The sequence below is a fragment of the Carettochelys insculpta genome, chromosome 3 (genome assembly GCF_033958435.1).
Source record: "Carettochelys insculpta isolate YL-2023 chromosome 3, ASM3395843v1, whole genome shotgun sequence".
Taxonomy (NCBI): Eukaryota; Metazoa; Chordata; order Testudines; family Carettochelyidae; genus Carettochelys; species Carettochelys insculpta.
In genome coordinates, this window is record NC_134139.1 from 114,933,057 (window position 1) to 115,077,235 (window position 144,179).

The following is a 144,179-nucleotide window of genomic DNA, read 5'->3' on the forward strand; positions in this document are numbered from 1 at the left end:
CTGGGCTCTGATTGGCTACCATAAGCCTTACCCTTGATTGGCTCCCGGGGCTGTTTTTAACCCTTTCTACATCAGTGTGGGGCAACGGCCCCATGAGTGATTCACCACATCTGCAGAGGGCCAGAGGCCAAGTCTATGTGGAAGCCATATCAAATCTAAGAACATATAAAACCCCCGTTAGTTCAGAATGTATGTGGTATGTCAAGACTGATAATAATTGTGGAATCCCATAGCCCCTAGTATGGTCTGGTGGTTTTGGTACCAAAACTGGAAGGACTGCCAGATTTTGTCTAGATTTCATCAGACGAATGCCATTTCTGAATTTGTAACAGTAACAAAGGGTCCTGTGGCCCCTTACAGACTAACAGAAAAGTTTTGAGCATGAGCTTTCGTGAGCATAGACTCCAAGACCAGCATCTGAAGAAGTGAGTCTGTGCTCACGAAAGCTCATGCTCAAAAGTTTTCTGTTAGTCTATAAGGTGCCACAGGACCCTTCGTTGCTGTTACAGATCCAGACTAACACGGCTACCCCTCCAATATTTCTGAATTTGGTGCATCTCAGATAACCCAAGTCAATAAAATCTGATGTATTGCCAGGGTCAAGCCCATTTTATCATAACTTTACTTCTAACTAAGAGCTATTGGCAAATTCACTTTATTGAGGGTGAAAAATGTCTTTTCTACTCTGATGGGCCTGTTCCAATTTGTTACTATGGCCTTTGAGTTACACTGAGCCACATAGCCACCTTTCAAAGGTTGATGGCCTTATGCTATTCCAAACCTTCCAAAGAAAAGGGCAAGCTGTTGTTTGCCTACGTAAAAAACTCTTAGACTGGTACTCTGTCCTTGAGATGGAACGCCCATAAACACTGGGCTGTGGAAAAGGCGTTCTCTGCATCTCTATTGGTCAGTCACTGACCATAGGATAGTAAGGTGATTCCAAGCCATGAAGGACTCAAATACTGGTGTGGTATGTTAGTACTTAGCCTTAAAGCCTATTTTGAGAAAGACCACTGGTATGCAGTCTTTAAGAGTCAAGTAGGAGTGGAGGTTCTTTAGGAAGTGTCTTAACAGGCCCATTAAAGATGGGTGAGAGTATAAGGTATACCATTCTTCTGGAGTCAGAGGCTTGCAACTGCTTGACTGGCTGATTAGCCTCACTGGTAGCATCAGAGAAATGAGCTAGAACTAAATTGGCTGATCGTTATAAAAGAGGACAGAACATGGAGGGGGGAGATGACAATACTTTCCAGAAAGCTGAGGGGATAGGCAATTACAAGTGCCATATTAAACAATTTTCTTAAATTTTAAGAACAGAAAGGACCATAGTGGCCATCTGCATAACGCAGGCTATAGAATCTCACCCCAGATATTGTACTGGGTGTTACTGTCTAGAGAAACATGCAACTATTTAGGATTCATATACATAATTTTTGGGGAAACCAAGTCACACAATGTTGATCTCCTGTTTAGCTCATATTCAATGTTTCTAGATACTCTGTTAAAAGACAATTTCTTCAGAATCTTTAACAATCAAGTCAAATCTGTCATATTTATTGATAATCAAAGAAATTTGACAAATGCAATGGCTGGGCATTTACAGGTATATTAAACATTAAATTTATGGCATTTAATTCTCAGATTACAGCTGAAAAAAGAGCACACAGAATTAGGGCTTGCTCCCACAGTGGGTTGCACACAGGTGGATTTCTGGGCAAATGTGCTCACTACAAGATTGAAACCTGTGCTCATTTTCCCACAAGGACTTCACCTACAGTCTGAAACCAGGTATCTCACTTTTCCATTATTATAAATTTATCACCTATTTGTAGCTGCAAGGCAGGTGGCAGCTTCTGCGACACTGGACCCAAAAGAGAAGGGAAAACTACTGCTGCTACTTGAAGGTAATGAAGAAGCACTTAGACCAGGAGTACTGGGCCCATACAGGAGACAGGGGGCAGGACAAAACCACAGAGCTGTGCCAAGAGCAGCAACTGGCACCTAGGGATCACAGTTGTCCAGGACCCTCACACACAGGCCAAGCTCCCACCAGATCACAAAAAACAAGCAGCTGGGTAGCACCCTGAAGGCTAAGAAAAGTGTTTATTAAATAATGGGAACAGAGAGGGAGCTGTGCTAGTCTATATGCTATCAAAACAAAAAGCAGTCAAGTAGCACTTTAAAGAGTAGCAAAATAATTTATTAGGTGAGCTTTGCTACTCTTTAAAGTGGTACTTGACTGCTTTTTGTTTAAATAATGGGCTTTCCTGGGTAAGACCCACATCTTCAGATTTTCCTATCAGAAATTGCCTTCCTCCTCGACCACCCTCACCCCCTATCTCCCCCTCTTCGGCCAAGCCCCACCCTCACTGGCCTGCTCTAAAGCCCCGCCCCTGCCCAGAACTCTCCGCCTCTTGCTGGCCTAGTGCCCCGCCCACTGCACTGAAGCACCACCCCTTTGTGGCACCCCGCCCTGCACGCGCTGTCTTCTCCACGCTTGCGCAGTGAGATGTCCGCCGCGGCAACGCCGAGGATTTCCGTGACGCCTTCCGGAAGTGACGTACACAAAAGTCAGCGGGTCCGGATGTGTCTGTTTAGAGGGTAAACAAGAAGCTGACGGAGAGAGGGAGACACTGCGGGATTCGAGAGCTGCCTCCATCTTTAAAGCGCTGGAATCCGCCGCTCGCCTGAGAGATGGGGGGCGTCCTGGGCCTGTGTTCCATGGCGAGTTGGGTAAGGGGGGGGTGGAGCGCGCGCGTCTCCCCGGGTTCTGCGCGGGGCTCTCGGGGTATCCAATTTGCCCTTTTCCGGGCTGTATCACCTCCCCCCCCCCCGCCAGCTGCCGCCGGGTTTTTCCCGAGAGCGGCCCCGCCCCGCTCCGCTCCCCTCTGTGGGGCCGCGGTCCCTGGCCCACAGCCACACTCCCCATTACAGCTTCCTCGCTGCTCCGCGTCGTCGCTCTCGGTGGTGGGAAAAGGGAGGGCCCGTCGGGCTGCGGCTCCGCTGAGCTCCCTGGCCGCAGGTGCCTGTTGTCAGGGCGAGGAACGTGTTCTGCCCCGGCAAACGCGCTGCCTTGTTTTCGGATGTGGAGAAATAGAGAACGTGTAACAGACGCGACTTGAGAGTCGTAGTGTTTCTCTTCACCGTTTTTTGCAGCTACTCTGCGAAAATGCTGCCTCCATCTTACCGAGATTAGACACGCCTAGTTCTTTCTTCATGTCTCGCTTAGCACCAGCAGCGCCAGCATCCTCTGAGCATCTCAGTCTCTCCCCGAGGCACTCCTGCTACTGCAGCACAGTCACATGATGTCACGCTCGCTCTGAGCCTTGTTCGGTGCTGCTGGTTAGTCCTGATTCCAAGTAGCGTATTTTTGAACGAACAGTTTTACTTAAGACTTAAAAACTCATACTCACACATTAACTATTATAACTTCTCTATGTGGAAAACATTTTTTCTTAAGATATCATTGTCTTGCTAATTATCTTCAAGTTATTGTTCTATATTTTAGTTGTGCAAATAGAATAGGGAACAAGAACTGTTTTGGAGATAGTAATTTTTTAAAAAATCAATGGCACTTAGTGTCCTCTGTAATTGAGTTGGGTTTAAAATAGTTTTACACCCTGTGTTAAATGAACACCTTTGTTTTAAAACAAGAATGTAATGTACAAGCAGAATTCCTTTAGTCTTCATAAAAAAAAAGAGTAAATATTGTGTGTTAAATGTAGAAATAGAGCCTATTGAATGTGGTGTGAGAGATTGGTAGTAACTGTAACAAGTTTCTTGTTGTTTGGTAATCCCGATTTATAGTTAACTAGATCTGCTGTTGTTTATTTGACTTTTGCTTATGTATAGCCCATTATCATGATTTTAAAAATCAAAAGAGTTATTCTTACTCAGAAAGATGGAAGGTTTTTTTTATTTTCTGATTTACTCTTGAATTGGTTAGGTTGGTAAACATAATTATTTAATAAATAAATGTAACCTGTATTGGTGAAGGTATACATATATTAGTAAAATCATATATTTTCATTGAGGCACAGATTCTTCTTATGTGTCTGCAGTAGAAAAAAAGACATCTTGGAAGAAATGTAGCTTTTGTGTTAGTGTGTTCAACTGCTTGGAGATGGTGACATGATTAGACATATTTATGATTAAAAATAAAATATGCCACCTGGTCCTAGTTAAACATTGGGTAACACTGTTTTTAAAATGAGTATTTTAGCTGCTAGTGATGTTACCAGCATGAATCATACAGTAATTCACAGTTTGCTAACATAACTTACTTTCCACATGTAGACATAGTTTTTATTATCTCTGGATTCTAGCTTGAACATGACTTGGATATTTAGGTAAGTATATGTAGAAAGCAACCCTGTGCCCTCACTGAAAATAATCTGTGTGCTACCTGTTCCCGAGTGATTTCCAGATTCATCTGGGATCCTTCTGTACAGGTATATGTGCACAATTTTTTTTTTGTGAGGGGGGGGGAAAAACACTCTATACTCAGCCAGCTCCCTGTCCCTCCCCACATCTCTCCCAGCCAATCCTGTGACGGGCTGCTGAGGTGCTGGCACTGAGTACGAGCAACTATCAACACAAAGAAAGCACTGTATATGCATATACGTGACTTTTTTGAAATGGACTTGCTAGCTTAATGCTTGGAGTGTTACAGTTATTGGGTTAACTGTGCCTGTCTGTTCTCTATGGCTGTGTCTACACGTGCCCCAAACTTCGAAATGGCCATGCAAATGGCCATTTCGAAGTTTACTAATGAAGCGCTGAAATGCATATTCAGCGCTTCATTAGCATGCGGGCGGCAGCCGTGCTTCGAAATTGACGCTCCTTGCCGCTGCGCGGCGCGTCCAGACGGGGCTCCTTTTCGAAAGGACGCCGCCTACTTCGAAGTCCCCTTATTCCCATGAGCTCATGGGAATAAGGGGACTTCGAAGTAGGCAGCATCCTTTCGAAAAGGAGCCCCGTCTGGACGCGCCGCACAGCGGCAAGGAGCGTCAATTTCGAAGCACGGCTGCCGCCCGCATGCTAATGAAGCGCTGAATATGCATTTCAGCGCTTCATTAGTAAACTTCGAAATGGCCATTTGCATGGCCATTTCGAAGTTTGGGGCACGTGTAGACACAGCCTATGAGACTTTTGCCACCAGGACAATTTGTCCTGAACTAGAGTTTCCAGATCATTGAGAGATTTGCCACATGACTTCACATTGGCCTTTAAGAGGTCTTTATAATGCTTATATTAACCACCAATAGAGCACTTTCCGTCTTTAGTATCAGTATCTCATCCATCCTTATAACATAACCAATGCAGTGAAACTGTTCATAAGCATTGTGTCTGTGCCCATGACATCACACAGTGTAAGAACCTCTCTGTCGTAGGAATTCTGTCCCACCAATTCACATGGGCAGTCTTCCTCAGACAGCGCATGTGGAACTGATTGTCTGGGTCTACATTTGCCCCCAACTTCGAAGGGGGCATGTTAATCAGTGCAACAGTTACAGTAAATATGCAGCACTTCATTAGGCTACTTCTCCCCCGCAACAACTTCAAAGTGTCAAACTTTAAAGTGCTGGCATGCGTGTGCTCAAAATTTTGAGGAGTAAAGGCACTTTGAAGTGCCCACACTACTTCAGAGTGCCCGTGGCTACACGCATGCCAGCACTTCAGAGTTTGACACTTTGAAGTTGCCGTGGGGGGGGGGAATTAGCCTAATTAAGTACTTGCATATTCACCAACACTTCATTAGTAAACTCCCATTGCCCTGATTTAACATGACCCTTTGGAAGTTGGGGGCAAGTGTAAACGAGAGTTTCCCATCGAGTTTCAAAACGTGGTGGTGATATATTGTCCAAGACTCCCAGCCATACAGTAGGGTATTCAGGACAACTGCCTGATAAACTGCTGCCTTGGTATGAAGTTCAATACCCTGATCATTCCAAAGGTGTCTGGTCAATTTTCCTAAAGTGGTGCTGGCTTTGGCTAATTAAGCAAATGGTGTAGGCTATGTCTACACTAGCCCCCTTCCCCTGCTTTGTAAACAGGGATGCTAATGAGACACTGGGATATGCTAGTGAGGCACTGCAATGAATATGCAGCGCCTCATTAGCATAACACCAGTCGCGGCACTTCGAGAGTGCCGCTTTGGATTGTTCACAGCTTGTCTACATGGAGTCCTTTTCAAAAGGACCTCGCATGCTTTGAAATGCCTTTATTTCTATTGGTTATAAGAATAAAGGAATTTTGAAGTGTGCGGATTTTTTGAAAAGGACCCCATGTAGATGAGCCGCACTTCCAAAGTGCCACTTTGGATCGCGTGCTGTGGTTGCCATTATGCTAATGAGGTGCTGCATATTCATTGCAGCACCTCATTAGCATATTCCAGAGTGTCTCATTAGCATCCCCCTTTTCGAAGGGGGGGGTGCTAGTGTAGACATAGCTGTAGTGTGGTGTAGCTTAGGTCAACTCACTGCAGTTGCTATGTCAACTCCACCTATGGGAATGACATAAGATGATACAAGTTACACTACTCTGGCTATCATGGTAGCGTGGACAAGGTCTGAGTAAGAATGTGAAGTTCTCTTTTTAGGATCATGCGAATAGAGAGACCAGATAAGCTTGAACACCACATTGGTTTAAAAGGCTAACTTTAGGGAAGAATGCATAACGAGAGAGAGACTTTTAAAACTGTAAGTGGTTTGCATACATTCGTTAACTAAAGCCATTCCATCTTTTTCTGGGTCTAAGGAGACCTAACTTTTCAGATGCTTCACCAGGTCTTGAATGTTTCTTTTTTGTTCTTTGGAACAGGTCTCCAAAAATTGCTTCTCTCTTTAGATAACGAGTTTTTATTTATTCACGCTGTGGCCACACTTGGCCAGAACTTTGAAATGGCCATGCAAATGACCATTTAATGATTTAATGTTGCCGACTTTCATTGCCTGCTTGTTAAATTTTCAAACAGTGTCTTCATGTTTACTTCCATGCTATCCTTCCAACTTGGGAGGAGCTCCCTGTAAACATCTTCAGAACTATCTCCTTATTTCTCTGCAAATCCCTTCTTAAAATGCTACCATGGTGCCTGCAATAAACTTGACAGTGGTTAGGCTGCTGGTATGCTGAGACCACTGCCTGTCATGCTGACCACTATTGTCACTTTTTCCTTGTATTCTGCCGTTGGTTTGTCTGTATACAGCTGTTGTGTCTTATACATAGACTGTAAACTCTCTGAGGTGGAGACTGCACTATTCAGGGCCCCCCCTCCCTCACCAAAATAACTCCAAACTTATGACCTTTCTCCCAAATAAGTTAACAGCTGCACTCAAAGAAACAGAAATAACCTACATTGTGCATTGATGCAGTCTTTTATAAGCTTTGTAATGGTAGGTTGCAGTGTAGAAGCCTAATCCCTGGGAATAGTCACTGGGCTAGACACAACAATGTGACATTTTATAAGGAATCATCTCTCACTGATAAGGAGGTGGGCTACACCAGTGGTTTTCAGCCAGTGTGTTGTGAGAACTGTCCAAGTGTGTGCCATGACATTTCATCAATTTCCCCTTACTATGGATCTTTGCAGAGCCACTGTGTGTTTGGGAGGGGGTGGGAGGAAAGGAGGACAAATTTGATGACCCCGCAGGACCCTATTCACGTCAGGAGGCAGCTGGAATATTGCTTCCCGGCCTGAACCAGCTGGTGAGGAGCCAATCCCCTCTCCTTGCTGTGGCAGAGAGGAGGGATGTAGGGTGAGAACCTGTCACAGCTGGTATGTGGCTTAAGTCCTGGCTACAATGGGCTGGTAGGGAGGAGAGTCTGCTTTCAGTGGTTACTCATTTACTCAACATCCCTAGCATGGTGTTGAGCAGATCTTGAAAATGTGACCGTATTCGCTGTCTAACATGGTGGATTCTGTGGTTTATCTGAAACGCTAATGCATTTGATCCTTTTTCAGCTTGTAGATGCTGTACTATATTGCAAAGCTCTCTAAGACTGTAACCATAATAAATGGTGACATTTATGAACAATCAGTTCAGCTGAAAAAAGTATAGTAACAGAGAGGAAGCCGTGCTAGTCCATATTCTATCAAAACAAAAAGCAGTCAAGTAGCACTTTAAAGACTAGCAAAATAATTTATTAGGTGTGCTTTCGTGGGACAGACCCACTTCTTCAGACCATAGCCAGACCAGAACAGACTCAATATTTAAGGCATAGAGAACCAAAAACAGTAATCAAGGAGGACAAATCAGGGAGGAAAAAAAAATCAAGGTGAGCAAATCAGAGTGGGGCAGGGGAGGTCAAGAATTAGGTTAAGCCAAGTATGCAGACGAGCCCCTATAGTGACTCAGAAAATTCCCATCCTGGTTCAAACCACGTGTTAATGTGCCGAATCTGAATATAAAAGCCAGCTCGGCTGCTTCTCTTTGAATAGCGGTGTGAATTTTTTTTTCAGTGACACACATACTCTTAAGTCATTAACAGAATGCCCCATTCCATTAAAATGACACCAGCCGATTTGGTGTCTGAGCTCTGTAACTTTGTTCTCGCACACAATTATTTCCAATTTGGGGACAATTTATATCTCCAGATTAGTGGAATTGCTATGGGCAGCCGCATGGCCCCACAATATGCTAATATATTTATGGCTGACGTGGAACAATGATTTCTCAGCTCTTGTCCACTATTACCCCTCCTCTACTTGAGATACATTGATAACATCTTTATGCTTTGGACCCATGGTATAGAGGCTCTGGAAGAATTCCACAGAGACGTTAACAATCTACACCCCACCCTCAACGTATGCCTCGATTACTCCATGCCAAGAGACACATTTCCTGGATACTACAGTACTAATCAAGGATGGCCTGATCAGTACCACACTGTACCGAAAACCTAACTGATCGCTATACTTACCTACACCCTTCTAGCTTCCATCCTGCAGGCATAACTAGATCCATTGTTTACAGTCAAGCTCTTAGATACAATCGCATTTGCTCTGATGCAACTGACGGAGACCAAAAACTACAAGATCTTTACAAAATATTCATAAATCTGAATTACCCACCAGGAGAAGTAAAAAAAACCAAATCGACGGGGCCAGATGAATACCCAGAGACCAGCTACTCCAAGATCGGCCAAAAAAGCCCAGAACAGAACACCACTGGTCATCACCTACAGCCCCCAACTCAAACCAGTGCAACGAATTATTAAAAACCTACAACCTATTCTTAATCAGGATGCCACACTCCAGAAGGCCCTAGGTGATGTGCCTGTTCTCTCCTACAGACAGCCTCCCAACCTTATGAGGATCCTCACAAACAGCCACAGTCTATAGCCTGGGAATACCAGTCCTGGAACCTTTCCTTGCAACAAAGCCCGCTGCCAGCTTTGTCCACATATCATCTCTGGAAAACACCATCACTGGACCTAACCAGGCTACTCACAGAATCACGGGCACTTTCTCATGCTCCCCTACTAACATCATGTATGCCATCATGTGCCAACAATACCCAGATGCTTTGTATATTGGACAGACTTCTAACTCCCTTAGACAAAGGGTTAATGGGCACAAAACAGACATCAAAACACTCCAGATCCGCAAATCAGTTAGTCAACATTTTAATGGAATGGGGCATTCTGTTAATGACTTAAGAGTATGTGTGTCACTGAAAAAAAAAAAAAATCGCACTGCTATTCAAAGAGAAACAGCCGAGCTGGCTTTTATATTCAAATTCAGCACATTAACATGTGGTTTGAACTGGGATGGGAATTTTCTGAGTCACTATAAGGGCTTGTCTGCATACTTGGCTTAATGTAATTCTTGACCTTCCCCGCACCCCTCCACTCTCTGGTTTGCTCACCTTGATCATTTTTTTTTTTTCTGGTTTGTCCTCCTTGATTACTGTTTTTGGTTCTCTGTGCCTTTAAATATTGAGTCTGTTCTGGTCTGGCTGTGGTCTGAAGAAGTGGGTCTGTCCCACGAAAGCTCACCTAATAAATTATTTTGCTAGTCTTTAAAGTGCTACTTCACTGCTTTTTGTTTTGAAAAAAGTATGTGTGTCATGGAATTGGTTGTCTCATGGAAGCGTGCTGTGTTACTGAAAAGATTGGGAACCACTGGGCTAGATAACAAAGTATTTTCCTTTACTGAAAATCCACATATCCTGCCTAAATCTTTGAATACCATCATAACTCATTTTTAAACTGTTTTATAATCTCTTTCCTCCAGATACCATGCTTATGTGGCAGTGCCCCATGTCTTCTGTGCCGATGCTGCCCCACTGGAAACAACTCCACTATTACTAGGCTGATTTATGCTTTCTTCTTGCTGCTTGGAGTGAGCGTTGCCTGTGTAATGCTAATACCAGGAATGGAGGGACAGCTGAAGAAGGTCATTATTTTTCTGGTATCATGTTTTGGTAGAACATATGTAACCAAATACTGAACTGACACCATGAAAGCTTGTGACATGATGCTATGAGGTTCTTGCATGGCTGTTAGTAAACATGTTTGTAATATTATTTGGCATCATCAGATAGTTAAACAGAACTTGTAAAACTATAAACAATTGAATCCCAAAAGGATTGTAATGTTAGTTGGTCTGCAGTTCTAATATTGCAGAAGATGTGTGTCTTGTCCTGAGTTAGTGTCTATAAATATTCTTTGTGCTATAGGACAGTAACCACTTTAGAACTCTGGGGGGAAAAGCCTTTCTAACCACTTGTAAAACTTACATTATGGTCTTGTAAGGCATGAGTTGCAGTACATTAGACTTTAATGAGTTGTTAATGTACTGGTATGGATAGAAATGGGATAGATATGCTATCAACTGTATTTTCATGGCTGTTCCTGATACTTTGTGCTTAATTGACGAGGTGCCCATTTGGAGGCTTACATTTTTCATGTGTCCAAATACATTGAAGGATGTCTTCCTTTTGATTTAATCACCATCATAGTAATTGTCAGAAATATTCAGGACTCCAGGGTTGCTGTTGGTGCTTCTTCAGATCAACAAATGGAATTTAAATTGCTTCATGAATCCCAAAGCTAACCTTGTTATCCCCAGCCTTGCTCTGGCTTATTTATACCTGGCCCTGCAGATTTCCATGACCAGCATCTGATGAAGTGAGTCTCTGCTCACAAAAGCTCATGCTTAAAAGTTATCTGTTAGCCTATAAGATGCCACAGGACCCTTCGTTGCTGTTACAGATCTAGACTAACACGGCTACCCCTCTGACAAAAAAATGGTGGTGACTTGGTCCTCTTGTCTGAATTGTCTTGAGGTTGTGTGGTGGTGTTTTGTTTTGGCAGGCTTTTGTTTGTTTATCATTCTAACCCATATACTAAAAAGCAGAGAGACACTGTTTAATGGGCTGCCTGCATACATAATTCATGAAGATATGCAATGTAATGTTTAAAGTGCTGTGTTGTGGTATAAATGAATTTACAGACATCAGTGATTTTTTTTTTTTTAAATAATAAACTGTCTTCATTGGAAACTTTTTATAGATGATTGATAAGCTCAAAATGTTTCAATCGTAGATTCCTGGATTCTGTGATGGAGGAATTGGAACTACCATTCCTGGTGTGCATGGCCAGATGAATTGCGATGTCTTAGTTGGATACAAAGCAGTGTACCGGGTGTGCTTTGGTATGGCAATGTTCTTCCTTCTCTTCTCCTTGTTGATGATCAAAGTAAAGAGCAGCAATGATCCACGAGCAGCAGTGCACAATGGGTAAGATATGAGAACAACTGTTATGGTTTGTGTGTGTGTACATATGTGACGTGGCTATTTGACAAAATAATACCCAGTAGTTACTCACTAATCAGATCAACTGTGATGTGAAAAAGGAATTTTTTTAGCAGGTGGAAGTATAATGCAGGCAAAGGTTATTAAATTAGTGTGCACAAGGTAGGGGGATGGACACAGTCATATATCCCTTCAGTTGTAAAAGCTTTGCTTTTTGCTTTTAGATTACAGCTATGGAAGATTTGTCTAGAGGCATCTTGAAATTAAGGTTGTTTCCACCCCATTCAAGACAAAAGAGATTCCTAGATAACTTGACAATTTCCAGTCTAAATTTACTGGTGGAAGATCACAGTGGAGACTTAAAAGCTCCTACTTTCATTGCTAGGATATTCATGTTTTACGTGACTTGGATACCTTGGGACATCTAGCTGCAAAGTGCAGTCTTCCCTCTTCCCCACAGGTTTATGCTGCAAATACTAAAGAAAGAATAGAGGACTTTTTAAGAAATCAAAATAATTTTTCCTCTCTATTTTTTTTAATTTGGTAAAGAGAAATGATTTTGTTATACTCTTATCTAGGATAGGCTAACCAAACATAATTGTAAAATATTAGTTATTCAAGAAGCCATTATTGTTGGACTATATCCTAAAATAGGACTAAAGTAGATGGCTTTTGCAGCATGTCTCTTTTTTTTTTTTTTATATAAGCAAGAGGAGGAAGTATTTCCCATGTCAGATGGTAATTTGGTATCTTTGATTTTGCATACTATCACAAATGCACACTGTGGTATAGGTACCTAGGATTACCAACATCTGGTTGGATCTCTGGCACTTCCATCTTTCTTGCACATATATCAGCTCCTGATGTGGGTAAAGTTGAAAAGGATACCTTTTAACAGATTTTAAGACACTTTTCTTATTAAAAATGTATGTACATTCTGTGTGGCATGAAGCCTTTTAACCTAAAAGAGCTCTTCTTCTCAAATAACCTTTTTGTGGCACATCTTTGGCTTAGAGATTCATACTGTCTGCTCTTGAGGTACTATTGGCAGACCAGGGCCGTCTCTACACTACCACCTTCCTTCGATGTTGGGAGTTTACTAATGAAGTGCTGCCGTGCATAGGCAGCACTTAATTAAGCAAATTCCCCCCCGCGGCAACTCTGAAGTTTTAAGCTTTGAAGTACCAGTACGCATCTAGCCGCAGCGCACCCGCTGGTACTTCAAAGTTTGAACTTTGAAGTCCCCTTACTTCCCAGGAACTTTGAAGTTCCGGTGGGTGCGCTGCGGCTAGACACGTTGCGGTACCTCAAAGTTTAAAACTTCGGAGTTGCCGTGGGGGGGAATTTGCTTAATGAAGTGCTGCCTACGCACGGCAGCACTTCATTAGTAAACTCCCAAAATCCTAATTACCATCCTTCCTTCGAAGGAAGGTGGTGGTGTAGACAAGCAAGCCCCAGTTGTTCTCCCATTTGAGTCCTAGCACTAGAATATTCTCAGGTTGCTAGCCTGACTGTCTAGTTACTTCTGGGCACAAGCTTGACGCATATCTAGAGGGTTTAACTGTTTTGTTATTACTAAAAAATTATAATGTAGTTTTAAACACTTCTGCCAGAAGCAGTGTGTTCTTGGTCGTCCCCCCCCCCCGGGGGGTATCCATTGGGGTAGTTGCATGTAAATTTAATTTTTTAAAATTTATACATGCATCTCCAATGATGCTTTTTAAATCAGTAACAGCAAGACTACGACAGAACAGAGACCTTGTATTTTACTTTGGTTATCGAGTGATTGAAAGCATTCAAATATAAATGATATTCCATTATTAAAAGCATGATTAATCATGATTATTTTTAAACATACTGATTTTTGTTAAATACTGAATATAAAGTGTACAGTGCTAAATTTATTATAAATGTTTGCACTGTAAAATAAAGTAAATACATGTGAGCCTCTTCAATCCACCAATTTTGGGAAACAGGCTGTACTGGATTATGGAATTTTCAAGACCATGTGTGTTTTGTGTGTGTGTGTAAAATTTTTTTTTTTTTTTTTGCTTTGAAGGTGAAAATAAAAACATTTTGTAAAGTACTGAATTTTTATTTCAAGGTAACAGTGATACATACAGGATCTGGGAGGGAGGTTACAGGAAGCACTGGAAGTACAGAGTTTGGGAGGGAGATGCGGATGGGGCACTTACCTGGCATCCCACTCCTGGGGGGGGCATAGGAGGCACTGGCCCCCACCACTATGGGAGCAGCGGGGGAAAAATCCTCTGAACATGTGCTTTGCTGTGCTGCCACTTCCCCAATTTGGGGGTGGGGAGGGGAGCATTAGCACATAGCGCTGTCTCCTCCCTGTCCAGAGTCCAAACCATGAGTGTTACTGGATCATGGACATCTGGATTAGAGAAAGTCAAGAGTAGTAGTTTTCATTTCACGTCTATACAAGTACTGTAGTACAATCCTTTTTATCATGAAAGTAGAAATTATAAACGTAGAATTATATACACAAATAACATAATGGGCAGCAACGTAAAAAACTTTTTCTGTTAGTGATTGGCTGAACAAGAAGTAGGACTGAGTGGACTTGTAAGCGCTAAAAGTTTATATTTTTGTTTTTATTAATACAATTATGTAACCATAAGCTATATTTGTAAGTTGTACTTCCACAATAAAGATATTGCACTACTGTACTTTTAGGTGGTGAATTGAAAAATACTGTTTTAATTGTTATTACAGTAGACATATTTGTAATAGATAAAATAAGCATTGTATATTTTGTATTCTGTATTGTGATTGTGGCTTGGTGGTCTATTCATTTAAAACTGTGATTAAATTTTGAGTTATTGGTGTGAGTTAACTCTGATTCATTGACAGCCCTAGAATGTATCTATACATACCTGTAAATTTTTTCACACTCTTGTGCAAGTTGGAGCCATCAGACAATATCTAGTAGGACAGTTACTTTAATTGTGTAAGTTTATAAATGCTGTAAAGTGAATGCTGTCTTTGCAGTTCTTATTTTTTATCAGAGTAATCCAAACAAAAGCCTAAAGAACTCCAGCAGTTTTTGTGTAAGCCAGCAATAACTCTTGGGACTGTCCAGCAATTTTAGATTGTAGGAATACAGTATTCTTCCCAAAAGTTAAAGTAGATAGGTATGTATAGGCACTGTACACTTGTATGTAATCTAAAAAGGATCTGGAATTTAAGCATGTTATTCATACAAAGCTTGTACCTACTCTTATTTTTGCGGCTGAGGAGGAGGAAAGCAGACATCTCACATGGATTCAGAAGCTGGGGATAATGTATTTATAGATTGTATGATTAGTGTACTGAATCATCCAGAATTTCAAATAATCTTTACCTATTTTTTTAAAAAAAGTTCTAAGGTAGTCCCCTCTTTCTGTGTGCTTCTCCCTCACCCAATTTATAATGTTTAAAAGTTCTCCAAATAGACATTTGTTCCTCTATAGAACTTTATGTACATTCAAGCTGGCATATCAGAGTATCTCTGCATAGAACCACTAGTTGAGAACCATAGAGATGTTCTCCCCCTTAGTCAATGAAAGAGAGGTTTGCCTGTTCGTTGCTTTCCCTTCTGCTCTGCTCTAGGTAAGTTATTTACAGTGGGATGGAGATGTTTTTGAAAACCATGTCTTAAGTATGACAAGTAAGTTTAAAGTGATTGCAAATGAAAACAGGCAGATCAAAGTAAGTTACTGAGTTAAAAAAAACAAAAAAAAATGCCTTCTGATTCTAATCCACAAAAAATTTGTTCCATGCAGTGTCTCATCTGAAACAGTTATTCTTATCTCAGGACACAGCTGATCTTTTTTCTGACTCAGTCTCAGCAGTTGACCTTCATCCTTTTTACTGCAGATCTTTTGTTTCCAAGTTTCTTAATGTGTATCCTCTTAAGGTGGGTAGGCAGTTCCAAAAGCCATCTGAGGACTAAGACCCAATTGCTTTCCATTCCTTAAGTAGACTTTCCCCCTAGGCAGGAAAACTTCATTCAGTCTTCCCATCCGCATGGAAAAGTGACAGATTCAAAATGGAGTTCAGTACCAGGTAGCATGTTCACTCGCTTTTTCTAGGACCAACTACAGTTTGGGATTACAGGTAGAATAAAATCATTCAAGGGTTATTCATCTGAGTACTGATCCATTAAGTTCCGAAAGTATCACAATAGCTCTGATTAGCACATCTAGAATTAAAAAGATTCTTAATTCATATTTATAACTTCACAAACAAGAATGATACACACAAATAAAATATACAGGTTCAGCAGATAGTAAGTTTAAAAATATGTGACATGACCAATTTTTACATAATTGTCTTTGAGTTATGTATATTCATAAGCAAGTTTTCATAAAGCAGGGGGGGCTGTGACACCTAGGATTTCTTTTTTATTTCTTTAGATTCTGGTTCTTCAAATTTGCTGTAGCCATAGCAATTAATGTAGGAGCTTTCTTCATCCCAGAGGGACCCTTTACAACTGGTAAGATAACACTGAATTATATTTCATTGTATGTGATGAAGTTATAATGTATTTTAAAATAAGTATATTTAAATTAAGATGTAAATCCTGATTCCCTCTATCGTTTTTCCTCTGCAATTGTAGGAAGTAAAAAATTAAGATTGAGGAGTAAAAATGTCATTGCTCCGAATTTTATTGCATCTCCTTTTTTCTTTACAGTGTGGTTTTATGTTGGTATGGCTGGAGCCTTCTGCTTCATTCTTATTCAGCTGGTCTTGCTTATTGACTTTGCTCACTCTTGGAATGAATCTTGGGTTGAAAAAATGGAAGAAGGAAATTCGAGATGCTGGTATGCAGGTAACAGAATTTTCATCCCATTTCAGTGGGCATTTAGAAAACCTACTGGAGGCGAGATGCACTAATATAGTGTATAATGCCATTTTGCCAAGAGTTTAATGTGCAGAAGAGATTCTGCCTTCATAAACAGCATTTTCTCTCATTCCATAGATTCCAGCTCTATTGTTTATGCAGTATCTGGGTTTTTTTACTTGATACCAAATTACTGAGAAGTTACCAGATGTGGATTTTTTAGGTTACATTGGTGCAGAGGTTAATGTTAACTATGAAATTTACGTATTGCTCTTTACCTCACAGGCCTAAAGTTTCATTACTAGAAGTAGTAGTAGTAGTAGGCATCCTTCAGCCTGCATAGAGTATGGATCGCGCCCTTTATAGTTTCAATTGAGGACTTCATTTACAGCATCTACTGTGACTATGAAGACCCACACGAGAGTGACAGTCCTTGCTGCATCTCTTGCAGATGTGGTGGGTGTCTGACAAGTCCTTAGTGTGCTTTCTGTGCGCTCGCTTCTCCTCTGCTAGCTGTCTGATCCTCATCTCGCCCTTCGGAAGGCCCTTGTGTAACCCCGCCGTCGTCTGCTAGTTCTTCCCAGTTGTCCAGCTCGATGTCTACCTCTCTGAGGTCTCTCTTGCAAACATCTTTGTAGCGCAACTGGGGGCGTCCGGGAGGTCTTTTGCCAGAGGCTAGCTCACCATACAGGATGTCTTTTGGAATCCTTCCATCATTCATCCTGTGGACGTGGCCAAGCCAGTGGAGCTGACGCTGCCTGAGGAGGGTGTGCATGGTTGGGATTCCAGCTTGCTTGAGGACGGCGGTGTTGGTCACTCTGTCCTTCCATGATATTCCAAGGATGCACCTGAGGCAGCGCAAGTGGAAGACGTTCAGCCTCTCTTCCTGGCGGGCATACAGGGTCCAAGTCTCGCTGCCGTAAAGGAGGGTGCTGAGGATGCAGGCTCTGTAGACTTGCATTTTGGTGTGAGTGTACAGCTTGTTGTTCCACACACTCTTGCTGAGTCTGGACAGAGTTGTGGCCGCTTTTCCGATCCCCCTATTTAGCTCAGTGTCCAATGACAGGGTGTCAGTGATGGTGGACCCAAGGTAAACAAACTCGTGGACGACCTCTAACGTATAGTGGTCAATGGTGATTGATGGGGATTCAGCAACATCCTGACCGAGTACAAGTTTCATTACTAAACTATTATATTTAGGTACTATGAAAATAAAGCAAGCCAAAGCTTCTCTCTCTTGATTGTATAATCTCAACTAATTTTTTCTTTCTGTAAACCTCTTGGTATATGTATAATGACTGGGGTGAAATAGAGGATACAGTTAAAAACCACTGCACTGGAGATGAGAGATCATAAAACTGAAATTTAACAAAATTGTAAGGACGCAAAAGTGGCCAAGTTGGCTAGTTCCCTGATTGCCTGGCAAGTCTGCTTTTTGAAAATGTGGTTTGAGATTCTTGTAAGCCTATATAATTCTACAAAAGATATATTGATTAAGTGTATAGAGAGCTGCTTATAAATATCTCTCAACAGCTCGAGATTTTGTTGATTTTATTTGTGGGGAATGCTGTTAATGAAATTAATTTAGACATGTTGGTGAATGTTTGCCTGTCTTGCTTTTAGCCAACCAGTGTTGGCAAAAAAGCTTGTACCAATAATACCCAGCTGAAGTCTTGGTCTCAGGTTTCCCATTGATGGTGAGATTTGTCTTCATCATACCACTTTGAGGCCTCAGGCAGAATGAGGGCCCCATTATGTTAGGTGCTGTTTAAACAAGATAAAACTTCATTTCTACTTGAAGGAATGTGTCTAAGTTAAATGTTTAAAACTTTAAAGTTTCAGTATTTTAAATGTGTCCATAGCAGCACAATCATAAGGTACTCTTTAAAGCTAATAACATATGCTCTTTTAATGCAAACTTAATGGTCTTGTTTCTCTCTCTTCACAGCTCTGCTGTCGGCTACAGCTCTAAATTACCTGCTGTCTCTTGTTGCTGTTGTCTTATTCTATGTTTATTACACTCATCCAGAGGGCTGCTCTGAAAATAAGGCATTCATAAGTGTTAACATGTTGCTGTGTATTGGTGCTTCTGTAATGTCAATTCTGCCTAAGATCCAGGTATGTGGTGGTGTTCAGTGAAGTTTTTTGTTTTAACTCAGAAGCATTTCTGTAGCTACCATTTTAACCATGGACATTTTTTCAGCTTGCCCAGTTTAGTTTTCCACCTTTTTTTCATGTAGGAATCTCAGCCAAGATCTGGTTTGTTGCAGTCATCGGTAATCACAATTTATACAATGTATTTAACATGGTCCGCTATGACCAATGAACCAGGTAAGTTTGACAAGCTTGCGTTTTTGTCTAAGATCTTCATTCTCTGTAAAGCTGTTAAAAATGGCAAGTGACAGGAGTGAGGAAGATTCTAGACTGAGAAGAAAATATTTATCATGCATATGTAAGATTGGAAGGGACTTTAAGCAATCCATCCCTCTGTACCAAAGTAGGATCAAATATGCTTATGCTGCCATAGTGTTTTTCTAACTTATTCATAATCGGGGATTCCGTGACCTCTCAAGTTAACTTTTTCTAGTGTGTTACTACCCTTGATAGAAAGGATTTTCCTAAAGCTTTCATTAAAACCGAAACCCATATCTTGCCTTGTGAATAAAATAGAATCTGATCATGTAATTTAAATCTACCATGCATAAGTGCAGTTAAGGTTCATTTTTTTTAACTTTCCAGAACTTCATTTTGCAGCCTTAATGTTCTTTCAGTGTGATAAATAGGAGAGGAAATTGTGTGATTTTTTTTTTTTTTTTCCCTAGTGTTCTTAAAAGAAAAACAAGAAACACACATTCTGCCATGATCATCCGTTTGCTAGATAACGTTAAAACACAGCATTGTGGAACATGATCTGTCAGAGGCATGACCCTTGTCTGAGTCCATGTATTGGCTCTGAACAAGTTTCAGTTTTTTAGGTTGTCTTTTCATGTGTAACTGTGCTGCAGTGTGTGGAAGGATGCAGGACTTGCTACAGATGTTTCATGAAAATGGCCAATGATCTCTTGGCTCTCCTAACTTTTAAGAGATCACATGAGATCATTTGTATGTACACTGGCAAATTGTTTTAAAAACAAAGTCCAAACCTCTAGAACTTAAGTAAATTATATTTTTTTAGCAGAATACTAGATGGCCTATCTAGCTCATTTTAAGTTTGTGCTTCAAACCAGTTAGGTGCTTACAGCTGTTTAAAAGAAGTGTCATTTTTATGTAATGGATACATGCAAGGAGGTTGTGGTTCTTTCAGTTTGAAGTGACTGAACTCTCTGCTCAAAAATCCCACTGCAGACAACAAATTTGAAAGTCTGCCAAATATTAGCCCTCAAGGTAGTAAAAAATGACTCTAGAATGTAAAGCTTTCAACTTTAAGTATTACGTTGTGTTTCTTTTGTGTTGCTGCCATTGAGACCCTAGCCATGGGCTATAACTGCAATAATAAGAAGAGTAGGAGCACATAACTCCGGTTTCTCTCTTCTGTGTTTATCAGTATACACTGCTATTTGGTAACTTAGTAAATGCAGTTGAGCTTTTAAAATATTTATAGTATTCTTTCACATAGTTTAAATCTTCAACCAGAGTACATTTGAGGTAGAACTGGGTAGTATTTATTGTGTAGTATAAAGGCTAGTTAAACAGAACAGGAATGTGATACCTGAAGTGCACAAATAGATCTGTGTAGACCCTGCTGGCGTGCATTAAAAGTTTAATATGCTTGAACATGCTTACACTATGCCAAAACCACACTAGGGAACTTTTGATGCACTCTAGGAGAGTCTTAGTGCATTGTAAAACCATTTGCCCTGTTCTTGTTTTGTTTAATTTCTAATCTCCTTCCCAACTCAGAAAGGAAGTGCAATCCAAGCTTGCTGAGCATAATTGGCTACAACACCACTACCATTCCAAGCCAAGGTCAGGTTGTCCAGTGGTGGGATGCACAAGGAATTGTAGGACTTATTCTGTTTTTGCTGTGTGTTCTGTATTCAAGGTGAGGTGAATTAATTAGTATTTAATGACTTGTGCTACTGCTAATAATCAGATTATTAAAATTTTATTTTTATTTTGATAACGTACTGTTTTTATTCCCCTGAAACACAGCATTCGGACATCCAACAACAGCCAGGTTAACAAACTGACGTTAACCAGTGATGAATCAACATTGATAGAGGATGGAGTACCCAGAAGTGACGGCTCTTTGGATGATGGAGAGGATGTCCATCGTGCTGTCGATAATGAAAGGGATGGAGTTACATACAGTTATTCCTTCTTTCACTTCATGCTTTTCCTGGCCTCGCTGTATATCATGATGACCCTCACCAACTGGTACAGGTACATACATAACTTCAGATTTTGTAACAGTAATGAATGCAGAAGACACTGAAGGTTTTAGGATTTAAGGTTTCATGCAGTGCAGCAGTTAATCCTATGTATGAAATGTGTAGTTTTTACTACAAATTCTTAGTTAGTGGCATTGGTTATTGTTACAGGTGAGCTCTACTTCTTTACTTAATCATGGAGCAGATGGTGAAGGTGTAGAATCGTACTCTAATTCAGCAGACTAGTAAGTGTAGCTAATGGGTATTCTTACTGACCTTCTATTGAGAGGCAAGGTAGAGAAAGTATTATCGCAGTTCACCTTCTGTTTGGCATCCTTGGACCGTGTGTTGAGATTTTGTGATATATGCGCCCAGAAGATGTTTTTTTTTTTTTCTTCCCCTGATGGGTGGGTGGTCATGCTCAAAGACCTCTAACTACACACAGTAGTGACTGGCTCACCTTAGGCATTTTTTTTGCCAGGAGTATTTTTAGAATTTCACACTAATCTTTCAGTTACTTTTGTTTTTGTGTCTGTGCTGTTGAAATGCTTCACTGTAAATATTGATGTGAAAATTCTTCTCTGATTAACTGGAGTGCACGTAGCCTCCAGAATGTTTCAGCACACAGTTTTGTTTGACATCTTGTTATTGAGTACACAGCAGAGAAATGTAGTTAAATTACTGGATAATCATATCACTTGTAGTAGTTCCTTCACAAGTCTCCAAATCCAAGATTGTGTAAGGATAAATTCAGTGAGAAAGTGATTTAGTTATTCAGGAAATTTGTAAGGGAGCCAGATAGAGCAGTGTGTGCATATGAACAAGGCATTATTGATGGGGCATAGTGCTGTGGTCTGAGTACAAGTTTGTGTAACAAAGAATATTAGTTAGGATGTTGCTGTTACCTAATTTCCCTTCCCCTGTCTTTTTTAGGAGAAATTATTTGAGGTTTTTCTGTCTGTAATAAGAGGAATTTATGTTCTTTATTTTTTGAGACATCTTAGTTTCAGACCATGGCTGTGATTCATTACCATAGTGCTGAGGTATCATTTGGCACATAGGGAAAGTGTTTATGTGGGGAGGGATAGCTCAGTGGTTTGCTCATTGGCCTGCTAAACCCAATCCTTGAGGAGGCCATTTAGGGGTCTGGGGCAAATAGATTAAAAAAAAAAAATCTGTCAAAGGACCATGTCTCACTGTCCAGATCATAATCCTGTTGTGGTGGGTGGGCCTGTGTGTTCCAGTGAACCTAAGAGTGATACTGTAGGGAGTCTTTTGCTCCCAGCAGGGTCATCCATGGAGACAAAAAAAAAAAAAAGAGAGAGAGAGAGAGAGATGGAGCGTCCAGACAAAGAACAATCCTAAAAGTCCTGAATGGCAGAATAGGTGGAGTATAGCAAGGGTTGTGGTGCAATGGGTGTGAAAGTGGATGAAGGCTGCAGCAGACAGGAGACTTCCAGTCATTGTAGATCCCATGCCATTGGACCTAAGCCATCTATCCCTCAAGAGCCATGTGGCAGCTGAAGTGCAACAGTCTCCCCAAGTTAAAAGAAGTCGTACGCAGGTGTCTTCCTCTGTGTACTACTTTCCTAAACTTAAGCCCTATGGCAAATGGCGTTGGGAGCAGGATTGTGAAAGCTGGAAGTTTTTAGTCATGGACCAGCATATAGGCAGTGGATATATGTATTAGTTGTTCTGTTTTGGGGACTGAGGTGGTAGAACATTCTGGCTGCTGCATCCATGACTGAGCAGTCCTATTTAGAATCTGCTCTGCTCACCCCACATGGGGAGGCGGCTAGAAAAAGTGCCCTAAACATAGTCCTGCTCAACCCCCCTGACTGGATAATTGCACCCAGTGGGTTCATCTGTATGTGGTCTAAGTCGAACAGCAAACTTTGGAACATGACTATTCAGACTTTAATGGACAACCCAGACAGTGCACCACCCGAAAGACACGTCAGTTATTGCCCACGAGCTGTGACAATTCAACATAGATATAGCTGCCCTGGCAGAAGTGTGTAGATCAGAAGAGGGACAGCTAAGAGAAGAAGGCAGAGGGTACAGCTTTTTCCGGGAAGGAACCCCAAAGAAAGTAAAAAGAATTCATAAAGTAGGATTTGCCATCAAAAATGAACTGACAAAGATGCTATGTGAAGTCCATGTCAGCATCAGTGAGCATCTCATGACCTTGCTCGAATCTTGCCAAAAACCAACAAGCAACTGTCATCAGTGCTTATGCATCAACTCTAGATGCTGAAGATGACGTGAAGTTCTTCACCCAATTAGACACAGTCCTGGAAGACATCTCCAAAGACAAGATTATTCTTTTGGGGGATTTCAGTGCCAGGGTTGGAAGAGACGCAGACCTCTTGCAGACTTACCATTGGGAAAGAAGGAGTTGGCAAAAGCAGCTCCAATAGAGTGCTCCTCCTTACAAAAGTGCAGAACGCAAGCTCGTCATGAACACCCTCTTCTGCTATAAAAACAAATTTTAAGACCTCATGGCAACATCCTCAATCAAAACACTGGCACCTCAGACTATATGTCATTGTCCGCGCTTCGGATTGGCATGATGTCCGTATCATGTGCAATGACTAGAGCTGTTGGCTGTGGGAAAAATTACCACCTTATTCTTTTCACAGTGGCAATTAGGATGGTCATCAAATGGAAAGTCAGAGGAAACAGATCTGACATACAAGGCTTGAAGAACCCCATCAGATGAAGTGACTTCCAGATAGCACTCCAAAGGAAGCTGCTGACAGTACTCCTTGAAGATGTGGAAGAGCACTGTTGTCAATTGAAAAATGCCATTATTGGAGTTAGTGGAGAAACCATTGGCTATCAGTGCAGGAAGCATCGGGACTGGTTTGAGAACAGTGTGGAAATGGAATGCTTGACTGAGGCAAAAATGAAGGCCTTTAGGGCTTGACAAAGCAACATCAACTGCACAACGAGAGGTGTGCATGCCAAGACCAAGGCAGAAGTCCAGTATAAAACAGACACTGGAAAACAAGTGGTGGATTGAGAAGGTGCGAGTACTCCAACATGTTTTAGACATCAATATTACGAGAGGTTTCTTCAAGGCTACCAAAGCTGTTTATGCACTGAGAAACCATGGATTCAATCCCCTGAGATCAAAGGATGATGCCCAACTCTTGAAAGACAATGAAGCCATTGCTTCTTGCTCTGCAACCGCCCTCCCCCTTTGGTCCTAGATTCAGTCGAGGGATTCCCTTGATCAAATCCCTCCGCAACTTCCTAGATATGATCTTGTAACATTTCCTACCCTAAGATCCAAGCTGCCCTCGGAGCAACAGTGTCCAACAAGGCAACCAGACTAGGTGGAATCCCTGCCAAAGTCTTCAAAGAAGGCAGGCCAGAGCTCTTCGAACAACTATATCTCCTAATTCTCAAGACAGACGCAGCGAGACTTCAGAGACACTGATAGTCAGCCTGTTCAAGAAGGGCGGTAAGTTGGACTGTTGAAACTATCGTGACATGTCCCTCCTGGCAACAACAGGGAAAATCTTAGGCCGAATTTTTGCAAACTGACTCCTGCCACTCTCGCAAGAAATTCTCCCAGAATCCCAGTGTGGCTTCTGACTATTGTGAGTAACAGTGGACATGATCTTTACTGCCTGGCAACTGCAAGAAAAATGTTCTGAACAAAAATAAGCCTTATACACGAGTTTCATCGAATTCACCAAAGCATTTCAACTCAGTCAAACATAGGGTCCTGTGGACCATCCTCTCAAAGATCAGCTGCCCCAAAAAATTCATTAGCTTCTTGAGGCTGCTTCATGACAACATGACTGCCACAGTATTGAGCAACAACCAATCCCTAAGCGACCCCTTTGAGGTCAAAACAGGAGTCAAGCAAGGCTGTGTCCTTGCCCCCTCACTGTTCTGCATCTTCATCACCATGAGCCTTCACCTCATTGATGGCAAGCTTCCAGATGGTGTGAAAGACTGTCTGTAGAATGAACGGGAAGCTTTTTGATCTCAGGAGACTGAAGGCTGAAAGCAAGGCCTTCATGAACTCTATCATGGAGCTTCAGTACACAGATGACATTTGCTGCTCTTTCACCCACAATCTTTCAGACAATCTAAAGTGCCTTCGCTGAAGCATATGAGTATCGCAGCCTCACAATGAACATCAAAAAGACCAAGGTACTCGACCAACCCTCACCGATGGGACAATCTCATGTACCTTCTGTTGAAGTCCATGGAGAACTGCTGGCAGCTGTGGAGCACTTCCCATATCTTGGAAGTAATTTTTCCACTTAAGTTAACATTGATGCGGAAATCCAGCATTGTCTGAGCTGTGCAAGCTTTACTTTCACCCACCTGAGATACAGGGTCTTTGAGAACTGGCACATCTATCCCAAGACAAACCTCCTTGTATAATGCACAGTGGTAGTGCCAGTGGTACTGTATGCATGTGAAACCTGAACAACATACAAGCATCATTTGAAGGCACTTGAACAATATCAATGCTGCCTCTGGAAAATACTATCTCTTGGGAGGGATAGGTGCATGAACACTAGCATCCTGGAAGAGTCAAACATGACCATCATTGACACCCTAATCATTCATCTACAACTTCATTGGACTGGTCACATGTCTGATCAGCACCTTCTCTGCAAACAGATTCTGTTTTCAGAGTTGGAGAAAGGACAGAGGAGCGTTGGGGGACTAGTGCAAGGGAGAAAAGGACATGCTGAAGACTCAACTGAAAAACTGCTGTGGAGAACAGTAATCTGAGGGGAGTGGTGCACTTAGAGGTACCACCACAGTGCAGATGAAGAGAGGCAGAGAAGAAGGAGGTGTCAAAAACTGCTCAGTGTCCCTCCAACTGCTACCACCACTTGCCTCTTTTGTGATCAGATCTGCAGCTCCAGAATCAGGCTCATCAGCCTGCAATAGACTCGCAAATAGGAGGGTGACATGAAGATATCCTACTTGTTATTGAGTAGCTGCCAAGAGATACCACATAACCGCAAGAATGCTGTATTGATACTAGATCTGGATATTATGTTGTCAAATACTTTTACTGCCTATTTGCTTTGGCAATTAATTGACATTACTTGAAATTGAAAGTATGCTAATCTGTAGGTGAGATACCCCAGTACAATAGGGTGAGGAGGTTAGTATGGAAAAGGAAGGCTGAGCATTTTTGTGAATATTCATGACAGCTCCTTGGTCCTATAATATATGCAATCACCATGTAGGAGGGATATGTGGACCATCAGACATTTTTGGCATGCCAGGTAGAGGCCTGGACCTATGCCTCTCACACCAGATCCCAAAGGAAGGGTATAAATATGAACGTGTGTGTGTCTGAGGAATGGTTAAAATATCACCTTAATTTTTTTTGTGGTTTTGAGCTTTTTGTCTTTACTAATTGAGCCAATATAAGTATTTAAATTTTTGCCTAGAGTGTTTCTCTGTTGTGCACAGCCAGGTTCACAAACATATTCACTTAACCTTGATTCTGTGACTAAATCTTAGTAGTACCTTAAATCAGTAATATTCAATAATCACTGAAGACTCTGGTGTCCTAACTAAGTTTGACAGGAATAAGGAAAAAACAAGTCATTACAAATAGCACTGTCATGCACTCTTACTTGCTTGTGCTTCCTGCAGAAAAAGGTAGGGACTTAAAATTTTTTGAGTGAAATCAAATCCAAGCTAGCATGAGCTTGAGGCATAGTGATAATCTTTTTACAATAGTCTACCTTCAGATAACAAAAATCACACACAAATGAATGTCCCTGTAATCATACTCTTTCTTTTTCAGTCCTGATTCTTCTTATGAGATGATGACTAGTAAATGGCCATCTGTCTGGGTGAAGATATCTTCCAGCTGGATTGGCATTGTGCTGTATGTGTGGACTCTGGTGGCTCCCCTGGTTCTTACAAACCGTGATTTCGACTGAGCTGTTTCACACCTGAAGGCTTCAGTTCACACTTTGAAATTAACAGTATTCTAGACTAAACTGTAGTTTGTAAATAAGTGTGCTTGCTACCCATGTAATAGACTGTGCCTTGTTGTGCATGACTACCTTTAGAGCATATCCTCTTTCTCTGAATGACTTCTTAGTGATTAGTGTGGCATTTGTTTTCCTAGGAGTATTTTAAGTTTAGTGCTGTGGATGTGAAAAATGTAAAACCAGACTTGTTTCCCACCTTCCCTCTCCCACTGATGAGTAGCAAAAGAGTGCAAGAACAACTGACTTGGAACTTTGTATTTACTTAGATGGTGTTAAAATAGGATTTATAGGAGGAATTTTAAGTGAGTTAGGTTTACTTTTGACAATGTTGCCTTGTCTTCAAAGCCTGCTTAAATGTTCAATACACACAGTGCAGCTAACACCATGTAACATGCACCATTTTGTCTGGCAGATAATGCTTCTTTGCACAGTTGTGATTCTACAATTACATAAATGCATTTATCTTAAGTGCTAATTGCAGGAATTTCAACCCTGCACCTTCGTTAGTTATTCTCTTTAGTGGTAGTTTTAGATATGCCTTATCCTTGACCAAAGGGACACAGGAAAAATACATATGCTACAACAATTTGCTCCCTGGAGTCTAAAACATGGGTTTACAACAATCATTTTTAAATACTGTTAGTTTTTTTGTTATCAAGCTGAGAGCTAGTGGGCTGGTTTTGTGTATACTCTGCCAGCAGTTGAGACTGAGTCTGAACCTAGAGCTGTACTTCAGCAGTCTTCATATAGTCTGCTGTAGGGTGTGTCTAGAGCTAGTTCTTCTCTACATCATTTGTTTTTATTCTAAATCTGCTCCCACTCCACACTGTCGTCATAGGCTAAGGAAGACTGACTTTCTACTCAGAACTGGTGAAATGGAGGCAGATGAAGCTGATGTGTACAGGCATTTTCAACATTTATCAATAAAGTTCTGAAAGACATGGCTTTATTTTCTGTCTGCAACTGATGTATATTCAAGATGGAGAGTGAAGGAAGTGCTACAAAAGTATCTAGAAAGTTAGTGGAATGTTTTTCTTTCAACAGCTGTTTGAAGCCTCAGCAGCACTACTGCCCCCAGCTCCAATCACTCAATTTAATTGGTTTAACAGCCAGATCCTGTCAGCCATCAAATCAATTAACCTGTTTCATTATAGCAGAGCAGCAAGCTAGAGGGCAGGTCAGCCACAGTACCATCTACAGCTACAGGTTGCCAACCCCATGCCTGACAGCCAGCTATCAAGACAGCATCACTACCTGTTTTGCAGGCTTGTTTCTGGCTTATGGGCCACAGGCTGGCCACCCCCTGATCTACAGCCATAAAACCCTCATGCCTGGCTGAAATCAGCTGCTGCAGGCTCCCAGCCTGGGAAACTGCTGTGTAGATATATGGTCCAGGGCTTGAGTTCTGGAACTCTGCAAGCATAAGGTCCCACAACACACACACACCACCCTCACCCAAATATCTACACTGCATCTTTTAGCCCTAAGATCAAATCTACTACTCTAGGCAGCTTGGTGGTTTAATCTTTGTAGAGATATAGCTTAAGCTTTGTACAATTGTTTACTGCTGGTAAGTTATGCATAAGAGCTGAGCAGAATTCAAAAGGGGACTTTTTTCCTGCCTAAAAGTAGCTTGAAGACAGGTGGTGATCAGGTGAAAGAATGCATTAAAACCCCCATATCAGTGAACAGAGACTTATCTGTAGGTAAAAACAGGATCTTGTTCAGTGATATCAGAACTATTACTCTCTCAGCTGTTAGTGTATTATAGTACATCTTTCACCTCAAGCTACAGCACACAAACCAGCCTGACCATGAAGTTTATCCCACACCAATTACTGGTTTTAAAAATTGTTTTGGAACAGAAAACTAAGGCTACATGTGTCATGGCATATGCCAGCATGAACTCAAATTACTTCAACAGTTCATCTGAAAACCAGTTTAAAACCAGCTTTTTTAAAAAAGTAGATGCCCCCTTACAAGTCACACCTACATAGTTTATTTTATCAAAGTAGATGGTTCAGGTTAGGAGCTGCTTGCATGCTCAAGTGCTTCCATCTTGATAAGCTTCCATTTCTCTCCTTTGTAATGTATGATCACAGTCACTGAAGAATTAAGAACCAAGAGTCAGTTAGGTAACAGGCATTTTTGTTCCCAATTCAACCAGAAAAAGAGAGATACAGTTTTTTTTTTTTTTTTTTTTTTTTTTTTTTTTTTAAAACCCTGCTTGCACAAAGCCAACTTTTTTTAAACAGTTTGAAAACAAAAAGACTTTTCTACACAGTACAGTTATTCTATTCATACATAAAACCAAAAAGTAAAAAACAAGTTACTTAACATGAATTTTGATTACCTGGATTTTTGTATTCTCCATAAATACCAAATATTTGACAGCAATTAAAAAATTCTGGTATATTCAACTATGTCTAGGACATCTTGTATAACTACACAACTATTTAAACAGCTCTTTGTGCGCACACACAAAGGGTAGCAGACTCAAGCTTTCACAACAGCTGGTTATACCAACCAAAAGTTGTTACTAAAAACTAAGATACCAAATGATATCCTAAATAAATAGTTTTGATGAATATATACAGAGTTCCTGTTATATGTTAGTTATCCAGAAATGACATGTCTGTGTCCATGGGTGCAGGAGCAAGTTCACATAAATAAAAGAGTGTGGCTTCACTTGCTTCTGCCTCAGTCAGGGGCTCCAGCCGCACTAACTTGCTTTGAGTTGGTTCTGGATCCAGGCTGCTTTCCAGAAGCTCATCCACTTCTGAGGGTTTGTCTAGGGATGACATGGTTTCAGAAGTGGAGTTTCCACCCTCAACAGTTGCACCTGGAGTCCCGTCAAGGAATGCAAGGAGTGGAAAGGCAGTATACTGAATGAGCTGTTTATCTACAAAAGTAAAACAGTAGTTCAGAAAGTCATGCATCCCATTCCAAAAAGTTTAATGCATTTTACACAAATCAAGACACATTATAAAAATATTTTTGAATACTTTTTTTTTTTTTTTTTAAACAGGGCATATACTGCAGTGTTGCAAGCAGCAAAGCAACCAGAACCTACTGTTCAGGCTTATCTGAAATACCAAAACTTTAGTGTCTGTCTGCATCTGATGCAATGCAAATTCTTCAGTTAAACACTTAAAAACCTTGAACTGAAAAAGTTCTCAGCATGAAGCAATCAGGCAGATAAAACAAGGTCCTGCTTAGTCAAGTCTTGAACACTTCACAATTTTTCCCTCTTTCATCTTTCAGTTCAACAACTGTGAAGCTCCTCCTGCAAAGCCATGACATTCACTATACTAACCTGATTTGGGCTTAAAACTTTGTGCGTCTTGTGGAGGAAACTGAGGTCCACTAGTCTTTGTAGTTTCTATTCCTTTAGTCTCCAAATGAAAAAAAAAAGAAATTGAAGTCAAAATATGCACCTGAAATAGGCTTTTAAAAAACCCAGTCTGCATAAGTAAAAAGGTAACCTGATGGATCTTGAAGTCTAGCTGACCATTACGATAATCTGCATTAGCTTGTAAAAGGGATGTTACAACTATTTTGCAATGATTCATGTGGTGTAATAGCTGGGCTAGAAAAATCGTAAGTAGTCAAACAGTGGTGCATCCAAATAAGAACAGAGAGTAACATTCAGAAGAATTACTGTTCTACAGCTAGACCTCAAGTCAGACCCAAAAAGTATTAGCTTCTGGGTTCTGGAACAGGTGAAAGTAAAGTTAGTTCCCTTTGTAAAAGTGTTTGAGGCTTCCCCTAGACACCATCGTGATGAACATGATATAAAAAGTTCTCATCCAAACACACCCTCGGTTTCTGCAATTTTCCCTTTCAGCTACACAGGAGAATAGGAACGAAGTTCAATTGTAATTGTGCCCAAATTAGAGGTTTGATTCACAATATAAAAATGCTTTGCATTAGTTATGGGCACAGCTAAATGGCAGGTTATTCGCCAACTTCCCACTCATTTGTACTTCTTGCTATGTGCACTTTGGAACTTACTTTTGTACTACCGATATGATCTGTGGGATTCATCTGCACGGAGCTTGTAAAAAGCTGAATAAGACAAAACAGAGTTTTACAATTCTGAATTTTGGTATATACTTATTGTATGTCCCTACAGTGAGTGTGTGCAAATTCTGTACTATAAGCAATAATTTATATCAGATGGTCTCAAACTGAGTCAGGACCACAAAGTGGGTCATGACCCCACTTCAGTCCCCCCACCCCACCCCGGTGGTCTCAGACTTAGAGTTTGGGCTTCAGTCCCAGAGTCCATCATCACCAGGGTCAAAGCTGAAGCCCAAACCCCATGTTTGGGGACAAAGCCAAAGCGCTTCAGCTCTGGGCAGCAGGTCTCTCATTATAGGACCCCTATCTGAGGGTTGAAGCCTTGGCTTTTGCTTTGGCCTCGGTTAGCTTCAGGCCTCATTCCTCTATCCAGCGGTCAGGTTTTTTGTTGCCAGAAAAGGGTCACAGTGCAATGAAGTCTGTGACCTGCTGAAATGTATATTATGGCAGTGCCTATAGGATCTGAGTGGGATGAAACCCCTTCACAAGCTTGCCATTTTGTACAAGACATATGCTAGGGAAAAGCTTAATTGTGGTGTAGGCCTTGTTACATTGAGACTGACATTGTGAGCATTATCAATGTCCTGCAATGTTTCTACTATGTCTAGCTCAAAATGTTATTCCTGCAGTTTTAGAAAAAGGTGAATTACAGCATAGCTGACCAGTTAAAATGAGAGGAATGATGGAAAGGAAGAAGTAGAGAATTAAGGACCCACGGACGGAAACTGCAATCACCTAATCTACTTGAATTATAAAATGTGGCAAAATTTCTCTCCTGTCCCCTCAGCTGCTCAATTTTGACATTCTTCATTTGGAAGTTAATCTTATGAACTCTCATATAGAAATGAGCAGTTACACAGCACCAGCCTTCGTATGCTTAATTTTTTTCACTGAACAATTCACCTAATACATATGAGCACCATCCACTAGCCAAAACTGGAACTCCAGTGCTCTTATTCACTTCTGTTTCCTGTTTCCAAGTATGTCATTTTCTGGCACAGTTTGGAATTATGAGAATACATGCTCAATTCAAAATTCTGTGGCCCAGAATGCACTTGGACTTTGAGCACTGGAAGTCTGATAAAGACTCAAGAGTCTCCAGGTTCCCATTTATGAAACAGATGCCAATGTATTGGCTGGACCATCTACCTCATGGATAAGACTTGAAGCCAATGTTTGGTTCTTTCTGGCCAGCTTCATGGTAGTACACATGCAGTTCTAGTCAATAGCCCCAGTTCTACTAAATATATATGAATTGGTACAGTATCTAGAGCATGCACTTTAGAGGCTTTGGGAAATACTCCATAAGCACCAAAATATGCATGACTGTTTCCTCTCTCCACCCCCACTTTTTTTTTTTTTTTTTTTTTTTTTTTAAAAAGGCAAAAAAATTAAATGGCACATTTGTGGCAGAGTTATTGTGGCATAGCCAAAGTAGCAAGTGCCACAAAATATGAAAGACTTCTACAGTAATGTTAATTATATTCTGGAAACAAACTTTTGCACACCTGTTTCCTTCTTATAAAGGCTGTGAGCTAAAATTTTTAAGTGTGCAATATATAGGATGAACAGGATTAAAAGAAGAGTAACCACAGAAATGCTTGGGTCTTCTGATTTTAATTTTCTAATTGTACACTTAGAGGTGCATGAACTTTTTGCATTAAAATGTTAGTCAAAGCTTTAAAATACAAATATCCTTTTTAACGTGCGTGTATCCTCAACGATCTTATTAATTACAAAGTAAAACAGAGGAAGCTAGTAGAAACACATACATCAACCAGGAGATCAGGGTCTATGCTGAACTGTCGTCCTGAAAGCATGGCTTGGAAGTCTTCTAAACTGCAATCAATACTGTCAAGATAATCCAACAGCTCAACTCTGGAAGACAAGAAAAAAATACTTTGCTCTAAAACAGCATTTCTACTGACAATGTGGTGGGGGGGGAAAAAAAAAAAAAACCACCAAGTGAAGCGCATGGTACCCATGGAAGTTTTAGAGATATACATGAACCTTACATATATCTGTCCCAACTGGTGGCCTGTGACAGAACCAGCATCAGTGGTTCTTTAAAACTGCACAGGCAAGTGCTCACAGGATCTCTGCCTGGTGTCAAAACAGGTAAGAAATGTCCAATAGGAATGTCTATCCATGCACCTAATACTCAATTTTTTTTTTAATATTGCAACAGCACAGCAACCAAAAGGAAGTCCTAGACTAATAAAAAACAAATAAAGGTTCTAAATGTTTAACTGTAGTAACATTTTGGATACAGGAAGTCTTTAATCTTAACAAATATCACGACTGTTCAAATCAAGGTGCAAGATGTAACAGTTAAATATCCTCAAGACCTCCCAGAAACAGACCTCCAGCAAAAATAGGGTAGGATCAAGATTCCCGTTATTTCTTCGGCAAAAACAAAGAAAACATTTTTAAATAGCATTCAGAACTTATATATATGTTTTCAGCTTTTACAGATTTTCACCCAAAAGTTAGTTTTTTTTTTGTTTTTTTTTTTAAATTAAAGGAGTTCAGCTTTTACTATTTAACAGCGGTGTTTCAGTCCACTCAATTTTTGCCTCCCCTTATTTTAGTGAACAGTAGCATAAAGCATTATTGTTAATGCCCTGTAGCTCAGATTCAGAAGTTCTCCACAGCATTAAAGTAAAAAGAGTGCTATTACTAGCTCACAAGGAGACACCACCTACTTATTTCTTTGCATCTGTTTACTGCAGTACTAAATTTAAACAAAAACCCCACAAAATAAGCCTTAATTAGTGCCCGGAGTTTTTCCAAGAAGAATAAAGGTGGGGGGCAATATGGATGCATTTTGCTGCAAGCACTACAGCATTAAGGTCTGGGCTTGTGCTGACAGAACAAACAAACAGGCAGGCCCAGAGCGAGTGACACAAGGAACTTAAATAGTCACCGTCAGGTGCTTTCATGAAAGAAGACACAGCTCAACTGTCAGTGAATTTGTGCATGCTCTGTTTCAGTGGACAGCTGCTAATCACAGAGGGGCCTATTGGTGATTGTGTCACCAGAAGCCTTCCTAATGCAAACAGCCTCACTGATAAGTAGCTAAAAATTGACAATACCTCAATACTTAAGTGACAGAATGAACATAAGGAAATGTAATGTCCAAATCTGATTTCTGACATGTCTACTGATGCTGAGTTCCATCTAATTGTTGGCCTTTTGTTTTCATTTTGATTTAAAAGCAAATAAGGTTATTCTTTTGTGGTGGTGATATTCATGGTTAGACCCATTTTCTCAATGCAGCAATAAAGGACATGTTTGAAAAGTCGCAATGAAATTGGGCAATGTGGCGTGCCACACACACCCACTGCCCCCCCCATTGACTGTAAAGCATTTAGCCCCAATTTTATCAAGCATCTGTCTTCACTGTAAATTCCATTAGCTTGATGTATGGTGCACTAAATTTGACATAACTGATATCACCGTAGTAACCTGCCAGGTGTAGTGTTCAGTTTGAATTTTAACTTCTGAATGAAGGACAGCAAGGAAGCAAGGTCTTTAAATAGAATTTATTAGCCTCCAGACATGTCCCATATGTGCCCCTCAATTCTCCGCTCTGGCCTTTTCCATCTCCACTGTTCTCAGGCACAGGAACAGGAAACAGGAAGACTTTCAATTCAGCGCCTGGAAACCCATGCCTGTAGGATCCTGAGAGGCTGAAAAATCATCTTTGCTAGTAGCATGGCTCTAGGGTCAGTGGTTCTGTGTCTACCCTGGCTAGCTGCGTCTCCCTTCCCCCCCATACTGCCTAGCACCAGCCACTGTCCCCCAGCACTATGTGGCAGCTAGGCTGTGCATGGGGGTCATGGCTTGTCTGATAGCACAACAAACTTCTTGATGGGACATGTACATGTCCCATCCCCTCCCTTGGGAGGTGCCATGCACTCTGGAACTTTCCCACAACCATCTGCATCACATGGCTTGACCCCAAACCAACAAACAGATGTGCTGCACAAGAGGCCAGGTAGCTTGGGCATGGTGAGAATCCTGTAGCTGGCCAGGGGATGTCTCCCTGGTCACTCACAATTTTTGGGCAACAGAAGAAATTTTTGTATGGGCATTATCCAAAGGCCAAGGGGCTGGTTGTAGACAGGGTCTTTTGGCCACCCTGAGCCTTACCTGTAACACCAATTTAAACACCATAAAGCAGTAAAAGAGCACAAAACTATCAAGAGTCCTTTACTGGGACTTTTCAAAGAGTGTTTAAAAGAGTTAAGTTCATATCAATTGTCTAACTTTAATTTAGTAAAAAGCATCAAAGCTACTCACTTTCCAAGAAGGTTGATATTTTGTGAAATTACTCCATTCTCATTGAGTATGGAATCCATCATTGAGACAGGGTCTTCTGCAGTTAGAGCTGACTGGTTGTTCAACTGGACAGCACTAGACATGAGAGGGTTTGTACTGTCACTAACAGGACTGAGGGGATCACTGGCTGGGATAGTTATTGGTTCAGTATTTTTATCCCCTTGAATTACTGGATTGTTGTCTTCCTCATTGTCATCTTCTACAATTACAATATCAGGAGAAAGACTATAGCTGCAATACACAGAACAGACCATGAATAGGTTACACTTTGAAGAGGCAACAACTACCTCCTTGAACATCCTACTCTCAGGATTAAATCACTGCAAAGCATTCTGAATATATTAAGAGGGACTCTCTTTTTAGTTAAGTGTCTAGTTTTACACTCTAACCCCCATGTTAACATCTCTCCACCTCCTCAAAATTTTCATAGCATTCATTAAATTATATTCATTATAAACAATGTGAAGAAAGTGGAAGAATGCAGCTTAAGAAAAAATGGTTTCAGTAGTCCCTCGGGATATGCGAGGGTTGCATTCCATACAATCCTCACCTATCCCAAATTTCGGGTAAGTCAGCAGGACTTGGGGCTGAGAGGTTAAGCCTGGGGTGGATTAGGGCCACAGGTGGCAGGAGGGTGGAGGAGCAACCTGTACAGTGAAGCTAGTACTTGCCTATGTATAGTAACATTCCATAACCAATATGTGTATTAACATTAGATACCTAAACTTTGGATTGAACCTACTTCCTTAACTGAAAATAGAATTCAGATATCTATCTTGTAGAATTCTGTGGTGTAGATCTGAATTATATTTTAAGGTTAGGATCTTCCTGTCTATCCTGAGCACCTTCTGTATTCATACAAATATTGCTTACTTGGAAGAGTCTGAGGTAGCATCTTCATTTGTTTCTGGAGTAACTGGAGCACTTTCTTCTTCCCCCATAGCATTTTCTTCCTCCCCAATATCATCAGTGATGTCATAAATAATGATGTCATCTGACATCGGCTCCCTCTGCTCTAGTCCCTCAGTTCTGCTGGCTGGTACCTGAGAATTATAAAGCAGTGCTATTGTAAAGAAAAAAATCAAATTTCCAAGCTAAAAATTAGATTAATATATTATAAAGAGCCCTAAACAAATTTTTTTTTTTTTTTTTTAAACAAAAGTTTGGTATCTTCGGAAGACTCTCTTAAGACTCTCCCCCCACCCCCACACATTTTAATGTGGCATAAATAATTTTTAATAGAACATTTAAATAATTAGGCATAACAGTAAATTCTGTTGCGATTACTTTTCTTCTACTTTGCTGTCCCTGTGGGTGCTCAACTATTACCACTACACCCCCCACCCCCACTCCAACCCCTCCGTTCCAGAGCTTCTTTTTGATCTATTGGCAGCAGGGTGGGAATTTGGCTGCACAGGCGGGTAGCCGTTAGGAGGAGTGAGAGATGGCAGCCAGGCATGCATCACCAACCAGGTCATTACTACTAGAAGTCTCTGCCTAGAAGCACAACAGCACACAGACACCTAAAATTCAGCACCCACCAAGACAACCATCTTGTAGAACCAGTTACAGCATAGATGAGTAACACCTCCTTTTGGGAGCATCCCTGTGTATGCTTCCCTTTAGGAGACTATACAGCAGAGCAGCTTCAGAGATGGTGGATAAAACAGAGACCAAATTAAGCACCAGTAACTGACCTTCTCTAATGCATAGTGTTTGGTAAAGGTATGGGCTCAAGCCAAAGCGATCTAGATGCTTCCAGTCTTTATCATAAAAAGTAATCCTAGCCAAATGTTGCTTGCCTCTTAGATTAACTGCTTCCACCACCAGTGAATTACACGTAGGATGGATGAACAATAAAATTCAGCTCTTTGTTGGGGTTGATCCTGCTTTAGGCAGGGGGTTGGACTACATGACCTCCTGAGGTACCTTCCAGCCCTAGGATTCTATGACATAATACTTCTTGTAAAAAAAAAAAAAGACAATAGTAGAGCTGTAACTACCAGCTGCCATCTACCAGCTGGTTTTTACTAGGTCCACGTGGGCAGCACTGATGGGGAGTGCAACCTTGACGTTAGGAGATGGATGGAGAATATTATTCAGCTTATGCTGTGTTCACAGCAGCTCTATCATTTAAGTGTCCTGGAAGTCAGACACTTGTTTAAATAATTCCTGGATGGATTTAAAGTCACTGGATGTTGGATAAGGCAGCATTATGGCTTCTTTGGGAGATAAAGGCTACATCTACACTATGAAAAAGTCAAATTTATTAAAATAGAAGATTGGTAGCTCGGAAGATTCAATTTGATTGCAAACATTTCATTACCAACCAAGGTATGGTTGGTAGTGCGATGTTACCTTGATTGGTAATCTAACAGTTGAAATCCAATTGCCAAGCTCAGCAAACATTCGAACATCAAATCAAATTTATTAAAGTCAGCTTTGTCACACTAGATTTTATCAAGTCCAAGTTGACTGTCTGCACCTGTTCACAAAAGCTGACTTAGTGTATTCCCACTAAATCACCAAAGTTCAACTGCTGCAGCAGTGCATTGTGGGAACTTATCCCACAGTTTCTTCAGCCATGTTTGCAGCCTGGGTTTTTCTGCTGATGCAATATGGTGGAAAAAATGCCCCACAAGTGGTTGGTGTGTGATGTCATCTTCCCAGACTGCATTGCGCTCACGACCACTGCTGTTGAAAACAGCCATTTTTCAGATGTCTTTCCTCAATGAGCGCAATTGTTTGAATCAGCTGCACTAAAGAAAGTGGAAGCATGATCTGCACTGCCTAGCTACCATGTGGTGTGGTGGCCAGCCTTGTGGTAGAGAGAAGGGGGCTATCCTGCCAGGTGCATGGCACCTTGGAGGTGGGGCAGCCACTGTAAAATGTGAAGCAAGGAAAACAAGGTTTCTTGCAGGGAAGAAACCTTCACCACACAAACCCATTTTGATTTTGCTGCTTTCATGTTTCAAGTGTACTCTATCAATTATAGACATGATTCTCTACAGCACTCCATGAATGGCATGGAGTAATTAACCACCGTAAGGTGGAAACACGAGTCCAAAAAAGGAAGGAAAGTCAGCAGAGACTAAGGGTACACACACCCCTTTCCTCCATGCATGGAAAAAAACTAACACTGAAACCCCTAATTAGAACCCTAGGGCTGCACAGACACCTAAACAGAGTGCCCGTAGGGATGCTCCTCAAAGAGACAGTTATAATCAATCAAGGATATGAAAGTAAAAAACGAAGTAAACCAAAAACCTTGGAGAGCAATACAAAAAAAAAAAAAAAAATCAGCCTCTAAATAAAAAAGGTCAGTGTCACAACAGCTGGGAGCTGAAACACATTAAAAAAGGAGAGATTTAACTGCAAATCTGAAACTTCCATTAAAGTAGTTCATTGGCATGCAGCTGTTACTTGCCTCAAAAACCACTGTTAGCTTGTAAGCAGTACCCCTGCAGCCAACTATAAATCACTCCTGTTAATAGTTCTGGTCACCCTTCATCCCTCCCAGTTGCCACGTGAAGAAAAACACTTCAAAATGAACTTACATGATGGTTTGTGTCAGCTGTTTCTTTGACAATCTGCTGAAACACAGTGGACTTTGGAGAGCCATTGGTGTTCAGAAGCAGTGGCCTAAACCAAAAAAAAAAAGTTAATTGCATTAACACTCCTAACAAAGAATGTTTAGCAAACAAGCCAACCACACCCCACACTCAGCAAAAGAAACCTGTACTAGTTACTTAACATACATAATTACCCTTTTCAATACTGTACTTACCGTTTACGTTTTAGACTCACTAGTTGGTTATTCTGCACCAGAGTAACAATGAACTGTACAATCTAAAAGACAAAAACCACCACATCAGGTTTTGCCCCAAAAAAATAAAGATGCTCTCAGCAGCATGAAACTTCAAAATTTGTCATACCTGGAATGAGAGAGTTAGGAGAGATTGCAAGAGAATCAGCTAGTCTAATCCCTGACAAGATGCAGGATTTGTGCCTATACTACATGAAGACAGGTGGTTATTGAGCCTCCTTTTGAAAGCTCCTTTACTGGAGGCTTTCACTATCTCCCCTAAGCAGACTTTCATTGTTCTGCTGTTATTACAGTTTAGAAGTTCCCGAGATTTAATCAAAATCTTCTAAACTAATAACCCTTTCTGCACTCTGCAGCAAGACAGAGTAATGTCTCTACCTTTGGCAAACTTCCAAGTATTTAAAATAAAAAACACTAAGAAAATAAAAATGAATAAGCAAGAGAAGTTACAAGATAAGCAATTTAAGTTTGACATTTCAAGATTAGATCTGGGAAAACAATCAAGTCAAATGAAGCAAGAAATGCCGTTTTAGGTGACTGGCAACAAAGATTCTTGCACCAATGATCAGATAAATTCTTTAGCACATGCAGAATGACCTAGGTAAGACATAAAAGAAAATTCCAGTAGATGAAGTGAAAACATTAGTCATACCTGTATTTTCTAACAGAACGGACTTCACACACAGATAAAGATGGGACTGGTAAAACGCAGATTTGTAGGGAAGACAGGAAATGGTAACTAAACCCTATGGCTGTTTCTACACAGGCCACTTCCTTCAGAAGTGGCATGCTAATACATGGAGTGAAAGATGCTAATAAGGTGTGGGTGCACATTCCCTGTGCCTCATTAGCATACTGTCATGTGATTTGAAGTCCAGAAGAACAGTCTTCCAGACTCCAAAATCACGTGATGTTATGCTAATGAGGCACAGGGAATGTGCATTCGCACCTCATTAGCATCTGTCGCTCCATGTATTAGCAACAGCCTATGAGACATACTAAATGTTTTAAACTGAACGTTTAGGACATTTACAAATGAAGGCCTAATTTCACTTGTTTTCAGGCACATATAACAACTACTCCACTAGGGGCTCCACTCCCTGTATTTCTTACTATACTGGGGCAAGGGTGTGTGTGTGAATGCTCCTATTTGCACACCTGTAAATACTTTCCACTTGCTGCCCAACTAGAATGTAAAATGACATCACTAGAAAGGTTAGACCAGTAATCTAACCTTGATGTAGCATCTATAGCTTCCATTCAATGACAAACTATTTTATCTGTCAAATAATTTGAATAAACAATGTTCTAAAAGGCTTTCAGTAAGTTTACAAGTTCACACAAATAGTCAATGTTATACAAAATGATTGCTATCAACATCAGGAATGCACACCCCTTCCCCCAATCCCAGCAAACATTCTGCAGATAAAACTTGGCTGAGACACACCACCACCGTTAGTTTTAATTAACAATCTAACGTGGGATTTCAAGTTATTTCACAATGCAGTTTCACAATAAATTTGTGAGCTAAAGCATGTCAAAGAAACTCCCAACAAAAACAGATTCAGAAAAGTATTCTGTAACAAAATCAAAATCCAGGTGATATATGGAAAAAAGAGTAAAAGTGAAGGGTCTCAAATGCTCCAGTAATAATTTACTGCTCCCACAGCACCACATTGTACAAAAACAGCCCAAATTCCTTTTCTGCTCATTAAAAGTTATTTAAAATTTGTTCTTTATAAAATATAGCTTTTCTACTTTTCTAGTCAACTGAAACGTAAAAATAGTCAAACAAAAAACATTCATGATATTTTATCAAATTCATATTTTTAAGATACAAGTTCCATAGGTAGAATAGACAGCAGTACTTGGCACTGAATCAACTGATCTCCCTCAAAAAAAAAAAAAAAGCCACACTATCACCATTACATCAGACCTTGAAATCCTCTCCATCACTGCAGCTTTTTGAGCTGACTGCTGTTTTTAATCTTTACCTACATAGTATATGCTCCATTCAAATTAACCTTTTACTTGTATTTTATTTTAAAAATAAACCAAGTCAACCTAACATCAGCTAACCAGTGACCAAAACCAATTTTAGAATTAAAATAAAAACTTCTGCATTTTCAGGTGATTGACAGAAGTCTGCTGGGGAGTCTACCAACTGAAGAATCTCCAAAATGGAAAGGAAAGGGTAGAAGCCAATTTAAAGCTGCTCTGGAAAGGACTTTCCTAGGAAAGGAAAGCAAACACACATGCTGAAAATGCATTCCTGTTGTCCTCCTCTCCCTTTACAGGCTGCCACACAGTGAGTTAGCACTCATTTTACAAAGCTTAAAGACATTATTTGAAGTGAATTAGTTTCACATGCCATAGTATTAAGATAGCCAGTGTACGCATAATATATGTCTAATCAGACAAACAGTGGTATAATCCACAAATGAAATCTTACCTTGCGAATAACCTGTTGCTGCTGCAAGTGTTTTGCTCTCAATTCTGCCACTTCTCTCCAAAGAGATTCGTTTTCCCTGTTTCAACAGAAGTAATTTAGAAAGCTAAACTCAAAACTTGAGACATCCTCACATTAAAAAGAGTTTTACAAGAAGTCAGTCAGGTTCATTAAGGTATTTCACAGAACTATACACCCTCCCTACAAAGTACCATTGGCAGAAGCCCTGGAAGAAAGTTATGTAGCACTGAACTCACAGCAGTCCATGGAATCGTCAGATTAGAGTTGGGACAATTCTGAAAAATAAGTTTGCCAAAGAACGCTCTGTCAACCCAAAACTATTTGCAAATCCAATGCAAAATCAGCCCAGAAGTTTCACCAGAAATATAGGTGGCAGTAGTGCCTCTTGTAAGTTTTAATCCAGTGGCTGGGGACCGGGGCGTAATTTGTCTGAGCTATGGGAAATCCCTTCAGTTCAGTTCCTCCTGTCTCATGTGAATCAGGGATTTCAACTTTGAGCTCCCATGCTGAAAAGAAAGTGCTTTTAATGACTGGGCTACACGAAAGTGTGGGATGGGCATATCTGAGCTCTCTTGTGAAAGCTATTCCACTTTATATAAAATACCTGAACAGTTACTGGGCAATAGCCACATGAATGCCCTCAAACTGTAAGGTGGGGGACCTGAGTACATGTCCCCATTCCAATGAATTATTTATATACTGTGGAAGAGTTTCCAGTGGGACAACTTCACACCACAAAATATGAAAAGCCCAGCAATTAGCACTCTTGGAATACTTCAATTTCAAAAGCCTGTTCCATATTAGGCAGAGCGGGGGGATATGAACCCATGTCTCTCAATACTTGGTCAGTGACTTAGCTGCTGCCAGCTAAAAGTTGAGAGGCAACACTTGCTCTCTCCTGCCATTTTGTGAACCTAGCCCTTCTCTTCCTTTGCTTTTATTCTAAAAAAAACTGACTAAACAAAACAGTTCATTTCAGGACAATTAGTTTGTTCAACTTGAAACAAAATTTGTTGGCTTTTTTCAGCCTGCTGAAGATTTTGGGGAAATATTCAAATTCTGTTCATTTTTGTGCGTTTCTCTATCAGTTATTCACACAGCTGTAGGTCTGAGGCTAGAACTATTCTCTCAAGCTACAGCCTCAATTTTGCTATTATTCACCTATTTTGAGAGAGATTGTGTACACACATACATAGCCCTCCCTCAAGTTAGCTGAGAGACTTCAGCTGTTATTCTATAATGTACTCTCCCCAAATTAATTACATCTTCAAGGGATGTAGAACATGAAGTTTGAGTTTCCTGGCACACAGACAGCACTCAAAGGGAATAAGAGCCCATCTGAAGAAACAGCTGTTTATTCAACATTTCAAAATTGCCAGTTTGCCACCTGGAATTTTACAGGAGAGGTAACCACTAATTAGATATATATCCTTTGGCCCAGACATAAGTAGTACTGGAAGCAACATCTCTCCTTTCCATAAGAGTTCCTCCCCCAAGTGCCTTTATGCAGCTATGGTCCCTGTACACCACATCATAAAAGCCTGGCCATGGGAAGATTCCTTCAGTCCTTGCAGTGAATACCACCGCTGCAGGCTGGCTTATTTGGAAGCACACAAACCTCTAAGAAGTGCTAAGAGGTCTATTAGTATGCATTCATACCAAATGATGCTCATGCTAAGAGATGTCAACATTATTTTCACTGTATACTGTTATCTGAATTACAGTATTACATTTACAATGCATATAACCCTGTAATTAGTTACATTAAATAACCCTAAATTAAAGTGCATTAATACAAGCATGTATTGAGGTGTTCAATTAATGAAAACTAATTTCAAACATTTGCATTCTTGTATAACCCTGTAACTGAATTACTCAGATCTTGTGAAATACTAATGAACTTAAAAACATGTAACAGGTAATGCTAACTTCAAACTAAGCAGCCATAGTGTGACTAAAAACCCTTGTCAGATTGTTCTCTGTAAGTAGCTACCATAAAAGAGATTTCAATGAATAATTCTTAATCTCTGTACCATTTGGATTCTAACAAGGTGGAATAACTGAACAAGCTGGAGAACCCCTAAGTTATTCTGGGCAGCTCTAAAAGACTTTTGGGAAAAATGGCAAAATTACTTCATCTGCACTATATTTTTGGACTTATGAACACTGATTCACCTGTTATGTCTTATCTACTTTAACCTCTCAGTAACTTTCTTACCTAACATACCTATATAGGGTAGGACCTGTTGCTCAGTGAGAAGGGAGAAACAGTAATGGAAAACTTGGAAATGGCAGAGATGCTTAATGACTTTTGTTTTGGTCTTCCCTGAGAAGTATGAAGAAGGAATGCCTAACATAGTGAATGCTAGTGGGAAAGGAGTAGGCTGGGAAGATAAAAAAAGAACAAGTTAAAAATCACTTAGGAAAGTTAGATGTCTGCAAGTCACCAGGGCCTGATGAAATGCATCCTAGAATACTCAAGGAGCTGATGGAGGAGGTATCATCTTTGGAAAAATCATGGGAGAGAAGAAAGATTCCAGAAGACTGGAAAAAGGCAAATATAGTGCCCATCTATAAAAAGGGGAATAAGAACAAGGCAGGAAACTACAGACCCATCAGTTTAACTTCTGTGCCAGGAAAGATAATGGAACAAGTAATTAAGGAAATCATCTGCAAACACTTGACGGTAAGCTGACAGGGAACAGCCAGCATGGATTTGCAAAGAACAAATCATGTCAAACCAATCCAATAGCTTTCTTTGATAGGATAAGTAGCCTTGTGGATAAGGGAGAAGCGGTGGATGTGGTATACCTAGATTTTACTAAGGCATTTGATATGGTCTTGAATGACAGTCTTACAAATAAACTAGGCAAATACAACTTAGATGGGGTACGACAAAGGTGGGTGCAAAACTGGCTGGATAATCGTACTCAAAGTAGTTATTAATGGCTCTCAATCCGGCTGGAAAGGTATAACAAGTGGGGTTCTGCAGGGGTCTGTACTGGGACAAGTTCTGTTCAATATCTTCATTAACAATTTAGATATTGGCATAGACAGTATGCTTATTAAGTTTGTAGATGATACCAAGCTAGGAGGGGATGCAAATGCTTTTGAGGATAGGGTCAAAATTCAAAGTGATCTGGACAAATTGGAGAAGTGTTCTGAAGTAAACAAGATGAAGTTTAATAAAGACAAATGCAAACTGCTCCACTTAGGAAGGAACAACCAGTTTCACACATACAGAATGGGAAGCGAGTGTCTAGGAAGGAGTATAGCAGAAAGGGATCTAGGGGTTAATGATGCTGTTGCAAAAAAAAGCAAACATGATTCTAGGATGCATTAACAGGTGTGTTGTGAACAAAACACGAGAAGTCATTCTGCCGTTCTACTGTGCTGGTTAGGCCTCAAATGGAGTAGTGTGTCCAGTTCTGGGTGCCACATTTCAAGAAATATGTGGAGAAATTGGAAAGGGTCTAGAAAAAACAAGCAACAAGAATGATCAGTCTAGAAAACATGACCTATGAAGAAAGGCTGAAAGAATTGGGCGTGTTTAGCTTGGAAAAAAGATGATTGGGGGAGGGGGGGGGGGGGGAGAACACATGATAGCAGTTTTCAGGTACCTAAAAGGGTGTCATAAGGAGGAGAGTGAAAACTTGTTCTTCTTGGTCTCCGAGGATAGAGTAAGAAGCAAAACTGGGCTTAAACTGCAGCAAGGGAGATTTAGGTTGGACATTAGGAAAAAGCTCCTAATGGTCAGGGTGGTCAAACACTGGAATAAATTGCCTAGGGAGGTTGTGGAATCTCCATCTCTGGAGATATTTAAGAACAGGTTAGATAAACATTTATCAGGGATGGTGCAGACAGTACTTGGTCCTGCCACGAGGACAGGGGGCTGGACTCGATGACCTCTCAAGGTCCCTTCCAGTCCTAGCATTCTAGGGTAGTTCACTGTAGAACTGGCTGCCAGCATTGTCTTGTGTGAGAAATGGTATATCAATTCATTTGAGGTAAATAACTGAGCCTTTGTAATTAGAAGCAACCTGATTTTTTTTTTTTTTGGTTTATGTAACCATTATCACCAAGTCCAGTTTGTATGGATGGGAAGACTGGAGAACCTAAGAAACCATCTGCGACACCATTGTAAGATGGATATATTGACCTGGCAGAGCACATTTGTTGCCATCTTGTGAAATCCAAATGTAGAACATACCACCAGTTTAGAGTGCCTACCCTCGTTGTCTGACAGTTTGTCCTGAGATAGTCATTGTGAGTGACTATCAGACAGGTGTCCCGTAACACTAATACATGCCAGGTTTAAAGTAAATTAAGGAAGAACTTCTTTACACAACCTATGGAACTTGGTGTCGGGGATGATGAAGCCAAAAGTACAACTGGGTTAAAAAAGGAACAAAAGTTCATGGAGAACAGGTTGCCTCAAATATCTCCATGCTCTGGATATTCTGAAGCCTCAGACTGCTAGAAACTGGGACTCTGGACAACAGTTAAGTCCCTCTTCATTCCCAACATTTGTTCCCTCCACAGTATCAGGCACTGGTGGACTTTAAGTATCCATGCATTTCGTACTAGATCATTGCCTTTGGCGATATCTGTGAACACTAATGCACGGTAACAGTTCTCTGCAAATGGTATTTACCTCTTTAAGGCAGACAGCCTGGATTCAATGGACTCATGTTTAATCTGCACCTTCTGAGCACTACTTATGATTTTAGATAGATCTTCTTGACGTATTTTATTTTCTTCTGGTCTTGAAGAGGAAACCTTTGAAAGTAAAGCAACAAATTAATGCAATATGAAATGCTAAATGTCATTTGTCCTATTACTTGTCAAATTAAATGTGTATTTATGAAACAGGCTGAATAATCAGCATTAGAAATTACTCTCTTCCATTTACCCTTGAATGGCAATATATTATTTCAGTAATTTCTACACCACTGTGTGTGTTTGATAAAAATCAAAGCTTTATAAAGACAAGCCAATTATGACAAAGAGAAGAATACTTACATATATTAGTTTAGTTCTAATTTTCAGTTTTAGTCTACTTTATACAGATTCTTTGACTGCCATCCTCACTGGGGAATCAGAAGACCACCCAGTAATATATTGACCTACATAACATCTGTCAAATGTCATTTGTTCTCATATCTTCTCCCTGGGGAAAGTGGTGACCCCCCACTTTTTTTTATTATTAAACTGTACTATACGTTTATATTCATGAAAGCAAGATCAAAACAGTATGATCTCTAGTTGGAGCAAAACAAAATTGTTACATAAAAATTTAATACATTTGTTTTATAAATTCTCACCTGTTGAGTGGGCTGCTTATTTACTATAATGAATAATTAGAAACAATAAAGTAGTAAATGAGACTTTCCAAAGAACAAGCTATTGTACAATCACCTATACAAATCAAAAATGCTTTTCTGTCAACAGCTGCAAGCTGTGACTGACACCACCACACACTTACTTACCCCATATAGTCACAAGACTAAGGCGGCAATGCTCCAAATACTTTGACCTTTCACTCACCTTCCTTTTAATATGCTCCAACAAGTCATCTCGGCCTTGCTTAAAGTATGGGTGCTGGAACTCTACAGGACCATCCCGTTCCAATTTGACAATGCCAGAATCAACATGGACTACTTTACGGAAGCCATCTGAAAAAAAGTTAAACCATGAAGAAAACTTTACTGCTGCAATCTCTTTCTATTTTTGATGGTTGGGTGGAAAAAAGTTTTAGGGTATTTTTAGGTAGCATGGTTCTTAAGAAAAATCCTAAAGCTAACTTACACATATTTAGCTGTCTCACAAAGCTTGCCATGTTGTTATGCTTGAAGTACTTGGGAAGAATTTCTTTTGCAAACCTTTGTTCATCCAACACGAGGAAACTCTGGCCATTCTGAAATAGAGAGCACACTATTTAATTCTTAAAAATCTATTTTATAAAGGGGGATGATACCAGGTTTGAAAAAAATCCATCTAACAGTGGCAAATAGTAATCTTTCCCTGTAAACCACAGAGTTTAATCCATGAATTTTCCCAACAAATATTTTAATTAGTGAAAATTTCTCTGTTGTAGTTACAAAAAACCCCATATGCAGCTGTTTGGGAACCTGTTTACACAAACCCATGAATTTTGAATATTATGAACTTTACCATGCAAACTGCTATATCATGAGTGCGTATATATGGATCCACCACTATTGACAAGACCCGTAGCAGCTATACACCACTCAACAGAAAATATAACTTGCATCGTCAAAGTACCGTCATTAAGCTCATACTTTTAAAAAAAATTTGGAAAATTAGTTGTCATCTTACCCCTCTGGAGGGAAAAAGAGATCAGAATAGTGGATATTTACTAAACAGCAGAACAAGAACATGCCAAATGACCAGGAAGGGTTTAAGCAGGGAAACAGACAGGGAAAAGGTTAGAAAGATGATCACTCAACTGGAGAAACAAAAAAGCAGTCAAGTAGCACTTCAAAGACTAACAAAATCATTAGGTGAACTTTTGTGGGACAGACCCACTTCTTCAGACCATAGCCATACCAGAAGAGACTCGATATTTAATGCACAGACAACCAAAAATAGTAATCAAGGTGGACAAATCAGAAAAAAGTTATCAAGGTGAGCAAATCAGAGTAGAGGGGCAGAAGGGGGTGGAGGGAGTCAAGAATTAGATTAAGCCAAATATGCAACTGAGCCCCTATAATGACTCAGAAAATTCCCATCCCAGTTCAAACCAAGTGTCAACTGGAGAAGTGATTCATTGATGGAGCGAACATTCAGCATGCAAAAATTTTCAGATAGCAGTTCCAATCTCCACCCACCCACGTGCCAAAAAGATGTGCTAACAAGATTCAGAACCTTTGCCTTCTACTTAATCAGAATTCGCTCTTGTGCGTCATATGATTAACTGTAAAGAGCAACAATTACTTCTGAAGAAACCTGTAAAGAATCACTCTTAAAATTCCACAAAGGTCTGCACAGTTTGTCTGTCAAATCAATCATGCCAGTTTCAATTATTTTGGTACAGGCTGAACCCCTCTAATATGGGACACTTGTCCGACAACATCCATAATCCAGCACAATTATGATTAGTCAGACGACCACTCATGGTTGTGGCCAAGTTTCCTGTGGTCCCATAAAGTTTGTTTATAGCCACCAGTCCTGGTTCTCCATGTTCTGTGCTGTTATTTAGCTCTAATTTACCCCTACATGTCTTCTGGAGCTAAGGAAACAGCAGAAATGTGTTAGTAATGTGGCCAGACAATACTGACCTCCCCTGGTCTGGCAAATTCTCTTGTTCAGCACTAGTCAGGTCCCCAGGGTGCCAACTAGAGGGAGGGATTCAATCTGTAGCTTATTTCAAAATACCTGTCGGCATGTACATCTATAACTATACAGACCACCCAAAAAAAACCTGATTCCTCACTAGATATTAATACAGAGGTCTGAGTAATTAATTTAAACTACAACACAAATGTATTTCCTGCAATTTTAAGAAGCAGTACAAAAGGCTCTGGGGTTTTCAGGACTGCCTCCGCACTGACACTGTATACAGAAAGTGGGGACCCACAAAAACTAAATACCTTGCCTCTGCAGGCTCTGCTTAAGAAAGCTCTGCAAGGTCAGATTCCCTGACCCTGGGTTGGTAGACTGCCACCACCTGAGTGAGGAAAAAGCCCCCTTTAGCCCAGGGAGGCACACTTGGGATGTCTCCCTGTGGGGTAAACCCCACGCTTTTAACTCTCCCTTAGTGAGCTTGGAAACCCAAGAACTGTAATCTGATGGCTGACCTTTCAGTCTAAGGCATGAATATATGCAGACCCTTCCCTAGGGCACAGAAATCACATCATTGCCTTAAAAATAATTTATTCATAAAATGAGAGGAAAAACTCAAAATATTCCAATTGCAGCACAGAGAACTGCCTCCCTAGGATTCAGCTTAGAAGTTAGAGTACAGGGGAAGAATCAGCCATTAACTTAGACGTCTTTCATCAAATCCAAAACATTAAAAAACCTTGACTGCGTCTAGCTAAACATTTCCTTTCCACTTACATACTCATGTGCTGATTACAAGACAGCCAGGAGATGTACTGGGTTCATTGAAGCATTTTGGTTTCCTCCTGCTCCAGTCACAGACCCAAAGACCCCATAGTCTGCAACTGCTCTCTGTTTAAAAGATTTTTTTCTTCCTCTCATGGGCTTACCTGTCAGTGCCCTTCAGAGAGACCCCTTCTTTACAGGCACTCATGACAGGTGTCAATGGCAATGGAACAGCTGAGAAACCAAAAAGAAGGTTGAGAGTAGAACTGAAGTGTTGCTGGGTGTGGGTGGGAGAAGTACAGATTAGGGTGGATCTTGGGAGAATAGTTAAGAAGTTGGGGAAGCCTCTCCTGTACAGACACGGGATGTCTTTCCCGTTCAGCTAAGCACATCTGCCCTTATCCCTGCATTGCAGGGATAAGCACTGCAGCCCCCTACCCTGTCCACATGTGGTCCTGCAGCCTCCGACTCAATGTTGTTACCCACTAGCTCTTGAGCTCACACCTCAGTCTGTTCCCCTCACCCATTACTAACCCTTCTGCATCCCAGTCTGCAACTCACACAAGGAGCCCCCATATGCCCTGTTCTGTCCTTCTTGTGCCTCTGCTACTGGCCCTGATATGAGGAACACAGACTCTAAAAACCCGCTACTCTCTTCTCTGGCACCAAAGGAGCACCTAATGGATGAAAGGTAAAACTTCAGCATCAATCCAGCAGTATATTCTGCAAGGGAAAACAAAGCAAGATCTGCATGCATTGATTACTTAGGTCCTGTGCAGCTGAACTCTTCCACAGCTGTTAGACTTGGACGAAGTGCAATAACTGCATCACCATTACCGTGCACATCCAGAAAAAGATGGAAACTTACCAGAAGCTTTCAGTCCTTCTGGGTGGAGTTCTGGGACAGATTGTGTTTAGGTAGCAGACTACCACTGAACAGAAGGTTCAAGCTCCCAAAAGGAATCATTGGAAGTGTGGGTTTGCCATGCACTTCAACAGGGAGGCAGTGGCTGTACATCATTCCAGCTCTAAAGTTAAAACACCTGATGATCCACGGACAGAGGTTTGGATTTCCTTAATGGCAGGTCAATGGTGGCCAGCAAAAAGTGCCTAGCTTGATCCGTGTCACCCACTGAATGCGAGCAGCATGAAAATTGATAACTATGCAATCAGGAAGGTATCTTGCATTGTTTCTACTGTTGCTTATAGCTTCCTCAAACACCAGAAAAAATAAAATAACCAGTTACACTGTAGCTAATGGAGCAATGGAGCAGTACGTAATCCTGTCAGTTTGCTTTGCGGCTTGCAAGAACTCTGGGAAGGACTCAAGTCCTAAAGACCCTCTTTCCTCATAGCAGCCAAGAGTCTTTGGATTGAGAAGAGCTAGAAAAGAATAGGAACTTCATGTTTTTCAAAGAAAAGCTTTTTCTGTGAAACTGCTAAGTCCAGGACAGTCTTTTGGTAGCAATCTCTACACTCACTATTTCCGTGAAGCTGGGCATGAAAAATATTAAGTCTTCTGACTGGTACACTGATGATGAATTTTGATGAGGACTTTGCTTTCAACAACAGGACTTACCCACAGTAAAACATTCAGTTGTTTGTACTTCAAGTAATTTTACTGCAGAGTGAAACAAATGACTGAAAGCATTCCAACTAATCACCTTAGTTGGTTTACATTTTCCTCTTGTACATATCAGGCTTGCCATCAATTTAAGATGTGGGCTGCCATCTTAATAGTGAGAATTATGAGACTTTTAGGAACAGTATTTGAAAGTCCATTACTGACAGCTTTGATCCTCACAAAAGGAATTGACACTGGCAACTCATAAGAGGTTCCCCAACTAAGAAGTCAGAGGGGATACTCTGAAAGGGGATCACAGAAGGCAACATACTGAGCGCTGACTGCAGACCTGAGGAACAAACCATAGAGAGACACTGAGGGGAATGGCTGAAAAAGAGAGAGAATGGATTCAGCTAGTGCAACTAAGGAAGTTCAGTACCTCAGAGAACTAGTAAGATCAGATGGACTGTATCGATGGACTCTTCTATGATACCAGGTGCATCTTCAGTGATACCTAAAATCTGCAAGTCAGCAGATCACACTTGAGAGTCAATCTTTCCCTACAGATTCTGGAGCCACTCCCACCAATTGTTGCTCCCCTGACAATTATTTAAAGTACGTTTGTATGCAGATGAAAAGGACACAAATCCATAGAACAATTAGTGCTTGGATAAGTAAATTTCACCTTTGAAGACCAGGCCTTTTTTTTTTTTTTTTTTAAATAAAATATTCAGCTAATATGTTCCTGGAAAATTTTTCAAATCCTACTGAACCAGGTGTACCTCAAAAGAAACGTGATGGGGGCAGGGGGAAGGCGGGCAGGTAGGGAAATCAAAAGCTTGAAACAGAATGCCAGATTTTAAAATCTGGCTTTATTTGTTTTTTTACAAATCAATATCACTTCACTATCAATGAAAACAGAACCCTAGGTTAAACTGCAACAATGTTGTTGTTCTGCTGTTACAATCAAAAACCCAGGTATCTATGGAATGTTAGAGTTCATACAGTTGTGAACTGTGATAATAAATCAAGGTCTGATTACTGACATCCCAATGTCTTTTTGGGAAAATAGGAATGTTAGATCCAGGATTCTGATAAGATTCCAATTCTGATAATTAGTTTCTGCCTCAATCTGCTCTAGAGTTTCAAAAGAATATCTTATTTATTTCCAGTAAAAACTAATGCAATGTTTTCTTAAACCAGCTATTGTGTATCTATTTAAGAGATGGAAGCATTGTATGTAATGTTTTATGGATAAGTTGTACAGTATTTGGAATCCTGGCTAAAAGATCCATTATGAATTTAAAGCAGGAGTGGGCAGATACTGGCCTGCAGGTTGAATATGGTCCTACCAGAGTTAGTCCCCAATAGGTCCCTACCTGTGTGGTTATCTGCATCTCTGCAGGTATTGGGCACTTACAGCTCCCAATGGCAAAAGATCTCCATTCACAGCCAACAGTTTGCTAAGGGCTATACCTCACAGACTGCAGCTTTATTGCCCAACCTAATTTAAAGTATCAACCCAAATACTGTTGTTCAGTACAGAGGCCTTTAAGCTATACTAAAACTGGATAACAAAATGATCAGCTAAAGCATTTACAGTTCCCATTCCCAGACAAGGAAAGTACTTAACAATTCAGACCAGGTGGAATCTCCAACACCTGTTTCTTCTACTGAATATTCTGGTGGACATTACAAGTGATATATGCAAAAGAAAATGAACATTTTTAAAGAAGTTTGACAGAATCTGTGCCTGTGTTCTACGGTGACTAGGACTTACATCTTTAAATGGGTGATGACAGTTTAATACTTCAGAGAGGGCCCATGTCTAGGACTAGCTGAATCATGTTGCTTTTTCAAAAGCACTGGAAAGTTTAAGGCCAGCCAGATCTATGCTACATGGTTAGGTTGACAAAAGGCAGCTTACATCAACTTCACTGTGAACAGATCTATGCTCAAATTACTCCCCCTCCTTATGCTGATATATTAACATAATCCCCTAATCAGTGTATAGGCACCGCTAACACACTTAGGTTAGTGGGAACATCGGTAACAGCGGCTGCTGTCTATTTCAATCATTCCAGTTCTCTAGCAGCTGTCCCACAACTGACTACCCAGGTCACCATTTTGAACTCCACTGACTGTGGTTGCAGATACCAGTTCCCAGCCGAAAGCCTCCCACATCTTTCAAAGCTTGCCAAACACACCTCGCAGCTCATCACTGTTGAGTGGAACTGTCCAGATGACCACACCAGCAGCATTCTACAACCACGCTCCTGCCTAGAGAGATTGGTTCTCCAGAGCCTATTGGGGGAAAAAGGCTGTGCAAGCACAACTCCAACCTGACTGAAGCAGCAACACGTGCAAGCAGATTCCTCAGGGGATGCAGGAAAAGGGAGTCTCAGACAGTGGGAGTTGCAGAGGTGCCTGAACTTGAGTAGTGTAGTGTATGACATGCTGACCCATGGGCTTTACCACCACCACTAGAGGAACTGCCCCAGGTAACCATGGCCCACATCCCAATCCCCACCCTAGTCCTGATGCCCTCCTGCACTCTCAGTAGCCCACTGAACCCCAACTCCTTGTACCAGCCCTGAACCCCATGTACCCTAAGTCCTCAACCTCACTCAAGCCCACACCATCAGGTGAAGCTATCACACACTTGCACACACCCTCCTGCCTCAACCTGCAGCCCAGGCACACGGGCACAATCTGAACTCCTCATTCTTGGTCTCACCCCAGTGTCCAGGGCCCACCACAAAATCTAATCTAGGCCTCACTACAAGCAAGTTGAGTCAGAGGTGTGGGTGTGCTTATGCGTGGAACCAAAATGGCCCCAACAGAAAAAAGGTTCCGCATTCCTCCCATAACCAGTTTAGGTCCCAACACCAACCTCAGCAGCACTGAGTATACCTCTAAGAAGCTCAAGTCACAGGTCCTGGATATCAACATCAAGGAGATGGTAGTGGTGTTGTATGGATGAGAGATGATTGGGTGGCCCAAGAGCGAGCGCGCGAGAGCGAGTGTGTGTGTGTTTTGACTCCAATCTAGTCAATCAAGCCTGAAGCAGGGGAAGGAATTACAGATAAACGTGAAGATAAATTTTCAACTTCAGGAATGACTAAACCAAAGTACCCCAACAATCCTTTAACTTTGTATTAAATTTACTAGAAAAGGTAGTGTTAGAAGCAAGAGATGTAGGAAAAATATCTGCTTATCATTCCTTCCACACCAGGAGAAGCAGCAGAGCAGTTCATGTATTACACACAAAATGAACAGAAAGGCCAAAATAAGAATAAAAACTAGCCAAAACCCCCAGAAGTGTAGCACAAAACCAGAAGCAGGAAGCTAGCAGGAAAAAAAGCCAATAGGGCTACTGCATAATCAAGAGGCTGAAGCAGCATTCAACAACAGTAAGGCCACTGTGGAGAAACTAACGGATTCTTCGCACACGTCTTCATGTTCGAGGATGTGAGGGAGATGCCTGACCTGAACCATTACTTTTAGATGACAAACTGGAGTATCATTAGAGGTGGTTTTGGAGTAGGTGTTATTCACCCAAAAGCTGAGAGGAACTCTTTTGTGAAACTGCAAAAGTAATTGTATTCTGTAATTTATTTTTTAAAATCACCTTCTGTACCAGACAACTAGAGATCAGCTAACACGAAGCCAATATTTATTTAATGGACTCCAGAGCGGATGCCAGTAATTACAGCCCATTAAGCCTGATTTTAGTACTGGGGACAGTGATTGAAACCATAGTACAGGACACATGAATATGATTTGTTGGGGATAGTCTATTTTTGTGAAGGGAAATCATGCCTCAATCTACTAGAATTTTTGAGGATGTCAACAAGCACATGGATGAGGAAGATACAGCAGCTAGCGTACTTAGATCTAAGGTCTCTCACCAAAAGCTCTTAAGAAAAACGAGCTAAAAAGGAAGGCCCTCTTACAGATCAGTAACTAGTTAAAGATAGGCAATAAAGGCTGGAAATAAATGGTTTGTTTTCAGAACAAGCTGCATAGCTTGGGTGTCCCCCACAGGTCTGTAATGGACCAGTATTGTTCAATATATTAATATCTGGTACAAAGCAGTAGACCGTGAGATGGGAATATCTGCAGAAAATACAAAAGTATTTAAGATAGTTAAGTCTTACGCAGATTGAGGAAGTACAAAGGGATCTTACAGAGCTGGATCACCAAGAGCCAAGCTGAGCAATCACATCCCACTTGTTATCCCCCAGAACCCACTTTCAAACACCCACCCTTAACCGGACACCTCCCCCTGGTTCCTTACAGCCCAGGAATCCAGAGGAAGAAACAGCATTATCCTGTCTTAGGCTTAAACAAGAAGTTCCTGTGCACTACCCTCAACATCCCTCAGAGGGTGTAGAGGAACTGGAGCTGCTGGGAAACCTAACTCAGGATGGGCAAACACTATGGCCTGTAGGCCACATGCGGATTAGGGAATATAAAAGATTAACCAGTTACTTAGTAAACATTAGGCTTACCAAAACATTTGCTGGGTAACTGGTTAACCAGACCTTGCTCAAAGTCCAGTGGCCGACAGGACCTGGGCCACATCACATGGAAGACAACCATGACTCCAGCCACACGGCCGACTAACAGTGGGAACCCTGGCAGGCATGATCCTGGCCACAGCTATGGCAGAGTAGCACAAGCCCCATCCACAGTGGGCAGGCTGACTGGAAGCAGCCCCTACCACTACAGAGGCAGAAGGACTGACCCCCACAACCCCAGGATCCCTGACAACAATTAAGCAGTATTTTAATTGTTTATCCAGTTAACTGTGTTGATACGTACATCTAGAGAAATTGTGTAAAGGGCCATGAAAGTACAGCTGCAGCAGGATTTTGGGGCGCGAAGGGTGGAGGTTGGGGTGTGAGCTCTGACCGGACCACTTGCCTCAGGAAGCTCCCAACCAGCAGCACAGCAGGGTTAAGACAGTCTACCTGCCTACCCTGGCCCAATGCCACTCTCAGAAGCAGCCATCACATCCAACAGTGGCAGGAGCAGTCCATTCAAAGAACTGCGCCACATGCTGTCTGTGCCTGCAGACGCTATCTCTGCAGCCTCCATTGTGCGTGGTTCACCATTCCTGGACAATGGGAATGGCAGGGATGGCACTTGCTGGTGAAGGCAGCACGCAATGCCCTCTTTTCCCCTCTCCCCACATATGGGCTTACAGGGCCATGGCAGCTGCTTCTCAGAGCAGCGCACAGCTTGAGCAGGTAAGCAGCCTTCCTTTGCTCCACTGTGCCATCAGGCTGACAATTAAAAGGCTGGATTAAAAGGCTAGGTGCAGCCCATAGTTGCTCATTCCTGTTCTAGCTCTTCCCCTCCCTGCACTGTCTTCTACACATGAGCTGGGCTCCGCTGAATCCAGCTGCCCCTAATGGCAGCCAGCAGCACTGCACAAGAACAGAGATTTGGCCCCAAAATTACAAAATTCTGCACTGCGCAGTGGAAGTAGAGAATTCTACTAGGAGCAATTTAAGTCCATGGTACACCCATCTTAAATACTTCACAGATGTGCTCCTCCCATCTAAAAGATATACTTGAACTGGAAAAAGTACAGAAAAAGGCAACAAAAATGAATGGCATACAGAACATCTTCCATAAGAGAACCAATTAATAAGTCTGGAATTTTCAGCTTAGAAAAAGACAACTACAGGGGAAAGGGGCAGAGATTTATAAAATCATGACTGGTGTGGAGGACGTAAACAAACAAGTCTTATTTATTCCGTCTCGTAAGAAGGAAGGCTCACCAACTCAAATTAACAGGCAATAGGTTAAAAATAAAATTAAGTTTCTTCATACAATAATCTATGGAACTCTTTACCAGAGAATGTTGTGAAGGACAAGACATCAATGGCATTCAAAAAAGAACTATATAAATTCACGGGGGACAGGCACATCAATGGCAGGTAGCCCAGGAAGGAACATATGGCACAGCACTGCTATGAAATATTAGTTCCTGCCATCCCACTGCAAACAGGGGGAACAGACTGGGGCTGCACAGACAGTGTTTGCCAGGACCTACTGCAACTGCCCCTGCTAGCTTCATTAGCAGATGTTAAAAGGGAAGAAGTGGGTCAGAGATCAAGGAAGACATATCTGAGTCGGGGGAGGAAGGAGCCTACCAGTCTTGCTGGTCAGGCCAAGCCATATAAATAGCAGGAAACTGGTAGTGGTAAATGAACACAATGCACAGGTCATGCACCAACTGAAGAATCTTGAACCTTTAAGGAGTTGACCCACAGGGCTGAATCCAGCAGGCATGACATACACCCCATCACATATGGGAGTCTCACCCAGGATCTGAAGCCACTGTCAGGGAGTGGCAACCTGAGTATGCAAGGAATGGTACAGCAGCTTGCAAAGCAGTGAGATGACCTGAAGAAAATTCTGCAGGCCTTTCAGCAGCGCAACCAGGCCAAGAGACAGGTCTTATTAGCTTGGCAGCCTGAGCAATAGAAGACCTTCTGACACTTCATCAGGGAACATACCAGTGTATAGCTGCCATTCCTGCACTGGATGTTAAGTCCACAGGAGGGGATAACAGCAATTACTTAACTTTATGATCCACCGTTGAAAGAAATTTGGTGAACACAACATAGCTGTTGCTCCATCCTTTAACATGGAGAAAGGCGTATCAATTATATTAGAGCACAAGAGAAAGAAACAATGATCTACTGGGTCAGACCAATTATCAGGTTTATCCCAGTAGCACCCGGTCTTCTGACCCTGGCCAGCACCAGATAAGCCAGTGCTTGGGGGTGGGAGGCACAGCAGGGAGGGGGAGAAATTAACAAATCAGATAAGGCAAGGCATCCTGTCATTAAGTCTAAGCTTCTAGCAGCCAGAGTTCTGGAGATAAACATAGTACAGGGTTGTGTCCGCTATAACCATCACGTACAATAGCCATTGAAGGACCTATTCTCCATTAACTCACTCAATTCCTTTTTGGACAGTTATACCTTTGGTCTTCAGCAACGAGTTCCACAAACGGACTACAAAGTTGTGTGAAGCAGCACATCCCTATATTATGTTATTGAGTGATCCCAGTTGGGAAGAGGTAATTAACATTTCTCCAATTATTTTCTTGATGCCACTCAATTACATCCCCACCTTAATCATTTTTTCCTAAACTGAATGGTCTCAGTCATTTTAATCTTCTCATACCTATACTCATTTGGTTGCCCCTCTCTGTATGTTTTCAATTTTAACATACCTTTTTTGAGGTTAGGCAATTAGTGCATGCAATATTCAAGGTATCGGAGAATTACACATTTATGTAGTAGCATTATAATATTTTCTGCCTTCTCTATTTTTCTCAGAATAGTTCCTGACACAGCTAGCTTTTCAGCTGCTGCACGCAGAGCAGATGTCTTTAGAGAACTAGCCATGACAAATTCAGTCTTGAGCAGCTGCTAACCAGCCAAGAGCATTTTTGAACACCTTCTCCTCTGCTTTCCCTTTCATCACTAGTTTGCTCATGCTATTAATTTATCTGTCCCAATTTATTCCCACTGAAAACAGATTATCCTGTTTTTAAAATAAGTAAAATACCAATCACACACAACATGGTAACATCTGAAGAACTGGCTGAAAGAGTCACAGTGCTAGGACTGGCAAGATGTAAGAGAACTTGAGAACTAAGAGTACTTGCTAATCCCTTAACACTCCTTTCATACAGGAGCTTAATTACACCATGATCCCCTTCCCACAACAAAAATTACTATGCAACCCCGGGATAAGTGACTGAAGCCTATGCACTGCTGCCCCAGGCCAGGGGACCAAACCCTGAGCCTGGTCATCTGGGGTAGGAGGCTCCAGCTTTGACTTCAACTCTGGGCTTTAAGGAAGTTTAACCACAGCCCGACAACCCCATTTAAATAGGGACACAACCCACCTTGGGATCCCAAACTACAGTTTGAAAGGTACTGCTTTAATTAAAGGGAAGTACCATCCTCACATAACATTTTTAATTACAGGTCCTTTTGGTTCCCCCTCCTATCACAGAGGAACTATTTTTAGTTATCACACACAAAGACCATTTTCCAAGTTAGTAGAGTTGACTCCCTTATGTTTTACCTGTGGAAGAGCTAGGACAGGAGCTGGCAACCAAAATAACAGCCATTCTTGTTTTCCAATTTGGTTAAAAAAATTAGAAAGGAATTCAAGAGCCATAATGCATGTGAATATGAAACGGTCCTTAGTAACAAACCAAATTTTTAGTAACCCCAATTTTAAGAATAGCATGCGTACAACTTATATTGTGACACATTTACTGAAGGATGGAAAACCTTTTTACAAATTTTATTTCCTCACACTTTACATATTTATTCCACTGTCTTCCTGACTTTCAGTCCTGAACTCACTCTCTCTCTCTGCAGAATGCTGGAGGAGTTATCCAACATTTTGAGATCACACTGTTTGCTGTTCAGATCTGAGCAAGGCTTTTCTCCCAGCGGACTGCAGTGGAACTGTGTTCTGTCACCCTTTTCCCTAGGGCTGCCATTTTTAAAGGGCAGCTGGGCAGCTCTGAGCCATATGCAGCTCTTTGAGCAGCCACTCGCAGCTCTGCTTCCAGCTCCCTGCCTGCTAATGAAGGAGCAGGACTCAATTTAAATTGGTTTAGCAGCCAGCACCAGCCTTTAAACAAATGAACTTGAGCCCTTCTCTCACAGTGAAGCAGGGGCAACAGCATGTGGAGGAGCCAGAGGGAGCCACACAGAAGAGAACATGGCAGCAGGCAAATGAGCATGGGGAGCCTCTTCTGAAAGGTAAGCGAATCCTGGATTGCAAAGTTAAAGGCTGTAGCGGGTTGGGGGGGGAGCTTTAAAGCTGTGGAAGGCTAAAATCTGGCGATGGGGAAGAGGTTAAAAGCTGCAGTGAAGGTGGGGGCTTGGAGGGGGCGGGGGCTGTTAAATCCTGGTCATGGAACATGCGTGTGGGAGTGTTAAAGTCTGAGGCAGGCTGGGGCAGGGGGTTAAAGCCTGGCCACAGGGGGGAGGGGGTTTGAGACTGGTGGCAGTTGGGAGCCTTGGGTAGGGGGTTAAGGTTGTGATGGCCTGGGGCCTCAGGGGTAGGGAGCAGGGGGTTAAGGGTGCAGCAGGTTGGGACCTCCCTTTAGGGGGTCAGGCAGGGGGAAGGGTATTAAAGCCTAGTAGTGGTTTGGGGCTGTGGGGTAGGAGGCAGTAGTTGTGGCACTTATTTTCCAGAAGGTGGGGGGCGCACTGGATTCATTTTCATTCAAGAAACATTCATTTTTGGACTTTTGCATGTTCACTGTTTATCAAACACACTCAGGAAGGTTTTTTTGTTTGGTTTTTGTTTCTTCTAAATTTGCAATTACTGTCAGAAACCAGAAAGTAACAGAAACATAGTGGTGTTAGTCTATATACTCTCAAAACAAAAAAGCAGTCCAGTAGCACTTTAACGACTAACAAAATAATTGATTAGGGGATAAGCTTTCGTGGGAAAGACCCACTTTTTCCAGACATTGTAAGAAACCATCAACTGAAAAAGTGGGTCTATCCCACAAAAACTCATCACCTAATAAATTCCTGAATCCTTGTCAGGCTAAGGAAAAAAACACTGATTCTAGAGGTGGTGTAATGATCCCTCAAAGTACTCAGTAAATTTGCTTAGGCAATCTCTTCTCCTGTCTTCTCACCCTTGGCAACCATATTAACAAAGAAAAAAAATGAATTAGTACATAGCAATACAGTGATCAACATACAAATCTGGAAAGTTAAGGCCTAACTGACAGTCTACCAAAGACATTTTAAGAAACCAAGGGCTCATCTACACTAGCTCCCTCCTGCAAAGGGGCACGTAAACAGGCCAATCAGAGAATAGCAATAGCGTGCTGCGCTGCATATGCAGTGCCTTATTAGCTTACTTCCCACCATGTGAAATTGCTAACTTGGAAGTGGTGGCAAGCAGCGTGGCCACTGGCACTTCAGAGCTGCACGGGTATTTCAAAGTGCCTGTATCTACACAGCTTACCACTCCTCTGAAGTTAGTAACTTCGAAGTTCACCTGACCGGAATTATGCTAATAAGGTGCTGCATATGCAACGCAGCATCTCATTGGTATTCACCACTCAGCCTCGTTTACATGTCCCCTTCGATGGAAGGGACTAGTGTAAACGAGCACCAAGTCCCCTCCAGACTACAGCTGTGCCCCGGCACTCGCGCCCCCGACGTGTAGGCCTCCCAGAAAGCGGGAAGCTTCCGAACAAGAAACCCACACCCCAGGGGCCGGGAGCTGCTGCCGTGGGGTGGGGGTGGGGGCGGCAACACATGGAGTTTCTAGGGCAGCGACGGGAACGAAACGGGCCCGCCGAGCAGGAGGTGCCGGGCTCCTGCTCCGCCCCTAGGCCGCGCCGGCGCCTCACGGCGCAGGCCCCTATACTGGGGGGAGCGGGGATGGACTCGGCCCTGGGGAGAGGAAGGGAACAGAGCAACTCCCTCTGGCCTCAAAACTGGGCGGGGGGAGCCCCCCCAGCGCCTCATCCCCGCGGCCACTCGGGACCCCCTCCCCAGCTCCACACTGCGTGTGGGGGGGCAGCGACCCACGCCTCGTGCAGGGGAGGGGTACCTGGCTCCAAGTGATGAGCTGATTGCTGGGCGCCTCCCCCAGCAGCGCCCACAGTTTGCTCAAGAAAGCCGGGACCCCCGCGCTCGCCGCCGCCGGCTGCTGCTTCATTGTCGCGCAACCTCTCGCTGGGCCAGGCCGGCCGCCTCAGCGCATGCGCGCCGACCCCTCGCGGAACTGCGAACCTCGCGCGCCTGCGTGCACCCGTAACCTCCGCCCACACCCTACTGGGCGCACGCTCTTTACATAACGGACCCACGTGCAGCGCCCGCACGTGTAATAGCGTCAGCCCAGCGTTCCTATTGGTGGGCAGGCGGAACAGCGCAGAGAATCCTCGCCACTCGCAGTGGGAGGGCGGAGCCTCACCCTCAGATGCCATGTAAATAAGGAGCCGCCCCAGCCAATCGCCGAGCGCCTCTGTTAGGGTGGGGGACATGAGCGTTGTGCACGTGAGAGACAAGGCGCTGAGCGGGAACTTGCGGTCCTGTGTTTCTCGATCGGGAGCGAATGCGGAGCAATTGCTTTACCCTGGTTGTGGCCTTGTACTTCTGCCTTGCAGTGAGCACTACCTGTACTCTATCTCTGGGCTGCTGTTTTGTCTGGTGTCAACACCAGTGTAGTTGCAACTTAAGATGCAAAACAAGCCAGCAGTCATGTAGCCCTTTACAGAGTAACAAAATGATTGATTAGGTGATGAGTTTTAGTGGGAGAGCTCTACTTCCTCAGAGCTATAGCATTTTTGGTCCACACCCAGTTATATAGCACAAAGATCCAAAACAAACTGCAATAAAAACTGACTACTCAAATACATAGAAGTGAAACAGAGAGAAAGCCGTGCTAATGTGTAGACTAGCAAAACAAAAAGAACAGTCCAGTAGCACTTTAAAGAGTGAAGGGAGGGGGTTGATATGTCAGTTTTTATTGCAATTTTTTGGGCCTCTGTGCTATATAACTGTCTGGACCAGAAATTCTGTATATCTGAGGAAGTGAGTATCACTGAGACTCAATCATTTTGTTAGTCTGTAAAATGCTACATGACTGCTGGTTTGTTTTGTTAGACTACAGATTAAACAGGGCTACCTCTCTGTTACTACTTGAGATGGAGACAGCATTTTTATCCTCTCTTCTTTTACACTAATTTCACTGCCACTGGAGATTGAGGTGTCTTTTAGTTGTTTAGAGTTAGACATTATTTTCTCTAACAAACCAGGGTGCTGTAATGTCAGTACTGGCGAGCTGCCTCCATGCTGTAGTTTGCCTTCTGGTGAAATCAGCAATGGGTGGTGTCTGTTGTAAAAGGGTACAATAACATTTTGGCAATTAGAAGGAGGGATGGGAACTAATGAAGAGACAAAGTGGATGAGGTGATGGAATTTATTGTTCCAACATCTTTTGTTAAAGGATGAGATGAAGATGTTACCTATTTAAAACGGGCAATAAATGTATAGGGGACTGCAAAGGGTGGGTGCTTGAAAGGGAGAGACGGAGATCTCCTTGCTGAATCAACAAGGTGTAAGTACTAACTTTGGGGGGAGTGTTTGCTTGACTGTTTGCACAGGTGGTGTGTGAGGTTTACAGGGTCACCCCTCCCCAGTGTCAGCCTTCCACCTATCTACTCACAAGCAAGATGTGTGGCACATCTGCAATAAGAGGTGCGGCATGGGCAGAGCAAGGGTGGGAGGGGCATGGGTGGGGCTTGGGTGGGGGGCTGGGCCAAGGCAGGGCACACGACTGGTGACACAAGCCTCCTCCGCTCCCCGCCTGCCCCCAGAGTCCCCACACCTCTTTCCTCTGACTATGTTTTTCTTCTCTCTTAGATTATTTCAGTTACATTGTCAGTTGGGATTCCGAATCGAGGATTTGTTTGAGCCTTTATCTACTTATCAGCCTTGTGATCATCCTCCCGCTGTGTCCTTAACGAGGGGAGATTGACTTGGGAGAAAAGGCTGTAAGACCTAGAGACTAAGTTAGCAGGGGACTGCAACAGGGACATTTGAGAGGGAATCCCATTACAATCAGCATGGTTAGGAAAGGCCACATCGCCTGTGCCAGCACTGCTCTTATCTCCTATCCCTGTAGCCAGGCAACCTGACCATGGATGTCTCTAACTACAGGTAGTGAGTGAAGCTGCTGCTTTGGGAGGCAAGCTCACTAGCCAGCGGCTCCATCCATACTCTACCTAGGCCCCTTCCCAATGTCTCCCTCTACTGTCTGCTTAGCCATTCCAGCTAAATCCCTGATCCCAAATGTAGTAAATGACATTTGGGAAAAACATGCTTCTAAAATTTCTTTATAAAGAAAATGGAGCATGTTGTGAAGACTAGACATGCACACACTAGTTAATCAAATGTTCAAAGAAAGAAGGAAGATTGTTTGTCCAGTTATCTGGAAGAAAAGGAATGTTGTCCCTTTAAGGGCTCTCTTCAACAGAGAGGTGAAAGGAGAATAGGGATGGATAAACAGAACAAGAAGATCTTGGAAGCAAGTTTTTGCACTACAGGTTGAACCTCTCTAGTCCAGCACCCTGGAGACCAGGGTGCTGAATCAGTGAATTTGTCAAACCCCAGGAGACCCATATTGTCTGGCAGCATTACCAGCACTTCTGCTGTTTACTGGGGTCTTAGAAGACATTTAGAAGTAAATTAGAGCTAGAAAACTGCATAGAACACTGAGAACCGGGCTCGATGGCTGTAACCAAACTTTATGGGACCATGGGAAACTCAGCCACACCAGTGATATGTAGATATTTGCCTAATTAAAATCATGTCAGACAACAGATTTTGCTAGAGTATGGAGTGCCAGATTAGAGAGGTTCAAGCGACATAGACATTAAAATGTGTATTTTAGGTATGGCTGATCTTCTGAAAAAAATTTTAAACATTATGAAGATACAAGCATTTAAGGCTAAAGCTGAAGACTCAGATTGCGCATCTAAATATCTATGCAAGGGTTTTCTAAGAGATGTAATTTTATAATCTTCAGCAATAAACTAATGAAATATTTAAAGCAAATTTTAAATTAAGCTCCTGTACACATAGTAATACCTGGCTGGGGAGAGGGTGTCATCAGTGGAGCTTTGGCTTCCTTGATCACAGGATGTAATTCCAGGAAAAAAAGACTGCTAAGCAGAAATATGGTCCACCTATGGAGAAAGGGGAAGAGAGTATTTGGACACAGATTGGCTAATCTAGTGAGGAAGACATTAAACTAGGGTCAGCAGGGCAGGTGACCAACACCCACAGGTGAGTCGTAAACACAGAGACCTGGGAGATGGGACAGAAATTGGATAGGAAATATGGGCTGTAATAGCAGGAGTAAAGAAGAGACAAGACAGACCTGGGGGGCAAAATCAAACTTATATCTTAGTTGTCTGTATACTAACTAATGTGAGAAGTACGGAGAATAAGGAAGAACGTGAAATGCTAGTAAATAAACACAACTATGACATGGTATCACAAAGATTTGGTGGGATAATATACATAACAGGAATATTGGTACAGAAGGATATAGCTAGTTAAGGAATGATAGGGAAAAATGAAGGAGGTGTTGCCTTCTATGCTAAATATATACATTTGGAATGAGGTTGAGACAGAACTAGACTTGTTGAGAGACTCTGAATAAGGATAAAAGGGGTAAAAAACCAAGGATGATGTCTTGGTAAGGGTCTACTATGGACCACCTAACCAGGAAGAAAAGGTGGATGAGGCTTGCATTAAACAACTAACAAAATCATCCAAAGCACAAAATTTGGTGATGACGGTGGGGACTTCAACTATCCAGCCACCTTCTGGGAAAGTAAAACAGCAGGGCAACGATTATCAAACAAGTTCTTGGAAAGTATTGAAGACAATTTTTTTATTTCAGAAAGTGGAGAACACTTCAGGGAGAGAAGGCTGATCTAGATTTTATTTTCACAAATAAGAAGGAATTGGTTGTGAATTTGAAAGTGGAAGGCAGCTGGGGTGAACGTCATAATGAAATGATGGCATTCATGATTTTAAGGAAAGGGAAGAATGAGAACTGCAAAGTGAATACAATGGATTTCAAGAAGGCAGACTTTAGCAGACTCCTGGAGCTGATTGGTAAGATCCCATGGGAACTAAGTCTAAGAGGAAAAACAATTGAAGACTTGGCAGTTTTTCAAATGGAAATTACGAAGGGCACAAGAGCAAACTATTCCACTGCATGGGAAAGATAGGAAGTATGGAAAGAGACCGCCTTGGCTTATCCAGGGATGATCCGAGAAATCAAAAAGGAGTCCTACAAAAAAAGTAGAAGCTAAATCAATTAATAAAGGATGAATATAAACCAATAGGAAAAATAAGCAGAGGCAAAATTAGAAAAGCAAAGGCACAAAATGAGCTCAAACTAACTAGAAACATCAAAAGTTACAAGAAAATCATTTACAAATATATTAGAAATAAGAAGAAGACCAAGGACAGGGTAGGCCCACTACTCAATGAAGAAGGAAAAACAAGAACAGAAAATGAGGAAATGGAAGAGGTGCTCAATGACTTTTTTGTTTCGGTTCGCACCAAGAGGGGTGGTGATGACTAGATGCATAGCATAGTGAATGCTGGAGAAAATGGTTCAGAAATTAATGTAGGAATAAAAATGAGTTAATATTTAATTGGAAATGTGGATGTGTTGAAGTCACAGGGCCTGATGAAATGCATCCTAGAATACTCAGTGAGCTGATTGAGGAGGTATCTGAACCATTAGCTATCACCTTTGAAAAATTATGGAAGATGGAAGAGCTTCCAGAAGACTGGAAAAGGGCAAACATAGTGCCCATCTACAAAAAGGGAAATAAGGACAACCTAGGAAATACAGACCAGTCAACTTAACTTCTGTGCCCAAAAATATAATGGATCAAATAATTAAGGAATCCATTTGCAAACCTTTGGAATATAATAAGGAGATATGTAATAGCATGGAGTTTGTGTAAAACAAACCATTTTAGACCAACCTGATAGCTTTCTGTAATAAGTGAAGCCTTATGGATAAAGGGGAAGCAATAGATGTGATATACCTAGACTTTAGTAAAGTATTTGATAGTCTCACATGACTTTTTTTATAAATAAACTAAAGAAATACAACATAGATGGCGCTACTATAAGGTAGGTGCATAACTTGCTGGATAACTATTCCCGGAGTGTGGTTATCAGTGGCTCACCATCATACTGGTAGGGAATAACAAGTGGGGTTCTGCAAGGATCAGTTTTGGGACCAGTTTTGTTCAATACCTTCATCAACAAGTTAGATAATGGCATAGGGAGTATGCTTATAAAGTTTGAATGCGATACCAAGATGAGAGGGGTTTCAAGTGCTTTAGAGGATTATAATTCAAAATGATATTGTTGCAACAAAGTCTGGACATTGTGTATGAAGCAAGCAGGAAGGCTTATTACACACAGTGCTAGTGGAGTGCCACTTTGCCCATCCGGACTCAGTGAAGCACTGCCAGACAATAGATTACAATTGATTGTATACATTGTTGATGGGCGGGGGAAACTATGACATTGGTGTCACCCACGCCTGGATAGGTTCTAGCAGCAAGATGAAATGAGCACTGTTAGTGAATAATCTGAAAAGGTTACAGAGTATCCTCACCCATAGCTTGCAGAACATCTTATCTCTAGTACAGGTGGTTTCCTCTACATGTTAAACAAGAGATACACAATGACCAGTTCATGTCAAGATAGGATAGAGGATGTGGTGATGCTTCCACACTGGTGCATCTGGGAGCGGTATATCTAGAAGATTTAAAGCACAAGATATTAACAGCATACAGCATTAACAATTGGTTTTCACATGCAGGGCCTCTCCTTGGAATGTAGGTGCTGAGACAGCTGTTCCTTCAGACTTCAAGGCCCTTTCTGCCTGAGCTGGGATGTCCTTCTCTGGGTCTTGTGAGAGAGATAAGGGAAAAGGGGCCCAGCGAAGTATCTTTCCACTCATGCTAGCTGGGTTTCTTTATTATAGGCCTAATCTAGACTTTAAGTATCAAATAGGGGGTCTTTAGCACAAACTGTGGCCTGCCTGAGGAATTTTCACCCTACAATCTGGACAAACTGGAGAAATAGTCTGAGATAAACAGGATAAAATTCTGTAAAGATAAATGCAAGGTAGTCCATTTGGGAAGGAACTATCACTTTCACACATAAAAATGGGAAGCAATGATCCAGGAAAAAGTACTGCAGAAAGAGATCTAGAGGAATCATAGTAAAACACAGGCTAAAAATGAATCAACAGTTTAACACTTATAAAAAAAGCAAAAAGCATTCTGGGATCTATTAACAAGATTGTTGTAAGCAAGACTCAAGAAGTAATTTTTCAGCTCTACTCTGTGCTGATTAGGCCTCAGTTGGGTTACTGTGTCCAGTTCTGGGTGCCACATTTCAAGAAAGATGTGGACAAATTAAGGAACATTCACAGAAAAACAACACAAATGATTTAAAGTCTAGAAAACATGACCAACGAGAGAAGAATGAAAAAAAAAGGGTTTGTTTAGTCTAGAAAAGAGAAGGCGGAGGCTGTGTCTACACTAGCAAATTCTTTTGAAAGATTTTTTGAAAGAAGGGAGTTCTTTCAAAAGATCTGCAGTACGTCTATACACAAAAAGCGTTCTTTCGAAAATAAATTGAAAGAATGTGGTGCTGCTTTAGAAAGTGTTCTTTTACTCCCATTTCAGGAAGAATGGCTTTTTTTAAAAGGTTCTTTCAAAAGAAAACACGTTAACTCTCCACAGGGCCCTTCTTTCGAAAGAGCAGTCCTCATGTAACCTGATTTTTTGACCCCTGGCCCATTCTTTTGAAAGAGTGCGGGCTGTGTGGACACTCTCTTTTGAAAGGGCAGGTGAGTCTTTTGATCCACATTTGTTGTGTGGACGCACTCTTTTGAAAGATAGTGACAGAGAGATAACCATATTAGTCTATATTCTAGCAAAACAGAAAGTTAGTCTGGTAGCACTGTAAAGACTAACAAAATAATTTATTAGGTGGTGAGCTTTTGTGGTCTGAAGAAGTGGGTCTGTCCCACGAAAGCCGACCACCTAATAAATTATTTTGTTAGTCTTTAAAGTGCTACTGGACTGCCTCTCTCTTTTGAAAGATGTTCTGTCGGAGGAGATCTTCCAGAAGGGCTTCTTTTGAAAGATCTCTGTAGTGTGGACATAGCCTCAGAGTGTATATGATAGCAGCGTTCAAGTAGCTAAAAGGTTGTTAAAAAGGGGAGGAAGAATTCATGGCATTCCAGCTCCAGGAGTGAGGGGGAGGAGTGAGGATGGAGCACAAATCAAGTGATTTGCAGCTCCTCTGAAAGTGCTGGGAGGGAGGAGGAAGCCTAGGAAGTCTGAAGCTCCAGTGCCCCAGCATGTGAGAGGCACATAGGGAGGGTGGTGGCCAGGGTAACGTACTGCAGATGGAGCCCCATCTGGCTACTTGTGCAGATTGTCCACCACTGATTTAAAATGTCAAATTTATATTTAAAATAAAAATGGTATTTCATCGTCGATATGTCTTTTTCATTTGTATTAAACTTTCTCCTGAGTTATTTGAGCCTTGATTTCAAATTTACATTTTCATACTGTTATCATCTGCTAAGATAAAGTTTTCATAATGGGAACTAAAAACTACAGTTTTGCACAGTAAACTATAATCTATCCCAAAGCATGTACAAACAGAAAAAATCTTCCTGTTTTGAACATGGCAAACTCCTGTTCCCAAAGCCATCTACATTGGACAGATTTTAATTCTTTAGGCCAATGCCATGCCCCTCTGGCACAATCATTTCCAAAAAGTTAATGGATGGAAGCTTTGTGTAATCAGCGCAAATCTTAAAGGGATTATGTTAGTGATGATTGCTTGTTTTGCTGTGTTGGGTGCAAGCTGACAATTTGGTTGCAAGTCTGTGCTGGAGGGTTCTAAAACAAAAATAATTCAGATGAATTTGAGAAAGGCTACAGGATGAACCTCTCTAGCCTGGCACACTGAGGGCCTGACCGGTGCTGAACCAGAGAATTTGCTGAACCATAGAAGTTAATATTGTCTACCAGCATAACCAACACTTCCACTGTTTACTGAGTGCTTAGAAAAAACAAAAACAAGCAGTCCTGTAGCACCTTAAAGGCTAAAAATTTTGTTTATTAGATAATGAGCTTTCATGGGTAAGACCCACTTCATCTGATTCCAGGTTCTACAGAACTGCCTTTTTTTTTGAAGCTACAGACTAAAACAACTACCTACCCCTCTGAGACTATTCACTGTGCTGAGCACTTAGAAGACATTTGGAGTGAATTAGAGCTAAATAACAGCACAGAACACTAAGAGCCAGGACTGGCTATAACCCACATTTATGGGACCACAGGATACTTGCTCATGCCCATGATAAGTGTACACCTGACTAGCTTAAACCATGCCAAACCATGGATGTTTCTGGACTAGAGAGGTTCAACCTGTATTTCAAAGTTACAATTAATGAACTCAACGTACTTTGCCATTAATTCCTCACATGCCAACTTTAACCTAGTTCTTTCCACATAATGAAAGCCAATAATTATATGACACCTGTTTCCCCCTTACCACAACCTAAATGACAATATCCTGAACGCTTCAAGAGACTATTAATTATAATAAGCATCTTTCTTGCAGCCATATTCTTAAAAGTGAAGCTAGGAGCTAGGTTAGCCTGGAAAACCAGACTGAAACTAAACATGGAGGCAAATTGAAATAAAAAAATAATCAACAGTATCCAGAAAAGGAAGGCCCGTGTAGCCTTCTGCATATAACCATGGAGAAAGCAATTTACGGCTTCAAAAATTCACAATCAAAATATGTAATTTTAGAGAACCAAAATGTAACTATTAAGGCCATGGTATCCAATCACTATAGTGGCTACTGCTATAGTCACCTAGCCACATTATTCTGTAAGTTTATTTATTGTTCAAGCCAACTAGCCACACTGAATCGGCCAAATAGCCACATGTGACTAGTGGCTAGTGTGTTGGACACAGCATTAAGGGACATTAAGTATGTTCTTAGTCTTTTATTGATTATTTGAAAATACAGGTGACAGTCCACTATGCTTATATCAAATGTATGTTGGCTACGTCTACACGAGGACACTACGTTGAAGTAGCCTATTTCAAGTAACAACATCAAAATAGGCTACTTTGATGCGTGTCGCCCAGACATCATCTGGGGCTGGTGCCGTCGATGTTCAATGTCGAAGTAGTGACAGAGAACATTGAAAGGAGCCACCCCGGAAGGAAAAGCAGAGTGTCCACACGCACAAGCACCCCCTGTCAAAATAAGGGGCCCAGAAAGCCCATGGACGGGGTCACAGGCTGGACTAGCCCTTCCAGGGCAACACCAAGCCGCTCCTTTAAAGAGCCCCTCCAAGACACACCCAGCCTGCACAGAACGAGGTCTGCAGAGTTCTAGCCATGTATCCCCCAGCAGCAGCTGGAAGCCTTCCAGATTGTCACCCAGGGAGCAAGCACCCTGCTAGGTGCTGCATGGGAGGCCGCCCAGCAGCTCCTGGCAGAGGAGCCCTCCCTGGGGGCAGAGGGGGATACCCCTGACCACCGGGTTCCCCTCTTCCTCCACCACCGGGTGCACTGTCACCTCTGGAGCTATCCCACCAGCTCTGAGTGGTGAGAGCAGCTGGTCATGGGGGAGTGGGACGATGACATGTGGCTATGGAACTTCTGCATTTGCCGGCAGACCTTCCTGGAGCTCTGCCAGTGGCTCACCCCCACACTGAGGCACCAGGACACTTGGATGCAGCGCGCCCCCCCATTGAGAAGAGGGTCACAATAGCTGTCTGGAAGCTGGCCACTCCAGACAGCTACTGCTCCGTGGGACACCAGTTTGGAGTGGGAAAGGCCACGGTCGGGGCCTTCGTCATGGAGGTAAGGAGGCCCGGGCATGCAGCCACAGGACCCACATCCCCATCCGCGCTCTGGACCACAGCAGGGGAGGATACATAAACCGCAGGGGCTACCCTTCCATGGTCCTTCAGGCCATGGTGGACAGCCGGGGCCGCTTCCAGGATGTGTACGTGTGGTGGCCCGGCTGCACACATGACTCCCGCATTTTCCGGAACTCGGGTCTGTGCCGCCAGCTGAAGATGGGGACCTACATCCCCCAGAGGGTGATCACTCTGGGGGACACCACCGTGTCCCTCTGCCTTCTTGCGGATGCGGCCTACTGCCTCCAGCCCTGGCTCATGCGCCTGTACACTGGCCACCTCACCACCAGCAAGGAGCACTACAGTGCCCGACTGAACCACGCTTGCCAGGTGGTAGAGAGGTCCTTGGGTCGCCTGAAGGGCCAGTGGCAGTGCCTCCTCACCCGCCTGGACTTTGGCCTCCAGAACATCCCCCAGGTTATGGGTGTGGTGTGCTGCACGCTCCACAACATTGCTGAGAACAAGGGGGAGGCCTTTGTTCAGGGGTAGGCAGTCGGCGCTGTCACGGGCTTCCCCCAACCTGCTGCCACACCCAGTTGCCAGGCCCACCGTGAGGGGGTATGGGTCCATGAGGTCCTGCGGGCCCATTTTGATGAGGGGGACCCCTGAGCACCTCCCTGGCCATCCCTGGTGGGCCTCCCGCACACTGCCCCCACCACCCGCACACTGACCCCAACACCTGCACACTATCCTCCCAACAAGCACACGTCTCAGGTTCTTTGGAAAATAAAACTGTTGATTATTAAGAACATGAGAACATAAGAATGGCCATACTGGGTCAGACCAAAGGTCCATCCAGCCCAGTATCCCGTCTGCCGACAGTGGCCAATGCCAGGTGCCCCAGAAAAGGAGAACAGAAGACAATGATCAAGTGATTTATCTCCTGCCATCCATCTCCTGCCCTTGTACTGAAGGCCAGGGCACCATACTTTACCCCTGGCTAATAGCCATTTATGGACCTAACCTGCAAAAATTTATCGAGCTCTTTTTTAAACCCTAATAGAGTCCTGACCTTCACAGCCTCCTCGGGCAAGGAGTTCCACAGGTTGACTGTGCGCTGTGTGAAAAAAAATTTCCTTTTATTACTTTTGAACCTACTACCCATCAATTTCATTTGGTGTCCCCTAGCTCTTGTAGTATGGGAAAAGGTAAATAATTTTTCTATGTTCACTTTCTCCACACCATTCATGATTTTATATACCTCTATCATATCACCCCTCAATCGCCTCTTTTCCAGACTGAAAAGTCCCAGTCTCTCTAGCCTCTCCCCATATGGGACCCGTTCCAAACCCCTAATCATCTTAGTCGCCCTTTTCTGTACCTTTTCTAATGCCAATATATCTTTTTTGAGGTGAGGAGACCACATCTGCACACAGTACTCAAGATGTGGGCGTACCATAGTTTTATATAGGGGAAGTATGATATCTTTTGTCTTATTATCTATCCCTTTTTTAATAATTCCTAACATCCTATTTGCTTTACTAACTGCCGCTGCACACTGCGTGGATGTCTTCAGAGAACTATCCACTATAACTCCAAGATCCCTTTCCTGATCTGTCGTAGCTAAATTTGACCCCATCATGTTGTACGTGTAATTTGGGTTATTTTTTCCAATGTGCATTACCTTACACTTACCCACATTAAATTTCATTTGTCATTTTGCTGCCCAATCACTCAGTTTGCTGAGATCTTTCTGTAGTTCTTCACAATCCCTTTTGGTTTTGACTGTCCTGAACAACTTGGTGTCATCTGCAAACTTTGCCACCTCACTGCTTACCCCATTTTCTAGATCATTGATGAACAAGTTGAACAGGATCGGTCCCAGGACTGACCCCTGGGGAACACCACTAGTTACCCTCCTCCATTGTGAAAATTTACCATTTATTCCAACCCTTTGTTTTCTGTCTTTTAACCAATTCCCGATGCATGAAAGGATCTTTCCTCCTATCCCATGACCGCCTAATTTACATAAAAGCCTTTGGTGTGGGACCGTGTCAAAGGCTTTCTGGAAATCTAGGTATATTATGTCCACTGGGTGCTCCTTGTCTGCATGTTTATTAACCCCTTCAAAGAATTCTAATAGATTAGTTAGACACGACTTCCCTCTGCAGAAACCATGCTGATTTTTGCCCAACAATTCATGCTCTTCTACGTGCCTTGCAATTTTATTCTTTACTATTGTTTCTACTAATTTGCCTGGTACTGATGTTAAACTTATCGGTCTATAATTGCCAGGGTCTCCTCTGGAGCCTTTTTTATATATTGGCGTTATATTGGCCGTCTTCCAGTCATTGGGTACCGAAGCGGATTTAAAGGATAGGTTACAAACCACTGTTAATAACTCCGCAACTTCACATTTGAGTTCTTTCAGAACCCTTGGGTGAATACCGTCTGGTCCTGGAGACTTGTTACTATTCAGCTTATCAATTAACTCCAAAACCTCCTCTAATGTCACTTCAATCTGGGAGAGTTCCTCAGATTTGTCACCTAAAAAGGCTGGCTCAGATTTAGGAACCTCTGTAACATCCTCAGCCGTGAAGACTGAAGCAAAGAAATCATTTAATCGCTCCGCAATGGCACTGTCTTCCTTGATCGCTCCTTTTATATCTTTATCGTCCAAGGGCCTCACTGCTTCTTTAGCGGGCTTCCTGCTTCTAATATATTTAAAAAACATTTTACTATCATTTTTTGATTTTTGGCTATCTGTTCCTCAAAATCTTTTTTGGCTTTTCTTACTACGTTATGACACTTAATTTGGGAGTGTTTGTGTTCCTTCCTATTTTCCTCACTAGGATTTGACTTCCATTTTTTAAAAGCTGCCCTTTTCTCTCTCACTGCCTTTTTAACATGGCTGTTAAGCCATGGTGGTTCTTTGTTAGGTCTCTTACTGTGTTTTTTTATTTGGGGTATACATTTAAGTTGGGCCTCTAGTATGGTGTCTTTAAACAGTTTCCATGCAGCTTCCAGGGATTTTAGTTTAGTTACTCTACCTTTTAGTTTCTGTTTAACTAGCTTCCTCATTTTAGTGTAATTCCCCTTTTTGAAATTAAATGCCAGAGTGTTTGACCATTGCGGTGTTCTTCCCAACACAGGAATATTAAAAGTTATTATATTGTGGTCACTATTTCCAAGCGGTCCAGTAACAGTTACCTCTTGGACCAGATCCTGCGTTCCAGTCAGGACTAGATCGAGAATTGATTCTCCCCTTGTGGGTTCCTGTACTAGCTGCTCCAAGAAGCAGTCATTTAAGGCATCAAGAAATTTAATCTCTGAATCCCGTCCTGAGGTGACATGTACCCAATCAATATGGGGATAATTGAAATCTCCTATTATTACTGTGTTTTTTATTGTGGTAGCCTCTTTAATCTCCCTTAACATTTCAGCATCACTATCACTGTCCTGGTTAGGTGGTCGGTAATATATTCCTAATGCCGTATTCATATTAGAGGAATGAATTGTTATCCATAATTATTCTATGGAACATTTTGGTTCCTTTAGGATTTTTGTTTCATTTGATTCTATATTATCCTTCACATATAGTACCACTCCGCCACCCGCATGACCTGTTCTGTCTTTCCGATATAATTTATATCCCGGTATGATAGTGTCCCACTGATTGTCCTCATTCCACCATGTTTCTGTGATGCCTATTATGTCAACTTCCTCCTTTGATATGAGGTACTCCAGTTCACCCATCTTATTAGACAGACTCCTAGCATTTGTGTAAAAACACTTTAAAAAACTACCACTATTTATATGTCCGCCTTTCACAGACGCCTTGGATTTTTTTATATGCGATTGTTTCACATCTGATCTTGCCCATATATTATTTCCCACGTTCTCTATCTGACTAACTTCTAGGGCATCCCTATCTATGGAGCCTCGTGTAAGAGAAGTCTCCGTCCGATCCACGTGCTCCCCCGCACCAATCGGCTTTCCCCCACCTCTTAGTTTAAAAACTGCTCTACGACCTTTTTAATGTTTAATGCCAGCAGTCTGGATCCACCTTGATTTAGGTGGAGCCGATCATTCCTGTATAGGCTCCCCCTACCCCAAAAGTGTCCCCATTTCCTAATAAATCTAAACCCCTCTTCCCTACACCATCATCTCATCCACGCATTGAGACTCTGAAGTTCTGCCTGTCTATCTGGCCCTGCACGTGGAACTGGAAGCATTTCAGAGAATGCCACCATAGATGTTCTGGATTTCAGTCTCTTTCCTAGTAACCTAAATTTGGCCTCCAGAACATCTCTTCTACCCTTCCCTATGTCATTGGTACCGACATGTACCACGACCACCGGCTCCTCCCCAGCACTGCCCATAAGTCTGTCTAGATGCCTCGAGAGATCCGCAACCTTCGCACCAGGCAGGCAAGTCACCATACGGTTCTCCCGGTCATCACAAACCCAACTATCTATATTTCTAATGATCGAATCCCCCACTGCTAAAACCTGCTTCTTCCTAACAGCTGGTGCTCCCTCCCCCGGAGAAATATCCTTGGCGCGAGAGGATACCATAGCACCCTCTGGAAGGAGGGTCCCAACTATGGGATGGTTTCCCTCTGCTCCCATTGACTGCTCTCCTTCCCTGAGCCTTTCTTCCTCCGTAACAGCATCAGGACTGTCAGATTGGAGGTGGGACAGCCCTACTATGTCCCGGAAAGTCTCATCAGCAAACACCTCTGCCTTCCTTAGCTCCTCCAGTTCAGCCACCCTGGCCTCCAAAGCATGCACTCGGTCTCTGAGGGCCAGGAGCTCCTTGCATCGAGCGCACACATACGCCACCCGCCCACAGGGTAGGTAGTCATACATACTGCACTCGACACAATAGACAGGATAGCTCCCACTCTGCTGCTGGGCTTCTGCCTCCGTTTCCTACTCTAATTATATATGAGGGTTTAATTAAATGTTTCAGATAGAGGTTGTTATAAAGGATTTAAGTTTAAGGGCAATAGAAGTCACTGGCTCCCTCCAAGCTCCCCCTCTAAACTCCCCTCTCAAAACTCCCTCCTGTTAGCCCTCACCTTGGTCGCAAGCACCCGGTCGCAAAGCTTCCTGGTCGCTTACTAGCGGGCTTTAAGTGCTCGGCCTCCCTGAGAGCTCCTCCCTCTGCTTACAGCTCAGCCAATCTGGTATTGAATCTGGTAGAACTGTCTGGTATGTGCGCAACAAAAACTGGAGCCAATACACAAATGGGGGGACAACTATATACAAATGGGGGGGCCAGTGGATGGCTTTGCCATCGGCCCATCAATCTGGGGTGGGGATAGAGGGGTGCAACCCCCAGTGGGTATTGGTTGTGGGCCCGCCCCTTGTCTGCGGTCCCTGGCACAGCAGACTGGGGGCTGCAAGGACTGGTAGGTACAGCCGGGATGCCTCCACTGGCCAGTCTTCAGCCCCAGTGGGCTCCAGACTTGGGGGGCTGGCAGCCAGGGTGGCAGCTGGGTTGGCAGGCAGGGAGGCAGGCGGGGCAGCGAGCGAGGAAGGTGAGGTGGGGGGGCATCGTGTGGAGCAGCATGGAAGGCGGCAGAGGGGCAGTGGGCGGTGGGAGCCGTGCGACAGCCTCCCGGAGTGACCCAGCTATATCCAGAAGACAACCACGAACTCCTTCCACGCCGCCCAGTGCCAGGTGGACTCCTCGCAGTCAAACTGCAGCCTCTCCTCGGCCACCGCCACCTGCTGCCGGAGAGCCGCCAGGGGCTGGGGATCCATGGGGGCCATCCCCGAGTCTAGCGGTGGTGTGCCCATCCCGGCCTCTGTGGTGTCGCTGGGCGATGGCGGTGCCTGACCTCCGGCGGGCTCTCAGGGACCACAGAGGGTGCCTGGCTGCCTGGGGCCTTGGATGGTGCAGCTGCGGAGAGGGAGAGAGAGGGAGGGGAAGGCTGTTAGTACAGTGCCCTGGCCCATGGCCCATGTCCCCCCACCCTCCCTTGGGTGCTGGGTCTCTGTCCCCTGTCGGTGGGTGTGGTGTCGCTGTTGGGTGGCCCCATTGCATGGTTCCCCTACCCCCGGGGGTTAGGACACAGTGCTGTCCATGGGTGTGGGTGCTGACAGGCACTGATTGCCATGCCACTGTCCTGGGACTGTGCTGTGGCTGGGCAGTGGTGGGTCAGGGTCCGCTGGGGGTGTGTGGGGCCCCTGGTTGTGTCTTGTGCCCCCTCCCCATGGCCTGGGGGTGTGTGCCCTGTGGGGTATGTACCTGGCCGTCCACTGATGCAGTCAGGGAAACCCCGATGGGTGAACGCCTGGCTGGTGCTCCAGGAGGAGAGGTCTATGAGGAGCCCCCACCGACTGCTGGGCCCCTCCTACACCATCCCAAGGGCTGGCTCCTTGGGTGGGCCCCAGGGTGTGGGGCTGGCCTCTGGGCTGGCCTCTGGCTCTGAGGCCTGCTAGGACTCCTCGGCTGCGGTATCCAGTGTGGCCTGGAGGGAGGAGGTGTCCTGGTATCCCATGATGGCCCTGACCTCCCTGTAATACGGGCAAGTGGTGGGGGCGGCCCCAGACCGACTGGCTGAGTCTCAGGCCTGGGCGTAACCCTGCTGCAACTCCTTCACCTTGCTGTGGACATGATCCAGAGTGTGGGCAGGGTGACCCCGGGCAGCTAAGCCCTCAGCCAGTCAGGGGAACTCTTCCGTGTTCTGCTATTTGCTCCCTATCACGTGGAGCAGCTCTTCCTCACCCCAGAGCCCCAGCAGGTCTCGAAGCTCGGCCTCCAACCAGGAGGGGCCCCACTGCTTTTTGGCCCCCTGTTTGGCTGCTGGGAGGTCCTGGGTCCCCCTGGGGGGAAGCCGTGGGGGCGCTCTGGGGGCTGGCTGGATACCAGGGGTGCTGGGTGGGTGGTTTGGGGCTTCTGGAAAGCATGCAGGGCTAGCACACGTGTGTGCTGCTGCCTGCATGCTCTCAGCTTCCTGCCACAGGAAATCCAGGTGCATAGTGCTTTAAGGGCTGCTGCACTCAGTGATCATAGAGCCCCCCAGGGGCTGGACAGCATGTCTCACCCTCTCAGCTGATTGCTGCCATGGAGGACCCCGCTATTTTGAAGTAGTGGGATGCAGATGGTCTACATACGACCTATTTCAACGTTCATCGTTGAAGTAGGGAGCTATTCCCATCTTCAGATAGGAATAGCGATTTTGACGTCTCGCCGCCTGATGTCAATTTCAACGTCAAAATGGCGCACGATGCATGTAGATACGACGTGCGCTACTTCAACGTTGTGCCAGCTACTTTGAAGTAGCCGGCTAGTGTAGATGCACCCTTTGTGAAATTGATACTAGATTGTAAGGCTACCAAAGAAAATGTAAATATATGAAAATGTGCTATTTCTCATCTAAGCGACACTTAATGCAGAAGGGCTGGGAGCCACTCAGTGCGCCATCAGATGGAGTCAGAGTTAAAAATTAATTACAACATGACATACTGATGGAAACAGCTAGAATTATCCCACCAGCAACAATAGGGCAGCTAAATGTAGTCAGTGGAGGCTATCCCATGACTGCTGATTGTGACTCTTGTAAAAACATTTCTCCTGCTAGGCTTGGAGAGCAAGGTGGAAGAGTGGGGGAGGTGACAGGGATTAGGAATTTTGAGAGGAAAATGACAGGAAAGAATTAAAGATATAATTTGTTTGGCATTCCCCTTCTATGACATTCTAGACATATGCTCTTTAAACAGAGAAATCCTGTTAATCTGTTTGGTATTTACAATCAGTCTATTATACATTGTGACATTTTCTACTCAGAACACTGAAATTTTTCCAGAGTCACCAAGTAGGTCTGTTACAATGTTATAAAATAAAAAAATAAAGAAATAATAAAATGTGTGGAGATATATATCTATCTCCTAGAACTTGAAGGGACCTTCAGAGGTCATCAAGTCCAGTCTCTTGTACTCTTAGCCCCATCCCTGACAAATTGCTTTACCATGAATTTGCCGCAGATCTCTAAATGGCCCTCTCAAGGGCTAAGCTCATGACAGTGGGTGTAGCAGGTCAAGGCTCAAACCACTGAGGTAGCTACCCTTCTTCCCAGTAACCAGGGTTGTTGTTGGTGGGGCAGATTTGAAAAGGGCCCAGTGCTCCCAGCTGCTGCTGTCACTGCTACCTTGGCAATGGCAGAAGCCAAAGTCATGGGTCCTCTAAATCACTACTGGAAGCCCAGGCATCCTGGGTCAAGGGGGACTGAAGGGCTGGGGAAGGCTAGCCTCCAGCCCAAGTTCCTCTTTTGGAACTGGTGGCCCTCATCTTGCCAAGGAGGCAGCAATCCTGTCAGCAGTTCTGATTGCAACGCCAACTGTATAGCTGTGTCTACACGTAATCACCCTTTCAAAAGGGCAAAAATCGAAGTTCAGCTTTCGAAAAAGCGGCCATTGAAAGAGAGCACCCACCACCATTTTTCAGATCGGCATTCCAATCTGCTCTTTCGAAGTGCTGTCAAGGTCTTTCGAAAGAGAGCATCCACACAGCTCCAAGCTCTCTTTCGGAAGAAGGGAGGCAGGAAATGCCACAGATGGGGTCCCATGGCTGACAAGCCCTTCCAGGACCGCAGCCAGCTGCCTCCTTTAAAGGGCTCCTCCCTCCGCCCTCCCCTCCGCACGAGCCGAGTGCTGCCCAGCCTGTCCCAGCCCGGCAGAGCCCACTCATGCCCACCATGGAGGCCAAGCGACAGCTCCTACAGGAGGACGCCCTCATCATGGACGCCCTGCTGGCAGTGCTGTGCACCCACGCTGCAGCTGCACCCGAGCTCATCGGGTGGTTGCAAAGTCCCCCCGTGACCACAGGCCTCCCCCCACCAGGGCACCCCCCCCCCGGGTGCCCCAACGCCTCTGGACCCACCCCAACAAGTACTGACTGGTGGGAACGCGTGGTGTTGGGGGAGTGGGGTGAGGAAAGGTGGCTGTGGAACTTCTGCATGTCGAGGCAGACCTTTCAGGAGATCTGCCACTGGCTCACCCCCGCACTCCAACACCATGACACATTGCATGCAGCCAGCCCTCACCCTGGAGAAATCAGATGCAATTGCCATCTGGAAGCTGGCCATCTGGACTCATATTGCTCTGTGGGACAGCAGTTCAGGGTGGGCAAGGCCACCGTCGGGCCAGTACTTATGGAGGTAAGGTGGGGCTGGGTGGTTGGGGGGATGGGGGCAAGGGGAACCCTCCACTGCAAGGGGCCAGATGGGGCAGGGGCTGGACGGGAGGAGGCAGGGGCTGCACAAGCCAGGGGCTGGACAGGAAGGGGGCAGAATGGGCCCGAGGTGGGGGGCGACGGCTGCCATACCCGCACTAGAGCACGTGTTCCCCCTTTCCCCTCTGCAGGTTGTCAGGGCCATCAATGTGATGCTGCTCCATAGTGTCGTCCTCCTGGGGGATGTGGACAACACCATCGCCAGCTTCCAGGACCTGGGCTTCCCGAACTGCATCGGTGCTTTGGATGGCACACATATCCCCATCTGTGCCCCACCACATAGCACCGGCCAGTACGTGAACAGGAAGGGCTACCATTCGGTGGTGCTGCAGGCCCTGGTGGATGTGAGGGGCTGCTTCACCGACTTCTACGTGGGTTGGGCCAGACACACCTACGATCCCAGGGTGTTCCGGAATTCCGGCCTCTGCCGCCGCATGGAGGCCGGCACCTTCATCCCTCAGTGGGAGATCCCCATGGCAGAGGACGTTACCATGCCGCTCTGCATGGTGGCAGATGCAGCATACCCCCTGCAGCTGTGGCTCATGAGGCCCTACACGGGACACCTTGACCCCACCCGGGAGGCGTTCAATGAGCGCCTCAACCATGCCCGCAACGTGGTGGAGCAGGCCTTCAGGTGTCTAAAGGGGTGGTGGAGGTGTCTCCTCACCCAGCTGGAGGTCAGGATCCCCAACGTACCCCAGGTGGTGGGCGCCTGTTGCATCCTCCACAACATTGTGGAGGGAAAGCGGGACACCTAAGTCCCCGGGGGGCGGCCCTCCAGCTGGTGCTGTCTATGAGCAGCCAGGCACCGCCCCCATCCACCAGGCCCACCAGGATGGCCACCGCATTCGAGAGGCCCTCAGGCAGGCCTTTGCCCATGGCCAGCTCTGACCCGCACTCACACTCACATCCCACGCACATCCATCACCCACCATCCCTGCCACCCACACCCCCACCAGCACCGCACCCGCACATCCACCCACCAGCCACCAAGGAGCACAGCACGGAGTGGTGAATAATAAAGAAACATTTATATAACTTGGGTGTTTGGAATAATATGCACAGGGGGAAATCTAACTTGGAGGCGGGAACCTAACTCGGAGGAGGACGGGGGGGAACCTAACTTGGAGAGGGGCGAAGTGCTCATTCCGGGGCAGGGGTGGCGGGCTGCGAACCCCGTTGGCCCCTGGAGCCCCTGCCCCCCCCAGGTGCGGGGTCCCCAGTGGGGGGTAGGGTGCTGGTTCCACCAGCAAATATTGCCAGCGGGTGGGCCTGGTGGGGGCAGAGGGAGGAGGCTCGGTGGGGGCAGAGGGGGCAGGCTCAGTGGGGGCAGAGGGAGGAGGCTTGGTGGGGGCAAGGCTCCCAGGGCTCCCAGGGGGAGAAAAAAAAAGGGCTCCCTCCTGGACGGAGTGGGAGCTGTGGGACCTCCTCAGCCTCTGGCAGGACGAGGAGGTCCTGCACCACATGGGCATGAAGCAGCGCAATGCTGCAGCCTTCGGCCACCTGGCAATGGGCCTCCACACAAGGGGCCACCCAGAGCGTACCGCGGAGCGGGTACGCTCCAAAGTAAAAGAACTGTGCCAGGGATATGCCTAGGCCAGGGACCAGGCTAGACACTCCAGGGCAGGACCAGCCACGTGCCCCTTCTACAGGGAGCTACGGAGCATCCTGGGGCCCCAGGAGAGTTCACCCCCCCCCATGGCTTTCCTGGACACCTCCGGGGAGGAGCTGCAACTGGAGGAGGAGGAGGAGCAGCCCAGATCGGGGACCCAGGAGGGCGAGGGGACCATGGACTGGTCGAGCGAGGAGGGGGAGCTGACCATTGTGATCCCCTCCTGCTCCTCCAACCAGGCGACCGAGGGCCTTACGTCTCTGGACGTTGTCCTTAGGTACATCTAGGGAGGGACGCACACCTACGGGATGGGGGTTCGTATTTTGAAGTGTATACCCCGTTCTTTCAATTTTCTTTCGAAAGACGGGTTTACACATGTGGATGCTCCTCCCTCTCTTTCGAGAAAGGGCCATTTATTTCGAAGTTTTTTGCAAGTGTAGACACAGCTTATGTGTGTGTGTGTGTAAACTCAACTACTTCAGTTAACTAAACTGCAGGATAAATTCAGTAGGTATCATCAAGTCAAGAGGCTAACAAATATACGCTGAATAATGAACTTGTTTTCTCAGTCATGTATGAAATGTTATGCATATCAGTTACTCTAGAATATTTCAGCATGAATGATCTAATTTATTTGCACAGCACTTTTAGTGTCAAATTCACTGATTTCAGTTGATTTATTATGACGTTAGCTATCATGAGGCTTCTGGAATCAGATTTTTTTCATGGCAGTGATCCATAAAAATCCCTTGGTCAGAGTGGTTTTTCATCAGTAGTAGGCATCCTTCAGTCTTCATAGACTATGGATCGTGCCCTTTAAAGTTTCAATTGAGGACTTCATTTACAGCGTCTATTGTGACTATGAAGACCCACACGAGAGTGACAGTCCTTGCTGCATCTCTTGCAGATGTAGTGGGTGTCTGGCAAGTACTTATTGTGCTTTCTGTGCGCTCACTTCTCCTCTGCTAGCTGTCTGATCTTCATTTCGCCCTTCTGAAGGCCCTTGTGTAACCCCTGCTTCCATCTGCTGCGGTCATCTGCTAGTTCTTCCCAGTTGTCCAGCTCGATGTCTACCTCTCTGAGGTCTCTCTTGCAGACATCTTTGTAGCACAACTGGGGGCGTCCGGGAGGTCTTTTGCCAGAGGCTAGCTCACCATACAGGATGTCTTTTGGAATCCTTCCATCATTCATCCTGTGGACGTGGCCAAGCCAGTGGAGTCGACGCTGCCTGAGGAGGGTGTGCATGGTTGGGATTCCAGCTTGCTCGAGGACGGCGGTGTTGGTCACTCTGTCCTTCCATGATATTCCAAGGATGTGGCTGAGGCAGCGCAAGTGGAAGACGTTCAGCCTCTTTTCTTGGCGGGCATACAGGGTCCAAGTCTCGCTTCCACAAAGGAGGGTGCTGAGGATGCAGGCTCTGTAGACTTGCATTTTGGTGTGAGTGTACAGCTTGCTGTTATTCCACACTCTCTTGCTGAGTCTGGACAGAGTTGTGGTCGCTTTTGCAATCCTCCTATTTAGCTCAGTGTCCAACGACAGGGTGTCAGTGATGGTGGACCCGAGGTAAATGAACTCGTGGACGACCTCTAACGTATAGTTGTCAATGCTGATTGATGGGGATTCAGCAACATCCTGACCGAGTACGTTTGTCTTCTTTAGGCTGATGGTAAGCCCAAAGTCCTTGCACGCTTTGGAGAACTGATCCAGTAGTTTTTGAAGCTGGTCTTCTGTGTGAGACACTACAGCAGCATCGTCTGCCAACAGCATGTCTCTGATGAGGACTTCTCGCACCTTAGATTAGCTTTCAGCCTTGCAAGGTTAAACAGTTTCCCATCAGAGCTTGTGTGCAGCAAGATACCCTCTGTTGAAGATCCAAAGGCATGCTTCAGGACGAGTGCGAAGAAGATCCCGAACAATGTCGGCGCAAGCACGCATCCTTGTTTGACGCCGCTCCTGATTCTGAAAGCATCCGATAATGCGCCGTCATATTGGATGGTTCCTCTCATGTCTTCGTGGAATGACTGGATCATCTTGAGTAACCGTGGAGGACAGCCTATCTTGTGGAGCAGTTTGAACAGACCATCCCTGCTGACCAAGTCAAAGGCCTTGGTCAGGTCGATGAAGGCTATGTAGAGTGGCTTTCTCTGCTCCCTGCACTTCTCCTGCAGCTGCCGTAGAGAGAAGACCATGTCAATGGTAGACCTCTCTGTGCGGAATCCGCACTGCGATTCGGGGTACATCCTCTCAGCAATCTTCTGGAGTCTGCCAAGGATGACGTGAGTGAACAGTTTACCAGTGACGCTTAGGAGGGAGATTCCACGGTAGTTGTTGCAGTCACTTCTGTCTCCTTTGTTCTTATACAACGTTAAAATGTTAGCGTCGCACATATCCTGTGGAACCTCACCCTTTTTCCAGCACAGGCACAGTAGCTCATGTAGGGGTTCCAGGAATGTGTCTGCGGCACATTTGATTACCTCTGGTGGTATACCATCCTGACCAGGGGCCTTTCCTGCTGCAATGCTGTCGATGGCTCTCTTCAGTTCATCCACAGTCGGTTCTTGATCCAGTTCTTCCATTACTGGTAAGAGCTCGACGGCATCGAGGGCTGCGTCAACCACAACGTTCTTGCGTGAGTACAGCTTGAAGTAGTGCTCAACCCAGCACTCCATCTGTTTGGCTTTGTCAGCAATGACTTCACCAGATTTTGATTTCAGAGGTGCCATCTTGTTCTGGGTGGGTCCTAATGCCTTCTTCATACCCTCGTACATTCCTCTGAGATTACCAAAGTCGGCACAGGTCTGGATGCTGCTGCATAGCTGGAGCCAGTGGTTGTTGGCACAGCACCTGGCTGTCTGCTGTACTGTTCTTCTGGCCTCTCTAAGTGCTTGCTGGGTACTCTGGCTCGGTGAGCGTTTGTACTCCAGAAGTGCAGTGCGCTTCTTTTCAATGACTGGAATCATCTCATCGGAGTTAGCTTCGAACCAGTCGTTCGTGTTTCTAGCTCTTCTTCCAAACACTGACAAGGCCGTGTTGTAAACTGTATCCCTCAGATGTTGCCATTTGGATGTCGCATCAGCACCCTCAGGGCCGCTGCGCAGATTTTCCTGGAGGGTCTCTCTGAACTTTTCAGCTTTCTCCGAGTTTGCTGTCTTTCTGGCATCAATGCGGGGCCTTCCAGCAGGTTTAGAGTGGTACAGCTTCTTGGGTCTCAGCTTGAGCTTGGAGCAAACTAGCGAGTGATCTGTATCGCAGTCAGCACTATGATAGCTGTGTGTCAGAAGGACGTTTTTGAGGTTATTACGCCTAGTGATGACCACATCTAGTTGATGCCAGTGCTTCGAGCGTGGGTGTCTCCACGACACTGTGCTGTGGCTTCGTTTGGAAGAATGCGTTTGTGATGCACAGATTGTGGTACGAGCACAGTTCAAGGAGACGCTGTCCATTGTCATTCATTTTTCCCACACCGAAGTGTCCTAAGCAGGAAGGCCATGAGGCCCAATCAGCTCCAACTCTTGCATTGAAGTCACCCAAGATGTACAGTTGTTCACGAGCAGGTATTTGCGCTACAGCAGCACTAAGCATGTCATAGAACTTGTCTTTTACTTCTGGTGTGGCGTACAGGGTTGGAGCATAAGCGCTGATCAGGTGGACAGGACTGGTGCAAGTTTGAAGCGTGATCCGAAGAAGTCTTTCTGATCCGCCCATGACTAAATCAACCATTTGTAGAAGGGTGTTTCTGACCGCAAAGGCAACACCATGCTCTCTGGGTTCTTCTTGGGCTTTACCCTGCCAGAAAAAGGTGTAGTCCTTTTCCTTTAGAGATCCCGAATCTGCGAGTTGCGTCTCTTGCAGTGCAGCGATATCGACTCTGAGCCTCTTCAGTTCCTCGTTGATGACAGCAGTCTTGCGGGTGTCACTGATGGCCTGAAGATCTTCAGTCAAGCCGGTCAGCACGGTGGTTTTTCATCAGCAATTTGCAAATAAACAGCCTTTAAAAAACCAGTCAGTCAATCACAATCACTTTTCACTCTACTTTCACAACACACCAGAGCTGTAATGTGAACATGGCAGAATTACAACTACAGTAGAACCCTGTTTATCCAATCTTTCGTTATATAGCTCTGCATATTACCCAAATAATTAGCATGCACAGGTCCAGAAGAGGGCAATCTCTCTTGTAGCTACTAGATAGTACTTCAGTCTTACACTTTTCCTTTCTCCAGCTCTTCCAAATTTTTGATTATAATGGCTCTGGTCCCAATTAGATCAGATAAACAGGCTTCTGCTGCATAGTAAACCATGGTTGGCAAGTTTCTACTATTTTTCCTTCACCATAATGAAACAGATAGAATATCTCCGTATTATTGTACCATACCTACTTTGTGGAGTTGAAAGCATCAGCTTTGGTAACTGAAATGGGTCCACCTGCAAGCTTCTACAGAATAGCCTTTTTCCTCACCTCAGCCTCTGCATTCAATAGTGACATTATTAAATATACCAGCAACCAAAAATTACGTGATAGGCTAAGAAGTGCTTTACTGCAGTGTTTCTTAAACTATGTTCTGAGGAACACTGATGTTCTGTGAACAACTCACAGCTGTGCCACAAGTGTCTGACACTCTTTTGCTATCATACTTTATTAAAACCAGGTGCAATGTTACTGCTTCATTGCTATGATACCTGATTAAATTACTTCAATTTGTTTTTGCTGTATATGTTTCTCTTTGTTGTTTTTGGTCTGACAACAGTTTTTAAGAAGATTGTCATAGGTGTTACACATAAAAGTATTGGTTGGTGTTCTGTGGTTTCAAAAAGTTTAAGAAACGCTGCTTTAATGGACTCTCTTGAGCTAGTGAAAGGCCTCATGACATACTTCCATTAGCTTTCCTGTCAAGATAAAGTTCTCCACAGGAACTAAGATTTCCCAATATAAAAAAATGGGGAAATATGGTTAGATATACCATAAAAAACTCCATCCATACTCTTTTACCCATTCACACCTGTCTTTGGAGATCTCTAATCTACCCTAAATCAGCTATCTGATCCATAGCTCAGAAAGGAAGTTGGGCTTTTTAGCATTGCCCAAAACAAGTTAAGGCTCTTACACCCACTAAGAAATACAATGGCATACCTGGCCATCCTCCAGCACTCCAGATACATAGAGGTGCAGCAGCTAGAGTGCTGTGTGGGGGCCAGATTCCTCTCGATCCCTTCTAAATACTCTGCTGTGAAGTGAGGCAGCCGTTTTTGATGAAAGCAGGAGTATTGTGCAACATACATCACTGTTTGGCTTTCCCTCAGTAAAGATGGTGGACTAGTAAGTGGATGTTGTGTGGTCTGGTCTCTTGATCTCCCTCTGATGACACTAAGCTGCGGGGAGCAGGACAGTGGCCTGCAACTAGCAGTGACTAGCAGCAGACGGCCTGTGGTAGGCAACTGGCATCTTGCAATAGAGCTTTATTGGAGACTCGACCCATAGCGAGGGTTCTTCTCAGCCCCAGAACATTATAGGTTCATTGAGTTTTAAGGCCAGACAGGGCTGGCTATGGTGCTAATCTTCTACTGAGACTGCTGTGTAGTTCCAGGGCAAGTAATCCGGGGGAGGGATAGCTCAGTGGTTTGAGTTTGGGCTTTGTTAAACTCAGGGTTGTGAGTTCAGTCCCTCAAAAGGCCATTTAGAGGCATGGGGCAAATAGGTTAAAAACCCAAAAAAAACCTTTGAGGGGTGGTGTTTGGTCCTGCCAAGAGGGCAGGTGACTGGACTCAATGATCTCCTAAGGTCCCCTCTAGCTCTGTGAGATGTGCATCTCCATATATAACTGTCCTACTGTGGTTAATGTTCATTATGTATGTCCACACAGTTACCTCTGTCAGCCCCCACTGAAATTTCATCACAAAGCAATATCAAGTTTCCCTGACAAGGGCTATGTTGAAGTAGCAACATCAAAACATGCTATGTTAATGCATAGCATCTATGCATCCTCTGAGCCTGGCACTAGTCAAAGTAGCACCCTGCTATGTCAAAGGGGGCCATCCTGGGTGCAGAAAGGAAGTGTCCACACATACAATTGTCCCCCTTCAAAATAAGGGACCAAGAAACCCTGTGGACCCTAATGGGGCAACAGCATGTTGATCCCTTAAAGGGTGCCTCCCAGACACAGGGGGCCTGCAGGGCACAAGCTTGGCATTGGTGACACGAGCCTTGCAGACCTTGAGCCTGAAGATATAGGACATCCAGCAGTAGCTGGAAGCCCTCCAAGCCTGCCTCCTGTGGGGCAGGCACCCTGCCAGATGCTGCAGGGGCAGCTGCCCAGCAGCTCCTGGCAGTCCTTCCCCAGAGGCACAAGGGATGCCCTGGACCATCGGGCCCCTGTTCCCCACACCCTGCTGGCTCTGGAGATACCTCTCCAGCACCGAGTGGTGGGAGAACCTAGTCATGGGGGAACGGGAACTCTGCCAGTAGCTCACCCCTGCCCTAAGGCACCAGGACACCCAGATGTGGTGTGCCCTCACCCTCAAGAAGAGGGTTGCAATAGCTGTCTGGAAGCTGGCCATTCCAGACAGCTACCACTCTGTGGGCTATCAGTTTGGCATTGGCACGGCCACAGTCGGGGCTGTCATGATGGAGGTAAGGAGGCCTGGGTCTGCACCCACTGTGGGTGGGGAGGTCAGAGAAGGGAGTCTGGGGAGGAAGGCTGGGGCAGGCAGCCTGGTGGGGAAAGGGGTTATGGGGTGGGGGGGCTGGGCACACTCTGCATACTCTCATGGGTGTCCATATCCCCTCCCTGCAGGTGATGCGTGTGCTCAATGCCCTGCTGCTGCAGAGGGTCATCCCAGTCAGGGACCTGGACACAGCCATTGTGGGATTCACCACCATGAGGTTCCCTAACTGATTTGGGGACCTCAGTGGAACCTACATCCCCATCCATGCACTGGACCACAGTGGCAGGCACTATGTTAATGAATGGCTATCACTCCATGGTCCTGCAGGCCATGGTGGACAGTCATGGCCACTTCCAGGATGCATATGTGGGCTGGCCTGGCTGTACCCATGACGCTCGTGTATTCTGCAATTCGGGATTATGCTGCCGGCTGGAGGCGGGGACCTACAACCCCCAGAGGGATCTCCCTCTGGGGGATACCACCATACACTTCTGCCTTGTGGCAGATGTGGCCTACCCCCTCCAGCCCTGGCTTATGTGCCCCTACACAGGCCACCTCAATGCCAGCCAGGAGCACTATGACGCCCGACTGAACCACACCCGCCAAGTGGTCAAGCGGGCCTTTGGGTGCCTGAAGGGCTGGTGGTGCTGCCTCCTGGCCTGCCTGGATGTGGGCATCCCAAAGGTCCCCCAGGTTATGGGTGCCTGCTGCATTCTCCACATCCTGGTGGAAGGCAAGGGGGAGGCCTTCATGCAGGGCTGGGTGCTGGAGGCCGGAACAGGCTACCCCCAGCCGGCCACTGCCCTAGCTGCCAGACCCACTGGGACAGGGTCTGGGTCCAGGAGGCCATGCGGAAGTACTTTGACCAGGGGGCCTAGTGAGAACCACCCAGGCCACTCCTGGTGGGTCCCTTGCACACCAACCACACACTGCCCCCACCGAAAGCACACAGAACACAGGGGTTTTTGAAAAATAAAACTGCTTCCTTGTTAAATAACTAAAAAAGACTCACCTCTGCACATAAAACTAATAACAAACAGCATCATGAATAACTATGTACATGGAGGGGGATGACTATATACCGGGGGGGGGGGGCGGGGGAGAACTATGTACACAGGGGGACAACTATAGATATGGGTGGGAGACGTGGCCAGGCCAGCCATCGGCCCATAACTCCAATGATAGCGCTGGGTGATAGCATACATTGTGACTTTGCAACAACATGTTGTTTACAATAGACAACATCTCATTGCTGTGCTTGCTGTCCATCAGGCTTTGTTTACAAGACATTACATATGCATACCTTTGCATTTTCATGCAAATGATCTCTAAAGGACACATTCCCCAAATCTTTCAGCAGTATTGAGCTCCTCCTGGCACATTCCTTGTATCTACTATAACACCTAAACACATTCCAATCTTTAATATTTATCACTACAACATCCTTGTGAGTTAGGAAAATGCTATTACCCACTCATTTACACAAGAGAGTGCCCTCTAGATGGAAGAGGAACTGGTTTATGGGAAGAAGTTAGTGGCTGCATGTGAGTAAGGGCAGCAGCTAGCCAGCGAGGGAAGGCCAGACATCAGGTAATAGAAGTACAACCAGAATTTCCTAAGGAGGGAAGGTCCAAGATTACTTGCTAAGTAGTAGATGTAACAGCATGTGCTGCATTCCCAAATTCCTCATTTACAGGCTCTTTCTTTATTCAAGTGCTGCATTCTGAGAGGCACACACATATGTAGGGGATCTCCTTTGCATTGCCATATCATCCCTTTTCATTTCCCATATCATCAGACTGCCTGCCCTCTCTCCTTCTGAAGCAGGCTTGCAAGGGTAAGATGGGACAGGCAGCAGGCAGAGGAGGAGGAGGCCTGGGAAGTAAAGAGCTGGGTATAAGACCTCTTCTCCTCCCAAGAGAAAGATTGGACAGAACATCTGCTTCTCATGCCACAAGAGAATAATGGTCTCTGGGGAAGGTGGGTGGTGCTAGGCTCCCTTGCCTCCCTTTCATTAAGCACTTGCCCTGTAACCTGGAAGAGCTGGATCTGGAATACCTGGGAACCGGTCTAACAAGCTGTGGATAGCAAGAGACCCGATGTAGCCAAAAAATACAGGGCTGTGAGGGAGGTATAGTCTATCCTGAGAAATGCTTTGTTTGTTTTTCACATAATGTGAAGTTAAGTAGGTATTAGTTTAGGTAAAATTAAATAGGAAAATGTTCACTATGTAGGCTAGGATAGTAACCCTACCGGGGCTTGTGATTAAATAAGCTTTGGTATCCATACTTGGGATCCCCTACTTTACAACAGTTGTGCATGCAATTAGGGTTCTGTTTACTCTATCTCTGGCAACTTGGACCTAATGCCTGCTTCAGACTTCCTGGATTGTACATCACACTGGAATTTCTGAAGTGGCAGCTTAATTTAAGGTGTTAAATATTTTAACATAAAAAAGCTATCATTCCAGAGAGTCCTGAATTGTTTATTATGATATTAATTTTTTTTGCTTGTTGGAATAATTATTTATGCAGCACATTATCATAACACTAATTTAAAAATAAGTTCCTTTATTAAATCTAAATCCACAAAGAATTTATACATTTGCTCTGAACATGCCTATAAGCCTAAATAATAAGCAATTTACTACATCCAAACAGTAGGGAAGCATTTATAAACATTGTATCAAGATACTTACAAACCTATAACTTTCAGGGTGCTTAGACCCACATAGGTCAGCTACACCATGATCAGGCAGGTATTAGCTATCAACCTTTTAAGAATGTACTTTGTGTACACTTTAACAAACATGTGATGTCCTTGCCAATAACTAACATTGGTTTACAAAGAATGTGGCAGAATTCACCCTTGTTTCCAGTCTATACCCAGCTAAGATTTACAGTTTTCTTTCTCCTTTTGACCTTTCCTCTTTATCTTTTCCCCTTCTTGCTGATCAACAATTCTTCCCACTGACCAACAATTTTTCTTATGCACCTGGTTCTGGAACCAGAGGCCCTAGTTTTTGAGCTACCACTGGTATCTGAGGTAGGAAGGAGCAGGTTTTAAGACTGAGGCTACGTCTACACTATGAGATAAATTCAAATTTATGTCAGTTAGCTTGATATTAGCACATGACTGTCTTCACTGTAGATACCATTAGTTCAATTTAGGGAGCACTAATATCGATATTACAATATTGTCGGTACTGGCTGGGTTTAATGTCAAGTTCAAATTTAAAAGTTTGAATAAGACCAGTGTGAAAGTGCCAAATCTTAAAATTGAATTTATTAGCCTCCAGAGGTGTCCTGTATGCAACCCACAATGCCCCACAGTGCTCTGCTCTGACCACTGCTCCCCAGGTTCGCAGGAATTAGGTAACAGGAAGACCCTGAATTTCAAACTGGGACCAGGAAGCCTGTGGCTATGGGGTCACGTTTGTATGAGAGCCTGAGAAATGTCTTTCTTTCTTTGCTGTTAGTGCTGTGACCATACCTACCCATTACAGATAGCTCCTGCATGGAGTTTGTGGTTCTGTCTCCACACTTGGTATTATTTCCTGTGCTGCCTGGCACCAGCCACTGCTCAGCTGCACTATGTGGCAGCAAGGCTGTTGTAGGGGTCGTGCTTGCATAAGAGGCCGAGAAACTTCTTCTCATCTGTTTACATTTGTGCGTGAACCCCACTTCCTCCCACACAGGCACCACTAACTCTGGGTCTTTCCCACAATCAACCACATCCCGTGGGTAGCCCCCAACACAAAAAAAGGACGTGCCTGCCATTTGGTGCTGACCGTGCTGCAAGGCAGCACCATGTCCTGGCTTGTGCATGGCTAGGGCTCTAAGAGTTGGAAAGAATTTTGGGGGTTTGCAGCTGCTGGGGGGAGAAGTCTGCCCTGGTTGCTAAGATTTTCGGGTCCTTTCAGCTGAACAGGGGACTACTTCACCTGGCCCCCCGCTGAAGCACCCCCCCATACCTCACTCCCTAACAAGATCCCAAAACCTAATGGGAAGGGTCTTTCGAAGTCCGGGGGGGTCTTTTTGAAAGGCCCCTGTCTACACAGGCAGCGTGCATTTTGAAAGTGTCACTTTGGAAAAACACATGGTGGCCTTTATGCTAATGAGGTGCTGCATATTCATGAAATTGCCTCATTAGCATGCCCCTTCCTAAAGACAGGGGCTGATGTAGCCATGGCCTGAGGGTTAGAAATGTATTTCTTCAGTAGGTTTTAATTTTTGCCTCCAGATGGTGCTAGTGTTCTTCCAATACTGAAAAATCATATTTGTAAAAAAGGCTTCAAATGACCAAAAAAAAACCTGCTTGCAGCTTTTGAATAGATGGAATCAGGTTTATTCAACAGACCTCATATTGATGGTTTGCTTACAAGAAAACCTCACACCTATAATTTCCATTTAGTGAACTACCATCTATGTTCATGTAACAGTCAAAATATTTGATTTAAACCCACAGAAACCAGCATGTTCAAAATGAGGGCTAAAACTTTGCGCTCAAGGAAATGTTGAATCTAAGTACTGTGGCATATGTTGGATGTAAGGTTACCCACATTCTGCATCTCCTCCTCCAAGATGTTAGTATGCCATATACAGATGCACCACACCTATTTTTATAACGTATTTGAACTATGAAATATTTTATGTACATATGTAAAAAGTTTTGTATGTGATATGCCTGTTATCTATGCAAAGCATTTAGCTTATCTACTGTTTTCCTGAAGCCATTCTGGACACAAGGGTTTGTCTCCTAGGTGAGCAAAACAAGCCAGAATATATTGTATTAAAATAATTTTGTTCATAGATGTTAGTACAGAGTTGTGGACATGATGTTTTATATCAGGTGTGAGATACTGTTTGCTACGTGTTGTTATAAAATGATCAGTAACTGTCTGTGGTTTAATTCATCCACTTTGGTTTTAAAGATTTTGTCATACAGGGCTCTTGTTTGTTCCAGTAAGGGCTACCCTCCTTGCCCCACCCTCCTTCATTTTGGCTGCCAGTAGCTCCCGCTGTTCACTCTTGCTCGGTATTGGCTTTCAGCTATGGAAAAATCTTAATTCTGCACCATTCTGGGCCATTGTTTCTGACTAACATATCTCTTTTACAGGATAGAGACTTCCTTCTGAAGTAAGGCATAGAGTGGAAGGCTGCTTTGTTACTTGGTAGAGATATTCCATGTGGACCACGTCTATTAGCACACCAATCTCATCTGTGCTGATATGCAGTACTTCTGTGCACACAGGGAGAGAGGATGAAATCCTGGTCCTGTTGGAGATAATGGGAAAACTCCCAAGATTGCATCCAGTGAATTAGATAAAGGGCTCTACTTCAAGGGATAACTGCAAATTTCCTGATACTGACCAAATACAAAAATGGATTTTAACCCCTTAGGAACAGTGTTTCCTGTAAACTGCACTTGTGCAGTCACTCAGGAAAGATTGAAATCTGCCCAGCTGATTAGCAGGGTGCCTACTGCTTGGTGGTTGTTGTTGTTGTTGATTTTGTTTCTACCAGTGGCACACATTTGCATGTGTCTTGGTGCATGTAAAAATTTATTCTGCACGTGCATGGAAAAAATTCCACAGATGAATGGAAACGATTACAGGAAAAAGTGCTTAGGAGAGCAATTCTCCCTGTCATTTTAGCAGAATGAAGAAGTAATACAGATAATTATAATTATACAAATCCTAGATGTATTTTATTGCTGGTGATGGTTAGTTACCTAATCTTGCTCCTTTGCTTCCCCCACCATGTCTGTGAGTGATTTACTGCCCAGTGTCCCTAATGCACATTGTGCTAGGACATGCAATCTTTAGTCTGTAAATATCTCTTTCCGCTTACAGCTCAAATCTATGAGATGCTGTGTGCCAGTAGGATTTGAGTTTGTGCAGTGCCTCAAAAGATTGATCATAATTTGCAAGGCTATGCAGACATGTACAACCTGGATCCTGGCCTTTTAAGATAACAGATTGCATAGATTACCTCTGGTTTATGGGTAATTAACCTGCTAATTATTCCCAAATCAGTTTCCCACAGATTGGCTTACTGAATTGACAGGAGTTACTGAAGCTGAAATAAGCTATTTTTTACTGTTCTCTCACTTTGTCTGATACCTATCCCACAATGTTTTTGTATCTACAATGAAATACTAACCAAAGCTACTTAATCCCTTCCTTCCACTTACATGTCACTTGTCATCTCAATAAACTAGGCTAAGCCTAGACTAGACTGGGGGTTTGTCAACAAAACTCACGGAGTGTCTACACACAAAATGCATTTTGTCAACAGAAACTGTCAACCATAAAGCCTTGTAGATGCTCCAGGGGGCCCTTTTATCATCAGAGCAGATCAAAAGATTGATCCACTTTTATGTGTAGACATGATCTGTAAACAGAAGTTTTGCTGGAACATCTCTTCTGACAGTAACTCCTGTCAACAGATGCGTCTAGTGTTGATGTAGCTCTAGAGATACCCCTGCAAAATCAAGAGTATATTTCCTGAGACTGGGTACTTGTTCTTGATTCAGGTTTTAGTACTAGACTAAATGTTAGATAAAATATAAAACTGGGATCCTGACTACCTCTGGTCTTTAAAAATCCCATACCCCTTCTTGAGAGTTTGTTAGCCCACATGGCCTCACAACCTGTTTTGTTATTATTATTATTTTATATTTTGCCTCACATAGTTGTATCCAACTTTTACATCAGGAAATTTGTTTCCATGATCTCATCAAAGTTGTATTTGTTGTATCTGATCTGAGTTCTGGACAACTATTTCTAGTGTCAGTTAACATCTGTAAGTAGATACAAACCTGTCAAACCAAAATCTTGCTTGACAGGCAACTCAAGCTGACTAGTCAACCACCCACCTCATTTAGAACCAGAACTGCTTATTTAAGTAGACAGACAACCCTGTTCACCACCATCCCCAATGCAGTCCTGTGTTAAACATAAACTACTAGCCAAAGGGAACATCCAAATTCTTTTGGCAAGGTAAGGAAAACTTCTGTGCTTGTTTCATTTAAATTAAGATGGTTAAAGTCAGCAATTTTTTTCCTCTGCAAAGTGAAGTTTAATGCTGTAACAGAGAACTAACAGCTTTTAATAAAGTCATTTTGGTTGCTATCACTAATTTTAAGAAAAAATTATGGGAAAAGAAATTTCTTATTGTCAGTGTTCAGCTGTAAACTTTTGAAAGAAACATAACATTTTGTTCAGCGTAATGAACAACCTCCATTCCTGAGGTGTTCGTAACTCTGACGTTCGCTTGCCGAGCGAGGAGGTTAAACTTGCTCTGCATTTATGTTGGGATTTGCAAAAGAGCCTAAGTAAGTCAGACATCCAAACCCCTTACAGGTCTATTAGTCTAGCACCACATCGCCTACACCATTGCTTAAATAATTGTTGCACTTTTCCACTCAGCCAGAATTTCACTTGTAAAATGAAAAATATGAGGAGTTATCATTTTAAACTCCCAGATGCTGTAATGATGAGTGTGCTAATAACTAGACAGGGCAGTAATAACACACGTTGGACTCCTTTCTAAAGATTTTAGTTTCTAAAAAAGGTTTATGGTGGGATGAAGCAGACAAGCATAGGATTTGGATCATTACATTGGATCACTTGTCCAATTAGACTGAAAAAAATATTCTTCCTGATCTCTGTGGTCACTAAATATTTTGTGTCAGTTTCATAAGATTTGGGAAGATTAGCCAAAGTCTCTGGGGCAAATTTTAGTTTTGAAATGACTGAGTACTAGCCAGATTCCAATTTGAATATGTCAGTCTTGATGAATGTTGTGGCCACTGAGCGTTCATGGCTTTTGATAAAGTCAGTGTGGTCAATATTACTGATCTTAGGAAACAATATTTTACTGCAAATATATTTGTTCATGTTTTAAAACAATTGTTCAGTAAACTGATTGGCCTGTAAGATACAGAATTAAACGCAACTTGTCTCCCATTTAGAATCAGAAGGCATTTCCAACTATAATGTGAGACCAAAATTTCACTCATAATTTGATCCCCTTATCCACCTGTGTTAGAAACTGGGCATGAACTTCCATGCATAGTTATCTGCATCTACATTTTGTGGGCTCAGAAAGGGAACATACTCTAAAAATGTTACCCTCTTCTGAATTTATGTTCTTCTGTTCCCTATGTGTATTGGTCACAGAGCTTGCCTGTGTACATTCGTCATAGGACTCTTCACTGTTCTACTGGATATGCCCGCAGTTCAGCCTTTATGGCACTCCTGCTATTTATATTTACACGATCACACTGAAGTTCAGTTGGTGCCAGTCTATTAAGTGTCTTTGAATCATACTGGTTTTCTAATTATGCGGCTTGCACACATAACAACCAAGTCATGTCCACTAATTGCAATGACTGGTTGTGACTGATTTGGAATCCTTGTGTCATTGCCATCTTACTCTGCATCTGCCATCTGTAGAGTTGCTCTGTTGATTGTTCTTTCTCAGGACCAAACTATAAATGTCAACTCTTTCTGTTGAATCCTTGACTGGTCTCCACAACACACAATTTGGGTGCTGAATTCTTTTTCTTCTCAATGGCTGGTGTTGCCCGTCATATTTTTCCATTCAGTGCAACATGAGCACGGTCACGAGGTTCTAGACTGGTAGTTTCTTGAATCACGTCTGTGATAGAAGTGTTCATAAGCTTTGTTTTAGCATTTAAAATGATGTCTGGCCCCTCTGGAGATAAGGTCTTTTCAAAATTTGGAACAATACTTCTAAGCTGTCTTCCCATCAAAAGGTGTGCTGGATTATATCCAGTAGACACTGTTAGTGTTGATCTGTAACTCTAAAGTACAAGGAATGAATCACTCTGCTGTAGGATTTTCTTGTCTGACTGCACAGATCTCTCAGCCTCTCCATTTGCTTGTGGTTAATGTGGGCTGCTTGTAATGTTGTCATATTTTTTCTGGCATCGCTTATATTCTTCTGCAGTAAGTTGTGGTGCTTTGTCATTAGTTCTTCTGATATATCAAAGTGAACAAAGGAGCACTTTAGTTTCTCAGTAACACTGTGAATTGTTATCAAAACAAAAAGCAGTCAAGTAGCACTTTAAAGACTAGCAAAATAGTTTATTAGGTGAGCTTTCGTGGGACAGACCCACTTCTTCAGACCATAGCCAGACCAGACCAGACTCAATATTTAAGGCACAGAGAACCAAAAACAGTAAGCAAGGAGGACAAATCAGAAAAAGATAATCAAGGTGAGCAAATCAGAGAGTGGAGGGGTGGGGGGGAAGGTCAAGAATTAGACTGAGCCAAGTATGCAGACGAGCCCCTATAGTGACTCTGAAAGTTCCCACCACGATTTAAACCATGTGTTAATGTGCTGAATTTGAATATAAAAGCCAGCTCGGCTGCTTCCCTTTCCAGAACGGTGTGATAATTCTTCTTCAGTAACACACATACCTTTAGGTCATTGACAGAATGCCCCATTCCATTAAAATGTTGACCAACTGGTTTGTGGATTTGGAGTGTTTTGATGTCTGTTTTGTGCCCATTGACGCTTTGTCTAAGGGAGTTAGACGTCTGTCCAATAAACAAAGCATCTGGGCATGTATATATAGTGGGGGTGGGGGCAGGGTGTAGAAAAAAAGACATGGGTGGGAAGTCACCAATCAATAGTAGGATCTGTGGAAAGAGTAAATTACGTGGGATGGGTGCCATTCCTATGAATATCAAGGGTGGGAAATTTGACCTTGCAATACATAAAAGACCACCCCATTTTTCCTTCCCCACTCCCTAAGATATATACACCCACACCCACACACATATATGCACCTTTATGTTCATTTTTGCTCCAAAATCTGATGAAGTGGGTCTTAGCCAGGAAAGCTCATCATCTAATCCATAAAATTATTAGTCTTTAGGGTGCTACAGGACTGCTTGTGTATATTTATGTATTTTAAGTAGCACAATGAACAGGAAATTCAAAAATAAAAAATAAGCAGCCAGCTTCTCAGAGAATAGCAATCAGTTACAGTTTGAACACAGTTGGAACACAGTCCGCACATTCCTGGACATCAGTCACTCTGTTTGCTTGTTTTTACTAAGCAAAAACAAGATGTCCTTGCACTCATTAGACCAGAAGAAAGACATACAAGATAATTGGCTAGTTTGTTATGTTTTTAATTTATGCAAAGCATGGTGGGAAAAGGCCTGTGATCTGGTAGCAAAGGCAGTACAGTCGCACCTGGGTTTTATTCTCAACTTTTCCACAGACCTGCTACGTGATCTTGAACAGGTTACTTCCCCTTTCTGTGCCTTTTTTTAGTTTCCTGCTCCCCTGCCTGTCTTTATGCCCTTCAGGGCAGGGACTGTCTCTTACTCTGTGTATGTACCATGCTAAGGCAAGGGGGATCCTGATTTTTGTTTGGGATCTCTAGACACTGCAAATAAGAGTGATAAAAACATTCTCCGTTTTACTGAGTAGAAAAAGGCAGCTCTTTCTTCCAAGGCAGGTTGACCATTCGTCCCGTATTAGGCGGGACAGTCCCATATTTGGGATGCCAAAAAGGGGTCCTGACTTATTTTTTAAAAGGAACTAATTGTCCCGTACTTGACATCTCCTCCACTGACCTTTTCCACCAGCAGCTGTGCAGGCGCAGCTGCTGGTGGGAGTCACTTCCCTGAGCCTCAGGGAAGAGGCGTAGCATGGGTGACTGCCACATCCCTTCTGCTTCCTCAGGGCTTGGGGAGCACCAGCGGCTGCTGCTTCTCTGGGACTCCTGGCGGCCGCATCCCAGGCCTCTCAGGGAGCACTGGTGGCTGCCGTTTCCCTGGGGCTCCTGGGGAGGGCTGGCAGCTGCTGCCTCCCTCCCGGCTCCAGGGGGCTTAGTGGAGCTGGGAGGAGCCACTCCTCCCCCACCAATATCTCCCTGTCCCGTATTTGGGATAGGGTGATATGGTTGCCTTATTCCAAGGTCCTCAGCAGTTATGTGCAAATAAGGAGCCAAAGGTGAAATATGTGTCAACAAAACTGTTTTAATTAGTCTTCAACTGTAGGTGTTGGAATTGTAATGTCCAGTTATTTTTAGAAGTGAGAATAGCTAAGTTCAGGCCTGGTTTGTGTCTTAGCCCATCATAAACATAGTGGCTGCCTGCAAAGCTTAGATCCATTTCTAAACTTTCCCAGTGATTTTGTTTGGGGAAAACAGTCTCTCTTTAGTAAAGATTCTATCGTCATCAGTTTAGATATGTACTGCAGAGGGCACTAGTGTTGTATGGGGTCCGTGTAAGTTACAGACCAGCAGCTGGGGCCATGGGTCCAGCTGCTTTGTGCTGGAATGGAGGAAAGAAGCCATAAGCCTGCAGGGCAAGCCAACTGGGGACAGGCAAATCTAGGAGTTGCCAGGCCTAGTGCATTTTATGAAGGCATGGCTGCATTAGGGGAGTGGCCAGAATAGTTTTGCATGCTCAGAATCTCTGGCTGGTGTTATATCAGGTGCAAGACAGAGAATGGCAGCTCTGCCTTGAACTGCAAACCTACAGGACCCTGACTAGTCCAAGGGAGCACAAAACTGGCTGAAGGCATCTGATTTCAAATATCCAACATCCTTGGACCCACCTCTTCAAATTCCAACAGTGCCCACTTTGCCTTTTACAAACTTTATTCCATTGTGTGGGTTTCTCTCAGCACAAACCGCAAAACGAGTTTCTCGGGATATTTAAAGATCCATTGCTGCTCTTTGCAGCTGTACAGGTTTGCTCAGTAATCTTGAAAAAAATTCCCCTCTGCCTCGCAATTGTGCAGCCTTGCCACATCCCAGTTATTTGGCTTGGTCTTTCCTTCCATGTTGGATGGGCAGCATTTCAGGGGTGAATGGATTCTTGTTTCGAATGTGTTTAATGTTCATTCAAGATGTAGAACATTATATAAATCTGAAGTACCGTTATGATGACTGGCAATGATGAGGAGCTAAACAAAAACATTTGAATGCAGAATATTTTCAGTGACATGATTTCCCCCTCAATGTTTTTGGAAAGATTTTATGAGGACAAAGCTAATTTTTGTGGTCAACTATATACTTTTTATTTTAAGTCTAACTGGCTACAAAACTATGAAACAGATGTACTGCTGTTTAATTCTTCCCAGACTTTGGCAATAATAAGTTTGTTCACAATTTTTAGTGGGACCTGAAGGATAATGATGTGGAAGACAATATTGTGCCTGTCTAGTCAGAATAATAAAAGACCCCAGTCTTTGTTATAAAAGTGAATGCTTGCCAAGGACATTAAACTGAAAAACATACCTTAGACTTGCCTGTCAATGTTTGTCTAGTCTTAAAGCTGAGCAACACCGTTAGTTTCAATAGTTACACTGGCATCAGTCTTGAATACTAGAATAATGGATAAAACCCGTCTTTTTCTTTTGTTTCCCTGGTATACACACCCATATGTTTAGGCAAGAGCAGTTCCGCCCTTTAGGTCAAATTCAGACCTGATGTAGGCAGATGCATTGTGATTTTGATTAAGATAAGGATATTCATGTGCTGGACAGGTATATCATTCCTGAATCATGCTGGGGCTATCTGTATAGAAACCATTCATTGTCTCTGCCTTTCTGGGTATGTTGTCTTTTGATTGGCAGAGGGTTTACAAGTGTATCTTTAGAAGCTTGAAAGGGTGTTCATTGGCACTGTAGTTAAATGGATTTATCCGACGCACTAAAAAAAAATCACCACTGCTACAGGAAAACTCGCTTTGTTCTTTGTTTAATCAAGTTTTTATATGTGATGGATCTTTATACATGGAACATTTGCTACCCCACAGAATAATCCCTCTGGAGGCTGTCATTCTCCCCAGCGATGGCCCCTCCAGCCACAGGCCCACCCTCACATTAGTGGGGTGCTGGCTCATGCTAGTGCCGGTCCTGGTCTGCCTCGCTTTGTTGCTGGGGTGGGGCTGGCTGGCTGTAGTGGGAGGTGCAGCGGTACGGACAACAAGGAGGAGGGAGAGTGAGTCATTCATGCCACACAGTCCCTAAGACTCTGCTCCACAACTTTGAGCAGTGGCCACCACCCCCGGGCCAAGGGATGGGGATGTCCCAGGAACACAGGAATGTGTGCCCTGCATGGAGGGCCCTGCTGCATGGGGACTCTGCAGTGCCTTGGGATCAGGCTGACCACTGTGGGTCCCCCACACATGTTCAATGGACTCGTGGCCAAGGGGGGTGTCTGGCTACAGAGGTGTCCCCACGTGGGTAGTGGGTGAGCCGGGCACAGCCTGGCCCTCCCCAGGACCCTCACACATGTGCGGCTCACAGCACTGTCCATGAGAGTGGGTGCTGACTGTCACCTGGGGGCATGCCCATGTGCCGGGAGCTGCAGTCCTCGGTGGTGTGCCTGGGGTCAGGCCATCGTCCATGTGGCTGGCCCGCTTCCAGGCATGGCGGGGGCTGGTGGGCTCCCTTCCCCCCAGGCCTGGGACTCATCCTGCTTCCTGTGAGGCTGGCAGCAGGCTGGCAGCTGTGCCCAGGGGATGCCTGCTGGGTCTGGGTGGGACACGCTGACTTGCACATGGTTGCATGTGCTGGAACCATAGTGCAAGGTCCTGCCCGAGCTGGCCTGCTGAGCTTTACAGCATGCCCCTTCTGTGCCTGCCCCACAGGCCCTGGGGAGTGTGATGTGTGGGGTACTTACCAGAGAGTTCCTCAAACAGGTCTGAGGATGCCCTGGAGGTAGCCTGGCTCAAGGGGCCTGAGTCCAGGGCAATCACCAAGGTGCTCTCTCTGGCCTCGGACCCCATGTCTACCTCCAGCTGTGGCTCTGGTTGAACCCCAGGGTGATTCTCCTCCTCCTCTGTCTCTGGCAGCGAAGGGAGGGCCTCCTTAGCAGTGTCTACTAGTGTGGTTGAAGGAGAGGTGTCTTCTCCCCTCAGGAGGTGGTGGAACTCTGAGTAATAGGGGCAGAGAGTGGGTCCTGCCCCTGACCTCCAGCCAGTTTCCCGAGCCTGGGTGTACACCTGCCAGAGCTCTTTAACTTTGGCCCGCACTTGCTCCATGCTCTGGGTGGGGTGGCTCAGGGCAGTGGCCAGCCAGGTGTATGCCAGGACATTGTGCCTCTTGGTGGAGGGGTCCAGCAAGATCTCCTCCTCGGCCCAGAGGCTGAGGAGGTCCTTGACCTTGGGCCAGGTCCATGATGGGGCTTGGCATTTTGTGCCCCGGGGGCACTTCTGGGACACCTCTGGCAGCTCCCTGCTAGGCTCTAGGGGGGTCGCAGTGTAGCTGGCTGACTGGCGGGCTCATTGGCTGGCTCTCCATAGCTTGGAAGAGTGGGAAGGGGTGGCTGCAGAGTGAGGTGCAGAGCAGTGTGCTGCTGGGCTGCTTCCTCACTGTCAGCTTCCTGCCATGGGGTTTCTGGGGCTCCCTGTTGCTTTAAGACCAGCCGGAGGCAGGGAATATAGGGCTGTCATTGCTGTGGACAGGGTGTCTCCCAGGGGCAGCTGACTGCTCCATGGAGGACTTTTTGTCAACAGAGGGCCCCACCGGAGTGTCCACACTTGCTTCCTGTCACAGATTCCATCAGGACAGGCGTTCTGCCTCATTGGGGGATGGCAGAGCAGTGTCAACAAAAGTGCCGTGTTCTGTCGATTTGCTGTCGCCGGAACTCATTTGTAATGTGGACACTCCGGGAGTTTTGTCAACAAAACTCTCTAGTGTAAAAAAAGCCAATTACAGGGATAGCTAAAAGACAGAAAATATCTTATTGCCTCTGTGTAAATCCATGGAATGCCCACATCTTGAATAATGTGTGTGGATGTGGGTGCCACATTTAACTGTATAGACAAGGACAAAACAATGATTAAGGGCAAAGAACAGCTTCCATATGTGGAGAGAGCAACCCTTTTTTTCTAGGAAAAAAGGTGCTGGAATTCAAGCCCCAATTCCCACCTCCCACAACCTCCCTGCCAGGCCACACACACACACACACACACACACAGAGCAAGCACAATCCAACCTAAATACAAGCACAAAACAACACACATATGGGCAAAACTCCAACTCACAAAATACCATAAAGCCTCACACAAAACACACACACACACACACACAATCTGAATACACAAAATGTCCATAATGCCTGACACAACACAAACAATCCCAATACACAAAATACCCACAAGCCTGACACAAAATGCACACTTCTCCATCCCAACCACACACAGCAGAGCCCCAGTTACACCCTGGAACACAAATACACACATCTGCACCCCTGCAAACAGCAGGGCACAAACCCACAGCCCCAGGCTAGCATCTCTGCCCCACACCTCCTGCAACACTGCATCAGGTCTCCGTTGCCTGCAGCCCTACTGGATGCCTGGGCAGTGGCTTCCCACAGCAGCCAAGCACATGGGGGAAGGGCGGCTGTCAAGCTGGGGACCTGCTCCCAGGAATGGGGAGGTGAGCCCTGGGAGTGGTGGCCAGAGGATGGAGGCACCAGTTACGAGAGAGATAGGCAGGGACCTGGCATGGAGCGAGCGGGGCAGGATGGGCTGTGGGCACAGGACAGAGGGGAAGAGGGTAGGACAGGGGCAGGGCAGGCTGTGAGTACCAAACTGGGAGCAGGGGGAGGGATGTGAGTGGAGGGGCTGGGGGCAGGGCATGGGGTGGATGCAGGACAGGGTGGGCTGTGAACAGGGAGAACCAGGCATAGGGCCCAGGGCAGAGAGCAGGGCAGGCTGTGGGCTGGGAGAACAGGGCAGAGGGCACTGGGCAGGGGCTGGGGATGGGCAACACCAAGGCTAGGTAGGGAGGTGTGGCCAGGGGCTGTGGGAAGTCGGGGTGCTGCAGGATTTGAACGGGGCACACCCGCCCCCCACTAGGCACAGGTGCTCCCCAGGCACAGCGTGCGGATGGTTGCCCGCCATGCAGCTGCCTTCCCGGGGGTGCTGCTATTCCCTTTCCGCCACCCTTGGGCGAGTTGCTCCCCAGCTTCTGCCACAGCCAGCAGACCCTGGCCTCTCACCCGCTGCCAGGCTTCACCCCCCTCCCCACCATGGTCCCAGCATGCTGCAGCTTCAAGATCCCCTGCCTCCCATGGCCTCAACCTGCCGCCAGGCTTAACCCCTCCGACCCCCTGTGGCCCCCAATCCACTGCAAGGCTTAACACCCACTCCCTGCAGCCTCACATGGCTCCCCCTGCCCCAAGGCTTATCCCCTTCCTGCAGCCTCAAACAGGCCCTCACCCCCAGGCTTAACCCCACCCCTGACACAGACCGAACCTGCACCCCACCTACATCATACAGGAGCAGCCAGTGGCTCCTCTGCTGTTCACCCAGAGCAGCTCCCAGGGCAGCTTGGTCCAGCCATGTACGAGTCTCCCAGAGTGGCTTCCGGCACAGCATGGCCATGTGCAAACTGCCCAGAGCAGCTCCTGGCATGGCCTGGCTATGTGTGAGCTACCCAGAGCAGCTCCTCATGTGGTGTCCTGCCACACCTAAGGAGAAAAGGTTCCAGAATGCCATTCTTAGGTGTTCCAGCAGAAAAAAAGCCATGGGAGAGAGAAATAAGAAATGAGATTTTTGGCTTGGAAAAGAGACAACTAATGAGGGATAGCATATAGGTTTATAAAATCATGACTGGTTTGGAGACAGTAAATAAGGAAGAGTTATTTATTCCTTTTCAAAACAAAGAACTAGAGGTCATCTGTGGAACTCCTTGCTGGAAGATGTTGTGAAGGCCAATGTGCTAACAGGGATCATGTTCCTAGCCCTGTTTGCCATAAACTGGGACTGGGTGATGGGATGGATCACTTGATGATTACCTATTCTGTTCATTCCCTCTGGGGCACCTGGCATTTGCTACTGTTGGAAGACAGGATACTGGGCTAGGTGGACATGGAGCTTTGGTCTGATCCAATATTTCAGTTCTAATGTTTTAATTCATCCAGCCTAGCTGCTAGTGGCACTTTATTTTTACTACTGTGTTATCTCGACCTGCTCTGAGAATGGCTAGATAACAAGATGGGAGAAAGATTACAAGCATTTTTATGCAAATAATCCTACCTTTGCTGCCCCTGCTGGAGATGCATGAGTTGTAGTATAATGGGGGCAGCAAACATGGGATTATTAATGTAAAAATATCTTCTCTCTTTCTACCATCTTGTTATCTAGCCATTTTCAGATCAGGTCTAGATAACATAATTAAGAATTAAGGGATGAATTAAGATCTGTTTTGTTTTGTTTTTTTGTTTTTTTAAATCTAACGTTGGCAGAGATTTTAGCTTATTTTGGCTATACACAGCCTTGTCAGCAGCTGGGCAACAAGTCTTCTCATAAAAAAGAATCTTATATGTAATGCTTATCATCCGGAAGGATCACAAGGTACTTTATGGATTATGGCCCCAGTCATGCAACAGATTCACGAATGTGGAGTTCTGTGCCTGTGTGCAATTGGCTTTGCTTGGGCACAGGAGTTTATAGTAGGAAGTTCTTATGTAATGGTAAGATTACTAGAGTAGGAATTGGTTGTGGTCTGTGCATGGTTAAATTTAAGGTGCTACTGAGGAAATACTTAACTGAGCACAGCAGCAGTAGATAGCATTTTAGGACAGGAATCAATACTGTCATCAAATTAAACTCCACAGACAGTTTCAGGTTGGAAGAATGTAGAGTAATCACCTAAATTGGAATTCTACCAGGGCAACAGACCTGACAGATTTACCCTTATGAACATGTCACAGGACATTTTAATGCTCACAAAAAGTAAGGACTTCCAGTTATACATCTCATCCACTAGACAGCACAGTGCCGCTAAAACCATTTTCAGATATTGCTCCAATTCATATCCAGACCGAATAGTGCTATCTAGGATTTCTCCAGTACTTCTTCCTGATTTTCTGTGGTTTTCTACTAAACACAGACCTAGCTCAGTCTGAAAGCTGACAGGAAAATAATCTGAGTACAATTGCAATCCTTTCTGCCTGACTGCCTTATAATTTGCCCATGTTTTGCAATTGAGCTCATTTAGTGTATATCCATATTGTAATATCTTTCTCAGATTTAATTTATTTACACTAATATCTGCAGGCAAGTCACCCAGGCAGGCCCAGAGTACAAGTAAACATTTTCAGACTTTGACGATGTTTGTATCTGATCCATATTTGGATGCCCACCTCAGTGCTGGGGCCTAATGTCAATCACTTAATGGGCCAAATCCAAATATTTCTCAGTCACACTCCTAATAACACTAATAATTTTTATCATGTTTGGATTCTGACCTGATCCTGGATCAAAACTCCAAGGTGTGAGTTCACCTCTAGTAGAATTACAGGCAGAAAAAGACTTCTTAATTATCCAACCAATCTTTCTGCTATTGTAGATGCACCCATTCTGTCAGGTGAAGTCAGCAGACGCCAGGCCTGGGTTCAGTATCTAGGGGTTCCCTTTCGTTGATCCATCACAGAACTGGCTCAAGCCCCCATGCACTAACCTGGGAATATTACACACCACTGTTCGGTGCTTCAATGAGGCAATACTTCCCCATCTGCAAGCACAGAGTCTAAGCATAGAAAACAAACTTTTAATAAAAAGAGGAAAGGAACTTGACATTAATTTGGAAAAACAACACAGAGTGCATAAACACAAACCATGGGTAAAAGTCCCACTCCAGGTAGGTTGGGCATTGTCTTTCTCCTCGCAGGTTCTTAAGTCCAGCAACCTAAAACTGTCCTTCATACACCCACCCTTCTTTGTGCCCCACTGACAGTTCCTGCCCTTGGTCAATGCAGACCCAGAGTTCAGAAGTCCAGAGTTCACCTTCCATGGGTGGGAGGAGTCAAAGAAGCATTTTTCTTGCTCTGCTGGCTACTCGCCTTCCACCTGCTCACTGCTCTTCACTGCAACCCTGATGGCTGCTTGTGGCATCTCTCTACCACTGCCCTGCTGTGGGCTTGTCATATCTCTCCACCTCTGCCATGCTGGCCACTTGTTGTAGCTGTCCTCTGATACCTTGCTGCAACTCATCCACTGCTCCTGTTAGCTACTCCCACCAGGCAACGCCCAGTGATTTTAGCTCAGAAGCACGGTCCTGCCACAAGTGACTTCAGCTCCAATGGAGCAAAATAACAAAGGAGGCTACTAATGATCAGTCTAGACTTGGAACAGTCATGAAAAACAGGAATCTTGCAGCAGACACTTGAGATTAGGCAGACTGCTGGTTTGGAGTCTAACCCCGCCTTCTTACTCTCACAAGACTTTGACATTTGAGCCCCTGGCCACCCGAGGTTCTTCAAACTGTCAATTTCTTCCTTCTTTGGGGCAGGTTATGCACAATCTGTCTTTTCTGTATTCCCACAATAACTACAAGCACTGGTGACCATCCTGCATTTAACACTAATATTATTGGTGACCCAACACCAGCCCAATACATAAGAATGAGCAAAATATCTCGCAAATCTAAGCACAACAGGAGCCATTGTATTTATCTAAACAGCTCAGAATCTCTTCCCCTCTTCCCAGCTAGCTGTCAGGGAGTCATTCATTCAGATCCTGGTTACACAGAATTATTTTCTACCATCTCCAGTCCAGATTTAAATGTCCCAAGCAGTAGACGTTCCCCAGTGTCACTTGGAATAAGCTATTTGTGATTTTTGTTCTTGTGACATCACATTCATTTCCACTGCTCTGCACAGGTCTGCAACATACACAGAATTAAAAGGGAGAAGCTGGCTTTCAGGGAGAAAAATCTTTAGCACAAAAATCCAAAATAGTAACAGAGACAATATAGCATCAAACATTTAATATTGATAGGCCATTGCTTTTTGCAGAGATGATTTTATAAATATAGGTCTATAGTCTCCACAGAAAAAGTCTCTCTTTAAGAAAGTGCTTAATTATATGATGTGAGAATAACTCTTAATGAAACACGTCAAGTTGCTGTGAAAGTCTGCATGCTTTTGTTCTCTGTGTGTGTCCTGGGAGGACCCAGGCTGGAGAAGAGGAATGCTTTCATTTAGGCAAAGCATTTATCAACTTAGTAGAGGAGTAAATTAATCTATTTGAAGGAATTTCTGAGCCATGCTGATAGTATTAAAATATTTTTTTCATATCACTTCCCACCTAGAAGTTGGGCCTCCAAAGTGAAGACAAAGTGGCTTATCTTAATAGCACTCCTTGTTTAATCAGATAATTGTAATTACTGTTATTTAAACAAAGAATTTAGTTTTAAAAGACTGGTTAAGTAAGTAACCAATTCAGGAAGATCTTTAACAATGCTCAACAACTCCACACCATTGCTGTTCCATGTATATGAAATGGTTGTGAATGCTCGAGAGCTTAAGTTCAATGTTAAAGTTGGACCATTTTTTTCAGTGAAATGCTGGAACATCTTAGAGTGCTGCCATAAAGTAGTAAGTGTAGTCATGAATCAATAGGGAAGTGGTTAATGAAATAAAATATGGACATTTGTGCTGTAAAATTATGCATTGTGCTATGCTTTTGGTTTGACATAGGGACAAATGAGAAACAGGTGCCAATAGGAAGTTACCAATAGTTCTGGCAACGTAAAAAGGCTTTAACATGGATGTAAAAGGGCCTATGTATAACTGACGAGCAAGCCTCTTATTCTCTATGCTGCGAGCTCTTTTGGTCAGAATAAATAAGATATTAAAATGAGCCCATCACAAGGAGGCCTTAAACCTCCTGTTTCACAGATCCCAGGACCCTAAACTGATCCCTGCTCCAACCCACAGGCGTGAGAGCGTCACCCCGGCGTACCTCAGACCCCGCTTAAACCTCCCAGAGGGAAGTGGCTGGCCGAGATAAAGAGACCAGAACAAGGACTTGATTGAAACAAAATAACTAAACAAGTTATTAGATACCAGAAAGAAAAACAAACAGTAACTATAGTAAAGACTAACTAGTGCTAGAGACTTACAATATACATTGTTTCCGTATGCTATTTCTTCTTTTAGTTTTATTAAACCGGAAGGCAAAAAAGCAATGTAGGTTAGGTTATCTAATGCGGATAGATGTAAATAGGTAAGGGTATTTAAATCCCTTCCATTTCCTGTAAAGGGTGGAGTGAAGTTGCTGGCTTCACCCCTTACCAGGGGCAGGGTGCTAACCTGCTCCTAATGGTTGGACCCTGGAGCCAGTCAAGGCTGTTCCTCTTTTTGGGAGGCCTTCTGTAACTCCTTTTGTGGGCCCAACTACATATACGATCCCAGGAGGCAATATGCTCTTCCCTGGGTCACGTTAGGTAAACAGAAACCGGAGGCAGGGATGCTTTGCCTACACCTGCAGTAATTGGAAAAAGGTAATAAAGGGATGAGGTTAAGGGTTAAGGGAGGTTAAACCTTCCTGTTATCTTTTATATTGCTAACAATATTAACTATTATCTAAATATATACATAGACAACAATACTAACAATAATGATTATTGATTAAATGTGCTTTCTATTTTTCTTTATATAAATGTTGGAACCCAGCCTGGGCTTATAGGCCCAGCCCTGAGGGTCAAGCCCTTGGGTACTGTGCCTCCCCCGTTGGGGAAGCCCACAGTAGGGATGCGACCCCTACTCCCCCAATGGGGGTCCCGATGTCCCAGGTGGTTTTATTTAAAATGTCTGTATAGCTAGGTAGTTTTACATGTCTTGTCCAGTGGTAAATGTCATGTCCGGTAGGTGAGTCGAAATCGGTGAGTCAGGTTTCAAGATGGCAGCAACGGCGGGGCCAGAGGTGTGATGGCGACCTCAGGGCTCAGTGACTGGGTACGCAGTACCTGCCTTGTGCCAGGCCAGTTCGCCACCCAGTCACTTCCCCTCTGAGGCTGCTTGCTGCTCCCTGCTGGTGCTGCTGGGGAGTGATGGCGCCGCTTGGGCTCGTTGGCGCCGCAATGTTGTGGTGGCGCTGTGGTGATTTCAGCACAGGTGAGTGATTCAGCTGCTGCGTGGGTGGGATGGTTCTTTGCTCCTCAGAGCTGGCGTGAGGGCTGGTGGATGCCACCCGAAGCAGCCGTACCTCCCTATGCAGGGTTCCACAGATCAGTCCGTGGTCCCAAGGGCCACAGAATGACAGGTGAGCCCTGCTTATATTCACTGAGTTCATAAATAATTCATAATTCTATATCCATATTCATGACCTGATTTCCATAAAGATGAAGTTCTCAAACAGGTCCTCCTGGGCATGGAAGGTTCTGGCAAACCAGGCTTCCACCCAATCAGAGGTCGGTATTCAAATTCATGATCATTAATAATTCATGAGTTCAGGTTGCCGGGGGAGCTAACTGACAAAAAGTGACCGTTGGTAATGCTGCTAAATGGCAGCCTGTGACACTTTAGAATTTCATGTGTCTGCACTGATTTTACACAGCCAAAGGCATGTATTCCCTGGCCCACGGGGATGATTATGTCCTTAGGTGTTAAAAAATCCTGACACTCTAGAAAACTTCATACAAACTTCCGTAAATAAAGTACTGGCAGTTCAAAGCTCAGCAGAAAGAATAGCATTTACCTTTGAGAGATACTGGCTGATTCAGCAAAGCACTTAAGTACATGGCTCAAAGTTAAAGGTATGTCTAAGTTTCTTGCTAAACTGGGGATATTGGTGGGTTAAATCATGAACAAGATTCTCTTCTTAATTACGCTTGCATAATGCCACAGTCCTATCGTGAGGATGGTGCATGTGGACTTCTGTATCCTGTGTTGGATGTAAGCCCCACATCAGCAATGAAGGGGCCAAAAGGAGCTGGAGAGCTTGATAAGTGCACCTAGTTGATGAGCTAGGAATAGTTTGGGATGAGGCCTAGCTGGAGAGGGCTATTATTTTGGTAGGCTTCCAGGCAGAAGGGGAGGAGGTAGGTCAGGGAAGAAATAGGGCTTGAGATCCTCTCCTGGGAGGAAGTGCTGGAAAAGGGTCAGGAAAGCTAGGCTGTAAGGAAAGGGATCATCCCTGAATAGAGAGAGAAGGGCAACAGAAGGAGGAAAAGGCCTGGAAGGCTGTAGGGGAATACAAGGTTGCTTAGCAATGGGCTCTGAAAGACAGGTAGGAGTGAATGAGGGCTTGTAATCACATGTGACAGTGTCTCTTTAGATTTGCATGCCATATATTACAAAGGAAAGCTTTTTGCATAAAACAGCGACTCCCTATTAGGAGGTGGTTGTTCTCCACTAGGGCAGTAATAGTAGTAATAATTAAAGCTTCCTTGCTATATTTTATTATTTATCAATTACACTCATCCCTCTCTATACGAGCGCATTTCTTCTCCTAGGCGAAAACTCGTAAGAGGTACACTAAATTCCCATTAAAATACAGGTAAAAGCCCATGATTCATTCCAAGTACTTGTAGCTCGGGGAAGGAATGGCAGCATGTGGTTCTGCTTTGGAAAGGAAAGTGAAAATTGGGTTTGGGGGGGGCGGGTTGGAGAGGATTAAAGGCTGTGGGCAGTTTGGGGCCGTGAGCAGGAGGGAGGATTAAAACCTGGCGGTGGGTTGGGTCCATGGGGCAGGCAAGGGTGTAAAGGCTGCAGTGGGTTGGCTCTGTGCGGCTGGCAGCGTTTCAGGCTGCAGCGGTTGGGTCCATGGTGTGGGTGGAGGGGTTAAGGCTGCAGCGGGTTTGGTCCGTGGGGCTGGCAGGGTTTCAGACTGCACTGGGTTGGGTCCATGAGGCAAGTGGGGGGGGTTAAGGCTGCGGAAGGCTGTGTCCGTGAGGCTGGCTGGGGGTTCAGGTTGCAGCAGGTTGGGTCTGTGGGGAGGGCGGAGGATTCAGGCTGAGATGGGTTGGGGCTGCGGAACAGACGTGGGGTTCAGGCAGCAGCAGGTTGGATTTGCAGGGCCATCAGGGTTTCAGTCTGTGGTGGGTTGGGTCTACAGAGCAGGCGGGGGGTTCAGGCTGCTGTGGGTTGGGGCTGTGGGGCTGTCAGGGTTTCAGTCTGTGGCGGGTTGGGTCTACAGGGCGGGCGGGGGGTTCAGGCTGAGGTGGATTGGGGCTGCGGAGCAGGCAGGGGGTTCAGGCTGCTGTGGGTTGGGGCTGTGGGGCTGGCAGGGTTTCAGTCTGTGGCAGGGTTGGGTCTGCAGGGAGGGTGGGGAGTTCAGGCTGAAGTGGGTTGGGGCTGCAGGGCCAACGGGGGGTTCAGGCTGTAGCAGGGTGGGTCTGTGGGACCGGTGTGGTTTCAGGCTGCAGTGGGTTGGGACGGGGCAAAGGCTCATATTAGCTGGGGAGGAGTTCACTCATCTAGCAAACAAAGATAGGTGTATGTGTCCCTCATTTTAGTGAGTAATTGTAAGTAAAATACTCATTGAATGAGGGATGAGTGTATATTCTTCTGACTGGACTTTAATTAGGTATTAGGTTTTCCAATTGCTTACAAGACTGAGAAAATATATCTAGTCTGCAAAAATCTCAGTGGATGGAAAGACTTTTGCCTTACAAATAATCAAATCCAAAAAACAGTAGCAGTGAACTATATTTCTTTCCTGTTGACTGAGCAGCTCTGTCCAGAATATACAGATTTTTTTGTCTTATGAAAATAATTAGTATCAATTATTACTCTAGCTTTATAAGAGAAGGATTAAAGAGCAAGTGAACAGAATGTACTGGCTGGTTTTACTGTATTTGTCTTAACAGTTTCTTATTTTCTAATACTCTGACATAGCAGAAAAAGAGACTTTTACGCAATAATTGTGGTGATATTTTCCCTTTGCTGTGGAATGCTTTGGCTGTGTGTAGTTCATAACCTTCAACAAATTTGAACCACAAGATACAGACTGTGAGAAATGAACTAGGTTTATCAGATTACATATCTTGACCAACGAGGATTAGCACTGCGAAATAATCACTGAGAGATGCAGTTAAACACCCTAGACTCGCTAAATCGACCCCCAGGAGATTGCCCTCCAGAGCTTTTATTTACCAGTAAGTGTAGACAAGCCCTAAGAAACTAACACTCTTCTTCCTTTTTTCCTACCACTATGACAGCAGAGATCAGTTAGCAGGTTATTTTACCAGCCCCAGAATGTGAAAATAAGGGCATGAAGTTACACCCTTTTTGGTAGAAGACCCTAAATCTGGAATTCACTTCTCTTGCTCCAGCAAAGCCTAATCCTTCTGATCTTCAAAGCATGAAACTAACCTTTTCTATTTTCATAGGGCATGTCTACACTAGGACAGTATTCCAAGAACACTAAAATCAAGTTAATATCTCTGAAAATAATTAAATTGGAGTAGCATGTCCTACATTGTGGGAAAGTATCAAAATAATGCAGAACTATTCCAGAGTAGCACATCCACACTGCAGGGAGCCTGCCCCAGACTTAGTTCCCCCAGAAGCAGTCCAGGGAGAGCACAAGGAGGGTGCATACTTCCTGTGGCTGCTGGGTCAGGCAAGTTTCAACTCGTGCTTCCAGGAGTTCCTGTCCATGGCTGCATCTCACAAGCTGTTCCACCATTGCCTCCCCCTGTGGGACATCAAAGGGATGCAGTGGAAATGGACTTCCCTGTGCTCTGGTTTCCCTCGTGGATGCCACAGCAAGCATGACATGGAGCCAGAGTTACTGCAAAGCATTTTCATACACATGCTGCACCTCCTGGCACAATATTGCCAAGCTAGCAGCATGTTGTTCCAGCAGGATGAATCCCAGTGTGGTCTGCAGGCCCTGCTCACTCAGGTCCTGGTGCTCCTGCTGCTCAGGAGGCCCCACAGTACCCTGGACACTATGGAAAACCACTTCTTGTGGTATGAAACAAGCTTGGACTAATAGGAGTGCATTGTCCTGCAGGGATGGGGTCATCAGCAGTGGCTGTGCAACTTCCAGATGCAGAAGACTACCTTCCTGGAGCTCTGCAATTGGCTCAAGTTTAAGAGACTCTGCTACCATCAGAAATGATGAAATGTAAACAGGAGCTAAGATGACTCACCAGTTGGAAGAGAAGGATAATGTAGGAGACACACAGCTATAAAATGGCTGGCTGTTTAGGACAAGGGTTTCTTGTTTCTGCACAGTAACCAGTAGCAAAGGCGTTCTGACCCAGCCCATTGTAAAGGAAAGTCTCTCAGACAAGTGTGAAGTAGAGCTAACTGGGAGAATAGATGCTCCACCCCGAGGTACCGTCATTCCCCCAAAATCTGAGAGCTGGAAAAAAATGGGAAATTTTCAAGTGTAATTTAAGCAATGTTTGTGGTGTGACAGCAGGTTTGTTTCCTGAGAGCAGGGAAAGATCTCAGCGCGTGGTCATTCTTTAGTTGTGCTGCTCTTACAGTGAACCATGCCTATGTGACATAGCAAAGAACAGTCAGCTCGGAGGGAGCGGAAAGAGAAAGAAGAGTGAACTGGCTTTTCAATCAGTGTGGCTGAGGGCAGGCAGGTGTGGGGAGGGGCACCCTCAGAGAAACAGCAGAGCCAGCAATGCGTAAATAAAGTATCCCATATTCCTCACGCTCCTGGGTAGAGGAGAGGCAACGGCATGGTTCTTGGGGAGGAGGGGGTGTTGCTGCCCCCCATCCCCCAAATGATACCCTGCACAAGGGGCCTCTGGGTTCACAGTGTGTGTCCATCATCCCATGCCCCTTCCACCCCATGCTCTGCCTTCCCCTCTCCGAGCAAATGCTAATCAAGTGTGGAACAAAAGGACCGTAAGGCAGGGGACACACGTTATAGGGGAAGGAATAGGAAGAGAACCTGGAAAGGTGGAAGAGGACTCTGGGATGGGGATGGGAGTGGTGCCTGCCCCCAGAATGTCAAGAGGTGTCAGCTGCCCTAAGTGTCCTATTGACCCTTGTTCTGGGCCCACTTGGCTCCTGGGGAGCTTAAGAGAGGAAGCTGGGGGTCGGGGGAGTGCCCACTCCATGCATGCCACCAGGCACTCCATCACCAACCTGTGGTAGGAGCACATGGAGTCTTGCTGGCATGCTAGCTCAGCCCAGGCAGCCATCCTCTGCTCCTGCTTGGTGGCCTGCTACCAGTGCTCCTTCTTGAATCCCTGGATGAGGAATTTCAGTCAAACGATCTTCTCCTGCGTCAGGTCATCCCAGACATGCTTCTGTTTGCAGATCCCTTGCAGGCAGGTGGAGGGTGTGGGAGGTGGGGGGATGCACCAAGGTTGCAGCTGGCCCAGCTGTGAAGGAAGGTTATGATGACAGTCATCACAGGTGACATATGTATGATGCCCAGCCCTGATCCTCAAGCAGACACTGCAGGCCTCAGTTCAGATAATGGCAATGTGCTTCAGCAAGGCTGTATGTTGCCTAGACAGCAGGCACTTGCCAGTGGGGCACAGACTTCCCAGGATAGAATCACAACAGGCCAAGCGCGTGCAGGCAGGAGGAAGGGATGGGGTGGCTCGGCATCCTTCTGTGTTCCACGAGTGCTGGAGCTGGCTTTCGCAGAATCTTGCAGGGAAAGTACTTCCATCCCTACCTGCTGGAAGGGGCAGGGGGTTGGTTGATGGAGGTGTGGGTGAGCGGCATATGCCACTTGCTGGAAGGGGAGCTAATAGGTTCCCCTCCTCATCCTTTCCACCCCTGCAGGTCCCCATGGATGAGATCAGTTGTCTCCGCACCACTGTGCTTGCCTGGGAGTGAATGCTATCTGAATGCAGGCATGACCTTGGGTCAGGAGCGGCACTGCTGTGTGGTTCCATGACCCCAGACTACATGGTGGTGGCTTGTCGTGGGACAGTGTCACACCACAGAAGCTGGAATGGGATCTTGTGGGAAGGACAAGGAGTCCCTGTGTGAGACCCTCAGGGAGCCAAGTGCTCCAGATTGGTGTTCCATGTGTGGATGGGTGGACGAGTTGTAGTGCAGCTGCTGGGGCAAGTGGGCCAATAGGGGAGCATGCAGCCTCTCACCAGCCCCTGCTTGTGGCTAGGAAAATTCATGGAACTCACCTGAGGTGCCCTCCACAGATCCTTGGGTTAAGGGTGCCCAGGAGACATTCTGGAAGAGGGGGACCAGCTCCAGGGTCAAGAGTGGCTCCTGGCTGGTGGGCACAGTCACCTGGCTGGCCACCTCCTCCTCCTGGTCATTGTCATCATCCACCACCCTGCCCTCATGTAGACTGACACCAGGCGTGTCAGTGATGACAGTCGGGGCGGTGACTGGCCCTCCTCCCAGGATTGCATTCAGCTGCTCAGAGTAGTGGTAGCTGTGTGGTGTCACCCCAGAGCATCCGCTGTTTTCACTGGCCTTGTGGTAGACCTTCTGTGGTTCCTTTATCTTAAGCCGGTACTGCTCAAAGGTCCTGGCATGCCTTTGTTAGTCAGGCTGTAGCAATCCGGCCATAGACGGAGGCATTGTGCTTTTTGGTACAGTGATCCTGGAGGTTGGTTTCCTTCCCCAAGACCTCGGTGAGGTCCATGATCTCTGCACCAATCCAGGTCAGGGCTCTCTGGTGTCCCTGGGCAGTGGCTGCTATGGGAGCTGCAGGAGTGCTGGCAGTCACTGGGGAATTGAAGGGTGCCCTGGGGTCATTCATGCCAGCCTTGGTTGGTTGTGTCTAGCCTTAGGCGGTGTGGCCTTAAGGTGATGTGGCCTTATGTAGCTCCACAGGGGGGAGGGGAGCAGCAGAGATGCCTGTTGTGGCCAGAGCAATTGGAGCTGCAGCTGAAAGAGGCCTCTGGAGGGCACTTATTTCAAATTAATTGCAGTGGCCTCTGTGCAATATTGCTATTTTGAAATCACTCTTTTGAAATAAGTGTCACGCCTTATGGAAAGCAGGAGTACCAGTTTTGAAATGAACAGCCTGTTATTTCAAAATAACAGGCATGATAATGTGCACCCTTCACTTGTTATTTCAAAATAAGGGGCCTTATTTCAAAATTAAGCCCTCATGGGCTGTGTCTACACTACATAGAAATTTTGACAGGGGGAACATTGAAATCCATATTGAAACAAGGGATTTCGAAATAGCGGGTCCACACACACAAAGCGGATCGCCGTACCGGTCTGCTATTTCGAAAGAGACCCCTGGGTTTTCGAAAGGGAGCAGCCACACAGCAATGCGAGCCCTTTCGAAAGAACAAGCCAGGAACACCATGCGCGGGGTCACGTGGCTGACAAGCCCTTCTGGGTCCCACAACCAGCTGCCCCCTTTGAGGGCCCCTCCCAAACACACCCACCCTGCACACACAGAGCACTGCAGAGCAGACAACTCTGCAGACTCTGTGCTCTGAGTGAACGCCACAGCTCATGGAGCACCAGCAGCTGCCCAAGGCTGATGCCTCCACTGACACTGACACCCAGATGGCCATGGTCATCCTGGCAATGGTGGAAGACCTGTGGCCCACGAACCCCTCCACCGGGGTCCTGCAGGCCCTGGCCACAGGGCAACTGCTGCACCCTGTTCCCCGACCCCTACGGTGCCTCTGGAGTCGCCCCAGCAGCAAGGACTGGTGGGAGAGGTTGGTACTGAGCCAGTGGGACAACAAAAGGTGGCTCCAGGACTTCTGAATGTTGAGGCAGACATCCACGGAGCTGTGCCAGTGGCTCACACCCGCCCTGCAGCATGCAGACACCCACATGTGGCCCGCACTCCCATTTGACAAATGTGCGGGGATCGTGCTGTGGAAGCTGGCCACCCAGGACAGCTACTGTTCAATGGGATGTTGGAGCCATCCTCCTGGAGGTAAGCCAGGCCGGGGCCCCACACCCACCCCGGGAACAGGGGGAGTGGGCCCCTGGGTGGAGGGGGCTCTGCAGGGGTGGGGGGTGTAGGCCCCTGCAGGAGACAGGGGCTCTGCAGGGAAGGGGGCAGGGGGCCTCTGTAGCGGAGCGGGGAAGAGGGCCATGGGGCTCCCCGAAGCGCAGGCCACATGTCAATGCCCCCCTCACACAGGTAATCCAGGCAATTAACTGTGTGCTCCTGCAGAGGGTTGTCCGCCTTGGCGACCTGGATGACACCATTTGGTTCCCCAACTGCTGTGGCAATCCCCACCTCAATGGCACCCACATAGCAATCCGTGCCCTGGACCACAGCATGGGCTGCCACATAATCTGCAATGTGTATCACTCGGTGGTGCTGCAAGCCCTTGTCAATGCCCGGGGCCGGTTCAGTGACATCTGCGTGGGCTGCTCTGGGTGAGCCCAGGACACCCAGGTATTCCGGAACTCCTGGCTGGCACGCTGCATGGAGGAGGGCACGTACATCCCTACCCAGGAGCTCCCCGTGGGGGACACCATGATGCCACCATGCATAGCGGCCGACAGGAAATACCCACTGCAGGGCACACCACCGCCAGCCTGGATGTTTTTAATCACCGCCTCAACCATGCCTGCAATACTGGGGAACAGGCCTTCTTATGCCTAAAGGGACACTCCTGATGCCTCAACGTGTGGCTGGACATCAGCCTGCTCAACGTCCCCGGGGTGGTTGTGGCCTGCTGGCTCTGCACAACATAGTGGAGAGCAGGCATGAGCATTTTGTGCAGGGGAGGGCTGCAGACAGTAGCCCCAGGTATGAGCAGCCACCCCTAGCTCCCTGCCTCCAGGTGCAAAAGAGTGGGGTTAGGGTCTGAGAGGCCTCTGGGAGGCCTCCGACTGGCAGCCTGACTGACCCTCCTCCTGGCACCCTCTGGCCCACACCCATCCCCTCATCACAGCCCCCCATGCACCCACCCTGCATCACAGCCCCCTGCGCACACACAGGGGACACTGGGGTGCACAACACAATGATTAACTTAAGAGAACTGAACCAACATACATGTAAATAAACATGAAAAAAATGGTGTGGGGTCATCACTGCTGGAAAATGGATACGGGGCGAATGGGGGAGAACTATATACTAAGGGGTGGGGCCTCTGTAGATGGGGACATGGGCACAGGCAGGTGTAGTCCTACACAGGGGTGGAGAGGTGGGACCCTTGGCGGGTGCAGGGCCCCCTGCCACCCTGGGTATGGGGGCCCCGTCAGGGCTGGGAAGGGGCTGGGACGATGGGGAGGCAGGCTGTGGCAGGGGCAAGGGGCACAACCCCGGCAGGGGGGCCAGGTGGGCGGGGCAGAGTGGGGGATGGTAGGGTGCTGGGTGGGGCGGAGTGGGGGAAGATGGGTGCTGAGAATGGCAGGGTGCGGGGATAAGGGCGGTGAGTTCGGGGACAGCAAGGGTAGGGATGGGGCTGGATGGGGGGGTGGAGGGTTGGGCAGAGGGTGGGGCAGCAGGTGGTGTGCTGGGGGGGTGGCAGGGAGGATGGGTGGGAGGCAAGATGCCAGAGAGGTGCGTCTGCCTCGCCCCAGACCTCCCTCTGCCAGGCCCTGTCCTCCCACTTCTTCTGGAGCCACTCCCGGAGGACAGTCATTTGCTCCTGGATGGCAGCAGTAAGGGCCGCTGTGGCCTCCTCCGGCTCAAAGCGATGGCAACAGCAGGCCCTCCGGAGCTGGGTGGGCAGTGATGATGGAGCTGGAGTGCTGGTGGCTGGGATGGCGCTGGTCCAGCTCCCAGAGGATGAGGCTGTGGAGACACAAGGGGGAGAGGGGTCACCAGTCAGTGCTGCCACTTCCACTCTCCCTCTGACCATCCCCTGATGTGGCATCTGCTCATCTGACCACTCTAGGGGGTCCCATGTGGCCGCTGGGGCCACATCCAAGGGGTGACCGCTGGCTACAGTCTGGCCTCCGCAACTCTTCCTGCTTGGGGTGCGGGGGGGTGCTGGGGTGCTGTCCGCAGGCACAGGTGCTGGATGCTGCCATGCCTGGGTCTGGGATGTGGCTGGGGGACACAGGATAGGGCACCCCCCTTGGCTGCCTGATCCACCCATTAACTACCTGAGGCTCCAGAGAACAGACTGGGGGACACCGGTCTCAAGGGAGTCTGGCTGGCAATGCCAGAGCTGATGGCGATGATGAGGGGGCCTTCATCCTCCATGCTGCTCCCTGGCTCCACCGCCCTGGTCCAGCCTGATGGTCCTGGCTGGTTGTGTGGGTCCGCATCCATGTCCCTCTCGAGGCTGGTCGTGTCTATCACAGCTACTGGCTCAGGGGCGTCCTTCGGGCTGAGGAGATGGTCCAGCGTCTAGTAGTGCAGGCACCTTGGGGTGGCCCCTGCCTTCGATTGCCTGCAGGCATCCCTGGCCTGGCTATAGATCTGCCTCAGCTCCTTTACCTTGGAGCGCACTAGGTTGGCCATGCACTGGGAGTGGCCCTGCTTCCGCAGCCCCAGTGACAGCCATTCGAAGGCTGCTGCATTACAGGGCTGCCCAGTGCTGTGCAGCAGCAGCATGTCCTCTGCCCAGAGGCTGAGGAGATCTTTAACCTCGGCCTCTGTGCAGGAGGGGGCCCCTCCTCTTCTGGCCCTGGCTTGCCTCCAGTGCCCCTCAGGCTGGGAGGAGTGGGCCTCCTGGGGATCCCTGGGGCGTGGGGGGCTCACCATCTGGCCGGTGGGCTGACTGGCAGTGGTGTCTGGGCTGCTAGAGTGTGTGCCGGGCACAGCTCATGCTCCTGAGACTCTGGGCACATTCTCAGCTTCCTGCATTTCCTGGGTTTCTGGGGCTGTGCAGCTTTAAGAGGCTGGCCCCGGGGACCATACAGCCCTGCTGGGGCTTGCTAGAGCATTTCCACACTCCTAGAGGCCGTTGCCATGGCTGACCCACTACTTCAAAATAGCGGTCCTGGAGCGCCTACACATGCCCTATTTTGAAATTTGATTTCAAAAGGGTCCACTCTTCCTGAAACCAGATGAGAAGAGCAGTTTCAAAATTCACACCCCTTTTTGCTGTAAACTATTTCGAAAGAGGCCATTATGCGGGTGGACACTCTGTGGCCTCTTTCGAAATCGGACCCCCTTTCGAAATTGATTTAGAAACATGGGGCTAGTGTGGACGCACCCACGTAGACTAGGCTTTATTGATCTAAGACGTCTTGACAAGTAAGATACAATGCTGTGCAGCTAAGGATATTAGAACCTGGCCTCAGGCTTTTCCTTGATCAAGTAAAGGTGAAGAGCGTTTGTTACACTCATCAGCTAAATTCTGGATTTGAGTCTATTTTTCTACTCATATTAATTAAGTAATTTTGCATTGTTTTTGAAGATGATTTTATGTCTCAAGAAACAAATGTGTTCTCAATAAAACACAAATGAATAAAATGTTTTATTTAAAATGTAATACAGCCTACTTCCTTCATTTCTTGTAGCTGGGTGGTGAAAGGTAATCCCATTTCATGGAAATTTTTGATATTTTGAAATTTGGTTTAATTCCAGTTCAGAAGAAAACCTTAAAAAAAATTGATATGCTCTGCAAAAGGGAATGGAGTCTCAGTTTCAAAGTTGCCTTTTTCATTTCACTTTAGATATTCAGCTCTCGGAACCTCCATCTTCTCCATACTGTCCAAAGTTACTCAGTTTGAACTTCTGAGCCCTAGTTTGATATTCCATCTGTCTCAGGTTTCCTGGACAAGCACATGTGAAGGGAAGGGAGGTATGTGGGGGACTGGAGACTATGTGGGAACATGAAAAGAGAAAATCAAAGACACAAAATCAAACTGATTTATTATTTTAGTCATGATTTCTGGGGCAGCCTGATGCATAATTTTTACATTCATAGGGATAGCAATATAGATATCTGAAGCTTGAGCATTCTCCTCCTTGGAGACAGCCTGTTCAAAAATAAAGGCAGTGTTTGCAGAATCCCAGATATTGAGAACTAACTGTTTAAATAAATGTGTCCCTTATCATAATATCCATGACTGGTATTGTGCATTGTGAAACAATCATACAATATGGAAGAGTTCATAATTTTATTTCACTGACATTGGGCTGTTGCAAGTTCTTAACTCTTCAACATATTGAACAAAATTTAACACAACAGCTTAAATGTTCCATGTCTTTCCATCTCCTCTTTTGCAGAGCTAAAGGATGTAATTTAAGAAAGACTGCACAACTTTAAAATTACTTGGTTTGTTCTGAAATAATGAACTTTTGAATTCCATCTTAGCTGGGGTTCAAGAACCCTCTTTACTTAAGTGGCTGAAATTTTAGTTGGTTATTTTCTGATATTTTATTTCTGCTTGAAGGATTCCAGTTTTGGCCACTTCAGCTACTCTTGAAGCCACATATGCCAATGAAAAAAAAAAAAACCAAACACTTCTTCCCATGAAGAGCTCTTCTAAAGAATTTCTATGTGCCAAAAATAGCATGATACTCTAATTCTGCTCTTTAAGCTCTCTTAGCATTTTTAGAAGTGTTTTTTAAAAATTCTTTCCACTTACAGCTTTCCACAGAATAACAGGAATGTTTGAAATTAAAGCCTAGAAAACCAAAAAGTTGCAGCAGACAGTTGGACAGTGCTGTTGGAATTTAGTTGATGAATTAATTCAGTTTCCTCCAGTTTGGCCATTTCATTATGTGCAGAGCAGAATTCTTAGGCTGTGTCTACACTAGCAATTTATTTAGAAAATAACTTTGAAATAAAGTCTCCTTTCAAAAAGCACTGTGGAGCATCCACACACATTATGTGCATCTTTGACATTGGGATCGAAACAATGGGGCCGCATTTCGAAGTCATTCTTCCATTCCTGTATTTGAAATAATGCTCTATTTTGAAGTGTAATTTTGAAATAGGACGTGTGTAGATGCTCTGTGTTCTGCTGTTCTGAAACAGCAGGTCTGCTATGGTGGCAGCCTGCAGGAACATGGAGATGTTCTAGCTGCCCCAGGCGGCGCTCTATGGTCACTGCTTGCTGCGTTTAAGGAAATACACCTCCAGCAACCTGTGGCAGGAAGCTGAGCGTGTGCTAGCACCAGGAAGAGCATGAGCTATCAGCTTCATGCCCTCCCCCAACGTCAGGGCGGAGATCAACCCCCTCCATACCAATGGCAAGTAGCCAGGAGCCCCTTGCCCCCCCAGGGGTCTCCTGGTGAGTCCTTCCGAGGATCCTAAGAGCCAAGCCAGCAGCAAGCAAGAAGAGGCCCCTCCTAGTCTGAGGAGGAGCTCAATGACCTCTTCAGCTTCTGGGGGGAAGAGGAGGTCCTCCTTCAGACTGGTGTGCATTGCTGCAACATGGATGCAGTTGATTGGCTCTCCAGGGGCCTCAGTGCCAGGGGGCAACCCAGCTGCACCAGACACCAGGTGCAGTCCAAGGTCAAAAAGCTGAGGCAGGCATACTGCTGCAGCCAAGATGACGTCAGCTGTTTGGGGGACAGGGAGATATGGCCAGGAGGGGTGGCTTCTCCTGGCTCCACCAAGCCCTGGGGAGCTGGGAAGGAGGTGGAAGCCACCTGTGATCCCCAGGAACCTGGGGAAGCTGCAGCTGCCAGTGGTCCCTGGGAGCTCCGGGGAAGTGTCAGCTGCCAGCGATCCCCAGGAGCCCTGGGGGAAGTGGCAGGGACATGGCAGCTGCCCATGCTCCCTTTGCTTTCGGGGAAATGACTCCTGCCAGGAGCTGGTCATTGGCGGGGCAGGGCAGGGGGCAGACGACCTGAATACAGGACAATTAGTCCTTTTTAAAAATAAGTCAGGATGCCTTTTTGATGTCTCAAATATGGGACCGTCCTGCCCAATATGGGACAAGTGGTTACCCTATATATAGTTCCACCCTTGTATATAGTTGACTGCACATGTTTGGAAGTTTCATCTAAAGTTTATTTTTAATACAGTTTAGTTTTCTATAGCAAAAGTTCAACCCCATTCCCATGTCCTTATTGTGTGTTGGGGGAGCGGTGAGGGTGGGGGGCATGGGCGGGTGTGTGTGGTGTGGGAGCAGTGAGGGGTGGGGGGGCGCAGGAGGGTGTGTGTGTTGCGGGGAGGGTCACTGTGGTCCCTGGGCAAAGGCCTCATGCAGGGCCTCCCTGACCTGCATCCCATCACTTTTTACCTGGCGGCATGAAGCAGCAGGTGACTGCGTGTACTCAGCACTGGTCTCCGCAGTCCAGCCATGGATGTAGGGGCCCTGTTTACTCTTCGCAATATTGTTGAGAGTTCAGCAGGCTGCAACAACGGCAGGCACACTGGGGAGTCTGACCTGCAACCTCGTCAGGAGGCAGTGAAAGCAACCTTTGAGGTGCCCAAATGCCTGCTTGACAGTGTTCCTGGCCTGGTTCAGGCAAGCATTGAATACATCCTGCGATGGGTCAATGCAGCCTGTGTAGGGTCTCATGAGCCACAGGTGTAGGGCGTATGTGGCGTCAGCCATGATGCAGGGAATCATGGTGACATCTCCCACCTGGAGCTTCTGTGGTGGGGGGTGGGAGTTGCTCTCTTGCATTGGGCACCCGAGTCATGAGTTCCTAAAGACCCAGGCATCGGGGGCCCTGCCCGACCACCCCAAGGACACGTCCATGAACCAGCCCCAGGCATCAACAAGGGCCTGGAGGACCATGGAGAGGTACCCCTTTCTGTTCACTACAGTGTCCGCGCTGTGATCCAGGGCACAGGTGACTGTGGGTGTGCCATCCAGTGCACCAAAACAGTTCAGGAAGCCCAGCTCTGCAAAGCTGGCAAGGGCAATGTCCAAGTCCCCAGTGGCGATGGCCTGGCTCAGGAGGAGGGTGTTTATTGCCTGGACAACCTGCAGGAGGTGTAAGACAGACATGCCGGTGAGTGCATGACCTTGTGCTCCCCAGTCCCCTGCTGGAGGCACCCCCCAGTCCTCTTCCCAGAGGGCCCCTCCCCATGGTGGGTGTGTTGCCTGAGCTGGGCTTACCTCAAGCTGGACTGCCCCAACAGTGGCCTCACCAACCCCAAACTGATGGCCAACAGACTGTTTGGGGTGGCCAGCTTCCATATTGCAATTGCTACCCTCTTCCGCAAAGGGAGCACGGGCCCCATCCTCGTGTCATGGTGCTGGAGGGCAGGGGCAGCCAGTGGCACAGCTCCTTGAAGGTCTCTATGGTCATTCAAGAGTTTTGCAGCCACTGGTTGTCACTCCCCAGCACAAAGCAGTCCCACCACTCGGTGCTGGTGGGGTAAATGCAGCGTTGCTGAATCAATGGAGTCAGGGGTGCTGCAGTAGCCCCTGCAAGACAGCTTGCAGGAGGGTGCCTTTGCAACTGGCCCTCCAGTGCTACTGTAGGAGAGCTGCAAGCAGCATGGACAGCGGGCTGGCCACAGTGGGATGGACTCCCACTTGTGGAGCTGCTGGAAAGGTGTGGTGTCCCTGGTGCAGCGCAGGTCCCAGCACAGGGTCTGCAGTACTGTGGCAAGCCTTACAACCCAGAGCATGTGCGGGGTGCGCGTGTTTGGAGGGACCCTTTAAGGGAGTGGCTGGCTGCAGTCCCCGGAAGGGCTTGGCAACCTTGCGACCCCATCTGCAGTGATTCCTGGCCTGTTATTTCAAAATAGTGGCCATGGCTGTGTAGATGCTCCCTGGGCCGCTCTTTCGAAAAGTATATTTTGAAAGAGGTCCTTTCAAAACAGCAGTGTAGTGTAGACGTAGCCTTCGTGTTGTTGTTCCTGAAGAACAGGCCTTTGCCACAGGCTGCAAGACCTCTGTGGTCTCCTGACATCAATGATTCTGACAGTTAAGGATGTAATCCATCAGGTATTTGTAGTTTTCCACCATTCTTGTACTTGTGTGCTAACACCGATCAGTCACAATATGGGATTACATTTGTGTATACAAGGGTGACCTGTAGGAATTTTCAGCACACTTCAGCTCATAAATAGCTGTAGTAGTGCTAGTAACAGAGAGGTAGCCATGTTAGTCAGTAGTAATGCTGTTCTGCAAGGACTAACACCTTAAATTCCTCTCCTTCCCCTGATGGGGATTGCATATGTAGAGGTCTAGAACAGGATATTGCAATTGGCATCTTCTCTCCTAGCACGTGTATTACTTTTGGAGGGAAAGTTCAGGTGTCCAGGATGAAATATTTGTACATTTGGTAGAAGGTCTTCCAAGCGTTTTTGAAACAAATCCTTTTTTCCATAGTACACTTCATACCCATCCAGTCAGGCTTAAAGTCCTGGTCATACTTACACCTGCTTTTTTTCTCCATTATGCAAATGCAGCTCAAATGCTTCTGTTGGGACTCAGGTGAGGGCAACTAGTTTCTATTTTACTTTCCTTGAGGAAATTGAGTAAAGAGTGGTATCTGGTGAGGAATTCCCTGATACCAGCTTGCATCTTTGTTCTTTTGTAGTGGCAGAGCTGCTCATTGAGTGACGCTGATGTTTAGAAGGATGGATATACCTTTTCTCACACTTATTCATTCCATGTACCACCTGTTTCTAAATGCCTGAATGTTGTAGGAGCAGCAGTGATCTGTATGACTAAAAAGCCTGTTACACCTCCCTCCCACCTGCTCCTGGAATGTGTGTTAAGATGAATGGGCTGTCTGAGCAGCTCTCAGGTAGATAAGGCATCTGGGACTCTGATCAGGTGGCAATCACATGCCCATTGCATGGACACACAGCCCCTATGCAGCAGAGACCCTGCAGCAATCACATGCCCCGTGCATGGACACTGCCTGAAGTGGGATTTGATCAATCAGAGGTGGACAAGTCACCTCTAGCCACAGACCAGGAGGAGCAGGTCCTTAAAAGGCACCAGATGTTCCGAGAGGGCACTCACAAGATTATACCTCCTGGGAAGGCTCTATGCCCGTACTGCCTGGCCAGCGGTCTGCTGCGTCGCATTCCATCGTGCTTCAGGAAGACCTACCTCCATTGCGTCATCCACCGCTGCATGCTGGGAAACTTACCTCAAAGAGTCCTGACATCTCCGGTGTCTGCCTTTCCTGGGAACGTGAGTATGAGTATGAGAATGTGAATGTGACCCCCACCCACCATTTCTTGAGCTTAGTTATCAGTGTAATAAATATGTTGCTTTCTGCCAAACTCTGGTGAGTCATTAATCCTCCCTCAGCTTAATGGCCAGCCCAACTTTGGGTAACATTGATCATATGTGCTCATATAAGAGGTCTTCGTATCACTGAGATGACAATTTTTTCTTGTTCAGGTTCCAGTCCAGTACTAAAAGGGAGCATGTGTTCTTCAAACCTGATTTCTCAAATCTTTTTTTCTGTCCATGATACAATTAAGAGATCACATGGAGACTCAAGTTGTAATTAGTTACTTTACCAGGAAAGGCTCGGAGTCTTGTCATCCAGGAGCAGACTTCCTATCATATGTACATCTCTTCCAAATGAGCTAAGAAATCACTGATTGCACTTCACTAGGCTAATTCTCCCCCGTGGCAACTTCAAATTGATATATGCATTGCAGCACTTCATTAGTAATTTCCCATCACCCTGATTACTATGCCCCCTTCAAAGTTGGGGGCAAGTGTAGACATAGCCTTCAGGTCCCACATGCAAATCCATGATGGAGAGCATTGTGAAATCGAGAGACTGCCAATAAATGGTCTCCCTCATTCCAGAAGAGGACTCCTTAGTTTTCTGGATGTTTGCATATAGAGGTTGGATATGGTTTTTCTTTTTCAGACACATACTGCCATTGCCTCATCTACAAATTGTGTGACTAGATGCTAGTTTCTTGTCATTTCCTTTTCATGTGCCACTTCTTTCTTTGGTATGTTGGTCTCTGTGTTGAGGCCTCCAGCCCCACACCTCTTCTGAGGACTTTCCAACTGCCCTCAGGCTTCCGTGGTCTAGTCCATATTCCCTCAGTCAGGCCTAGCAGCCTAGTCAGTGCTCACAGGCCCCACAGCCTAATCAGAACTCACATTCCCTGGCAGCCTAGTCAGTGTTCCCCCTTCCTCAGGGTCATAGGGATGGTGTAGGGGAGCTCAGGCCCTCCCTCTCCACTGAGCTCCAGCCCAGGGCCCTGTTGGTGGCGGGTGTATCTCCCCAACCACTAGCTCAGTGGGGATCCCACACCGCAACACGCTGAGCTTCTGAGATACCTCCTGGTTTCCCTGACCTGGGCTCCTTCCTACCGCTTTCCAGAAGAGATGTGCTGTCCCTGATCTAGCTGCTCCTCCTCGAGCTGCTGTTGCTGCTGCAAAAGTCGCTGCTGTTACTGCTGCCACTCCCTGGGTGGCTGCTGCTCGTTGGGTGGCTCCTACTCCCAGGTTCTAGCAGGAGCTACTTCCCCGCTACTGGCCAGCCCCAACTGACTGACCTCCCTGGCCTTTATACTGAGGCAGCAGTTGGAGCACGCCCAGCAGAGCCAGGGGGGAGGGGCCTTTTCCATCCAGCAAGCCTAGCCCCAACTCCCCTGGCTAGTGCATGGTTGGTACACCCTGTTACAATATCCTTCATTTTACAAGAAGACAACGCATAATTTCAGTGAATAGTTAATTCTTGGTATAGCTTTTTCTACAGGGGGAAGAAGAGCCTTTTTACCAGATAGTAATATGCACTGGAATATTTTCTTCTATTTTCACTAGCAAATATATGAGTAAAGACGGCAATACTGTTCTGTTATTGCACCAGAGGCAGGTTTCTACCTTAGGTACAATGCCTCCAGATTAATTGTGAAATTCATAGTATGGAACAGTTTAGATCTCCTGCTGCTTTTGTAACAATTCTTTTTTCAGGTGGTGATGTTCTCTGTGTTTGGAGGTAGAATTGGAGATGCTTTTAAATCACATGTGCAAAAGACATTCACATTTCTCAATCTCACTTCTTCAGGAATATCAATTATTTCTGTCTTTTTCATGACACAGTATCTTTGTATGTAAAGAACTTGTGTCTAGGCTGACCTTTTCAGGGAAGGCATTCATCCAAACATTTCTGTGCGAACAGAAGCAAGCAAAAATTCTGATGTTTGATAGTCTAAGCATGTGAATATGGAGTTAATTGTCTAGGTTGAGCTTTACCTCTCTGCCCACCCCCCAGTATTCACCAGTCACATTTTTTCCTTTTGTCATGATCTACTTCCATATTCAGCACCATAGTTCCCCTGATTTCATGACATGTATTAGCTTTCTCGGGGTAGCATCCCTGGTAGGAGGAAGGATATGGCTTTCATTCTAATATCTTCTCTGTGATGGAGGTACATCATGGTTTATACAAGGAAGAATATAATTTTTCCACATATAATTCCCTTCTGCTATTTTCTTATTATTCTTGAGTTATGTTTATCTGGAATATTTTACTAGTTTTTTTTTCCTAAAAGGTAAGTGGGTGGTGGAAATTATCCATGGTTGATACCAAAAGAGTAATATTAGGATCAGAGCCATAGTCTGAGCCACAAGAATATGTTTTAAAAAGTTGTAAAATTTAGATGTTTATTTTAGTGGGACGGTATCTTCCTTAAATAACCTCAACATTTTTAACTACTAAAACCAACCTTGTGGCTATTTTCAAGACAAGTTTTTTTGTTTTGTTTTGTTTTGTTTTAGGGCCTTTTTCCCCTAATCAACACTCTGTTACCCCAACATATTCTGTTGTGCTCTTGGCACTTGGTTTGATATGTACATGCAATGATGGGAAGGACTCACACCCCGATTCATCCTTTAAGCCCCACAAAGTCAGTAGTTAGCCTGATTTGGGGGTATTAGGAATGTAAATGGTAATTTTATGCTTAAAGGTGACTGGTAAAGAGGCAAAACAAACCAGCAATCACATAACACTTTAACAACTTACAAAATAATTTACCAGCTTTCATGGGACAGACCCACTTCTTCAGATCAATAGCATTTCCAGTACAGACTGACAGTTATATAACACAGAGGTCCAAAAAAATGAAATAAAAACTGACGAATCAGCTACATGGAACTAAACGGGGACTGAGGAGGAGAGATGCTAAGTGTCTTGCCTGAGATCATTACGAATACCAAAGGAAGAGAAACAGTCCTTGTAATGCATGAGATAATGGCTATCTCTATTAAGACCAAGTGTTAATGTATTGAATTTGAGAATGAACTCCAGTTCACAGATCTCCCTTTGTAATCTGTTGTTAAACTCCCTTTGTTGTAGGACGCATATTCTCAGGTCTTCAACAGAATGGCCCACTCTATTGAAATACTTACTGACAGGTTAATGTGTAGTGAGATTCCTAATGCCTGCTCTGTGCCCATTCATTCTTTGGCGAAGTGTTTGCCCAGTTTGTCCAATGTACATAGTAGAGGGGCATTGCTGGCACATGATGGCATATATAACATTGGTTGAGGTAAGGAAGAATGAGCCCCTGATCTTGTAATTAATGTGGTTAGGTCTAGAGATGGTGTCTCCAGAATAAATATGTGGACAAAGTTGGCCAAGGGGTTTGTTGCAAGGAAAAGTTCCAGGAGTAGTATTACTGTGGTGTGTGCTGTGGTTGCTAGTGAGAATTTTCATTAGGTAAAGAGGTTGTCTATAGGAGAGAACAGGCCTCTCACTTAGGGTCTTCTGCAGTGTAGCATCATGTTCTAGTATAAGTTGTAGGTTTTAGATGATGCACTGCAGGGGTTTGAGCTGGGGGCTATAGTAATAACATGGGGTGTTCTGTTATTGACCTTCTTGGGCCTATCTTGAAGTAGCTGGTTTCTGAGTATTTGTCTGGCCCTGTCAATTTGTTCTTTTAGTTCTCCCAGTGAGTAATTAAGTTTTATGAATGCTTGGTAGAGATCTTGAAGTTTTCGGTCTCTGTCAGTAGAACTGGAGCAGATGTGACTGTATCTAAGGGCTTGACTATAAATGATGGATTGTGTGATGTGTGCAGGATGGAAGCTGGAGGCATGTATGTAAGTGTAGCAGTCATTGGGTTTTCAGTAGACAGTGGTAGTGATCTGGCCATCAGTGATTTGTTCTGTGATGTGCAGAAAATGTAAATTGATAATAGGGTGCAGGTTACTAAAATCTCTGTGGAATTCTTCCAGAATCTCTTTACCATGGGTCCAAATGATAAATATGTCATTGATTTAGCGTAAATAAAGGAGGGGTAATAGGAGAAGAGAGCTAAGGAAATGTAGTTCTAAGTCAGCCATAAAAACGTTAGCATATTGTGGAGGCATGTGAGTGCCCATAGCAATGTTGCTAATCTGGAGGTATAGGTTGTCCCCTAATTGGAAATAATTGTGGGAGAGAACAAAGTTACATAGGTCAGTCACAAGATTTGCCATGGTACCATCAGGGATGGTGTTCCTGATTGGACAATAATTGGGCAAGGGGCAATATTGAGGCTATCTTTGAGTTTTCTTTTTATGTGTAAACAAGGCATGAAGATTTGGTGGCCTAAGGGTTGTGGTGTTTTGTTTTATGAGGATGGAAAACACATTTATGTTGCTCCCTTTAGAATTAAAAATCTAAGTCCTGACTAGGCTGGGGGACTCATGCTCTGACTTTGTTTAGACTTGAGTTGGTGGTCCTGTTATAATTTAACTAACTGATCATTAATGCTAATTATATTGTTAATTTGAAACTCTCCACAAAGCCTTATTCTTGGGCACAAAGATTTGTGGTTTGTCTCAGGCTGAGCCACCATGTCCTGATACTTTGCAAATATTTGTGTTTATATTAGCATTTACAGTGACTTAACAAGCATTTGGCCATCACAGCGGAGGATAAATGCTGGTTCAGACAAAGCCTAGGAGGAGAACTAGTGAAATAACATCAAAGAATCAAGAAGCAGAAAACCGAACAATGGAGAGAGGCAGGGATTTTAAATCACACTTTGAAAACCTCTGTTTTGTCTGATTTTGTTAACCCCTGTCTAAGTGAGTATTTTGGGCAAAGGATGCCTGGGTGCAATGGAGGGATCAGAGAGACAAACTGGCCCCCAGACTTCTCCTATCCTGGGATGCAATGGTAGTTCCTCTTTTCTCCCCTAAATGGCACCCCTGGGGACAGATACAGAATCAGTGCCTGTGGTGACAAGTAACAGTCAATATGGATTCATTATGAACAAATCATATCAAATCAACCTAATATTCTTGACAGGGTAAGAAACACTGTGGATGTTGGGGAAAGCTTTAATGTCATATATATCAACTGTAGTAAGGCTTTTATATTGTTTCACATGACTTTCACATAAACAAACAAGAAATACATAACCTAGATGAACCGATGTGAGTGGATGCATAGTTGACTGCAGAAACAAACTCGGAGGCTGTGTCTAGACTAACCCCCAACTTCTAAGGGGGCATGGTAATTAGGGTGTTGGGAGATTACTAATGAAGCACTGCAGTGCATATGCAGCACTTCGTTAGGCTAAATCTCCCCCGCAGCAACTTCAAAGTGTGAAACTTCAACGTGCCAGCTTGCATGTAGCTGCAGGTCAGCTGTGGGTACTTTGAAGTGCCTGTGCTACACTGAAGTCCCTTTACTCCTCAAAATTTTGACCTGCGGCTACACACAAGCTGGCACTTTGAAGTTTCACACTTTGAAGCTGCCACAGGGGAGATTTAGCCTAATGGAGTGCTGCATATACACCTCAGCACTTCATTAGTAATCTCCCAACATCCTAATTACCATGCCCCCTTCAAAGTTGGGGGGCTAGTCTAACACAGCCAGAGAGGAGTTACCACGAGTTCACAGGCAAGCTTGAAAGGCTTATTGAGTGGAATCCTGCACTTGGATCCAGTTCTATTCCATAGCTTCAAATGACTTGGATAATGGTATAGAGACTACACTTTTATAAGTTTACAGATGATACCAAGCTGGAAAGGTTGCAGATGCTTTGGAGGAAGGATTACAATTCCAAATGATATTAACAAACCGGAGAACTGGTGTGAAGTAGAGGATGACATTGAATAAAAACAAATGCAAAGTAGTACTCATCAGAAGGAATAAAAAAATAGCACAGATATAAAATGGGAAACGAAAGCCTAAGGAAGAGTATCACAAAGAAGGATCAGAGGGAGAGGGGGTTAATAGTGGACCAACAACACAATATGATTGCAACTCCTGCCCCTAAATACCCCAAAAAAGCAACAGTGTTGTAAGTGTAACACTGACAGACCCAGGCTACGTCTACACGTGCACGCTACATCGAAATAGCTAATTTCGAAGTAGCGACATCGAAATAGCCTATTTCGATGAATAACGTCTACACGTCCTCCAGGGCTGGCAACGTCGATGTTCAACTTCGACGTTGCTCAGCCCAACATCGAAATAGGCGCAGCGAGGGAACGTCTACACGGCAAAGTAGCACACATCGAAATAAGGGAGCCAGGCACAGCTGCAGACAGGGTCACGGGGCGGACTCAACAGCCAGCCGCTCCCTTAAAGGGCCCCTCCCAGACACACTTTCATTAAACAGTGTAAGATACACAGAGCCAACAACTAGTTGCAGACCCTGTATATGCAGCACGGACCCCCAGCTGCAGCAGCAGCAGCCAGAAGCCCTGGGCTAAGGGCTGCTGCCCACGGTGACCACAGAGCCCCGCAAGGGCTGGAGAGAGAGTATCTCTCAACCCCCCAGCTGATGGCCGCCATGGAGGACCCCGCTATTTCGATGTTGCGGGACGCGGATCGTCTACACGTCCCTACTTCGATGTTGAACGTCGAAGTAGGGCGCTATTCCCATCCCCTCCTGGGGTTAGCGACTTCGACGTCTCGCCGCCTAACGTCGATTTCAACTTCGAAATAGCGTCCAACACGTGTAGACGTGACGGGCGCTATTTCGAAGTTACTGCCGCTACTTCGAAGTAGCGTGCACGTGTAGACGCAGCCCCAAGTTGCCAGCCCCAGAGATTGAACCTGCAATCACAGGGGCTAAAGCCTACTGCATGAGCTAAAGGCCAGCTGGCTCTCAGAAAAGGTTGTAGAGCAGAGACTTTCACCATAGTGTGAGGTCTCAGTGCCTCTGGTACTACATGCGTCCCTGGGTGGTGGATGCATGTCCTGAGCTTCTGAGACCTTCCAGCAGTTCATCCTGGATGAGTCCCCAGTTGTAATGCTGACAGACCCAGGTTGCCAGCACTAGGGATTAAACCTGTAATCACAGGGGCTAAAGCCCTGTACTCTACTGCATGAGCTAAAGGCTAACTGTCAATTGAAGGTTCAATCCCTGGTGCTGGCAGCCCAGGTCTGTCAGTGTTACATAAGCAAGACAGGAGGAAAAAAGATTTCCACTCTATCAAGGCCTTAGCTGAGTAAGTATAGTCATTTCTAGCACCACACTTTGGTAAAGTGTGGACAAACTGTAATAAGCCCAGAGGAGCACAACAAAAATCATTAAAGGGGTCTAGAAAACTTGACCATGGAATTCCTTCAAATCAACTACACAAAATTTATTTGAAATTTGCATCCCATGCAAGTTCAAAAATTCTTGCGAGATAAGGCTCCGGCTCCAGGTGGAAGAGTAACTTCTTAAAAACGTTATTTGGAGGATGCAGAGGGCCTATAGGGAATGGAAATGGGGGTCAGAGAAGAAAACCACTGTTTGGCTTAGTTAGCAAACACAGGGATAAAAGTGAAAATTAGGTCTTGACAAGGAAGTGAAAATAATAAGGTTCTTGTAAGTTATATAAATAGAAAATAAGGAAAAAAGGTTGGAAACATGGAAAAAAGGTAGTGTGAATGGGAAGGAGTTTAAAGATCATTTAGGTAAGGCTCACAAGCTAAATGAATACTTTGCCTTGTTTGTTTCATAAGGTGATAATATGGAACACATGCATGAAGGCAGTATAGCTGAGGCAAATGAGAGTTTAGAAATGGAAATTACCACATCTGGGATGGAACTATAATTTAATGAACTCAGCTAGGGGCCATAGGGCAATCAGGTAACTTCCATCTCAGAATATTGGAAGAACTGGAACATGAGATTGCTAGTCTGATAGCGAGGATTTTTAATATTGTCTATTTTAGAGTAGTACTTTATGACTGCAGGCCAACTAACATAGTACCCATATTTAAGAAAACATAGTAACAGAGAGGAAGCCGTGCTAGTCTATACACTATCAAAACAAAAAGCAGTCAAGTAGCACTTTAACAACTAGCAAAATAGTTTATTAGGTGAGCTCACCTAATAAACTATTTTGCTAGTCTTTAAAGTGCTACTTGACTGCTTTTTGTTTTAAGAAAACATGTGGGAGTGGGATGGGTGTGACCCAGCAGTTACAGATCTGTTAATCTGATCTTCATGTCATACAAAGGTTGAGAATGAATAATGAAGAGAATGAATAATTGAATTCATGGAGGTAAATGGTAAAGTGGACATAATGCAGCATGAGTTTACCGCAGGTAGATCATGCCAAATTAATCTGTTTTCCTTCTTTGAGAAAATAACTGATTTGCATTTTTTTTAGATAACAGAAGGGTGGCAAATGTAATATTTTTGGTCTTCAGTAAAGGAATTGACATGGTAACGTATGAGAAATTAGAGAAGATTATTAGTAGCCTCAAGGTGAGTATTTGTGGTTAGAATGACCTCTCAAGGGATACACAACTGTCTGCAAAATACCAAGGATTAAACTGTACTAATAAAAGCACAATACTATTGCATCCAGCAGGTGCAGACAGTCAGAAAGGTTAAGATTTTAATTACTTCCTACATTTAAAAAGAAGTTTAAACTTTCGAATCCTCACGCACACTCATTCCAGCAACAGCCTGGGTGTTTAGCAGCAGACATGGAGAAGTTTGGTGCACTAGCAGAGGATTCACATCCCTTGCACAGCTCCCCAAAGGCTACCCCTGTGTGTAGTAAAATTGCAGTGCTTCCTCTGTTGTGGACTTTAGAGTGGGATTTTGGTGTCACATTTTTGAAGGACCCATGTTGTCACAATTCATAGTTTTTCAATAAATAACGTAAATATTGGCTCTAAGCCTTGCTTCGATCAGTGGATGTTTCTAGTGGTGGATTTAGCATTGAGCTGATATGCACTTGTAAGAAGTTTGACTGCATCTTCACACACGAGACACCCTAAGCCAGCACATTCTACTAGTTGCAGTCATGCATATAACTGAAAAACTTGGCCTTTGTCATCACTGCCAAATAATTGGGTTTTATTTATTTGTTTGTTTGTCTTTAAATAACTGCCGGGTAACTAAGGCATGTTAGCTGGTCTGCTGTGAAATCCTACTGGAGACAGGCACGCTAGATCTATTGCATGATGAACTGAGCAAGGTAACCCATGGACTAGGTCACTGGGGCAGTGTGGGATAAAATGGAATGTTGGTTAACTGGAGGGCAAATAATCTCCCCACTGCCCTGCAGCAACCAGGAAATGGTTCCCAGCAGCTAGCAGGGGCTCTCTGCCTACGGATGGCTGGGGCTGCCTGCCCAGGGAGACGGCTTGCAGCACCTGGCAGTCGCCCCCAGGGAGCAGGCAGCCGGCAACCAGCCTGGGCAGCCATACACCTAAGCTGCGTCTACACGTGCACGCTACTTCGAAGTAGCGGCAGTAACTTCGAAATAGCGCCCGTCACGTCTACACGTGTTGGGCGCTATTTCGAAGTTGAAATCGACGTTAGGCGGCGAGACGTCGAAGTCGCTAACCCCATGAGGGGATGGGAATAGCGCCCTTCTTCGACGTTCAACATCGAAGTAGGGACGTGTAGACGATCCGCGTCCCGCAACATCGAAATAGCGGGGTCCTCCATGGCGGCCATCAGCTGGGGGGTTGAGAGATACTCTCTCTCCAGCCCTTGCGGGGCTCTGTGGTCACCGTGGGCAGCAGCCCTTAGCCCAGGGCTTCTGGCTGCTGCTGCTGCAGCTGGGGGTCCGTGCTGCATATACAGGGTCTGCAACTAGTTGTTGGCTCTGTGTATCTTGCACTGTTTAATGAAAGTGTGTCTGGGAGGGGCCCTTTAAGGGAGCGACTTGCTGTTGAGTCCGCCCCGTGACCCTGTCTGCAGCTGTGCCTGGCTCCCTTATTTCGATGTGTGCTACTTTGGCGTGTAGACGTTCCCTCGCTGTGCCTATTTCGATGTTGGGCTGAGCAACGTCGAAGTTGAACATCGACGTTGCCAGCCCTGGAGGACGTGTAGACGTTATTCATCGAAATAGGCTATTTCGATGTCGCAACATCGAAATAAGCTATTTCGAAGTTGGGTGCACGTGTAGACGTAGCCCTACTGTGCAGAAGGGGCCCATGCAGCCAGCGCCCCCTGTCCTCCTGTTTCCTCCCTGATTGTCTGACATGTTTGGTTATCCATCCATCAGTCAGTCCGGATTATGTTGGATAACCAGGGTTTTACTGTATCACATTAGGTCTTTTTTCCCTATAAGTTCTCTGTCCCAGGAGGAGCAGGGAGTGCTATAGAAGCAGCACAAATGGCTAATGGTATATTTCCTTGTGTAGAGGAAACGAATACGCCTTCCTGTCCCTCAGCATCCCTCTGGTACATAGGGTTTCTCCCTTCACGCAGATTTTACACATTACAAAACTGAAATGCAGGGATCAGTCTAACTTTTCTGAATGGAAAGTGGCTACAAAATCATAGGGGATGAAATGGTCCTGAGAGAACGCACAATATTCCTAACCTGGCTGTATTTAGAAACAGCCAAGGAGGGGCAAGGAGATCCAGCTGGCCAATGAGACCTGAGAGATTTTACTGGAGGTGGGCGAGGCATGAAACCAGCCAATGGGAGCTGAGATATTTTGCTGAGGAGAGGCACCTGAAGCTCTCCCCTTCTCCCCTTGTGTAGGAGACAGCATGGGCTGGATTAAAAGGCTCCGTGGGCTAGATTCAATCTGTGGACTGCATCTTGCCCATCCCCCTGGCCTTAGGGGCTACAGCTCTTTTCTCTGCCACATGAGCTAAAAACCAGCTGGCTCTCAGCCAAGGCCATAGAGCAGAGACATCATTCTCACTTGTCAGGGTCTCAGTGCCTCTGTGTTTACAGTATCATCACCCTTACTTCAGTGCTGATATTGGCAGAGCTCCATCTTCAGTCAGCCGCTATCTCCATCCAGCTACTCAGCTCTGCTTCTGGTGGCAGCACTGCTTTCAGAGCTGGGCACCCAGCCAGCAACCACCGTTCTCTGGCTGCCCAGCTCTCAAGTCAGTGAAGAAGGACGGGTGACAGCACTATGAAACTGCTCAAATAATTTTGTGGTGTCCCTGCAACTCCCTTTTGAGTCAGAACCCCCAATTAAAGAAACACTGATCTCCTCTGTGAAATCTATAATGTATGGGGTAAAAGCAGGCAAAAGACCAGATTTCGCATCTGTGATGTTTTCCATGGCCATCAATTTGGTAGGGCTCGACTTATGCCTTTACAGCTATGTCTACACTAGCCGGCTACTTCAAAGTAGCCGGCACAACATCGAAATAGCACCCGTCGCGTCTACACGTGCTGGGTGCTATTTCGACGTTGAAATCGACGTTAAGCGGTGAGACATTGAAATCGCTATTCCCATCAGAAGATGGGAATAGTGCCCTACTTCGACATTGAACGTCGAAGTAGGGTGTGTGTAGACGATCCACGTCCCGCTACTTCAAAATAGCGGAGTCCTCCATGGCGGCAATCAGCTGAGGGGTTGAGACGCTCTGTCCAGCCCCTGCAGGGCTCTATGGTCTCTGCACTCAGCGGCTCTTAAAGCCGCAGGGACCCAGAAACCCCATAGCAGGAAGCTGGCAGCGTGCTTGCAGCAGCCCTGCCACGTGGTGTCCCTGCACTGCCAGAGGGACATCATGGCAGCCAGCCAGCCTCATGAGCGCCCCCAGAGCTCCCCCTCCAGGCCATCCCAGGGCTCCCAGGCCTCCAGCTGGCGGGGTAGGAAGTGGGGCCCCTCCTGGACAGACCCTGAGCTCTGAGACCTGCTGGGGCTCTGGGTGGAGGAGGAGGTGCTGCATGTCATGGGGAGCAAGCGGCGGAATGCATAGGCGTTCACCTGGCTGGCCGAGGGCCTTGCTGCCCAGGGTCACCCTGCCCGCACTCCTGAGCAAGTCAGGAGCAAAGTCAAGGAGTTGCGGCAGGGTTACGCCCGGGCCCGGGACTCGGCCAGCCGGTCTGGGGCTGCCCCCACCGCTTGCCCCTATTACCGGGAGTTCAGGGCTATCCTGGGACGCCGGGGCACCTCCTCCCCCGCAGCCACCCTTGACACCACGGCCGACGAACCCCAGCTGGCCTCAGAGACAGGGTCAGGACCGGAGGCCAGCCTTTCCCCCCCACGCCTACAGCTGGGACCCTCCACCCCAGCCACGGAGTGGTCCAGTGAGGAGGGGGAGCTGGTGCTGGATGTACCGCCCCGCAGCTCCAGCCAGGTGTCTGCCTCATGGGCATCTCCGGAGCCTGGCAGTGCACCATCAGGTAGGTACCCCACAGGACACAGACCCCCTGAGCATGGGGCAGGGGCACCACTTGCCTGGGGGGCCCCCACATCCCCACAACACCCCAGCCTGCCATGGCCTGGGCAATCCACAGCACAGGGACGGTGCCACAGCCACCAGTGCCCAGCAGCACCTCCACCCATGGACAGTGCCGTGCCCTACCCCTGGTGGGAGGGGAGAGGGGAGGACCACGGGGGGGACCACCCACAGGATCACTGCACGCACCAATGGGGGATGGATGGGGTGGGGACACAGGCCCTTGGGGGAATGGGGGATGGGCCACGGGTCAAGGCTGGGTACTCACAGCCTCCCTTCCCCCTTTCCTCCTATTTCTGCAGCCGCACCATCTGTTGTCCCCGACAGCCCTCCCAGACCACCGGAGCACCAGCTGTCGGGGACACCGCCTGCCCCAGTCCGGGTCCACTCCTGGGGACGACACCGCAGCACCGCCACCACCTATGACCCGGAGGTGGCTGCCACCCTCCAGTGCCAGGTGTACCTCATGGAGCGGACGCTGCACTTCGAGGAGCGGGAGGCCACCTGGCGCCGGGAGGCGTGGCACGAGTTCATGGCCACCTTTAACCGGGTGGAGCTGGTGGCCCTTCTGCCTACCCCCGATGTCCTCCGTCCTGCCCTCCCTGCCGCCCCTCCTGCTGTCGTCCCACCTGCTGTCGTCCCACCTGCTGCCCCACCCACCAGCTCCTCAGAGCAGGAGCCACCCGGGGCCATGGACCCGCCTCGGCCATACCTCCTCGTGCTCCCGGTCCCCAGCCAGCCTCACCGGGGACCCCGGCTGAGAGGGGGACCGGCCAGCTGGACGTGGCGGGGGTCGCGCCCTTCCACCCCCGCCCCAGAATGATGGGCCAACAGGTGCCCTGCCCACATCCCTCCCCTGTAAATAGTTGTCCCCACCCTTGTATATAGTTATTTATAGTTGACCCCCCCATTATAATTTGTAGAGATGTCCCCACTTGTACACAATTATTATTTTCATTAATCTGTATTTTTTGCTAATATTATTATTTATTTGCCAAAAAGAGGTGACATTTTTGTTTTTCTTGTAAATAATGACAGTTTTATTTTCCCCAAAACCTGTGTCCTGTATGCTTTTGGTGAGGGTGAGGTGTGGGTGCTGGGGTGGGGTGCAGGGATGGCCAGGAGAGGTCGCTCACTGGGCCCCCTGGTCAAAGTACTCCCTTAGGGCCTCCCGGACCCAGACCCCGTCCTGGTGGGCCTGGAGGCTCGAGGCAGCAGCTGGCTGGAGGTAGGCTGTTGCGGCCTCCTGTGCCCAGCCCTGCACAAAGGCGTCCCCCTTGCTTTCCACCAGGTTGTGGAGTGTGCAGCAGGCCCCCACAACCTGGGGGATGTTTGGGAGGCCCAGATCTAGGCGTGCCAGGAGGCAACGCCAGCGGCCTTGCAGGCGCCCGAAGGCTTGCTCGACCACTTGTCAGGCATGGTTGAGGCGGGCGTTGTAGCACTCCTGGCTGTCAGAGAGGTGGCCTGTATAGGGCCGCATAAGCCAGGGCTGCAAGGGGTATGCCACATCCGCCACAAGGCAGAGGGGTACGATGGTGGTATCTCCCAGAGGGATCTTCCTCTGGGGGATGTAGGTCCCTGCTTGCAGTCGGCAGCATAGTCCTGAATTCTGGAAAACGCGGGCATCGTGGGTAGAGCCATGCCAGCCCACGTAGATGTCCTGGAAGCAGCCACAGCTGTCGTCCATGGCCTGCAGGACCACAGAGTGGTAGCCCTTCCTGTTGACATAGCGGCCACCACTGTGATCTGGAGCATGGATGGGGATGTGGGTCCCATCAAGAGCTCTGAAGCAGTTGGGGAATCCCATGGCAGCGAATCCCTCGACGGCTGCATCCAGGTCCCCAACTCGGATGACCCTCTTCAGCAGCAGGGCATTGAGTGGACGCACCACCTGTGGGGAGAGAACACGGGTGCCTGTGAGGATTTGCAGAGTGTGACCCCCTCACCCAAGCCCCCCTCCTGAGGCCCCCCCTCACCCAGGCCCTGCTCACCCAGGCTCCCCTCCCCAGCAGGGAGTTCAGCCCCAGGCCTCCTTACCTCCATGAGAACAGCTGCGACTGTAGCCTTTCCCACTCCAAACTGCTGTCCCACGGAGCGGTATCTGTCTGGAGTGGCCAGCTTCCAGACAGCTATTGCGACCCTCTTCTCGACGGGGAGGGCACGTCGCATGCGGGTGTCCTGGTGCCTGAGTGCAGAGGTGAGCCACTGGCAGAGCTCCATGAAGGTCTGCCGGCTCACGCGGAAGTTCCACAGCCACTGATCATCATTCCATTCCCCCATAACCAGGTGCTCCCACCACTCGGTGCTGGAGGGATAGCTCCAGAGTTGGCAGGGCACCCGGGGGGAGAGGAGGGCCTGATCGTCGGGGGTGTCTCCTGGTGCTCCTGGGGAGGGCACCCATTCCAGAAGCTGCAGGGCAGCTGCCCAGGCAGCATCTAGAAGGGTGCCTGCTCCGTGGGAGGCAGCTTGTAGGGCTTCCAGCTGCTGCTGGAGGTCCATGTCTGCGGGCTCGAGGTCTGCGAGGCTTTTCTCACCAACGCAGGGCTGCTCGTGCAGTGCAGGCTGAGTGTGTCTGGGAGGGGCCCTTTAAGGGAGCGGCTTGCAGCTGCCCCGGAAGGGCTAGTGTGCTCTGTGACCCAGTTCGTGGGCTTTCCTGGCCCCTTATTTTGAAATAGGGGGCTTGTGTGTGTGGACGCTCAGCATTTCCCTCCGGGGCGGCTCTTTTCAATGTTCCCCAGTGCTTTTTCGACGTTGAACATCGACGTTTGCCAGCCCTGGAGGACGTGTAGACGATAATCGTCGAAGTAGCCTATTTCGAAGTTACACAGCTAGCCTTCCTGGGGCATATGGTATACATGATGCCGAATCCACTCCTCAGGCACCAGTACAAGTAAGTTAAAGAACAGTCTCCCAAGATAAATAGTGTGCTCCTTTGGAACTATTTTAAAACAGGATGGACAAAGTACTAAGAAATATGTTGCAAGGAACAAATTCTGAACATACTAGATGAATTATTGGGTCTTTTTCGTTGCTGTTTTTAATTATTTGTTCACTTCTTTCCTTGTTTACAAAATAAAATAGGCAAATGGACAAAAGGTATTTCATCAGCTTATTCATTGTGATTTTGACTTCATTTCAGTCATTCTGGCTAACTGCTGTCGGGAGTTGGTCAATTACTACATTTTTAACAGGAATGCATTGATGTGTTTACAGCATTTTCCAGAACATCATGGTCAATAGTAAATGCACAATTGGTGTCTTTTCAATCATTCTTCATTGAACTGATCCTTGACCCAGATGCAGAAACTAAAATTAGTGGTAGTAACTGAAGCTTAACACCTCATTACACTTAAGTAAAATGATATGCGAGAGAGGAAATATTCAAAACACTGTAGCCTTTAAACAAAATACAATCTATTTTTTGGAAAACCCAGTTCAAAGAACATGTCCACATATAATTTAGGGATGCAAATCAATCACCAAAAATAATTTAAAATGAGTTACTTAACTTGAGCACATCTCTTTGAAGAATAAATAGTAATGCTTTTAAAAGCCTAATTACTTGAGTATTTGCTCCTTTCAGCAAGTAACAGATTGTTAGACTAGCCTAAAGTCCTGAGCAACTGTCCACTCAGATTCAGTTAGTTTTTCAAGCTGTCATAGCTCCATTATTTAAACCCATTGAAGTTCTTTGATGTGTTCTTGCATATAAAGTGACTGGTGCAGACTTTCATGCAGGCTGATC

General features: G+C 45.4%; 2 protein-coding genes across 4 annotated transcripts; one reads left to right on the top strand and one right to left on the bottom strand.

Moving 5' to 3' along the window:
• Nucleotides 1-2,571: 2,571 nt before the first annotated feature.
• SERINC1 (serine incorporator 1) lies at nucleotides 2,572-27,912 on the top strand. Of its 3 annotated transcripts, none has more exons than XM_074990652.1 (10): nucleotides 2,572-2,724; nucleotides 10,238-10,399; nucleotides 11,551-11,744; nucleotides 16,178-16,257; nucleotides 16,456-16,593; nucleotides 18,554-18,723; nucleotides 18,846-18,936; nucleotides 20,506-20,647; nucleotides 20,758-20,988; nucleotides 26,776-27,912. In XM_074990652.1, the coding sequence occupies exons 1-10, from the start codon at nucleotides 2,695-2,697 to the stop codon at nucleotides 26,912-26,914; spliced, it is 1,377 nt and encodes a 458-aa protein (XP_074846753.1). In that variant the 5' UTR covers nucleotides 2,572-2,694; the 3' UTR covers nucleotides 26,915-27,912. The 3 variants fall into 3 exon arrangements, with proteins under 3 accessions (XP_074846753.1, XP_074846752.1, XP_074846754.1); XM_074990651.1 differs by having other exon boundaries at nucleotides 2,576-2,733; XM_074990653.1 differs by lacking the exon at nucleotides 2,572-2,724 and adding an exon at nucleotides 3,019-3,342.
• On the bottom strand, nucleotides 27,241-62,124 carry HSF2 (heat shock transcription factor 2). The gene is made up of 13 exons (XM_074990649.1): nucleotides 61,961-62,124; nucleotides 47,500-47,608; nucleotides 47,239-47,366; nucleotides 46,346-46,470; nucleotides 41,674-41,749; nucleotides 39,183-39,244; nucleotides 38,953-39,037; nucleotides 36,269-36,438; nucleotides 35,357-35,626; nucleotides 32,824-32,929; nucleotides 30,983-31,036; nucleotides 30,285-30,363; nucleotides 27,241-29,870 (listed from the first exon to the last, which is right to left on the bottom strand). Exons 1-13 carry the CDS (start codon nucleotides 62,066-62,068, stop codon nucleotides 29,581-29,583), a joined length of 1,662 nt encoding a protein of 553 aa, XP_074846750.1. The 5' UTR covers nucleotides 62,069-62,124; the 3' UTR covers nucleotides 27,241-29,580.
• Nucleotides 62,125-144,179: the final 82,055 nt, after the last annotated feature.

What these genes read in the sequence shown, in the direction of transcription:
- SERINC1 (XM_074990651.1), top strand. Translation starts at nt 2,695, where the DNA reads ATGGGGGGCGTCCTGGGCCTGTGTTCCATGGCGAGTTGG. An exon ending in CGCTATGACCAATGAACCAG is followed by an intron (nt 18,937 to 20,505) that starts GTAAGTTTGACA and finishes TTCCCAACTCAG; the next exon opens with AAAGGAAGTGCAATCCAAGC. An exon ending in CTGTGTGTTCTGTATTCAAG is followed by an intron (nt 20,648 to 20,757) that starts GTGAGGTGAATT and finishes CCTGAAACACAG; the next exon opens with CATTCGGACATCCAACAACA.
- HSF2 (XM_074990649.1), bottom strand. Translation starts at nt 62,068, where the DNA reads ATGAAGCAGCAGCCGGCGGCGGCGAGCGCGGGGGTCCCGGCTTTCTTG. An exon ending in AGGCTGTCTGCCTTAAAGAG is followed by an intron (nt 41,750 to 46,345) that starts GTAAATACCATT and finishes CTGTTGAAACAG; the next exon opens with GGAAAACGAATCTCTTTGGA. An exon ending in ACCCTGATCTCCTGGTTGAT is followed by an intron (nt 31,037 to 32,823) that starts GTATGTGTTTCT and finishes TGTCTTATTCAG; the next exon opens with CTTTTTACAAGCTCCGTGCA.